The sequence below is a fragment of the Falco rusticolus genome, chromosome 7 (assembly GCF_015220075.1).
Source record: "Falco rusticolus isolate bFalRus1 chromosome 7, bFalRus1.pri, whole genome shotgun sequence".
Classification (NCBI taxonomy): Eukaryota; Metazoa; Chordata; class Aves; order Falconiformes; family Falconidae; genus Falco; species Falco rusticolus.
In genome coordinates this window covers 61,477,709-61,599,604 of record NC_051193.1, presented here as the reverse complement: position 1 = coordinate 61,599,604, position 121,896 = coordinate 61,477,709, and the positions used below count along the sequence as shown (strand labels likewise).

Sequence of the window (121,896 nt, the reverse complement as noted above, 5' to 3'; positions counted from 1 at the left end):
TCAGGCCCCAATTGCCTGCAGTATTGTGTGAGCAAGACTATTGTGTACGTGTGTGTATACATCCTCCCACAGAATGGGACTCTGCTTGTCCTCCAGAGTCTGCTATGTCCGTGGACAAAGGTAGAAGAAAGGAAATGCTATTTCCTACCTTTCAGATGGGGCATTGAATTTGGTGTCGTTATTGTGATTGTGTACATGAGGTAATCGCACGCTCGTGGTGTGCTTTAGGATCGGTGGGGGCACTTTTTGTGGTCCGTATATTCAGGGACTTAAAATAGCGAGCATGAAAATACACACATAGCTGTTAAAATAAATCCTCTCTATTTTACAAATGACGCTAAGAAGGTAAATAGTACACGGTGTACTGGGGAGGGAGGAGGGGAAGGGGACATCACTGATGGCTTCCTGGCAAAACGTTTCAGACACTGCAATACAGGCACCAAGCTGACACTCAGGTAAACATTGCAGCAGCACTAGTGTAATGAAAAGAAGGGTTTGGGTGGAGCTGCCTGCTTCTAGCTGCTTGAACAAAGAAACAAACAAAGGAAAAATTAACAATTTTAGTAGTAAATTAAATGGAAAGCTAACAAACCACAAGGCTTAGTGTCTTAAAATGAAGCTAAGCATGTTGTTGCAAAAGCGCTTGCCAACTAACTAGGGCTGGATGCTGAGGAGGAGTGTCCTGCTCTAGACAGAATAGATGCCTGCATGTCTTCCTTCATCCTGAGTAAGGTGTGCAAGCTGAGGGTGTGCACAAACTGGTACATTTTCTTGGTAAATTTGCAAACATTTGGAATAGTAAGTACATTTCAGTTAGGACCTGTGGCAATTGGGGAAAACTATTACTTGAACTAGTAAGGTCAAGTAATCTTCAACTACTATGCTAGGTATGTAGTAGCCTATACGCTAGGGGTGTCCCTTTCAGAAGCCTGCACAGAAGCATCTCGGACATTCTCACTAATCCTTTCCCACTTGGGCATGTCAGAAAGACTGGATCGATGGCTGGTCGGTCATTGTCAGAGCTCTGTTCCTGCTGGGGCAATAACCCAGAAGGCCATCAGCAAAAAAATCCGAAACAGAGCCAGGCAACGAGTGGGTCACAGTAAGCATCCAAGGATTTTATAATCAAAACTTCTGCACATGTAAGTACAACATGTGGTGTTGCAATATTGTGAGTCTGTAATTCTAATGCACTTACTGGAATTGGTAAGGACTAGTTAAAATCTGTGCTTTGTAGACTGACTCTCTATTTTAGTGTCATCAAGGTGTCAGCCAAAAATTCTGAAGCTGCACTAAGATTTGCTGTGGAAGAGAAGACTCCAAAACATGTACAGCTTTTGGCCCTCTTCCGGGACGGGGCTGATTGTGGAGTACAGTACATGCTGTTGGGCTTTTTTTTTTTTATTTTTTAATGACTCATATTTTGGACTTTATTTCTCTTTGTCTTTCAACACCGAACAGAAATTGCTATTTAGGTCAAACTGCTGTTTTGGTGCTAATAGAAGCAGACATCAGTTTTGTCTATGGATTTCACAGTGATGTGTTTTTCAGAGTGAAGTTCCCTCTTTAGGCTACTGCTGACATTTAGCGGTGGCAGTGTTATACCAGCTCTTAGTGCTACCTCTGCTGCGTTACATCTGCACGCACGGTTGTGGGATGTAGCTGGGAGCTGCCTTTCCGATGTAGCTACTACTTTTGTTCACCCAGGCTCTGAGAAGAGCGTCTTCTCCTCCCTGCTTTTGGGGTACCTCCTGCTGCCATCACACTGTCCTGGCTCTTGCCTTCTCAGCTTTTCTTACCCGCTGGTGCGATCCTGCTGCCTCTTGGTGTGTCCCTGGCCGCTGCCAGCTCTGCTGTGTCCCACCTCTCCGCAGGGCTGTTTCAGAGCCCAGACCCCTCAGGCTCCTGCTTACTGCCTCCTGACAAGTGCCAGCTTTGGAGAGGAGCCTCAGCTTATGCCTAGCAGAGGCTTTTAGCCTGTGTTCTGCTCCGTGCCTCGACTTGGGGGCTGATGTACCTCCACCGTGAGGCACGCTGCTCTGTTGCCCTGGAACTGGTGCCTTGGAGGCACACACAGGAACGGGAGACCTGCTAGCTCAAGTGCCAGAAGTCTGGCACCAGCATATGAGTGGCACAGACTACTCATCCCTTCCCATCAGGTAACCGAGTGAGGTGAAGCATCTCTGAAGCACAAAGTCTGCACAATTTACGTGTCTTCCTTTTACAAGAACTGCTGAACATGGAAATTGTTAGATACAAGGCCAGTGTGCTGTTTTGGATGCCTGCTGGAGTAACTCCATGCATGCAAGACTTCAGTGATTTTCCTTCAGTTCTTATCAGCTGAGTATCTGGCTCTCCACCTCTAACTCAGGGCACTGAGACTTCTGAATAGGGATCTTTAGCCTATTTATGCAGAGATGCTCAGATCCTGATCTACAGCCAAAGGTGTGGGCTGGGGGAGAAAGAAAAATGGCTTTAAGCTACCTTTGAAGTTCTTCCATACCTGTATTATTTTGCTTGCTCCGATAAATAAATAAATAAATAAATTCTAATTTAACTTGCAGAGTAGCCAAATATGAGCTGGTTAACAGTTATGCCAGGGTCTCTACTACCAGCTAATGTTTAGAAGGCTGAAAAGCACCTCTTAAGGTTACTGTTTTCTTCCTTCCCATCCTCCTCAGGGTTTCTTGCAGGTAAGAGGAACCTTAAAATTACTTGTTTTGCTGTTCAGTTCTAAGAGGGCTTTTCTCACAGAAGCAGCACCACTGAGCACAGCATGAGAATTAGAATCGTTTTCACTTACATAGATAACAAGAAGTTTTCCAGTCCTTTTCAGACTGATCCTCTTTCACAGTACATGTATGACATACAATCCCACACTACGTTCCTCTTCCTCTAAGCTACTGTGCTCTACCCTTCTTGGTTTTGTTTTCTGTTTTTCTGTTTGGTTCTGTTTGGTTGGTTTCTTCTGGTCAACTATTTTGCCTGAACTTTGTATACAGAACAGAGGATGCTACCATGAAACTCTGGTAACATCATCAGTTTGAGTTGATATTCACACTCTGAATTAAGACAAGTTAGCTGCAGCACCCACATTTCCTCATAGCTGTACATACGTTTAGCTCTCACAAATAACAGGGATGAGTTTTTACTTAGTAGCTAGGAAGAGGTATTCTACTGAGACTCAGAAGCAGACCAATAAACCCAGAGCTACTGGCCTAGCAGTAATTTTGATGTATGGATTTTTACTGTCTAGTAACTACAGTATTATGTTACCCAGACTTGGGATTATTCCTTTGTCCTTCCTGCAAGTGGCTGCAAGGGCATGGAGTGGAGAAGACACGGAGCTGGTCAGAAACTAATTTGCCCCCTCCCTGTGGAGGCCTTAATGGTGGTGAAGGAGTATGGCAGAGAGGACATCAGGCAAGCATCCCATATGTGTGGATGATATCATGCTCGCAGCCTAAATTAACTGGCAGATCTACCTAGGCTCCAAAGCAAGTATTTCCAGCCCATGGGAATGGGCTCCTCTCACTGCTGTGATCACAGCACAGGAGAAACAAGGCGCAAACTTCTCAGCACCTCCAGAGCAGCCTGGTGGTCATCTGGTGGGGAAAGCAGCAATATACTGCTCAGTGCCCTAGAGAGGAGGTAAACCCTGCAGCCCCAGTGATGACCTGAGCCTAGGGATGAGCCCTGTTTAGCGCTGCACCACAGCCAAGCCCTTTCCGTCGCTCGCAGCCCTGAAGAGCCCAACCCTCTGCTGCAGCAGCCACTGGCTTTGCTAAGTCAGGACTTCTCCCCATAGCTTCCCACTTTGCTTCTTGCGTGACCCAGCCAGTTTTCTCTCCCCTGCCTTGCGGAACTGTTCCACCTCTCCCAGTCATGTTCCCTCCTTTATTCTTCCTACAGTGTTTTCAGAAATGCACACAGGCTGTCCCATTACACTGCACCTCAGCAAGGGGAGTTGGAGTACAGAGGTCAACAGGCTGGGATCTCTTTCTCCCCAAACTGGTTCACCTGGATGCTGGTTCCCAGCCATCCTCCCTGTGAGGTGGGAGAGGGGCAAAGCAAGAAAGAAAAGCAGGAGAAATCAGGAGCAGCAAGGCTTGTTCTGAAAGAATTAAGGAAAACGGCCCCAGGCAAGGAGGCTGATGTGGGTTGTGGTTTCTGTGTCTGTCCCCAGGAGCTGGGGTGATGCACAGCTGGCAGACAGCCTTCCCTTCCTCCTCTGGGTGCTCCCTGTTCCCAGGGCAGTTTTAAGGCACTGGGCATCCGACGCAGAGGAAGAGGTGGATTAGGGCAAAGAGGAGATGGTTGGTAGGAGGAGAGCTCTGCCAACGGCACATCAGGCTGCAGCATGGGATAGCAGCTAGCACTCCTCTTTCTGTGGGGAACAGTCCTCTTTCAGGTTCTGTCCTTCCATGGCTATGTTCACTGGTCTTCAACCGTTACCTGTGTTTCCCACAAAAAACTTGGTCTTTCCAGGCTGGCTAGCTAGAGGCCTCTTCCCATCCCCCCTGTGCTCAGAACCTGAACACTTGAAGGACCTCTCCCTGCAAAGCCTAGGCTCAGCCTAACGCTTTTTACCACCCCTAAAGCCAGTGTTTTTTCAGAAGCTGTATATATGACCACATATAAATTAGATACAGATTGCTTGATTTGCATAGGTGCCAGACGCAGAGATGCACTGAACTTGGCAGGTATACCCAGACGCAAGGCGGAGGGGGTGTTGCAAGAGGGAGGAGACAGGGCCCATGTTCGTGTTCCTGTGGGGATGGCTGCTGGCAGGGCGAAAGGGGTTTACTGGAACTCAAAAAGTTGCAGATCAAAGCTGTGAAAGGGCTTTCAAATCTGTTCTGCTCTGCACTCTCTTATGCTTTGCTTTAAGCAAAAACTTTCACTGTGGTCAAATTATTATGCGTGTGAAGAAGCTGCCAGCATGAGGCCGCTTACAGAAGGTTTTGGCAAATCTGCTGAGTGTGAGACGTCGTGGTTGGACTCTGTCAGGTTTAGCAGTGACAGCTACACGTTGCCTACCTCCCATCTCCTCCACCTCACTGCCAGGGGCCATTGCCTCTGCACCAGCGGTGACCAGAGCAGGGGCTTGCTGCCTCAGCCGGCACGGTCCCCAGGCCAGAGTGTGGCCAAACTGCCATTGTCAGCATCTGCTCTCGCTTTCCCCTGCTACTGGGACAGAGCGATGGAAAGGCCTCGGCTGTGGTGCAGTACTTGAAGATCATTAGAGCAGACATGGGGGAGGTAAAGCGTTAAAGATTGCTGCTGTTCAATCCAACAGAGCCCATCTGTCAGAGCATTTAACATGCATTCAGTCCCAAGATGGGATGTTTCCATTACACATCAGGCAGCTTTAGTTTGATGCTATTTAGTAGGTTGTGCTTAAAATGAACTGAAAACTTGGACAGGCACCCTCTGTCAAATCTAGCTAGGCATCTAATGCATTAACACAACCAACCTGCAACTCTTCCCCCCCCCGAGCAGGACAGGGTGGGTACCACACCTTGCCCCTTCCCGTCCACAGCCTGGTGTTTCAGCTAAAGCCAATAATGAAGGTGGGCTTGTGCTAAGACACCAAGCTCTAAATGAGGGTGTCCCTCACAAATGCCTGAATCCTGCTCAGCTACCTGGCAAAAGAGGCCAACTTTTCATGACTATGGCATCTTAAACCTTTGTTGACAAAGATGACATTCAGAAGGGGATCCATCAGAGCTCTGCAGACTCTTTGCTCCTGAATGAGAGGATCTCTGTAGGGTTTAAGATGTCTTAGATTGTTCACATTGTCTTCATGCCTTTAGCTGATTCGTCTTCAGTTTTCTACAGGAGACATGGCATAAATTTGCTAAAAAGCCAATGGAAATTTTGCCTGTAGGCAAAAGGCCAACTATGAGTAATTATTGTGAAGGCACCTGTTAATGAGTGAGGTTACTTACATCCTCTTTGTTTTCATCGCTTCTCTTTGTTAAGCAGAAGGCACATCGGAAATTCTGCTGTCTGAGGATGACAGCAGATTGGGGATGTGGTTATCTGCCTCCACTTACTACACTCTCAACACTCCCTCTCACAGGCTGAGTGGGATGTCTAGAAAACCGGGAGGATGTGGTTTCTGAATTCTGAATCATGACAGTTTTCCCCCAATACTCTTATCTGTAGTAATTAAAAAATTCCATTCTAGTAGTTAGACTGTACCTGGTCTCAGGCTCTGTGGGCCTTGACACTAGCTTCTTAAATTTCAGGACTAACAACAGTAATCACATTAAGTTTTTTTAATTAACAGTTCTACTAAACTGATACTTGATCAGAGGCCAAGCTGAGTGACAGCATTTTAGAAGTCATTCTGTTACTTCCACTCCTGTTTTCATTTCTTCCCTGGGGAGCTTTAAGTCCCACACTGATTCTTTTTGTAAAACCTTGTCATGGAATCAGACACAGGCTGCACACTACAAACAGATAATATGAGTGAAGATATTCCAGCAATTTGATCTTTGCTGTTTCAACCTGCCTTAGAATGGAGGATGAATTAGATGACCTTCAGAGATCTCTTCCAGCCCTATTTTTTCCAGTCCTCACAATACCTGTGGCAACACGATGATGAAAAGGAGGTGGGTGCCTCTTGCTTCCAAAGCTTTTTTTTCCAACTGGTAACAAATTAACTACATGTGTAGTAAAAAAAGAAATTAAAATATATCCCCAAAAACCCAAAACAACCCACAAAAAACCTTAGGAGGCTTCGAGAACCTTAAGTATGTACCTCAGCATGGCTGAGCTCTATTTTAGACAGTAGAGACGTGATTAATATTTCTTCTCAGACTGGGATAGAGCACTTGGAAGGGAATTTGTGGTAGTCTGTCAGTTTTTACCCCATTTCGGCCTGGCCAGGGGTTTCAGACAGTACTTGGGTCCCTTCCCTCCTGTGCCTCAGTCACAGTAAGTGAATAAAGCATCAAGTGATTAGTGTCAATTCCTGCAGGACCCCAAGAGGTGTCTTTTGGAGATCTCTGAGCAGACTTCAGTTCTGTCTGGTGACAAGTTTATCTTGGTCCCTGATCAAGACCAAACAGGGATGCACCGCATCCCACAGATCTTGCCTAAGAGAACTTGTGCTTACAGCCTGAAATTCTGTTGTGCTAAGCACTAACTCCAGTCATATATATAGGATCAGATATTGGTGTAATACCTGATCCTTTATGTAGTTTGACACTAGAGTCAAATTCATTCATGCATTCAAGCTTCACTTGGTTTAATGATGATCTTGTCCAGTGTTTTCTCAAGTTAAAGATTAGCTGACATGTATGGACTGGTAGTTACTATAATATTAACCTTTTTCCTGGCTGCTGCTCAGCTTGTTCCTGAAATTCATCTTCAGGCTTTGAACCGCCCTTACCTTGAAAGCTGAGCAATACTAAAATGCAACACTCTCAAATACTGTCACAGCACATCTTAAACTGCCTACAGCTCATGGAAAAATATGACAAATGCCTTACTTAGAAATGCTTTGATTTAGGTATGTCATTCTATTTTGTTTCCTTAGTATGTTTCTGTAAAAACAGGTTTACGGTTTAGGATTTAATCTTCTGTGTATTCCTGACTTCAGTTATAACCTCTGTCCACATCAAAATTAGCTGGGATGTCATCTTCCCAGCAAACACCAGATTTAAAGATTATCTTTTCATCATTTTTTTTCTGTAAAGAACTAGAACATAAGCAGAAAAATAATGAAAAGAGCCTACCTTCATTTCACTGATGTGTCATGCTTAAAGTTTTCTCATCCTTTTAAAATTATTCTTAGTGTGAATTGGTTTTGCGGTATTGATTCTGGAAGGCTGTCTGTAAGCAGTTACGTTTTGTGCAATATATTAAATAGTAAAAGGGATCTGGGTGCATGCATTTATAAAAAAACTCCAATAATTATGTTATATATATAACACATATATATATACACATAAGCATAGAAATTCAATCAGTCAAGAGGTGGTTCTGGTTACAATACTGCACTTGTTTTTCAATTCTGTGTTCTCACTAGAAACATGATAATGACCCTGCAGTTGTCTTTTCCAGGCCACAACAGCATATACATTTGAAACTTACTGGGGAAAAGCACCCCATGAATTTCCATGAGTAGCTAAAAAGCTGTGTAACAAAACCAGTGAAAGATGCATTTTAACAACATGCAGAATAAAAAAAACCCCAACTTAGCAGCTTATACCTGAAGTGGATTTAAATTCAATGTCAGAACACTGTCACCTGCACTTGCTGAAATAGCGCCTTTATCTTATGTTGGTTTTAAGGAGGTTATATTTGAGCTATTGAAAAAAGAATCCCAAAATAAGAAAACCATTCTTTCCTTGAAAAGTTTCTTATTGTTCCTTGCTTCAAAAGGATCCAGGAAATGGTGGACATATATATACTGCAAATCAAAGACAAGAGCGTGATTAATAGGCTACTTGACCTTTCCCAGGGAAAGACGGCAGGGATGGCTGGAGAGGGCTGGCATGGGGAAGAGGGGCTGCACAGTGCCATGGGGCTCTCTGTAGTCGGGGCAAGAACTGCATTTATACATCTTTCCAGAACAATTTCTGAACCACGTATCTTTCAGTCTTTTATGAGTTGTCTGCTAATGCTTAAGGGTTCACCTCCATGCTGGTTTTGGGATTAATTTAACTGTAGATCTGTTCAGAAAGAGGTAGCCATATGGGTACAAGCTACAGTGATAGAGGCATTGTTAGCCTAGAATAACTGCATCCACTCTAATAGAGCATGAAGTAATTTTAATTACTTTTGTAAGTGAAAAACAAAAATATGTTTAAAACATCCCTGACAGCAAAGACAACAGATGAGTGAGTTGTATTGCAAAAGCTGGTTGAGATACTTTAGTGTTAACAGTGCTAGTGTTGATACTTTAGAATAATCTGCATTATAACTTAAAAAACTGATTTGAAAAATCTGTCAATTTTCAGTCTTATTTGTGACTAGTTTGTCTTCAGATCCCTTGTCAATGTGTAGCTTTCTATATTTTCTGTATTTCTGTATGTGGCTTTAACAATATTAAAGCTGAACCTTATGAAATACATTTATCCAAAATGGTTTCTTAGAATCTTAGTTTCCCATCAATTGCTTTAGCTCACTTGGTGTTGCAGGTTGGGAGTCATCTGCCTCACTAGGGTAAAGAGAACAATTCCGATCATTTCACTTGAGGTCTCAGTTAGCACTTTTTACCACCACGAAATGCTCTAAGAATTAAAGGATGACAGAAAAATCCCTCAAATCATATTTTTAAAAGCATTTTCCAAAAGTGACTATGTTAGTAGACTTTATTGTCACCAGAAAGCCTCTGTTAATCTCACAAAGCATCTGCAATGAATAATCTTCCCCTCCCCCATTCTTATTTGCTGCCAGAAACAGCTTATAAATGCTCAGTTGAAAACTCTGCCAAATTTTGCTTTTAGGCACACTGCTGTAAATAGAGAATATTTCTGCTGATTTTGGTAGAATTACTCCAGATTTATGCAGATGCAAGTGAAAGCCAAATTTTGCCTGGGTCTTTCCTCGTCGGCTGCCACTTGGTGTCCTGGTCAGCACCAGAACTGCCGCCTCTGGTGTCAGTGGAAGGCAAGTGCTTGAGCCGAGTCTGCTCATCGTTTGACAAATTATTATAAACAGATTTGAACAAATATTTCTTCACAAAACAAACTGGTCAGCAGGCTCCAAGCTCTATTCTCCTGATGCATTTTACAGGAAATAATATCAAGTTAGCTATTATGAAACTACCCCTTCCTCACACACACATAATTGCTTCCAGCTTGCTGATTATTACCCTTTCCTTAACTGATAGAGTGAGAAGAGGAATAAAAATATCTCCATACAGTGGGCCAAATCCTCATCTGGTATAAATTGACATAGCTCCATCAAAGTCAATAAAACCATGTTGATTTACACCAGTTGAGGAGCTGATGCACTATAATTTTTTTACTTGCTTTTAAAAAATAAAACCTTATGTGATTGTGTAACCAACGTTGCAACAGAAACCAGCATTTTCTTTTGTGAAGTCAAACATGTGCCCTCCCTTTGACTTCCAAACATTTTCACTTAGATAGTCCTTCTATAGCTTTTTCCCTCACCTTCTGACAGAATGCTCCTACCACCCTTTTTACTGGGCCAGCGTCATGAGCGAGTTACAAACCAGGCTGAATGATGATCAGACACAAAATAATAATTCCATGGATTAATGAGGATAAGGAACAAAGTGATACTGCTGCTTGTTCACACAAAAGAGGAAAAAGGGCTGAGCAAAGCCAAAGATAAGAAAATTATTTCTCTACTGACATTCTCTCTGATCTCCACAACACTTTCCAGTTAGCTAACATATATTTCCAGCACCAAGCAATTGGTATTTCCTACCTAGGAATGACACTACTGTAAACTACTGTTATAGATTGTTTCTTAGGTAATCTTTAAAACAATACAATGAGACTTATTACAAGGTTTGCTAAAGTTGATAGAAACTATGTGCTCTGCTGGACAAACCCAGATTTCAGAAGTCTTTCTTCAGTCTTCGCTAAGGGCTGTCAAACACATGGTGAATTTTTTGGGAATACTCTTTGTCTCTTGTTCTGATCAAGAGCACAGAGGGATGTTCCACAGCAAACCTTTTACATCCATTGCAGGAGTTCTAGGCATTTCAGTGTGGTGTACTGACAAATAACGGTCTCGTCTTTCCCCAACCCTCATTTTTTTGACCGGCTGTTTTGATTGATTTGTATATTCAGAAATTCATGACGATTTCAATCACATCCTGAAAAACGTGAACAATTTTATTGTTAATGCTCACATAGTTTTGTACTGGTTCAGAAAAGACCTTGAAGAAAACATTTATTTATTAATTCTTGGTATTTAGCAGCCCCTAATAGCATGCTGGTCATTTTATTAAAGTTAATGGTGATATTTTCAGGATCATAGACTTTCATTTCCCATAGCTTTTTTGAATACTGCAACAGATTAAAGCGTAACAAAAAATTGCAATAGCACTCATTTCCAAATGATATTGTGCAAAATCTGGGCAAGATTAAGCTCACTTTAAAATACATACTCCATTGCTTTGAAGAACATCTTGAAAATCATTCTATGTTGTCTGGAATTCGGTTGCAAAGACTGAATCAGAATTCAGTCACACATTCTGGTCTCTCTTTTAATATACGCTTTTTAATCCACAGTCCAGTCTGAAACGCATTCAGAATTGACTGGAAAACTTTCTAAGGTAAGACTTGAAAATTTCCTTATCATATTTGGTAGGTAACACTGCACTACTTATTTTGTTTGGAAAAGATTGCTCATCTCTATTAAACTGTGAACCCTTTGGTTTTGGGATCCTGCTTTTACTGGAACCATAATTTTGGACTGCAGCCTTTATTTTGTAATGAAGGTTTGCCACCTGGTTGAATGAATGACTGAGATGTTGATGCAGAGAAATTCAGCTCAGATCCTTCATTACCTGTCTGTTTCCATGGCAAGATATGACTTGAAAACACGATCTAATCCCTGGAGAAAACAGTGGTTCCCCAAGCACCCTCTAAGCAAGTATTTATAGGCAGGCACTTTCCAGATCTGTGCAGGGGAAATTAAAATAAAACACAAGTTGGTGAACACTTTCCATTCAGTCAGGACTGAAAGAGCAGCCCTGTCTGTAAAGAAAGGTAGTGGTAGATCTTGCCAGCAGTTCTGTCACACGTAGGGTAGGACAGCCTTGCATAACATGGGCAAGAAGTGTCAAGTCCTGCTGGGGACAAACAAAAGTTATTCAAAAAGTCAGGTCTTGTTCTTCCTGGTACTGATGGGGGCAAACAAGTCGCTCCAAAATGAAACTGCACTAGAAGACAAGGAATCAGTTTTAACTAGCTAGAAAGCACAGTCTTCACAGGGCTGCAGTTCAGGCTTGCTCTGTCTCGCGAGGATGTTTCTGGGGCTGCAGGAGGCCGGCTTTCAAGCTGCCAGTTTAATAACCCAGAGCAATCAAGAGGCTGCTCTCTACAAAGCTGACCCTGTTTCCTACATGATAACAAGAGCAACAGTCACATGCCAATGTCCACACTTGTGAGGCTTGAGCTTTTCCTGGAAAAGTCACAAATTGCTCTTTGAGGAATTCGTGTCAGCTGGTATCAAGATGGATGATTTGGATGCTGTATCCACAGACCATTTGCCAGCAGGTCAGAGACTGGAGACCCGGCCAGTGTAGTGCCCCATTTTGGAGAGTGGCTTCAGCTCTGACTGCTGAAAGTCTGTCAAAGCAGAGTGCTTCTAATGCAACACTTCAAGCTCAGAGCTTGTTTCAGCAAAAAAAGCAGATCTAACCAGCTTCAGCCCAAGGTTCCTTCCTCTGAGCATAAATCATATATGGACTAGGCGTAGAAGATTTAGGTAACGTCTCAGACGTGCTTTTCTTTTTATCTACAGCAAAACTTTTATTGTATTCCAAAGCATGGCAACAAAGATTGAAAAAAAGCACGGCACTGCCTTGCCTTAAGCATGCTGAAGCTTTATGGCATCTTTAGACTGGATTCTTGGCTTTGGAGACTAGAGAAACCTGAAAGTGTACTGGATATGAAGTCAAAACAGCTTGTTACCCAACTTGCTTCCTTCCACAAAGTACTGAAATATTAAGAACACAGCCAAATAACGCTTGAATACAACTCCCTTTGTTTGTCTTGAGTTGCATTTGTTTGTCTGAAGCCAAACTGGGTGGATAATTTTGCATTCTTTATCTTAGCAGTGAATTGTGTGGTTCTGAAATTTGAATAAGATAAGATCACAAACAAGTAAAAACATGTGTAGGCTGAAAAATCAATATGTTTCAAAGTAACAGTTGAGAAACAAATTATTTGTGTACTAATATGATGAAAACTAGGTTTAAGGATACTGCTGGGACTGATAGTATTAGTAGCAGCTAAAGCAGTATTGTAAGGAATTTGAGCTGCCTTCATAGTTAGATGTTAATCATGCCATCACCTAGAAATAAGGTACTCAAAAGGCTGGTAATGGTAAACTGCAACATTAGGGATTTTTTAAGCTTCTCAGCCTTTGCATAATAATTAGAACTTAACAACTGTAGTTCTTTTTAATCACTCATGCTGAGGTCTGCTCTTTCCATTTACCCTGAAATTTTCTAATATTTTAATTGAATTATTCAGAATAGCTACTCTCTTGCTAAGAAGTTTCTATTTTTCAGTTCAGGACTAAACGTCATTGTCACTGAAGGGTGGTAGAATTCCTACTAACTTAATCACATTCAGGCCTATACCATGCCTAACATCAGAAAGCCATTAATAACTAGCTTATACCAACCAAAGTCTGTTCTGTCAGTGATGACACATCCTAGAAATAGTTTCCTCTGAATTAAATCTACATTTCTGTACTGAGTTATTACTTGCTGGGAGTCATTCTTTTGGTAACCCTTATGCTTTGCTGAAACAAAACACTCGTTGTCCCTGAGAAACACCTGAATAAGCCATGCCTAATATGATACAATTTGAGAATAATTAAAGGCAATAACTGAAAACTGTAGGCTAGCAGCAATATAAAGATTTCCTTTGCCACCAGAATCTGACTTCTCTTATTTCAGCCCCCGCTTCACTCAGGGCATTTAGGAATGGTGTAGGACTCAAAACACTTGACTTTTCAAAAATAATCCTCAGAATCTGCAGTCTCTGTGCCTGGTACATAATTCACTAGGACAGAACTAACATCTCCTGTTTAGATTTCTCTCGATATGCTGAAGTTTCCTAAGTGTTGGCTTTGTCTGCAAGCAAGCCGTATATGTACCACAAACATCTGTGCATTTATAGCACAGAATTCCCCGAATTCTCATCACCTCAGCAGCCGACTGACTTTTTTAAAAAGCTACACATGCAATAGCAGTCTCATCCTCTCTGCAGGTATTTGTTTGGTCAACAGCATTCTTTAGAGAAATGCTGTGTTGACATGAAAAGGGACAGGTTGTTGAGTTATGAGGCTGTGGAATGATTGTGGTAGGCAGGACTCGGCAGCTACGAATAGAGCTGTAAACCAAGACGGGTGTCAATTCAGTCCTTCAACAAAGCCAGAGTGACTCAAGTAGCATGTCAAGGCACACCACGCAGAAACTCCTCTGCTTAGTTCTACATAAAAGTATTAAAACAAAAACCCCCAAGGAAATAAACAAGGAAAAAAACCACTCAGAAATCAGCAGAACTACATCTTCTCATACTAACAGTGTTTAAGATGGAGTTTGGAGTACAGGCCTCAAATGAGAACATGCCAGAGGTTCCCAGTCCAGTTTCTTTGGGTTTTACAAGACAGGGTAGAAGTGCTGGTTAAGGCAGCTATGTAACTTACAAAAGGAAAATCCTCACACATGAAAGCTAAATGGCAGAGGAAAGAGAAGAAATAAAACAAGAATGACCTACTTTTTAACCTATTTAATAATGACTATAAATATTTTTATTTACACGCCCCTGAAGTTCCAACTTTTTCTTGGAAGTTTTTAAACAGCTATGAAATCACTTGTTACTTGCTAATTACAGTATAACTTTGAACAATCAATAACTAACAGCCATTCTAGAAGAAAAGCAGCTAGCGGCTGAGCACAGATGTTAAAAGGGATGTTTATGACTGGATGATTAAGAGCAGCAGATGGAAGGGATCAGAGCTGGAAGCAAAGGTAAGGCCAGAGACAGTAAGTGGGACTGGGATGTACAGGACAGAAACGTGTTGTTTGAAAGAAGGTAAAAACTCATGTAGTAGTGCTAGGAGCCTCGCACATGTAGTATGAGAAGCCACTGTCATTTCCAAGAGAGTGGGGCTTTCTAGCCTGGAGAAGCCTGAATGAAACATTAAATCTGGCTAAATTTGGCAATTTTTGTTAGAATGTGGCCTTGTCCTGTTCCAGGAAGACCTGAGGTGCTATGAATTGATCCTGTCACTTACAGGTCAATAATTTCTAACTCTGACTTTCCAGTGCATTGCCAACTGTTAGCTACACGTCTGGGAACCTCCTGGAGTGTTGGAAGCTGTTTAGATCCCAGAGCTGGTGTCCCAGCCTTTCTGAGTTCCCAGCAGTCTTCCAAGCCCTTCTTGGTCCTCTAACCCAAGGCAGGATGAGCTGTAGCCATCTCCCTGTTTGCTGGGGCAGCAGTCTGCAACCACGTACCCTTAGGGAAGAGAATGTACTTCTGGGGAGAGGCTGCCCAGTAGAGGTGCGAGGAGGTAGACTCCTGTGAAAGGGAAAAAGGGGCCAGCACCTGGAAGAGCAGCTGGAAGGCACTTGCCTCTTGCCCAAGCCATTCAAAGGTTAGTCCTGTTGTAATAAGTCCATTTTCTACCCCATGGTAACACCATTTTGTGTGTGCTGTCAGTACCTGTGGTAGAGCTTTAAACATAATCCATTGAAGTATGTCATGTGTATACTACCAAACTGATGGCTAAAAATCCCACTTAAGAGCTGTATTCAAAACAAAAATCAAAACACAACATGGCATTAACAAAATCCAAATGGAATTCATAGATCAATACAGACACGGTCTTTATTTTCTCTACAAAGTTTAATGTGGGTCTAGCTTGAAAGGTACCATAATATGCATTACTTGTTATGAATAAGAAAACCACTTATGACAGAGTACCCAATGGCATCTGCCATTACAAGTTACTTAAAAGCATTCTTAAATACCATAAATATCCCAAGGAACTGTGACTTCTTTCTCCCCCCAAAATTTTTTGTAACATCAGAGCAAGCTAACTTTTGATGTATACCACTGCTGTAAAACTGGATATGACAGCCCAACGCTGAGCTGTGTTTCTGATTGATAAGGATGCACTTAAAGTAACACTAGCAATTTATTTTTCCTAATCATCTAAATAATTCTGGAACTAGAAATTCTAGGAAACTGTAACATGTTCAAAGATAGAAAAAACCCCAACAAGCTGAAAAGGGCAACACTAACAGAAATGTTACAAATCTAATATTTTTAAAATTGGGTGGTGAAAAGCAAAGTGAAATTCACCTTGTACAGATAACATTTATATACCACTTTCCTTGCAGAGTGTCGGAATAGGGAGTAAGCCCAATCATTTGGTGCATAATCTTTGTCTTATCTTCTCATGAGACAAAGTTCACGTGAAGCGATAAGGAAATGGAGCAAATTAGGAGAAAGTGAGTGTTGAAATAATGAAAAGAGTACTTTCAAACAGATACCTCTGTTGCCTTTTAATCTTTCAGCTGTCATGTGTTCATTGCTGTTGCTGCCTGACCTTCCAAAATATGGTACTGATGAAAATCCTTTGAAACAGGGTTTCATGCACCTGCAGAAACAGAGGACAGGATATGATACTCACTTATGCCAGTGAAGCAGCTTTACATGGGCTGAAATCAGCACCTTTCTCAGGTGTCCTGTTTCTGATCCCTTCTCAGTCAAACCTGGAAAAAGGCTAGCCCATGTTTGGAGAACCTTAGCCATCATTTCATTTTGCTAAGCCCTGCAAGTTTATGGTATCTCTAGGTAAGGCTTTTTGTTACCTACTACACTTCAAATGACTATGAACCTATTTCTGCAGTGTTTAGGCTCCTTACTGTACTGGCAACCAAACTAGTTTAGTTTGAGGGTGTGAAGTCCTTTCTTCCTCATAACTGGCATCACCTATCTCTTAGGTGCACATTGAGTGTTCCTCCCAGTAAACATCTGATTGTCATAGAAGTGGAAAATAACATTTTCTTCCTGGCTTTAGAAGTTACTATTGGAATCTTTGAATTAGTGCATCCATTGAGAGGACAAAGGGGTAGTACCAGCTCTAGTCCTTCCTCTAAAGTCTTTGTAAATAAACAGAGTAAGCAATTTCTTGTTCCCAAACCCTGTGTTTGGCCCTCAGGCCCACTCAATGCCCCAAAGGGCTCTTTCTCTCTCTTTTCTTCCTTCTCACACAGTGTGATACCCAGCCAGCCCCAGGATTCATAGCTAGTTATAAAAGGGCAAGGGTCTTACATGACTCTAGGCAACAGGAACACAAAACCAAAATTTCCGTCCCCTTGCTCTAGGCAGCTGCTAGTCAGAGAGTTGGGTTTTTGTTCTGTTTTGGTTTGGGGTTGTTTTGGGGTTTTATATTTGCTTGGTTGGTTTTTTTTCTCGTGCCTTTGCTCTTAATTCATTCACATCAACCTGGGAAAATCACACATACTGCCTGGACTACTTCTTGCTCAGGCCTTCAGATTCAACCCATTGCTTTAGATAGCTGCTACCTCAGTGTTTCCAGAGCTATCACTGTACAAAGACACATATCCTGGAGCACCCTCCGCTTAGCATGAAAGAAGAGCCAGTAGGGCAGCCAGCTGTCAAGTATACGACTGTCAACAGATTAAAGACTTTTGATGTTGATTATTAACAGTTTTCAACATTGTAAACTCTTCTTTATTACTCCACAAATTCTCATCACTTCCTCACCAGACAGAACCTTGAGAGTGTGTTTGTATAAAACAAGCAACAGGAACTCTAAAATGATACCTTGGATAATTCACTAGAGACCAAGGAAAAGCAAACATGCCCGAACCCTACTCATTGACATAAAAAAAGAATAGTTTCTCAATGCTGATTCTTTCCTATCTCCAAAGATGAAGAATTTTTAAAAAAAAATTAAAAAAAGGAAGGGAAAAAAAAGGAAAGCTACAGCAAACATTTTGTTTAACTATCTTGGGGGTTGTTTAAAGAATTTGGTTTTGTTTTTGTTTAAAGTTTTTGTTTAAAGAATTAATCAGCTGCTGCTAGCCCAGGGGGAGCGTGCCCAAGGCAGAGAGGCACTGCAGAGCTCGTACATGCTGCCCATGCCATTTCTGGGTTTGCCTGTGTTTTGGGAGTCAGAGTTCAGAAGTAGGGAAGCGTAGGCGTTCTCACTGGGTCTGTGCCCTGCAGAGCTGTTCCTGGAGAAATGAAAATAGTTATGGCTGGGGCAGTTAAGCTGGCTCTAGACCTGTTTTGAACTATTGGAGTAGAGCCAAGGACATGGCTCAACTGATAGATTTTGTTTTCAAGTTGCATAAGCACAAGTAACCTGCAAGTCTTGATTATTTTTTTTCTAGTACAATGGTTAAGTTCAGATAAGATTATTTAAATAGCAGCTACAATAGGACCCATATAAGCATTTTTCACTTTACCTTAATCACCCTCCCAGGTGCTGCATCCTTGCTTATAGTCCTTTGGGTTCTGATCTTACAGCTGCTCAAGTGTTTTGACATACTGAACAGCACTGAATCTTTCAAGATCCTGCCCATAAGGGTTTTGCATATGTGTGTGTAGTCACTTACTCCTTCAGAAAAATTGCAGATCATATTCATCCATATTATTTTCATTAGGCAAAAATAATCAGGTTTCATAATGAACCGAAGAGTAATTTTAGTATGATTGAATTTATGGGGGTAACATTCTCTCCTCCTGGATACTTTTTTCATCTTACTGCTCCCTCTAATTTCTTTAGAAGTTCAAGCACACTAATGAGCTTTTCCTCTCACAGACCTTTTGCAAAGGCTTTGAAACATACTCGTATCGGGGAAAATACTTATGTCTTGAAATACATGGGTATTGACTACCAAAGGAATTAATAATTTACATTTTAGTGTAAAGAAAAAAGCGTGTAAGTCAGCTGATCGAGCTGGATTTTTAGCTTTACTACTACTATAAGAGGAAAGCATACTATGTCACATATTTCAGATACTTCAAGGCAAATCTCCCTTTGGTGGGACAAGCATACACTTACACGAGTCATCTGATACAGAATTAAGCAGAGTTCCTACACAGGCAAACTCCAGACAAAAGGAGCTTAATTTCAAATAATGCTAAAAACCTAGTCTATGCACAAAGCTTGTGTTGGCTCATCTAGATCACTTTTTACGCCTGCTTAACTAAATACCTTTAAAACCCTGTGTTAATGTGCTAATATAAGGTTTACGCCTTGTTTCTCACTGTGTCCACCTGACAGTTCACAGCACAGCAGCTAAACTGATGCCAAAGTAACTCTAGTTAAACTAGTTCACGGTCTGGTCTGCATGCAAAGCTCACGATACATCTAAGAGTTGGATTTAGGAGTAGACTGTGTTAAAAAAAAAGAGGAGTCAGGTAAGTTCCCTCCTTCATTCCCTAACACTGTGAAACCATAACAATTTACAGGAGATTTTATCCTTCCCTAAATCTTTATGAATTGGTAGTTTACAAAATAAAGGTACAGAAGGGACAGACTTAATTCTGCAGTAAAGGATGGTCACATGCACAAGGTCTACAGACCATGGAAATATGAAAGACTAGTTTTATAGATTAATTCTCGTTTAACTGAAGAAAAAGTTTGAATTATTCCCAGTGGCATTTTGTTGTTTGACGCCCACTGGAACTGACGACATTCTACGACCTCAGCAGAAGGACCTCTTGCTTTCTGAGAGGTTTCACGCACACCACGCGCCGATGTGGAGTGCTGGATGTGATCCGGCTGGCGTTCGGCTCACGGCGCCGAACCGAGTGCCGCCTCCTCACTGCCGATGGAAGGGACAGCCAAACCCAGCACCCATAACCTATGTGCTTCAAGTTCTCATGTGGTTTGGGGCCAAAAGGCGCTTCCTACCCAATTTTGGGAAAGACCTGAAAGGCAGAAAGGGCCGTGGGCATCCCTCGGGCAGGGGGCGACCCTTCGCGGTGGGCCGCCAGTGCACGGCTGGGGCGCTGAGGCTGGCCCGTTGGTGGCCCCGGCTCCCAATGTGTTGCCATTTGGAGACACAGGCCAGAGGCGCGGAGGAGGTGGAGGCGACGGGACTGCACAGCCTTCCCGCCATGAGCCTTCCTCCTCAGGCAGCCCGCCCAGGCAGCGGCGACTTTCAGCCTCCCGCACAGGTCGGACAAACCGCACGGGTTTTCGCCATAATGCCTCCCTCCCGCCACCGCTCGGCTCCTCAGCCTGCCCGGGTTAAGCTTTAACCAGCCGCCTTATCTGCGGCCGAGCGCAGAGACAGGCCGCCCGCCACGGGGCCGGCCCCAGCCAGCGGCCTGCGAGCGGCCTCGCCCGCCTGTGCCATTGCCCGCGGGGAGACCCCGCGGCCGGGCGGAGGCGCGGGACCCCGTCGTCACCCGCCGCCGCCAGGGGGCGCGCCGGCCCGGTGTGCCCTCCCTGCCCTCTGCCGCGCAGCGCGCTGGCAGCCTGAGGGGCTCCAGGTCTCTTGGGTGGATGAATGTCCCCACGCTGCGCAAAAACCAAACCGATCGCGGTTTAGGCAGACACGAATCACAGAATCACAGCATGGTCAGGGTGGGAAGGCACCTCTGGTGATCATCTAGCCCAGCCCCTGCTAAAGCAGGTGCACCCAGAGCAGGCTGCACGGAATCACATCCCAGCAGGTTTTGAATGTCCCCAGAGAAGGAGACCCCACAGCTTCTCTGGGCAGCCTGTCCCGGGGCTCGGTCACCTTCAAGTTCTTCCTCATACTCAGACGGAACTTCCCGTGCTGCAGTGAAGCGGGGAGGAGGGCACAGACACAGCCAGGCGCCGGCCCTTCCTCGGGGAAGCTGTGAGCTGGCACGGGGGCCCCACCATGGCGCAGGCACTGCCCTGCTTCTTAAAAACCGGCTGGCCTAGGAGCGGCCTCGGACTCCCCCACACTCATCACAAAATATGTAGTTCCTGAAAGTGTTTTTTTCCCTCCAGATCCCACAACTAGCGCCAAACTCTGCCCAGCCCCCACAGACAGGCCAGCCTGTGGGGCTGGTGCCCGGCAGGGCGGCCGCAGCGGCCTAGCGCTAAGGATGGCGGCAAATAAAACCTCCCTGGTGGCGTTCACTTGTTCACACAGTGGGACTGAACTCTTGTCAGTTGGAAGAGTGCTGCCTCTCTTTGCTTCTGCAAAGTTGTGTGGAAAGTCACAACTTTTTTGTAACCGGGTTTGATGTGAAGCTTAAGGAGAACTCCTGTGCGCCGGCCTCGGGGTGGCCTGCAGTCACAGGCCGCTGTGGAACTCGTCGAGAACCCAGCCACTGGTGCAGACCTGAGCTGTGTTTCCTGGCATACCTTTCCCTTTCCTCCTCCTGATTTTTATGACAAATTGTCCTCCTGCCAGGAGATTCCTTCAGACTGTGTGAATGAAGTATTATTGGGGGGGGGGGGAGAAGTGTTTTCTTTCAACTTATGTCAGCTGTTAAACATTTTTATCCAAGCATGTGTGCATGCATTATGCACAAGTATTAGATAATGCTGAGGCTGTGACTCCTTTTGCTGCTAAACGGTCTTGCACAACAGGCAAGAAATGGAGAATTGAGGTCATGCGTAAGCCTTGCATGGTTAAAAACCTATCTATGAAGCAGGAAATTCTTTCACTGAACTTCAGTTTTGTCAGAGGCACAAACACCCACTCACAGACATAAGAAAACAAAAATCAAGGTAGTTCAGGACAGTGAAGGAAAGGCATGGGTATTTTTAAACCTGATCTGGCCTTGTAAATCTTTCTCCTTGGTACTGACTTTAGTGGGGGTACTTACTGAGGTAAAGTATAAATGAACCACCTTGCACACTTTCTCCTCTCTCTCATTACTAGCTGCATTTCTGTCACTGGACCTCAGATGAGTCAGTGGTACTGAGTGTAACTGAAAGCTTTTTTTTAAAGGAAGGGTCTAACCTGTTGCATCCATTAGGGACTAGGCAGAGCTGTAGGTGACCTTTTGTTTTGCCCTAAAGGAAGCTTGCAGTTACAAATAGCTTTCTGATTTCTGGGGGGCAATGGGACGGTTAGTATGTTGTTTTAAGTGTGACTGTATCTGTAAACCTGGATTTACATTTCTCATGACATGACATTCTGTAATTATGATAACTAGGGTGCAAACTTTTAAAAAGAGTTTTAGCCTGAGATACTTATACCAATTAAACCTTAAACACGAGTACATTTAGAGATGCATAACGATAACTTGCATCGCTAGAAAGTGTTCCTACAGAAAAATAAACTATGTGGATATGAGCACTTCTACAACATTGCATCTATGTCCACGCTGTGGGGTCATACTGAATAAAGTCTCACGTACTATAACTTCCAGGTGTGAAGGTGGTCTTAGGAGTGTGAAGTCTTCCCTTTGATTTTTGTTTATGAACTTCTTGGATGACTGGAAATTACAACAAAAAAAATATTCCGTTCTTATTTTACGAGTTGCTGAATCTTTAACAATTTCTTTCTATCAATTGTTGATAGAAAAGGGCTAACAAAAAGGTTTACATTTTCTTCCTTGCTATGAATGCATAGCAACTGTATGGCAACAACCCTACTAACTTTCCAGCTGTCCTCTAAGTCTTCCAAAGACAGCAAGACCAAAGCACACACTGGATTTACCACCTTTTAAGTTGGTTTCCCTTTAGTTCTGCTCTACATGCATGCTTTAGGTAAACCAAACACATTCATGAGTGCCTGACTTTTAAGAAATGTAGAAAATCCATCAGTATCTCACTTTCTTTGGGGTGCGAGGCCTCAAAGTGGGACAGCAGTGTCCAACTCACCTAATACATGCCTGTCCCTGAATCTGTGAGAGGAGGGAGAATGATCAAGTTGGCTGTGCCTCAGGAGCTCTCCTTTTGGAGGATCTCCCTTGAGTATAGCGTTCCCCTAAAGAATATGTTCCGTGGTCATGATGTAGTATGGTGGGCTCCCCTCCAGCTTTAGGACTCAGCACACCAGCCTTGGATCACTCTGCCAGTACCCTGTTAATGCAAGCAGTTATGGAAAAGCAGTGTCCTGCAAAAACATGAAATCAAAACTGCAGCTTGATTTGTATGCAGGGCAAGCTACTGCTTGACTCCAGCCTTCATCTGCCTGGGCTGAAGTGGTGGTCAACATCTAAGCACATGCAGGAGCACTGTGGTGGGGCTGTTCCACCTGCACCCACCACAACTCACCCATGTGTTGTCAAGTGGGGAGGCATCCAGAGTCCCTGTCAAGCCAGCTACCGGCTTCTTCAATTCTGCTCTTATTGGGCATCTACCGTCAGAATAGTGCCTAGATGGTTAATCTCTTTGCCTCATCCTTCCTACAGCCCTCTATGAGAGATGAGTAGCAGGACAGAAGAAAACAAGGTGGGGGCCAAAGGAGTCTCATATTAAATGGGTAAGTCAGAATACTAGCCACAGTCATGAGTCATCACGTTTGTCGAATGAATGACTATGAAAATCCAATGTGGTCTGTATTTGAGCAGAAATACATGTTTCAGATTGGCTCGTCATTGTAATCTTTGGCTAAATAACCCAGATCAACTACTGGGCCAACTTGTCTTCATACACTCCTCAACAGAAACTGCGCTGCATGGGATCTCTTTCAATACACAAGCGAGTTTATCTAATCTCAGTGTTACTGAAAAAAAAAAAAGTTGGGACTGTATAGTCATAACAAAATCATAAAGTAACATCCTGGAAATTATTGGTTCTACTCATCAGCTGGACAGAGGGGTGTTCAATATAAGTAATTCAAATAAGATGAATGCAAACTTAGTAAATGGTAGGTTAGTATTACGCCGTTTGAGAGTTCTCAGTCTTAAACTTGACTGCATAAATAATACTTTATGGATTCAGGTCCAGGTTTCAAGCAGGCTGATGGAGGATATTTAAATCTATTGTAAAATATCATACATCACTCCAGCAGTGATAATGTGCATATGTAGCAAAACATAGCAAATTCACCCATCATTCCTTTAAAATCATTCATCAGTCATCATTCATTCTAAATATTGGTTAGCAATGAGAAATTCAGCATATTTTAGTGTCAGAAAATTACAGTACTGTCAATACTCTGTATCCTGTGCACTACAACCATAAGAAAGAAAATGCAGTACCAATCCTCTCCAAATTTAAGCTGGTTTCAGAGACACTATTAGGAAATTAACAGTGGTTTCACAACATCATTTTATCATTTTGTAATCAGGTTAGAAGCCAATCATACATGGTCATCGCTGCAAAGTAGATGAGGTCAGAGTTCCTCCTCACTAGTATAAGGTCATCATCTTAAATACTTTTAATAGTCTTTTCTGAGAGGGAAAAATATAGGATATGATTAAAGTAAACTTTGAAGGCACATATCTCTTCATTTCTGGAGTTGCACGGCTATTAAGCATGCAATGTCTGTTAAAAGCAGTGAGGACTGTATGTCTAAAGCCTATTAAACTGTGAAAAAAAAAGAAGAAGATGGTATGCCTTTCTGTAGAATAACTCTTGATGATAAAAGAACATCTCAGCTCCCCGAGGACTTTCCTGAGGGATGGGCCCTGCAGTGTTGAGTGTTATTTAACCTTAGCAATAGGCGAAGCAAACTCTGGCCATGACTTACTGCCTTCTATGATAGCAACAGACCCAAAGATTATGCCTGCATTTGCAACTGTGGAATGCCTGGGTTAAGAGTATTAGGAAACGAGCAAAAAATGTGACTGTAACAGAAATTCACTGATGACAGGGATTGATTCTTTACCTTTATTTGTGACTTGACTCATGGGAAAACAACAAGTGTTGAATGTGTCCTGCAGCTGCAGAATAAGGAACCTCCTATCCTTGAGATCACAGAACTGCTTTAAAAGCATGTTGAAACATAACTGAGCTAGAATGAAAGACAGATAAAGTGTATTGTGAAAAATCACCTGTGTATCTCTTCCTTTTTTTTTTTTTTTTTTTTTTTTACGGAAATATGTTATTTATGAGTATGTTATTAAAAACTGAGCATAGCGCTTTACAGCCAGTAAAAGACAATAGACCAAATGTTACTGTTACCCACAGCTGGAGTGGATTGATAAAACTAGCACACTGTTTTTGCTCACATAGTTTAAAGTCTAAATAAAGATATATGATCAAAAGAGTAAATTGGCTTAGCAAGGTAGCAGAGAAAGGGCAAAAGGTGAAAAAAAAGCTGTATCAGTATGTTATAAAATGCCTAATCAGGTAAATAAGGTGTTTTTGCTGGGTGCCATAAGGTTTAGAAAAGTCATCTATGGTTTGTTTGCATTATGGAAGTGAAGGATTTTCAAAACAGTGTATGGAAAGAAGAGGGATGATACTATCGCCTCAAAATCTACCCAGTGCGTTAAAATGAGTCAATGCTCACATATATGTTATACTTCTCCTTTTTATATGTTCCAGTCAACTGAGAAAAAGGTAGAGATTACTGATAATATGTCATTTGACTGAACAACTCACTAGCAACCTATAAATTTACAGAAATAAGTACATTTTTTTCATTTATCTTCTCAGCTGTGTGTTTTTTAAAAAAATTGGAGTTGAGAACCTAGCATGCTGTTGAAAGTCCAAGGAAGTTCTTTAAGAAGAAATCAAATGAATTTTTTCTCTGACAGCAGCCAAACCTTGAGAGAACAAAGCAGCAACTTTTGGGGAAAAATAAAAGGAACAAAAAAGCAAGTCAGCAAGTGGCTAAACAAAAAAAAACCACCTCTCCCAATTGCATGATAACACAGGTAAAACTGAATAATTTTTTTTTCTTTTGCATGGCTCCAAGTATATGATTTGGCTAAACATTAGTTATTCCAGTATAAAGTTAGGTGTGAATTTAAAGTGGCAGTGCTCTGGTAAAATAATTCCATGTGCTCGGCTTGTTCCAGAACAACAATAGTCACATGTGGAATTATTTGGTAATGGCTATAGCTGAATAGATATTTTGGAATAGCTGAATAGATATTTTGGAGTATCTTTACGTATAACTGTTCTTGGTGGTTTAAGGACAGCAAGAAAGAGGATAGGGCAAGGAAAGAAAACTGTGATAAAGCAGGGAGCAAGTGAAAAGGAATAAAAAATCTGCAGATTGTGGGGAGCTTTGAGGAGGCAGCTGTGGGACTGCCCCGAGCCTGGGCTGACACTGTCCCTAGGAAATTGTTCTACCCTTGTAAATCATAGAGACCAAGTGTTTTATAAGATTTTATGCTCCCATTACAACTATTCCTGAAGTTCAATGAATGGGAACTTCAACCTCCCTGGCTACAGAACTCTGTTTAGTATGACTGTTAGTGTTTAAGTAATCTTTTAAAAAGAAAGCAGCTTCTTTTTTTGCTGCTTTGTGGCAAAATCCACACCAAAAACCCCACTGAATGTCATCAATAAACCCATTCCTGTATCTTGAATCAAAACTATACTTTCAGTCATGTGTTAAAAAACCCAGATTTTTGCAAAAACTAAACCAGTGTAAAATTATGATAAATATTTCCATGGAAGGAAAGTAACCCTCTTCTGATTTCTCAGAATTAATTTCCATTGAATTCTCAACACCCATTTAGTAGACATAAGCTGGTGTCATAAAAAAATGTTCTGGTTCCTGCTGACCTTATTGGGAGCAGAATCAGACCCTGGATTCATGGACTTTAAAGAACAGAGTTGAATCCAGAGGTGAAAACTAAATGAACTGCTCCTCTGTATCCTAAGAACATGAAAACACAGTGCAACCCTATTACTCAGTCAGGACCTGTTCACTGGAAAATCACGGAGGGAATAATGAGGGGGGAAGAACAAGAGGAGGAGGAAAAGGTGAGAAGAAAAGAGAACGAGGGCAAGAGAGAGCAAAAAGGAAAAGGGAATTTGCTTTTGATGTCACAGTTCTATCAACTCATGCATTTTTCATGGGTACCAACTAGTGCTAAAATAATGCTGTGCTGACAATCCGAGCATGAAAAAAAATCAGCCAAGTTCCCAAACATCTTTAAAATAACGAGATTTACAAAAATTTGAAACTTAAAGCTTTTCTTTCCCTTCTAATTTGTAAGCCTTTTGAGTTTGCATATTCAAGCTTTTATCTCAAACTTGAGATTTAGAAATGCAATTATTTTTAAGGAGACCTGAGGTTCCAATTTAATCACATCTGCTGAAGAGCTGGAGCTTAAAACAAAGCTAAGTGTTGCAAAATCTCACTGTAATCATAAGAGCTGGCAACACTAAATGTCATAACCATGGCATACTGTACAGTTTTGATGCAAAACGAACTAAAAATTACCAGATGTTAGATACAAGTGCATTAACTCAAGCTGCATTTGTGCCCTTTGCTAGAAAGTAATTAAAAACTGAAAGTGAAGCCAGCTGGCAAATGAAAATAAACTGGTAGGACTCGGGGGTTAACCTTTTTTGTATCTCAAGCTTCATATTTTGCAAACTTAACTAATGGAGTAAGTGAGCATTAACGTTTCTCAGTGCTTTTGATTAAAACCTGATCACTTTTTACACAAAGTAATTCGTGGACTGGATGTAAACATTCTTTTAGGTTTCAGTCACACAGGCTACAGCAGCACCGGCCGTTGCCTTTACTTGCAGAGGTAAAGAAAACAACCTAATGCACAGGTGCAGGAAACAGCCCGGGACCTTCATTTGCAGGAGCAGCATTTTACATTGTAAACTTAAACTGTTTAGGTATCAGCCTTCAGATATTTTTCACCTCAGTAGTTGTGTGGAGTTTCTACAATTATTCTGTGGATTTTTCAACCAAGTGCTGGACCTCGTGGTGATGAACTCTAATGGATGTAGGCTTTCTGTGGTTTTATGTCTTCAAGCTGGCTAGCACTCTAAGAACACAATTAAATTAACACCCCAGTTTTAATTACCAATGGCGCTGTAAAGGCATTAGTGTAAAAAAAAAAAAAAAAAGTGGTGAAAAATTAATATAGTAGCAAAACTGTGTAGTGACATTTTCGGTGAACTGGGAAAAAATGAGGCGGTGCTAAGGGGCCCAGGTACAACTCTTACGCTCATCTTAATTGTGTGTCTAATCGCACTTTCAGCAAAATAGATCCGTGTGCCCCTGTTGTTCTGGTAGCTCCTCGGCTTCGGGGCTGTAACTGAGAGGGAAGCGTCCCCGGCACCACACTGTCAAACGGAGCGGCCGCGGGGAAGCGCCCCGCAGGAGCCGCGCCGGCCGCACCGCAGGGCAGGCACCGAGGGCAGCGATCGCTCCGGGATGGGGCTGCGGCTCTCCCAGGGGCTGGGGCGGGGGGGTCTCCCAGCTGGCTCGACGGCTGCTCGGCGCCGGTTTCGGAAGCGCCGGTAATGCCGCTGGCAGGAGGCGCGGGCGGGCAGCGCCGCACGCTGCAGGCTCGGCCGCCGTGCCGTGCCCTGCCCTGCCGTGCCGCCCGCACCCCGGCCCGGCCGGCAGCGCCGAGCGGAAAGAGCCGCCTTCCCGGCCGCGGCCAGCCGGCCTGGGCCCACCCCCCGCACCGGAGATCTCCTGCTGATAATTCAAAAATGGAGGATGCGCCCTCTCAGCCATTAATTAATAATGTAGCTCGCTGTCTTCCTGTGTGACACACGCTGGAAGGCACCGAGCGGCCAATAAAGATGTAGGGGAGAGCGGGGGAAGGCTCCTCCCCGCAGCTCTTCCTGATTGAGGGCTTGAAGAAGTAGATCAAAAACTTCCCAGGAGCCGGGGGGGGGCAGAGGAAAGGGAATAAACGCGGCGAGGGGGACCGCGCTGCGCACCGGCCCAGCGGCGAGGGCAGCCTGCGGCCGCACCAGGTGGGCAGGAGGGGAGGGAGCCCCCGCAGCGGCAGGCCGGAGGGCCGGCAGCCCCCGCGCCGCGGCCGCGCTGTCCCGCGGCGGCCGGGCCGGGCCGGGGGGCGGCGCGGGGCGGGAAGGGCAGGGCGAGGACCCCCGTTAGGCAGCGTCCCGGCAGGAAGGGAAGCAGGGAGGGAAGTGGTCGGCGCTGCCCCTCCTGGGTGTTTGCTTTGCGGGGAGGAGAAGGAGGAGGAGGAGGCGGGGGAGTGGAAGTTGGTGTCCGGCCCGGCGTGTGTGGGTCAGAGGCGGGGGAAGGGGGTGACCCGGGGGCAGGGGAGCCTGAGCAGACAAAGCGCGGCGGCGGCCGGGGTATCCCCGAGCGGAGCACGTTGCGCGGCTGGGGCGGGGGGCGCCGCCCCCGCCCGGCGCTCGGCGTCATGGCCCCATTGTGAGGCAGAGGGAGGCGGAGGCGGGAGGAAGGATCCGCCGCTCGCTCCGCGCGCAGTTCCAGGCAGGCAGCGGCGCGTCAGCCACACAAAAGGCCGCCGCCGCTTTCTCCCGCTCCTTCTCCGGCTCCCCGGGAGGAGGGACACGCCGGGCCCGCTCCCTCCTCCCCGGCCCGGGGAGGGGGGGCGCTGCCCGCACTCGCTTACTCCCTCCCTCCGTATTTTTTTTTTTTTTTAATTTTTTTCCCTCCCCCTCGAAGCTGGTCCTGGGGCAGGAAGAGAGCGCGGAGCGGGGCGATGCCGCTGCTGCACCGAAAGCCCTTCGTGAGGGAGAAGCCCCCCGCCGACCTTCGGCCGGACGAGCGCGTTTTCTACTGCAGGGTCACTAACGAGATCTTCAGGGACTACGAGTAAGAGACAACCCCCGTGTCCGCGTCCCTCTGTCCGCCCTGACCCCCCCTCGCCTTCCGGCAGCGGGCAGCAGCGGTTTAACCCCCGAACGGCTGACACCTGGGCGGGCGGCAGGGGAGGGGATTCCCCGGCAGCACCGCGGGGAGCCCGGCCGGGGGGGGGGGGTGGCGCTGGCGCCGAGCCCGTGCCCTCCCGAGGGGGTGGGGGGAGAGGGCGGATCTCTCGCCCGGGGCAGGGGGAATCCCTGCCCCTCCTCGGCCAGGGTATCCCGCGGCCCCTCGCTTCGCGGTGGGAGCGGGGGGCCGGCTCCTTCCTCACACATACCCCCCCCCGCTCCCTCCGCTGTGTCGCCCCCGTCGGGGAAGTGAAAGTTGCCCGTGTGGGAGGCGGCGGGCGGTATTGAGCGGCTGCCGGGGCCCGGCTCTCCCCCCGCCCCCGTCGGCAGCCGCGTGTCGGCGGCGGACGGCACTAGGCCGCCCCGCGGAAGGGGCCGCGCCGGGCCCTGGTTGAGCCGGCGCCGCTGGGCAGCGGGGCCGCCCGGCTCGGCATGTGCCGGCCGCCCTTTTGTTGTGGTACCGGCCAGGCAGGGGGCGCCGCCGGCGCAGCCCGCCGGGCTCGGCCCGGCTCCCCGGCCGGCTCCCGCCGCCGTTAACCCCTTGTTGCCGGGCCGAGCGGCCGCGCCGCCCAGGGCCGCGCTCGCCCCGCCTCCGCGGGGAGCCGCCGGCTGACCCGGTTGGAAATGGCCGGCGGGCCCTGCCGCCCGGTAGCTCGGCCTGCGGCGGGGGGAAGCGCGGCCCCGGCGCGGGGGTCGCTGCACCTGTCCGGCGGGGTCCCGCCGCCCGGTCATCCCCTCCCCTCCCCGCCGGGCGGCACCACCGGCCGGTACACCCGAGGGGCACACCTGTGTCCGCAGGGTCTCCCTCTCCAGTGAGGGTTTTTCTCTCTCTTGCCGTCCCTTCCTTTTTTCTATATTTTTTTCCTTCTCCGTGTGTAAAAAGACCAGTGGAAATTACGAAATTGCCGTTAACCGTTGATAACGTATTGTACGGGTAGGTCCGAACTTGCTGCCGCGTACTTTATCACCGGTAAGAACAATGGACCGACGGTGCCGTTTTTCAAAAGCCGGTAACCGTCCGTGCTTGCACCCCCGGTCCCATCCAGCACCCCCCCGCCTGCAGGATGGCCCCACAGCCAAGCGGTCATTTTGGTTTGGGGTTTTTTTTGTGTTCTTTTTTTTTTTTTTTTTTTAAGACGTGCAGACTGGTGAGATTAAATCTGAAATAGTTTTCGTTTGCAGCATATGAAATTAGAGCACACCTTAATCTTTTTCGTGTTTAGACTTGTTTTTCTTACTCAAATGCACTTCACCTAATAAAATTGTAGAGAAGCTGGATTAGGTAACTTTGAAGGGTAATGCTTTGCGTTTCCTGGACGATCGGTTCTGGGGGAGAAGGGGGGGTGTTGAATATGTTGTTGGAAGTTTTGTAAGGAGTGTTTTCATTATAGGGTGTATAAGAACCTAACAAGCAAGAGCTGACAGCCTTCTGTTTCTATAGGAATTAAGTCACCCTCCCCCAGCTTCCAGTATTTTAAAAGCTGCTTTTCTGGTTACAATTATTATTATCACGTAATTAGATGACTCTCATGTATTTGTTGACACTGCACTGAAATACATTTCGGGTACGTGTACTCTTGCTAGAATTTCAGCATGAAAAGCATCCTTTTAAAACATCTTTTGCTCTCAAAGGTGAATATTTTGAGTACTCTGACAGGCTTATTTACACTGCAATGATGTTGACAGTAAGAAAAAGTATGAAAGACCAAATTCTGTATTTAACCAAAGGTAACAAATTAAGGGATAAATTTAGACTTGCATTCACACAGGCGATCCCTAGAAATGTCAGGGGGTGGTTACCTCAGAGGTCAGGGCTTAGAATGTGGTATTTGGGAAGACTGCAGAAAACTCTTCTGTGCTTGTTTCTTGTGTATGTCGGGTGGGCTTTTTTTGGGGTTCGTTTTTTTTCTCTTTGTTTTCTAATTCTCAAAATTATTCTCAAATATGTTAATTTTAATTCAAAACCAGAAGTCTCTTTTTTGTTAGGTTGGGTAAAATTGATGCTTTGGATTGAAAAGTTTAGTATTTTTGTACTTAGCAAGGTGTTCTGGCACAGATGAGTAAGTTTAGATTAATGTTAGTTGTTTGTGGCGTAATCTAATGGAGAACATAGGGTTGTCTTTAAGCAAGTTTTAAAGGTGCTCATTCTTGTTTCTCCTGGTGGCAAAGTGATTCTTCAAATGGCTAATGTCTTCTGAAAACATCATTTCTCATTTCTTTGCCTAAGCAAGGACAGTTAGATTAGTAGGGATAGGGAGGGCCCACTTTTTTAAAAAAAAACTGTATTAGCTGTTTCATGAAAGAAAACCATTGTCTAAATCAGACTTCTCTGAATCTGCTTTTGCAATAGCAACTTAAATTTTTTGAGGGGAGAATTTGAAAATTAGAGTCTGAGTAGATAAGTGGGTTGTATAGATATGGTAACCTGAATTCACCCTCTTCCTCAACTATATGGACAACAAAGGGTTGAGACTTAAGTTGTTTGGCTTTTTTCTTGGTTTTTTTTGTAGGTTTCTTTGTTTGTTGTTGGTTTGTTTTTTTTTTTACAGAGCACAAACTTCGTGTTGAAAAGTTTCTTTCATGCCCATGGCAGCTTTAGCAGAGATTAATACAAACAGTACATTAGTAGTATTCTTCTCTATATAAGAAGTCATTACGCTAACACAAGGAGAATTTGGCAAGACTAGTATTTTGTAAAGTGACTTTCTCGTTAAGGACGTATTTCCTCTTTAATCTGAAATACCATCACACAATTTTGTAACCCTTGAAGAAGGGGTGCAGTGAGGTGGCAGTGTTTGATTGTATTTATCAGGAGTAACAGGGACTGGGGGAACTGATGTTCTTCATGCTTGGCTGTACTTCTAGTTAGAGGGACAGACCAACAGTAAGAGTCTCTGGAGACATAGTAGGAGCAGGAAGAGCAAGTGCGAGGGTGCACAAGATGCATGGGATGCATGAGAAACACATTAAACCGGTGGGATGTTACCACCAGTTTTTGACACCTTGTCTGTGAAAGTTAATAGCTGATATAGATGTGCAGTGAAAGCTGCTATTAAAGTATGGGAAGTCTTGCTTGTGGAGACAGCTTGAAAAAGAAAATGATGAGTAGTATAGATACAGTGGTAGGAATGTTCCTCTTTCTAAGACACAGTGGGGGAAGAGTCAGTTTTGCATCTTCAAAACTTACTGAAACTTCTTTATAGATTGGCCTGTCTTGGTTTCAGTCAAAGAGAGGTCTGTTCAAAAGGCTTTTTAAAGTGTCCTTAGTTAAATATGTTTTGTTGAAGAGAAACTCATTACTTGAAATACATTGCTTAATGCGTAATTAGCCTGTAAATATTAAGGAATAGATGTCTCAGTTTTGTTTCTTTCGTGCATTATTTTTTAATATGTATTCTTGACCTCTTCTGGAGATGAGGTAGAGTATAAAACCACTTTTGTGATCCAGAATGGCAGAGTTGGTCTTCTGTGATTACCCTCCTACCATAGACTAAATAGATTATGTATTAGAGGCTCATAACGGCTTCAGGATTAAAAATGAGTTATTAAAAATTAGCCATTCCATAGATTTATTTTTTCATTTTTCCTCTCAAATTTTACTTACTTGTAAAATATGAGAAAGTCATGTCATTCTCCAATATAGAATTCTTCTATTTAAAAAAACCACACACACCCAACCTGTTTTTAATATATGCTAAGAAGATGAATGAAAGTAAATAGTGTGAAATAAGCATGTTCCTGGAACACAATAAAAATACAGTAGCTCTTGGACTCGATGGGAATACTCGGTTAGTTCAAAAAAAGGCATCTGTCACTTCTAGTCTGGATTTTTATATCCATTACAAGTGCAGTCAGCGCAGAGATTGCAAGTAATTTATTTCTAGCTTCTGTTAATGAACTGCCTCTGATCACATACCTACCAAGTAGCCATATTAAACTACTTCTCAATGATTTGCTGATAATTTATTTAGCTGTTTACCTTACCTTGCATGGAAAACTAACTATATGATGTAAATGAAGAAAGACATCCAGCTGAGAAGTCATCATTAACGAGCTCCTTTTTTTAGTCCCTGCTGCTCAAGTAGCTGAGCTGATGTGGACATCTTCACCAGAGTGCTGCAGTCCTGTTTGACTTCTCGCAGGCAGATTGGGACCATGCGAGTGAGCTCTGTGGATGTGTTTTGTATGAACTTCCTTCTCAATGTTGTCAAGAGTTACAGAGATCTTGAACCAGCGAGGAAGCCCCAGAGACTGTCATACCCTAGCCTAGATAAAGATGTGGATAAGATTTCATATGTAACTTAGCAGCAGATACACTTACTGTTGTGAATTTAAGTTGAATGTAGAATATGATCAAGTGCATTACTTAAAGAGAAGGGGTGTCGCTGCTGCTGCCATTCTCTAGGTTTGGTAGCTGTTGTGTCTGCTCTTTGTAAACCTTTTTGTGATAACTGATGTGTACCAGAGAGATACAGGGATGGAGAGTCCTACAAATAACATGTATTGCTATACTGTTGGGATTTTGTTTTCTCCTCCCTCTAAACCAAGTTAAAGTGAGATCGTTAAAACATCGCAATAAAACTGTGTTAACAGACTAAGCCACAGATGGTTTTGATGTGCTATAGGTAATGGCTAGCTAAAGACAAATAATGCTTTCAAATGCAAATGTAAATTTTTTCACGTAAATTTTTTTCTTCCCTCGTAAGTTCATGGGGGGAAAATCCGCACAAAACAAAAGAGGAAATGAGGGAGAATGAAACTAGATACACAAACTACTCTTGTATGTAAATTGAAACATGTTTTCCTCAAACATGTTTCAGTTAAAGTAATCTTAGAAATTTGCATTTGTAATAATCATGGATTAAAAAATTTTAGAGAGGGTTTTGTGTTTGGTGGGTTGGTTTTGGGTTTTTTTGTTTTGTTCCTGTAAGTTCAATGCTGTTGCTTTAAATAGTATGACTGCCTGGTGTCCCCTCACAAAGAATAACAGCAGCTCTTAAAGGGACACCGTCAGCATCAACCTCAGCCTTTTCCTCCCTGTCTGCTCCCCCTGCCCCCCATTTTTTTCCTTTTTACTTTCATAATTTTTGAAAATTATGTTCTGGTACGTTTTACAATAACTCTTAGGGTGGTTTTCTCTTTCCTAGCTAAAGATGATTATCGAGAACCTCTTCGGTAAGTGAGACACAAAAATACATGTAGAGACACAGCTGCATGAAGATTTGAGTAAACATTTCTTTATCCATTGAAGTCAGTAAGACTGCTAAAAATTCTTGTGAATCTAATACAGAAGTATTGAAATGTAGGGCAGGAAGAGACCTGAAGAGATAATGTTTTATGTATTCCATCACCTTAAAAAAAACCCAAAACAAACAAAAACCCCCACAGATTTGTCTAATATATTCATTAAAATGCTTAAGTAACTATTTTACACCTTAAAGATAGTGTTTCACTATGGTTGACAGCAAAAAAAAAAATATTGTCCTATGCACAAAGAATGACTGACAGCCATCCGTTCTTCATATATTGAATTAATTTCTGTCATTCTCTCTTTTGTTCTTCTCCTTTTCTTGTTTAGAGTAAGCAAACCCACATTATTGCTTATTACTTATGAGTGTTAGACCCATGTACTATCAAATATTTTAAGTAGATGCAGGTAACTTAAAAATCTGAATTTTTGTAGCCATTAAATATTATTCAGATAATATGTTTCTTCCTCTTCTGTCCTTTTCCCCTTCTTACAACTGATGTTCTTCCTAGAGCATCTCTCTCACACTCGGAGGAATCTTGTGGTCATACAGAAAGGATTATATGAGCCAGGACTCTCCATTGTCCTCAGTCTGGAATTTTCATTTACAAAATATTGTGGTTCATCTGTCCATCTGCAGTGAACATTGTCACCTGGATCAGTCTCTGATGCACATTTACCAACCTGAGTTTCCAGGGAGCCTGCAAAAAAAACCCTCTCAGAAGTGTGAACTGTCCAATTCTCTAACACCATTACTAGAAATTATTTGAATAGCTGTATCCTTTTGAAAATGGGAACACTGTGCAGTGTAAGGGGTTTTTTTTAAAGGCTGAAACTTAGGTTTCTGGTGTAGCGTGCAGTGTTCAGAAAGTACTGTGTCTGCTTTGAAATAGCTATGTTGAACTGATACAAGGCAAAATAAAACTCAAGTTGTTGTGTTGTGTGTTCCATACTCATCAATACTACTCTTCTAAGATTTTTAAAGGAAAGAAAATAAAAATCCTTATCTGAAGTGGGGCATATTGAGAGATTGCTCTGCTGTCCAATCACTGCCCATAGTATATGATATGTTTTAACATGGTTTTGTGAGTAGCTACATAATCTACTTCATCTAGAAAGTGTTTTAACAAACCACTGTTTTTCTGATACCTGTCAAAAATTGACACATACTAGTGAAAGTGCTGCTTTCTTGATTCCAATGTAATAACTAGTAAGCAAGCAATAACAATGTGATTTTATCATTAATAGGAAATACAGGGAAGGAGGAGAATCGGTATTTACTAGCGGATCAAGGGAGGAGAAGAATCTGTAGGAAAAAATAGTTTAATGCTTTTACTGAGAGCAATGCAAACAGTGAAGGAATAAAAACTATTTAGAGACGTACTTGACATTAATTCTTTACCTCTCCCATCTTTTCATTTGTGAGCTAGGGCACTCAAATGCTGAAACTTACTCAAGTTGCAACATGTTTCTGTGATCTTAGGGTTATTTTATGTTTGTACAGTTTTTACACCCTCCTCTTGGCAAATATTTGTGGAAACGTGGGGGATGTGAGGAGGATATGACACCTATTAAACTCAGTGTGATTGTTCTTATGTATAAGGCTTCTTATATGTGAATATTTGTTTGCAGGACTTTTAGGTCTTGATGCTGTTACTGTAGTCTGTAGTGAGAGGAAACTTTGGTTTTACAATAGCTATGGCATGGTAAATTGCTAAAAGTTTTAAATAACCCTTGATTATCTATAGCCTGTATGGGAGTAGAGCTGCTTCTGCATTTCAGGCTTGTAAAAGGAATTCACTGCTGTACTAATTGTGAGCAAACTGAAAAAGTTAGTCAGAACTCAACCATTTTCTTTCTCTCCCCCCCCCGCCTCCCGCCTTCCTTTTCAGTGATTTTTTTGAACGCACCATTCTGTGCAACAGCCTTGTGTGGAGCTGTGCTGTCACAGGGAAACCAGGACTGACATATCAGGAAGCACTGGAATCGGAGAAGAAAGCCAGACATAATCTTCAAAGTTTTCCAGAGGCACTCATCATTCCAGTTCTCTACTTGGCCACCCTTACCCATCGCTCCCGACTTCATGAAATCTGTGATGAAATCTTTGCTTATGTCAAGGATCGGTATTTTGTTGGTGAAACAGTGGAAGTAGTTAGAAGTAATGGTGCAAGGTAAGTATATTTAAAAACAAATTATGTATTTGTTTGTTTGGTGTGAATGGTTTTTGTGTCTGCTTTTTTAAACTAAAAATCGGGAAAATAAACTCCATCAAACACAACTGAAGTGAGTTGTGATGCTTAAGCTAGTGATACTGTTACTGCTCCTTCCTACTTTAGTTAAGAGAGGGATTGTATTGCTGGGCTTGGTATCTCTTTCCTTAGTTTAGAAGCGGCTGTGGAGGCAGGACAGCTCTCTTGAGTCTTGACACTACAGTTTTTTTTGTGGATTTGCAAAGGCATGTCAGCCCCCTGGTGTGAGAAAGGCTGGTGGTTTGTAGAATGCGATTTAATGAGAAACTAGGGGAAGCTGTGACTTAAAAATCATATGAAAGTTTTGAGAAATCACGTAGAATGTAATTCATCACATGGTGTTTTGTGTACTTAGAATGGGTGAAGTGTTGAAAGCTTAAAGAATCAATGTAATTTTGCTTTTTAGGTAGTTGGAAAAATTGTGACTTCATTCTTGGAGAAATTGGGAATTGTAAAATGTTTGCAATAGTTAATTATCTGGGTTTTAGTGTGATGGTTTTTTTCCCCACTGAGTTAGTGTCATGCTTATTCATACTGATGTATGCATGTTGCAAGTGTTTTTACTGTTATCTTAGACTGATTAAAAACTTGGAAGAGTTTTGAGCTTCAGATGCTTTCTTTCTCATATTATTGGTACATATGCTCTGTAGTATAAATAAGCTGGTTTACAACACATAGCTAGCTTGAGTCTGTCTTTAAAGCAGCTTGTGGGAGAGAACTGGGAAAGGTCTGTGTTTTGTCTAAGTAAGTTTGCCATTTCACCTAACTGAGGTTTAAAATGGGAACGTGTGCAGAATGTGCGCTACAGCCCTTGTGGGGTCGGTCACCTGTTGGGTTTTTTGTTGTTAGTTTGTGGGTTTGCTTTATTTTGTTTATTCAGAAGGAAGGTGCCAGCTTACACTGCAGAGTAGACAGGGCTTCTGTGGGTAGCCTGAGGTGTCTGTGCGTAATCTGGTGTATGTTGCATGATGGGAGTGGGCTGGTTCAAAACTGTCATTGGAGAGCATAGTTACTTGGTGTGAGCTGTTTAGTGGCTGATCCAGACCTTATTTAAGGCAAACTTTGTACTACACCAGGAAGAAACATCTGTTTATGTGCTGCAGGAGATAAGTTGTAAGGAAATCTGTATGGGTATGTATATAAGGTCAGTGCTTAATAAAAAAGCTTTCCATCTCCTCCCTACTCTATTCCTTTCAACCAGCAAAGTCCCAGTCACAAAGCCAGGACAAGAACAACTTCAGTAGAGTTGCTGCTTTCTCTATAGAAAACCTATATCCAAAGTTCGTTTTCCATGTTTCTCATTTTTATACTTGTCTAATGACTAGACTCAGGTTGCAATTAGTATTATGGTCACTTTGCTTAAAGAATAAGATGTGGGGTTTTCTTCCTCTGCTTTGACTAGAAACCTTAATATTATGAATTGTCAGTGCAGTTCAGGTGTTGGTTTTCATTTACTGGATGAAATGCCTTTGTTTTCTGCCTTTGAAGATACTGTCAGTTTCCAAACTAACAGCAAAAAGAATACTTCAGAATAATGTTTCCCCCCCCCCCCCCCCCCCCAAGAACAACTTTCCTGCCTTTGTTACTTTTCTAAAACCTTTGCTAAAATATTTATGTATGTGCATGCTACATTGTCAAAGCTTAAATGAAATGTAGGCTTATATATGTGATAAATGCAAGTCTGTCTTGTTTCTTTTTCTTTTGAAATTCGGAATCCTTTTCACTCGTCTTTTTAGACGGTCATAAATCTGTTTTAAGTTTGCCCTAACAAAATTATTTCTACTTACCATGTAAGCTAAATTCTGTTCAGATAAAGTTGTGATATGATTCTACCTCATGAAGATAGCACTATCATTTTTTTTACCAGCATTTAATTCAGTCGTCTTGGTTATTCAGAGTTGTGTTGAGATACATATCTAACAATTTTGTGTTTGACTTTCACAGATCAGTATATTAATAGGATATAAGCTAAACTTCTTAAGCATTTGGGGCGGGCTAGATACCATTCAAAAGGTTCAGATAAAATCTATTTCCATAAAAAAATAACCTGCTAGAGATAGTATGTTTGCAACTACGTAAGTATAACCTTGTGTCTGGTAAAATGAAGCATGAAAATTTTGCCTTAGCTGATTGTATGCTATTGATATTCTAGACAAATTTATAGCAGAGAGATAGCTCAGACTTCTAATACTAAAACAGTGCAAATAACATGGTAATGCAGGGGGATTTTTATACTTAGAGATACATAATTAAAGCATACAAAGTGGAAGGAGGTGAAGTATAGTTACTCTTCTGCCCAATTTACAGCTGACTTTGACCTGTATTTTGAAGTACTCTATTGGGGATTAAGTATACCCGCTCATGTTACTTGTAAATAACACGGCTGTTCAACAGAGCGATTTGCACGTTTGTCACGTGCAGCTACATTTTTGTGATCTTTTCTAGCAAAAATGATTACAGTCCACCTATAGTGTAATAGCATTCAATGAGACCAACAGAATTTGGCAGAGCATGATAACCCAGTTGTGTTGTGGTGGTGTGAAGTGTAAACTCTTCCACTGCATTTATGTATGAAGTTTTTGTACGTGCTATGTCAGCAGGATCATTTGTTATCTGAGCTCCATGCATTATTTAATGGGAAGCCTACAACTTAATGCATGTGTAACTGAGGGTTGCTCAAGCAATTTAAATATTGATATTTTGTAACACCTAACCTTGCACATGTAATATTCTTGTAGGATAGATTGCTTTGGTGCAGCTTTCTAGCTTTTGCACAAAGTAAATGGAAGGGAAGCCAAACACTAGAAAGATTAGCATGTAAACATGTAAATGTTTTTTATCTTGAGCACGTGAAGTAGTCTATAGTACTGTAAGCAATGGGAAGATGATCTAGAAAGAGTAAGAGGGCAAGTGATTTGTGCAGAGGCTAGGCAGAAGGTGATTTTTTTGAGATGGGTGGTTCTTGTATCCCAACCAGTCTGTTCTGATTGTTGCAGAATCTGATGCCCAGTTGCTTTTTCTGGTCTTAACGTCCCCGTCAGGCTCTTCTGATTGCTAGTCTTTTGTTGTGCTGCTCAGTTTTGAATTTGGCTGCTTCCACCTTGTTGCTGAGGTCTGGTAGGAGGAACTCCAAGAGTTTGGGAGATACTCTTGTCTTTCTGTTGTTTTGGTATGTCTGTTGTCTTAACAGCCCTTATCAACCAGAAAGAAATTGCAGAGAAAGCCCCGCAGTGCCATGAAGTGGCTTTTTCAGGCACACTCTGAAAATTATGTGTGCAGTTTGGTAATCTAGTAGAAGCAACAAGGAGATAATTCTACTTGCTCTTTAATTCATTTCAGATGATGTATTGATTAAAAATAGTCAGCTTTTTTTGGTTTGTATGTGTCCAGCTTTTCTGGCCAAACTGGGGCTGACTTTTCTCCAAAGTGGTAGCTTTGAAACATGAGGTGCTTGAATTCCCAGTTAAAGAACAGTTAAATTTACTTGTGTAAAAACATTTTCCTAGTACTGCCTTCATAGAAGACAATGTTAATTGAAACACTGGTCAAAAACATGATATAGACAGCAAACCTAATCTCAAATTAAGTTTAAGTTTGAATTGCCAAGGAATTGAAAACAGCCGATGCTGTAAGTACTGTTGTTTAGAATGTCACATTGCTATTTATGGAAAGTAATTTATTGAAAAAAGCATGGAAATGTTTTGAGATTTTGTTGGGGGAAAAAATCAGAGCAATATTTCACGTTAACCATGGTCAGTTAAGATGTAAAATAAGCAGCTAATGTTTTAGCTCACACTTTATGGAAGCACAGGAAAAGATGTTGGCCACATCACTGGAATTACTTCCTATATTTGCATTTCAGAACTGAAAGTTTAAAAACTGTAATGTACTGCTTGGCCTTTTGTTTTTCTGCAAGGAATAGCATCTTTTGCAGTAGCCTGTCCATTTGTTGCTGGTTTAGTACTGTGTTGTATTATTGGTATTTAAAACTTGTGAAATGGTTGGACTTGATGATCTTAAAGGTCTTTTCCAACCTAAACAATTCTATGATCTTGGAATCTGAAGTCAGTTACCTGAAAAATAAAACTGTGTGGTGTGAAAGCTTACCTGAAATAACCTCAGTGAATGCCTCAGACACACCAAATAAAACTATCATCAGCCTAACTTGTTCAGCTGTTGGACTTGTGCTTTTCTGCTTGAGGTCAGCAGTGTGCTTTTTTTTTAACAAAAAAAAAAATCTAGTTTTTTCTTCCAACAAATTAGATTAAAGCACGTGTAAACAACCAATTGTGGTTTATCATCAGTGTTCTGAGTCTGGGTGCTATCACAAGTAATAATGGCTGTCTTTATTGGGGTATACAAGGGAGCAATCTGATAATTAGTTAATTTGTAAGCTTGCAGTATGACTTGAGGAGGGAAGAGATCTGAGATTTTAGGTTGGACAACTCTACTAGCTCTTCAGCTCTTCCTCCTCTGCCCTTAAAAATAGCTTGTGTGATGATGCATCCCCTTCCCCATGGAGGATGGAGGGCAACCAGTTGTCAATCAGTTGGTACAAAACCTAATTAAAAAGTCAACAACCTGCAGAATAAAATAGGTTGCTTAAAGGCAACCTTCTTATAAGGAAGAAATCATACAGAATATGGCAGATATAAACAATGATTATCTTTTTTCATTTGATTTGACCACTAGATGACACCACTGCAAAAGAATACTTCCCTAATGTCTGTGAGCAAGCAATGCCAGAATGCTTTAAGAGAACATAGTGTTTCTAAAATGAACCTACTTGCAGAAGTAGTAGATGAAATTCTCTGTTAGGAAGATTGCTGCATCTGGTCATACATTAGGTATAGGTTAACATCCATTCTCCACTCTGAATATTGATGTTGACCATTGCCAGGTTGTAGGAAACATAAATAATCACAAAACAACCTTGTCTGTAAGTGAAACATCTTTTTTTAACTCACCAATTGTTTGGCTGGTGTCCCAGTGCTTTAGGATTGTTTGTAGTGGATTAACGACTGCATTAGGCCAATTAAAAGATTTGTATACTGTTTTCATCTCTGTAAGTCTTAACTGGGGCACAGGAAGTGTGTTGCTGGTCATGACTATGTATAGCTGATATGGAGTTAGGATGGCAGAAGATGATCCTTGTAAGAGATAAGGTTATAGCTAGTTTTCCAACATTTTCATTCAAACTGACAACAGGGTGTTACTTGCTTATTTATATAGTTGTCTTCTGAGCGCTAGGATAAGTTAATGTAAGACCACTGGGTGGTAAAAGGTGAAGTGTCTTCCATGTTTAGATTTTAACGAGTTACAGTGAGTTTAAATTATTTTCTAGTCCACCAGTTTTCCCCTTTGATATATAGGCTTCAAAGCTGAATGGATGCAGAGGCACTGGAGCCAATGTCTATATAATCAAAAAGTTATAGTGTAGTGGGGTTTTTTTGTTTTGTTGTTTTTTGGTTGTGTGGTGTTCTGGTTTTTTTTGTTTGTAGTGGTAAGGCTTAAGCATAAGTTCCTGCATACAAAGAAAGTTTCCTATTTTATTTCACAAAGTGTATTTGAATTCCAGTAGCGAAGTTAGTGTGGTGCTTATGAAATAGCATAGCTGACAGTACTGGAGAGTTTACCTATTCATAGAGCAAGTACAGTTTGCATTCTCCCAGCATTGCTGTTTAAGGATCAGTCTGCTCCTGGACTGGAAGAATCATGTTTAAGGAATTCGCTTTCCACTGCCCTGAAGTCCTTTGGGATATATTTGTATTTGTTGACTAATAAATATATTTGTATTTGTTTAATGGAATGATATGAGATGATGATAATCTGGGAGAGAACCTCCAACTCCTTTCTTATAGATTGTTGAACAGCTGTTACAACTATTTTTGGATGCTGCCAATCTCTGTTAGCTCTCATTTCTGTGTGAACTTTCTTCTTTTATAACCACAAATTTAAAGGTACAGGTTTTAGTTGGTTTGTTTTATAATTATATATTTCTTTAAAAATCAGTAAAATACTATGAACCGAAGGCTGGGCAATCAAAATTATGCTTATATTGCTGTTACTGTTAGTGCTGTCCTTAATTCCACAGGAGACAGCTGATGCAGCTACTGTATAGGTAGGGTTCTCTTGTCCTTAGCAAAGGACTATAACTTGACAGACAAATGAAGATGTTAAAACTCAAAACCAGCAGCTCTTGCTGTAGTTAGGAAGCCATTACTTATGTGAAATTTTGTCTCCTTGTCGTGTGCTTTTGTTTTGTGTATACATTAAATTGTACTAGTTAGCTTAGTAAAAGATGTCATTTATTCCTTCAGATCTTGTCTTGCTTATACCTCGCTGATTACTTTCAAGTGTATGAGAACTGTTAGGGCAGGGATATGAGTTGCTGCACTTTACCTGACGTTTACTTCTTAAAAACTTCGTAAAAGCTGACAAAACAGAATGAGGCTGTAGCATTTTGGTGGTACTTGGTACATGCTACTATAGCCTCTTGTATTACTCTTTTTGGGGTTTTCTGTATTCAACTAACTTTACATACTGTTAGAAAAGATGTGCTTTTTTAATTTTGGCATTTGAAAAACTTTGATTTGCACGTCTTTTAAAAAGTAAATTTCCTTTTGCTTCTGACTCATTGATCATTGTTTTCTTTATGTTAAAGGTTGGCCTCAAAGTATTGCAATAGTCCTCCACTGCCGCATTTGAAACAGCCTTCTGTGTCCAAGGGATGTTTTTTTGCTTGTTTATTATAAAGCATACAGAGGCACATTTATAACTCATCTGGGCCTTCAAGGGATATATTTTTTTTTTAACTTGAAATGAGGACATAGCAGAGTGCCAGACTATTATTTCTATCACAGTAGTTAGCACCAGCCAGATCAAAAGCTGTTGTGCAGAATGCTCAATCTAAGGGCAGTATAGAAGTGGTCTCTCCTCTCACAGCTTGTAACTCCAGCCTTGGTTGGATGGAAAGGCCTACTCAGCGTTTGGGAAGAACTTCTCCATGTAAGTGTAGGTGCCAATAATTGCAGGGTCGAGGTTTCTGCTTGGCATCCTGTGATGGCTGGTTTTGGTCCATCATGTAGTGGAGTGCAGCTTCTCTTTCTCTTCCTCAAATCGTGTTCTGCTTCAGCAGAGGTAGGTAGAGATAACCCGCTTGTCATGCAACTCGTAATAGTTTGTGTGCATGCCTTTGAGTTGCTGAGCTGAATGAAGGAGAAATTTGGCAAGTAAGTTGTACTAGCCTTTGTTCTGGGTTTTCCTGAATCATGCTGGTCTTGGGCAAGACTTGGTACATGCTTCAAACTCGCCAGCACTCCAACTTCCTTGTTAGTTGTGTGATTTCCCTGTAACAGACTTTCCTAGTATCCCAGTGTTCACTTGCCTAGATGTCACTTTTCAGTTAGGAAGGGTAAACTGCTGAAATCACTGGGCTACTCAAGAAATTGTAGTGTCTCAGGAACTCTAAATGAGGGAGGTCTTAGTACTTCTCCTTCCTTCTCTGCTTTAGTCTGTGGCCAGTATTTGCCTCTTGCACATGCTTTAGTTGTCACCAGATCCTTCAGTGCACTGTCTGAAGTAGCTGGTGTGACACGAACTTACCCAGCTTTTGTTGTGTTAATTTGTCTGGGGTTTTTTTTCTTTCTTTTTTTTTTTGTGTGTGTGTGTCAGGTAGTTGAATTCAATTTAATGGCAATCAATATAAAAAGTACTGAGTGCCAGATCTACAAAAGGCAAGCGCTGCACCAAGTATGTGGCTGGAAGGAGGAATGGCGAGGGAAGATTTCCCCCTTTGGTGGTGTTGAACTGTTAAGACATCTCTGCATCTCATGGAACAGCAGCCTGAGGCTGCAGGTGCAGTTTGCTTTTGTATACCTTCAGCCTCCTGCTTCCTTACTGTTCTTCTGGAAGTGGCAAGGTTCAGGCTGACCTTTAAAAGTTTTCTGATAGGTGTGTTTAGCTGCTTTTGAAAGCACAGCCTAGAATCATTCTTCTAGAGAGAGAGAGACTGATGGAATTGGGTTTCTGGAGAAACTATGTCCTGTGCCACAGTCTCCAGTCGGTGTCTCTTGCCCTTAGATTGCTGGAATCAGTTATGTTCTTTCACCGGTGCAATTGATAGGCCCTACTCAAAATTCATGGAAATTAGTGGGAGATCTCAAGTGGTTGGGTTTTTTCATTTGAGATATTTGATAATATGCACTGGTATTTTAAAAAAATTACATTGGTAATATCTCCTATGGCTTTGTTTAGAACTTTTGGGTCCTGTGTTGTAGTTCTCTTTCTTCAAACCATCCCCTATTTAATCATACAGGCCATGCACCACTTCTTGGAATGTTTCACATAACATATGAGACCTCAGAGAGCTTGGTTTCTGAGCATTGCAGAAAATAAAGGTCTAAGCATAAAGGCCGTCCTTGAGACAGGTCAGAGGACCTGTACCCTGTTGTTGGTAGCAGCCTGTTGTGCAGAAAGTTTCGCAAAACTGTTAGTTATAGGGTAATCCCCTTGTAGGTTTACTGTTCTAGCTTTTGGCTGTCTGTGTCAGAGCTAGAGTTGCTGGGACGATTGTGTAAAAGTTCATGATGGCTTTCTCAATGTCTGATCCTTTTCCGAATACTTCTGGGATTCACTTTGTGTGGCTGTAAGCTTTTCCGTAGTTTGTTGTTGTTACTTGAAGAAAGTGTTTCCTGACTGACAGGGATATTAGGATACACATTTGTTTACTTCCTTGGTGCTGTCTTTTTAGACTGAGGTGCCCCCAGTTCTTCCTTCATGGGAAATGGTGAGTGCGCAAGGTATCCTTTTTAGAAAGTATTTCAAGTAGTGTGCTTCGTTTGGGTATCTTGCTTCAGCTTTCACCTCTGCTGTTATGATATCTGCCTTATGATACAAAATAAGAGTTGTAATAAGTGAAACTCAGGGAATGATGAGGTTACTGAGAAGAGCAGATCTTCATTCGTGCTAGAAGCAGAGTCTTTGCCTCTCTTAGCCCAGGGAATTGGCTGTGACTAGCCATGACTTGACTGTAGCGGGGCTAAAAAAGGTCTTCATTCGTAGATTATTGGTTTTTTTTAATGCCAGAAGGAATGGTTGCATTGCTTTTAATCTCCTGTCAGTCAGTAATTATTGCATTTCATTGGATTATGCTTTTATTGAGCCAGGTAGTGCGTGTTTCATTTGATTACTTCCCCAAAGATTTCTGGTAATGATTTGAATGAAGAAATGGAGGATGGAGAATCACTTGCTTTCTGTGATAGCTTATTCCGTTAGTTATTCTAAAAAGGGAAAACAAACCCCAGGCAGCTGTATTGGGGATTTTACTACTTACTGAATTGAGTGTGTAGAATACATAATGCCTGTTCTTACAGCAGATGCGATACCCCGTTAATTACAGGGCTGTCTGATGGATAAACAGGTAAATTAAATGTTGGAAAAATACTCGGTAACTAAATATCCGAATCCTTTTGTCCAGGCAGATTGATTCGTGTGTGTGTGTTGGTCTGTTTTTTCAGGGCGTTGGGTGGTGTAGGTTGCGGTGCAGGCGTTGTGTGGCCGTCTCACTGCGATTACAAATACAGTGTGTATGTGCTCCCTCTAGTGGTCTGCAAATAGCAGATAAATCCTTGGTAAACAAGTGTCAGTAGCCCTAATCATTGGTGCTTTTGATTATTTTCCGTTAGAAATTAATTTTAAAGTGTTTTTTTAAATTGATTTGAACTTGCTAGGAAATATATTTCATAATCTGAAACAAGAATTGGTATACTAAGAAGCCTGTCTTAGCAGGTGATCTTTGTTGGATTTAAACAGCCTAATCACACACATTTTGCCATGCAGTCAGCTCCGTATTATTTAGTATGAAGGGGAGGCTGTGATGTTCTGAATACTGGAAAATGAAGATACTGTAATGACAGTATCTTAGGACTCAGCTGGAGTCTGGTGCTGGGCCAGACCTTAATAAGCCTTGTTGGTCTTGGACTTAGTTTATGAACAGCCATTAGGCTCTGTCGCCATTACATACTTGGGTGCTCTTGGTTCTTTACATGGGGTCTGTTTAGGTTTGCACAGTTAATTAGCTTGGGCTCCACTGGCCAGGAAAATGTGTCTTCCTGCTCCAGACCAGCCAGCTTTGGGAACGAGGGCTGGCTGCACTGGAATGGCAGCTTGCCTGCAGTCAGTGAGTCCATCGGACTCAGGCTGCCTCTGCATGCAGGCAGCTGGTGTCCCTGTGGACAATTAAGCATTAGTCATATTGTTTTCTTTAGGAATATATAAGGATGTTAATAAGTTTTTGGGGTTTTTTTAAATTTTCCTTTTTTTTTTTTGTTTTCAAATAACATATCCTGTTGGAGCATCCTAGAGCGCTGTTCCTGTTGGAGAGAGACTTGCAGAGGACAGCTATGGGCACTAACTGGGTTACTGGTCCTAGCTAAATTCACAAGTGAATATGGCCTAGGATATTTTGTTCTCAACTTTTCTTCCTGTGCGCCCTAGTTTTTTACTACACACACCCCCCCCCCTCCTCAGTGTGTGCAAGTTTTGGATAGTACTGTCTGCTTGCAGAAAGCAGTGTGTGAGAGATATTTTGATATTGTTTCTTTTTTGCCAATGTTCAGTTCAGATAGAAGAACACTTAGAATTTGTCCTAAGAGAAAAGCTGTCGTTACAGTATCTTGGTTTTCCAATATTTGGAACATCACAGCCTCCCCTTCATACAAAATAATACGGAGCTGACTGCATGGCAGAATAGATTTGTTGGGGATTGTTTGTTTGTTTTTCTCTTAGGTGTGATGCCACACTAATACAAGTCCTGTGCTTCATGTATTCTCCAATTTATTCCTTTCAAGTGACAGCATTTGGTGTCCAGAGGAGAGAATTATTATGTGTTCTTTCTCCCCTGACCCTTTGAGCTTTTAATGGTAGTATGTGACAGCATCCATTGACTGCAATAGTTAATTTTCATGAAGCAGACAAGGCTTTAGGAGATCAAACTAAAAAATATGAACCACGGAATTCCAGAAAGGGGTGAAAGTGGTTAAGAACCAGCTACAATACAGTTACCCAGCATGAAGTGTTGATTAATTATACTTTTTAATATGTAGTTAATTCTGCCTTTTATAACTAGCATTCAGGATGGCACAGGGATAGACTTGTTTTGTCAATTGTGTGCATGCCAGATGGAGCGTTAATACGTGTCAGCAGATAAATGGGCCATTATTAAGATTAGATGCATAATGATCATTTCAGCCTTGTTTATTTAGGTCATTGACGGCAGTAGAAGATGATCTCTTATAAGTAAAAATACTTTTGGATCTGAAATTTTTTTTGCTTTTCCTAGACTGCTGTCAAATGTAAAGGGTTTGGTATCTAGTTAACTTAATATATTACTTTAACTTATTAGTTTACTTAAGTGGGAAATGAGAAAAAAAATTGACAACCACAAATAATTCTACCAGTGAGTTCATTTAGTGAATGTAGTGAATAGAGTCCTTAGTAGTGAAGCTGGTAGCTGCGTAAGCAGATTAATTTGTTTGTTTATTAGATAGAACTCATGAAATTAGTATTTTACCTTCTATTTCAGCGCAATGTGCTTAGGTATTTACTTATTTAGTAGGCAATACAATGTTCAGTTATAGATGTATTCTTAAAATAACATCAGCTACAACTTTAGACTCCAGGCGCTAGTGAAAGACTTTGACTATAATAAATGTCTGTGTTTTTTTCAGGTTGCCATGTAAGATTTTGGAAGTCATAGCTCCAGCGCATCACAACGGAATGGCAAACGGCCATGGTAGCGGTGCTGACGGAGACACAATTGTCATCAGTGACAGTGACGACTCAGAAACGCACAATAGCTCTGCACAAAATGGGTAAATGATACTTTTACAGTATAAAGCATTTGGGCTGAGTGGAAATGAAACTAAAGCAGACATGGCAGGGTCTGACCGAAACAAATGATTTGTATGGATTGTGAGTGTTCAGCCAGCTGAAGGTGACAAGCTGAATATTCACAGGTGCCAGTTATGCTATGTGTAAACCACCAGAGAACTGTGTGTTATGAGAAATGGAGTACCTACAGAATAATCATTGTTAATCTGTTTGGAATGACAGTGTTTCTGTTGAGAGATGGTGGAAGAGCAGGTATGCCTGTCATTAGTCCTCTCTCTGCTGCAGAACCTGTGCTGCTATAGCTTGGAAAAGGCAGCCATATTCTGCATTTCTACAGTCTGGTACTACTTAGCATGATGTATTACTTCCATCATGGGACTCTGAGTTGAGAATGTTTTATAAGAGGACAAGCTCTTACAGGAACTCTCTGAAAAGTCGTTCTAGACACATAATGCGTTTGTGTCCAAAATATAAAAATATACAAAGCTTTCTCATTGTGCCGTGTGTCCATATAAATACATAGCATTGTATTTTATGGATTTGATTATGGTTTTAGGTGCGGTGAAATGTGTGTGTCTTGGTCTTAAGGAACTGTCTATAGGCTGGAGTAGCTTAATAATCTTGAATAAGAGAGCTTCTTGGCTATAATTGTGGTATTTAATTTGGAATATCCCTTTACCAACCAGTAACTGAGCTTATATATGCAGCTTATCCTAGCAGTATAATGAGAAGACAGATTTCTGTGCTTCACAAGCACAATGCTGATGGAAGAAAAGGTTTTGAAGATGGCCTGAATCTTGTATCTAGCAACATACAGGCTTTATGTGAACTGTTACTGAGTTGGAGATGTCACGTGGATGCAGAAGTTATTCTCATTGACTGCTTCATGAGATCTCCCATGTGCTGACATGCCTTCAATAACTAGGGTGGAGCTCCTCACTTGGCTAAGAAAAGAACAGGGGATAAATAATTTCTACAGTTCTCTGCTGTCTTTTGAAGGCAACGTCCAAGTTTTTCATGGAGAGTTCCTACATCTTTGAGAAAACAAACGCATTTTCTGTGTACGATGAGGCATATGGCATTTGAAAGGAGGTTATTCCTGGAATTATGCAAGTATGCACAAAGCTTGACTGTGGGATTGATCCTTTTATGTTGCTGTCACTTCCATGTATGCAGAGCTGGTAGTAAGACTGAATCTTACACTCCCAGTCTGTGTTTTTTCCCAGCTGATTACTTATTTTGACAATGCAGAGAAGGGAGGGAAAATAATTTCTTTCTCTTAAGAGAGATCTTGTGAGAATATAAAAATTTTTGAAGCACTGTTCTAGAGCATACCTAACTAAAACTTATGCTTGAATTGCAAACCTCTTACAGCTTTAAAATGCTTACTGAAAGTTTCAAGTCAGTCTTTTTATAGGAAGTGCAAGAGTGTAATACCATTTTGGTTAGTTTCTGGATGTATTCTGGGTATATGCAAACTTGGAAAGTATTACTTGCGGTACCTGTAAAACCTATCTGAAAGTAGAGCATTTTTATCATTTTTTTGTATTTTGGCATCTAAGATTCTTTATAGCCTTACTCATAACAATAAGAAACCCCACTGAACCGAATGACATTGTTTTGCAGCCCTAATCCTTCAGGGACTATATTTTGTTGTTTATGGAGAAACTTGAATGTGGAGAGTATGGATGTTATTCACCTTGGGACCAATGTCAAGTTGATATGCACAGAACTGCAGTTCTGCCTCCGTCTGCACACAAATCTCCAGGTTTTGAGACCCAGCCTTTGTGCAAAGCTGTAGTGCCGTTAAACAATGGTACAGCAGATGCTCAGTGTGCTTGTGAGAGAGGGGGAGGGGAGCACAGCACAGATTGATGGGCCATCTGCAAATATTTTTCCTAAAGAATCTGTAAGGCTAGAGAATCTTAACTGAAAATAGATGTCATTAGAGATCCCAACCTTTCTCTGACCCTACTCCTGTCTGTGTGAGGCAGAAATAGCCACGCGTTCTGTACAAGTGTTCCTGCTGACCTTTTTTATTGTATTCTGCAGTAAAAGCTGAGGTGGTACAGGGAGAAGGAGGCCAGCACACTCTTGCTCCTGCACTCCCTCAGAAAAACAGGCTGCCTTGTATAAGGCCTGGGTTACAACGTAAAAGGTAGCAATCTTCTGAGATCTTAAATTGTTGATGCTATGCCCTGGGACCCTCTGGTACTGGAGGATAGTGGTCATCATAGAACAGCAGTGTGCTAGACTTAGGGATAAGGTTGAACTCTTGCATTTGCACTAGCACTCAGCAGCAGATTGAAGATTGAGGGGCTTCTACTGCCAAATATATACAATATTAGCTGCAACTTAATTAATGGCATTCCTTCTGCCAGGGCTATGTGTAATGTGAACTATCAATGCTAGAAAAATTTTTTTTGGCTTGTTGGCTGGTTTGTGGCAGTAAATTTGGGTGCTTATTCAGTGTGAAGTATCATCTTTATTTTGGGGAAGGATTGATTGTTTCTGCAAATTTTGGGATGCAAGCAGAGCTAATAAAGCTTTTGGAAACAATGCCAGTAATACCTTACCATCCATATTTTTTGCTATCTTCAACCTAATTTTCTGCCTGTAGTTGGAGAAGAAATTATGAACAGGATATGTCAGAAAGTGTGGTCATAGCTTGTCCTTAAAGCTATACTGTATGTTCAGTAGAACAAATCTTTCCTCATCTTTAATTCTTCTCTTTTGTTCTCTTCTTTCTTCCCCTCTCATCCCTCCGTCCCCTGAAGGTAATAACAATGATGGTAGGTCTTAGTCTACTTTGTATTGTAAGGAAAGACCAAAGTCCCGGATCAAAGGCAGCCTAAAATCTTCATCAAAAGGCTCAAAGTCAGGATTTTGTTGCAAAGTGCCATTGTCTTGTCCCTACAGCAGTATAACCAGTATGCTGTCAACAGTCTTGAGGTTGCTGTGTTTCCCTGTTGAAGTTCTAGATTGCAGAAAACATTTGCGGCTCCAAATGGGCAGTTTTAATTGTTTAGTATAGAGTAGCTTGTCAGTGGCCACCTTCAAAGGTGTGAAGAGGCCAGCTTTTCTATCAGGGTCAATATACCGACAGGTGACCTCTGAGTAAGGCTTGCACTGGAGCATGAGGCCAGAAGTGATTGTGTTACTTGGCTAGTATTCTTCAAGGGAGCTTTTTTCATTGCCAAATTTAGTCAAAGAGAAGAAGAAGCCACCGTCTCTTTTCTTGAAAAGCGGTACAGCATTCATTTTAGATGCATTCCTGATCCTCTTACCCTCGGTATTTTTTGTGAGATTTTTCTAGTTCTATTAGTCCCACAAGATATAAGTAGTTCCAGCAAGACTCAGACTAGATAGTTGTATCCTGGACAAGGTAACTCAAAAGGACACGATCTCAGAAGTTTTTCGGTAAAGCTACCTGAAGACCTTGTTGTCTGAATATAACACAGCAGGACTGTAAGCAGAAATTTATATCCAGGTCATGTGGTCACCATCTTGAAGTAATTGAAGGGCTCATGGAAGTAGTGTCTGTTGATGGTTCAGAATAACGTCGTTCAAAAAAATGCAAGACTCCGTCAGGTGCTAGGCACGTTTACCTGAGTGCAGTAGCAAGCAGTACAATATGGGTGAGTCAGTTCCAGTTTTCATCTGTTACAAGGTATTTTATATTCTTTCCTCTGGATCTGGGGTTCCGTTAGGGCTGTCCTGTGAAGGCTTGCTGTAGGAGATCTCTGCTGCACAATGGGTCTAACCTTTGCTAACTCTTCTGTGTTTTATATAATGCTTTATAAAGTGAAACATAAAAATTTACTACTTTTATGCCAAAGCAACTAGATAATGATATAATTTTTCAAGCCTTCTATGTGTACCAAATGACCTTTTTCTTCCTTTTCTGCACTAAGCAAAATTTTTAATTTAAATTTGGATTTATAGGGGAAGATTTCAGTAATATATTAACTTGGTTTCTGAGTTTCCAGTGAGTATCTTAAACAGAAGAAACTTCGTATGTTTGGAAATTAGGTTGGGGCTATTACATGTGCTCCAGTGAAGGTGAGAGAAAGGTTTACTCAAACTGAAAAGTAAAGGTTAATGACAGAGGAGTGGATCATTTGATTATTCTTTGGGCCCTGCTTTTAATTACAGACAGTATTGGAGCTTAGAATCTATTCAGAACATATAAATAAGCTATCTGTGACCTTCTTCAGCTTGTTAGACTAAAGGGCTGGAAACACAGAGGTGTATGGTGAGGGAACAAGTCTGATTTGATACAGTGCAGAAATTCCTAGTGACAACCTTTATTACTTTAGCTTTCCTACCCCGAGACTGAAGATGAACATGGAAGACCAAGTCATGGTATGACCAAAACACAAAGCTTCTTTTAACAAACTTAAAATTGTAGGCAGAGATGTTAAAGTCTTTCCAGTGGGTATATGAATTCCTTTATCAAGTTTCTCTGTTTTGCTAATGTAATAAAAAGAACCCCACCCAGCTAGTCACATTTTTTTTAATTAGTCTGAGTGACTCAGCTTGATACTTTAACTTGGATAGCATCATACAATGCAGAAAGTATATATATATATCATAGTGCATATCTGTAAGTCCAGTAGCTGTGTTGCTGTTTCCAAGTCTAAATCTTCTTTTCTGTCCCTTCATTTCTTTAACTACGTTGTAGGTAATTGTAAACTATTAATCATTGTAAACTATTTTTCTTCAGGAATTATTCTCATCTAAAATGACACTAACTGTGGATAAGTACTGTTTCTTTTACGCTTCACTTGTATTTGTTAATGTATGTATTATCGGACATCTGAACGGTGCATTTCTTATGGACTTCTATTTCACAGAGTTAGTAGGAAAAAATAAGAACCGGAGCAAATTTCACAGTCAGCAACCTTGCAAAGTACAGTCACTACATCTTGTGTGTGTTTTTCATAGGAGCAAAGAATAACAAGTGGTGTATTGATTTACTTTGTTCTGTCTCGGACTCCACCTTCAAGCATCATGTAAATGCCAGAACGACTGACAATGATGATGAAATACATAGCTCTAAATCTCCTAGTTCACTCATAACTTTTTCATCTTCCCCTACTGATGAAACAAGACGACGGTTGAATTTTTTTCTGATAAAGCAATATAGCTTTTGATTACAAATTACCACTCTAGGAGAAGTTCTGTTGTTTAATAGCAAAATGCAACATTATTTAAAGAAAGTGTTGGTAGTTTAACTCTGTTCATGAACCCTGTCCAAAAATACACCACACTATTTAAAGTATATTGTCTGTAGCAGAAAGCCTCTCTTTTGTTTTTTAAAGGAGTTTTGGTAGCACACCAGACCTGGGTGGTTGTTCTCCTAGGAAAAGGTGTAAGAAAACAGTTACTGCTATGTTAAAATGGAAGAAATATTTGCTGTGGGGGGGAAAAAAATAATCTAGTTCTCTGTAGCTGATAGCTGTAAAAGGAAAGTACACTTTGGGAGGGAAGAACCCAGGTAACTCGATAAGCATTTATTTTAAAGTGTAGGTGCATTGCCTTACGATTCCTGTTATTTTAAGAATGTTGTTGGTGAAGATGCTCTTTCTAAACTGATAGTTGAAAGATATTCTGCCTGTCTTTTATTCATTTTGAGATGTGATCTGTAGCTCTGTGGCTACTATTTTTATTCATTCTATTTAACTTTTTTACTCCATCCTCATCATATTTTCTCCTTTTTTCCTGCCTTCCTGTTGCCATCACTAGTACTGAGTATTAAGGTGATGTTTTTCTGAGGGAGAGAGATGTATCGTACTTGTCTCCCTCTTTGTTCTTCCTTCCCTTCTCATCTCCCATCTCCCTGCTAATAAAACCAACAGCCCTGATCCCTTGGAATTAGCTTTGATGCAGATTTAAATCTAGTGGCAGAAGATTTGGCAGAAGTTAATGGGTTCTCTTTGGTCCAATGGAAGTTACAGCCTGTATTAAGTATGGCTGGATATTTTCAAGAGGTCCATTGTGTATGCCTATAAATACATTAAGCATGTACAGTATAAGACTGTTTTGTGAATGCAGTTAACTCTTAAATTTTAAAAAAATTTTCAGGGAGAAGAAAGCCATAATTGATCCTTCTTTGTTCAAATACAAAGTCCAACCTGTTAAAGAACTGTATGAGACCGTTATCGTTAAAGCATCTCAACTAAGGTAAAAATGTGTATATGAAAGGTAAAATTGTACTTCATAACTGTGTGAGTCACTGTAAGATGTTTTTGATGTAAAATGACATTTTAAAATAGCAGAACTACTAATGAGAGGCACTGGAGCAAGATGCTGTATGCGGCAGGCTTTCTGTAGCGAGGGTTCCAAGCCTTACTACTGTTAACACAGATAACTCCTTACAAGTCTCTGCTTTCATTGGCATGCAGGTGAGACCTGCTGTTGCTTCTGATACCTGTGCCTACTGCTGTGACTGATGGAGTAGGTGGAAAAAAAGTTTGGGAACCCTATTCTATAATATTAATGAACTATTGGCATTGTGAGTGCTCCCTCTCTGTGGTAGCATTGCTGGTTTGAAAAGTTGGAGCAGACATTGGCAGTCAAACTGCTTGACTGCTTTAAAATGGAAAGCTGCAAAGAATTTTTGCTTCTTAAATAATGTAACTTTGTCTTGAATTTAGTTAAAACTTTTTTTTTAGAGTAGATTTTGCATCAAAACTTCTTAAACTGGATACTTTGGGGAGAAAAACACAACCCTTCAGTGATTTCAAGTCATTTAGTTCCAGCATGAATGGAGATTAGATTTTTCATTAACTACTCTTAGTCATTTTCTTCTTCCCATGAAGTGGTGCAGGTTCCCTGGGATGCCAGGAAGCATTTAGAGCCCACTGTCCTGCAGCGAGGAGTGCTGCAGCCTGACCAAGCAGTGTGTGAATTCACCCCTCTCGCTTGTTCAGTGCCTTACCTCCCCATTTAGAGACATGAATGCTGCTTTCCTGCTGTCCTTGTTTGCTTGTTTGTTTTTACCCTTCTCTGAAACAATCAGATTTCAGTTTTGTTCGGGGATTTTAAAAGCTACTGTGATAGAAAGGAACGTTTGGAGGATTTAGTGAGGATGAATAGGTTGTGGAGTTTGTGTGTGTATAGAAGAGGGCATACCAGGATCTTCAACACAAAAAATACAGGTGCATAAAACGACCGTTGGGGTTTCTTGTTCATAAGGAAACTTCTAATTGAATTGAGATTGCAAAGAACAGCTGCTCATTACAGTAGTAAGGGTGTAACTTACAACTGAGAAAATGGTCGAATCATATGATCTGTTACATGTGTTCTTGCACATATTGTCAGCTGTACTTAATTATTAAATATGTTAGTTGATAATGCTACCTTTCTTTCCTGATACAGCCGGAGGAAACATCTCTTTTCTCGTGATAGACTTAAACTTTTTCTGAAACAACACTGTGAACCACATGATGGAGTCATTAAAACTAAGGTAAATAAGAAGGAATAATTTGTGGGATAGAATTACTGACCCTACTCAGTCTTTTTTTTGCTGCTCTTTACTAGCTGCTCAGAGCTTCTTTTAAACTACTTGAAGATTAGCTTTTTGTAAGTATAGTATATTGAGTTAGTATTCGACTTTTCCAAAACAAAATGATGAATACTGCAACTTTTTCTTGTAAAAATAAGATTTTGTTAATTTGTAAACAAAATGGTAGTTTTTCTGTACATGAAGCAGAATTAAATTCACTGAATTTCCCTTTAGCTACCAGTTTACAGAAGTCCCCAAAACAAAAATGGGAGCTTTTACCTAGAAAAATGTTAAAAATATACTGTGTTTTAATAATTGCTTAGTCTAATGCGAGTTGTTTTCATTCTTGAAGGTGTGTAGCTGGTATTTCAAAGACAAACTATTTTGTTTTGGTACAGTAAGTTAATATTATTCAGTTGTAATGCTTTTAGCTGGAAAATATTTTACTGTAGATTGAATTCAGTATCCTGTTCGTAAGTGGAACAGAGGTACTGAAGAGTTCATGTGGCTAGAATGGGCTTTTGATGAGGCCGTAGATGTTGAATATGTATTTTTTTTTTTTTTTTCATCTTATGTGGAAAGATATGGTGATACTTCGTACAAGTTCAGACTAAAGTTCACATCTTAATCTGTGCAGGATAACTGAGAATTTCTGTTTCCTTGTGCTGAAGGAATTGAGCAGCTTTTCCCACACTGACCAAGTGGGCAGCAATTTCCCCTGCCTTGCTGTGCTGCAGGAAATCCTTGACTCTTCCACTGCCTGTTGCAGTCTTGACCCTGAAATCCTGCTTATCTTCATCTTGTTTTCAGAAAGTAGTGTACTTGTTTATTATATTTTGTGTGTAAGGGGAATCCTGGTACAGCTGTGTAAAGGCTCTGAGAGAGGACAGTCTGGTCTCTGGAAGTTGTGGAAAATGACAAAGACAACTAATATCTCAATAAGTTCGTAACTTTCAAGTTTGTCTCTTTTAAAGAAATAGAAGAAAATAGAGCTGAAAGGGATAAACCACCTCCTTCCTTGGGCTTGTTAGCAATCATACCCTTGATGTGATGCGTGACACATGGGTCCAGTGATTTATTAGCAATGCGTCCTGGTACCTCAGGAAGATTGTTACAGTCTGTATATGCGTGCATTGTCATTGTCTCTTTGGACTTTTTGTGGAGTGTCTCCTTGTTCCCTTGCTGATTGCCTGCATTTCAGTGGTTGTGTGAATATGTCCTGTTTGGGGTGTCTCCTTTGCATCCTCACCTGTATCACCTGGTAGGGCAGGCTTCCTTAAGTCACCAGACTGAGAGAGTCAACTTGCAAAGAAACTTTGACAATTCAGAATGAGAAAAGTCACAAATTTTCTCCTCTTCCAAAAGTGTTTAAATATGATAGAGAATTATATGATTCTTCAGTAAATTAATTTTCTGACTGACTTTCTGCCAAAAGTCCTTCTCAGCACATTTCACCAACTTGCTAGGAAGACTGTGTCCAGCTGTGTTTGCTAAAAGGCATCTAAAGAAATAAAATCTTGCCAAATGAGACCAAATTCTATTTTCAGATGTGTGACTTAGAGTATTTCAGAGTTCTCCTAAGCCAACCAGTTGTGGATGTACTTACTTTTATTGTCTTTTGTGAATTAATGATTAATTAGCTTATATTTATGAAGAGATAAGAATTTCACAATGAATATCTGTTTTCATCTTTCTTACTAAGGCAACATCAATTGCAAAATATAATCTAGCAGAACAAAATTTCTCCTACTTCTTTCCTGATGAGCCACCCACGTTTATCTTCAGTCCTGCAAGCAGGCGGCGAGGGAGACCTCCAAAGAGGGCATCTACTAGTCTTGTAAGTAATAACATTTCTAATTTCAGATAAAGGCACATCAGTGTAGTCTTCTGTTTTCACTGAACTTTCAGAACAGTTGGAACACATAGTTGATGTGCTTTTTTTTTTTTCCTTAAGGATGAATTGGGGTATATTACATAACTATAAAGCAATCTAACAGCAATTAAGCTGGTAAAAGGGACCATACTTGATATGTTATCTTCCTATTTTTATCTATCTTATTTCTGTGATCCCACCAAGAAACTAGCTTTTTATTGTGTTGTGAAGGCATGCTTGTCCCTTCTGGGAATGATTAATAAATAACTTGCTGAAAAACTTTTTGATCTGTGCTCTTAGATATAATTACGTCACTTGCCCTCAGATACAGTTATATCATTTGCCTCTATTTAAACACAGCAAAGCTTAGTGCTCTAAACTACTTCATTTAAAAAGAAAACTGGAAGAAAAAGGTTTGTTTTTTCTACACCACACCACTGCTCAAAAATATTAGGCAGGATCTCTGAGTAATTACTATGTTTGTGGGAAACCCTTATAGCCTGTTTTTATTATTGTTTTAGGGAACAGTTGAAAAATTGGGACCATCTATTGCTGGTCATTTCATCATAGATATTATGTTCTTTTTTTTTTCTTTTCTTTTTTCCCCTCCGTCTCCAAATTGTGTATCAGGAGGATGATGTTACTACTAAACAAAATACCCAAGGAAGCAAAAGTAAAGTAGCAAAGGAAAAGACAAGGTTCCAGAAGCAAAAAGAAGATATGCAGGCTATGGGTAAGTTGAAGTTTAGTCCTGTTGACTAGTAGAACCAGTTTTTGCAGGTCTGAGTGCAGGCCATAATTAGAGTATTTTTGGGGTTGTACCTTTCAAAGGGAAAATGTAATAAGAGTGCCCTGCCACCGCTGTACTGCAAAGTGCTCCTTTCAGTGGTTAGAACGGTTGTTTTCTCTTTATTTCCCCAGTTTAAAATAAGAAAAAATATAGGAAGCTTGCAGTCCAGCTGTGTTGATTTCTCTTGGATAAATAAAATCAAAATACATTTTTGCAGAAGTTTGGAGTGTAGGGTTATATTTAAATTTTACCAGCTGAAGGTATATCAGAACAAACATTTAACACAAATCAATCTATTGTATGATAGAAATCTGTAAATGGAAAAACTACCTCAAAACTTAAGAGAACTGCAATGCTTTCTAAACTGGTAATAATCCCTAAGGAAATCTTGGGTCTTTCTGAAGATATCTGTGTGTAGATATTTAGGGTACATCTAAATGTTCTGCAAGATTACTTACAGTATGTTTAACAAATTTTTCTAATTAAAAGAGAACAAATTACTTAAGAGGTCTTTATTTTTGATTGATTGAATTATTTTGGCTTAGTTTTGACCTGTTTCTGATCTATTTAAACTTGATTTCAAATGAAGTAAGGCAACCCACATGCCTTTTGTATGGGTTTAACTAGGTATGCTGTTGCTTCTTTTGAGGAGGCAAAGCTCAGACAAGGGTTGTAAGCACTGATAAGGAAAGGCTTTCATCTGTGGGAACATTTCAGTGAACTTTTGGTTTCTACCTCATTTCTATTATCGTAGAATGTTTGGGGATGGCAGGGACATCTGGAAATTACCTAGTCCAACATGTGCTTAAATAACTGCAAAGTTGTCTGAGGCTGCTAAGAACCTTTTCCTCCTAGGACATGGGGACACTGGAGTTTAACAGGCTCCATTGAACTCTTGTGTCCACTTTTCTGCACAACTAGCATTTATTTATGTGCTGGAAATTATGGCGCAGAACAAGGCAACAGAAGCTTTGATGTTGATCAGCTTCCTTTCTTGTGTGGTGTTAACTACAGCCTTTAGAAGGCTAGTTAAAACACATTATGGCTTAATTCTATCTTTGTGTTATCTTATTGCTCCCCAAAACCCAATGCCCTTGAAACATACAGTTACAAACAATGGAAGAACAATCAGCCTTGAGATAAGCTGTGTGACACGGAGATCCAAATGTGTTTATATTTTCTGCCACCTCATTAAAAAGCTGTCACAACGTGTTGATATTCAGAGTTTGTAAATGCTTTCTGTTCTTTCTGTTGAGGGGACAAAATGATGGTGAATGCATCAAATAAGTAAGAGTAACAATAAAAAAATACGGTGATGTCACACTTGTTCTGTGTGCTTGTTTGTGGCCCAGTGTTTGCCCATGATGATAAACTTTTTTAAAGATGCAGTTCTTTAATTTAATACCAGCAACATGTTATACTAGTTGTTTGAAAAGTATGATCCCATCCATATGACACTTAAAATTATACTCTCAAATATACTAATTAATGTAATCCAGTATGAATTTTACCTGTAAATAACGTTTGTTTAGATTGTCAATTACTGACTTTTGGAAAATCTCTTATGAAGACCTGCAATAGTACTTTACTAATGATGTGAAAAGGTAGCAAAATACCAAGTACCTTGAAAAATCAACTTTCTCGGTATGTAGAATACTGGAGATCAGCTTCACTGCTTTTGTTTGCTGGGTGAGAGGCATTGCTGATATGTGTAGTAGCTATCTGTAAAAGCAATCTAGCCCATTTTCTGAATTTTATAGGAAAACGTAATCAAAATCTTTGAGTGCTATTCACTTGGTAATAAAAGTAAGGATCTTTTTTTCATTTTCTGCAGTTGTGATTCTAGCTTTCTTGTTTATTCAATTGAAATGGTAAGCCCCCGACCCCCTTCTATTTGTTAGCCTGTGTGTGGGTTGGCAGACATTGTCTGTCCACAGAAACTGGAACTCTGTATCCTGCTGTTTCTCTGCAGACAACTACAAAGAAATCTGGAACTCCTCAGGCAATAACATTTATTATCAATTAAAGTTCAGCTTAAACTGTAACAGAAGTAAAACTTGCACAAAACCCAATGAAATACTAAGTAGGTTTCCAATGTATTGACTTTTCTGTAATTCAGTAATAATTAAATATTTAAAGATCACTTATTTAAAGGCTTTTACTTCTACAAATATTTCATGATTATATGCCACACCTAGTTGTGACATGCTTTTATTAAGCAGTCATTATTAAATCTGTTGCTGTAATTATATGTGGTTGGAAGCAGTTCTCATCTTTGTATGTCACTTGATAGAAGCCAATAAACAAGTAATAAACATCTGTATACTCATAAAAACAGAGAAATCTGACTTTATTACAGTGATGACAACCTAATAAAACATGTATAATACTTAGGCTTAAAATTCTGATACTCTAAAGAACTTTCAAGTGATTGAATTTCTGATTGGCATAGAAGCAATTCAGTCTTCATAACAATATCTTTTTCATATGGTAATTATAAAAAGATCAGTCTATTTAGCACAGTTTTCTTTCACAAAAAAATAATTTTATTTAAAATGACTTAGTTTTGTTTGTTTTTTCCTTTGTAGCTTTTGAAAAGGCTAAATTAAAACGAGAGAAGGCAAATGCTATAGAAGCCAAGAAAAAGGAGAAAGAAGATAAGGAAAAAAAGAGAGAAGAATTAAAGAAGATTGTGGAAGAAGAAAGAATGAAGAAGAAAGAAGAGAAAGAGAGACTCAAGATAGAAAAGGAAAAAGTAATGCATTTGCAGTATAGGGTTTCGTATAAATGGCTTTCTAGTTTACTTGTTCCTTAGTTGCTGTCTGCTTCAAGTTATTTTCCATTAACTGTTTTCATTCATAGAAATGTACTTTAGAAGAATAGGTAGTTAGTTACAGGGTATGATTATGGAATTGTATTTCTGGATAACGTTCTCTATATTATAATTTTAGTTCACAAAAAGTTCACTTTGAACTTACTTCTGAGGTAATGTGGTGGGTTTGGGGGTTTTTGGGTTTTTTTGTTTGTTTCTTTTTCCCAAAAATGCATGACAGTATTTGATTCGATAGTTGTCTTCTACTGAAGTGTTAAAGACGGTGTACTGCATCAGATTCACAGCATGTTAAATGGTTCTGGGTTTCCTCGTGGCTTCTCTTTGGATGGAAATTGCTAAATAACTTTTTGTCACTTTGATTTTATTCCAGTGTATTTTAGCACATCCACATCCACTATCTGTTTTGATGATCATCTTTTGTGGCTACCTTCATAAATACTCTTATTTTTAGATATTTTTTTTCCTTGGCGACTTCCATTTAAAAAAACCACCAAAACAAACAGAAAAAAGTGTCTAATCCAACAAAGTATCACCACAGTTTACTTCTAAACAATGTTGCCAATATCATCTAGTAATTTTTGTTTTGTACAAGATTATTTCATTCTAATAAGTATGTCTTATTTTTCAGTGTGATTGAAATAGGAAGTGGTGCAGTTCTAGAAAATAGAACAGGGTGATCTGACCATATCTTATATACAATTGTCACACCCTTTTTCAGGAAAGAGAGAAGCTGCGTGAAGAAAAAAGAAAATATGTGGAATACCTTAAACAGTGGAGTAAACCTAGAGAAGACATGGAATGTGATGACCTTAAGGTATGGTTGAATTTGGACTGTTCATGCTCTTAGTTTACAGGGTCGCCAAGCTAGGTTCCCTAACGCAGAGACAGATCTAGATCTGATCTAAATGCTAGGGGTTGTGATCGCCTGCAGTCATATAATACTTCCCAGTGGTGATGCTAATAGGAACATCTGCATCTGCATTTTTTCACTCTCTAGAAAAACTTCACAGGCTGTTCGCAGTCTTAATGTGGAACAGATGTCTTTTTAAAGCACAGGCCTCACTGAATAGAGGGTATTGAGTATGCCTGAATTTTCTGTTAAATATGCAAGATGAGCTCACCTAGAATAAACCTGAGTTACTTAAAAGATCTGAGTACTGAGGAAACCAAATTTTTGGCTGCAAAAGGTAGAACGGACATTAGCTGCTTACTCCCTTTGGCATTCTTTTGATTTAAACTCTAGCAGTATCCTTGCTTAATGAGCATCTATCTTCCTGGATGATCCTGGAAACCTACAGAAATTAACTGGAGTTTACCTCCCAAAGAACGTAAATATTCTGAACAGCAATATAATGTGGCTGTACATAATGGAAGATTGTCTAGTGTTATACACTTATGTACACCTTATTATGATTGATTTTGGCAGGGGATAGTGAAAGAAGGCAAAATTGTCAGAAACACAAGGATGTGGGTTTATTTGAGGTACACTGAAACATGACAGACTCAAAGAGGACAAGCACGAATAGAGGAGAGCGTTAAATGAATTGAAATGATAGCACTGGTTGGGAGGAATATGAGAATTGAATGTATTTGCAAGGAGAGCTGTATAGGCCATTGAAGATAGGAGTGAGAACTTAGCTGTGTATAGAAAGAGGGAAGAAACTCAAGAAAGGGAAGAGCATTGTCAAAACAAGAGGAAGCTAAGCAAAACAGTGCTGCTGTGTTTCAGCTGGAAAAGAAAAAGGGGAGGGGGAAGTGGTATCATCACTACAGTGAAAATTACCAAGAATATGAATAAAGACGAGTTTAGGTGAGGACTGCTTTTTAAAAGATGCCTTTAGAGGAAATGCATGAAATAACTTACTCTTTTCTTCTGAAAGCATAATATTTGGCATTCTTGTTAATGTGTTTGAACTACTGCCTTTGCGGTAAGGAGCCATCTTTCTCAAAATTGTTTGACTCCGCTATGAAACATGAAATGAAAGCAAATATTGAAGAGTTACATCAAGATACTAATTTGAAAGTCAAACTCAGTGTTAGATAGTGTCATCTGTGATTTGGAGGTGGTGTCTCTGTTAAGTGGTCTTGTTACATAGTTAGATCAGCTCCCCGTAACATGTCTTACAGCTATCATAACTGCCTTACCAATGCAAAAAACCAAATACCTGAGCGCTCACTCATTAGACATGATCTTGCATATCCTAATATTAGATGGGTGTGTGTGAATGTGTTGGGGTTTTGTTTGCTTGTCTTAGCAAGCAATAATGAGTAACTTTTAAAAAATATGTTTATTTTTGCTTGTCTGGACAGTTCCAGCTTAAATTCAAAGCTCTTGTGAAATAATACAGGTTTAAAGGAAAAATCCTGACAATTGGTGGAACAAAGATACAAAATCATTCAACTTCATGAACATAAATAAACTCTTACCTAAAAAGACATGTCCAAGTTGTGTGCTTTTCCATTTTTAAAGTTAGTACTGCTGCAGTTACTACCATGAGAACTGATCGTGTCTTGCAGAACTATTTTCAGTAAAATGTAAAGAAACCAAATAGATGTACTCCTTAGAATCACAGACTGTTTGGTTTTAATCACTTGTGTACTCTGTAGAGACCAAATACAGTGTTAAGTTGTCCCATTTGTATTGCAGGAACTTCCTGTTCCAATGCCAGTGAAGACAAGACTTCCTCCTGAGATCTTTGGTGATGCTCTGATGGTTTTGGAGTTTTTATATGCTTTTGGAGAACTTTTTGATCTTCAAGATGAATTTCCTGAAGGAGTGACTTTAGGCAAGTTGTCATTTATGTGGCAAGGGGCCTCAATTTTGTGATGTCCCTTGTCCTACCAAACATCTTAAGTGCACCCAAGTACCAGTGTTACAAAATTTTCTGTGAAGCTTTAATATGTCAGTGCTTACAAGTGCATATAAATCCAGTTTTCTTAGTCAACTCCTGCAGTGTTTATAAAATCAAAATTAATTTCAATGTAGAAGCTGTTAATCTGTTTGTTAAAATGTCTACTTGTACTTCACTGTTGCAGTTATATAGTAAATAACGTTCTTTTGTCAGCACTCTCTCTGATACAATCACCTTAGGAATATTTGCAGTAAATTATGGAAAAGTAACTTGATTATAATACCTGAAGGGAAAAAAAATGTTTTCATTCTTCAGTACATAATCGTTTTCCAGCTTTGCGGCAAAAGTGACGCTTCTTAAACTTTATTCACAGAAGTTTTAGAGGAAGCTCTTGTAGGAAATGACACTGAAGGCCCACTGTGTGAATTGCTGTTTTTCTTCCTGACTGCCATCTTTCAGGCAATGGCCGAAGAGGAAGAGGAAGTGGCCAAAGATCAAATAGCTGATGCTGAGACCAAAGGTCAGATCCTTAATTTTACTGCTGAAAAACTGAAATTCCACTGGAATTAACTTTAAACTGCATGATTTATGGCATTCCTTTGTTTAACCTTGTCTTATTATGTGTGGATATTGTATGTAAATGGACTTGCTTTTTCTCTTTTATCTGAAATTAAAGCTTTAAACTGAGCAGACAGGGTGGGATCTGGGGGAAATGGAGAAAAAGCAAGCTCATTCTTACTACAATTGTATCCAGCGAAGCATAATAAGCTTTTAACAGCACTGCTTATGTTTTGGAGGCAAGGGGAAACTTGTCTTCACCTTCCTCCTCTTCCTTCAGCATGGTTAGATGTTTCTCCTGAGGGTCAGGAAAAGGCATTTTCTTAAGTCTTCTCGAAGGTCTTTAACTGTAGCTGTAAAAAAAGAATTCTGGACCTAACAAGATGAAAAACTAAAACTCCCCAGCATAGCTGTAACAGAGAACTCGGTATTCATTGTCCTTGAAGACTTGGAAGTATGCATCCACAGCTCCTAGATACTACAATGTCTCTTTTTCCAGTAAAGGATCTCAAAGTCACTCTGCTTTTGGTCTTCACTCTAAGGCTGAAGTTGCCCATGTTTTCAAAGGCATTTGGTACACGCTAACCACTGATCAGAAGGAGGTGCCAGCTTTGTTCCAAACTTACGTGGTCCTGCGTTTGTGGACTGCCAAACTTGCTAACTAGTTAAAGGAGAAGCTTTGACTCTTCCTGCTAGTCTTTATTTCATTAGAGGTAGATAGGAACTTAAGAGCACTCCCTGTTTGAGGTCAAATGAATCTATGAATCCTGTGGTGCCCCCTTAAGACCACCATGTGTGAGGTGTAGGAAGGTTCCGTTAAATCCTTCCTTGAAGACTGTGCCTATACTTATGATTAAGGTTAATGTCCAATCTATAAAATGTCTTTTATATAAACATGTGTGTTATCTTCAGCAATAGAGGCTGCTTTTGTTAACTGAATAAAGTTACAGATTTGATACTGTGTTAACAAATTTAGACTGTATTTTAATCACTGTTGAAATTAGCCATTAAGCTGTATCTTATTAACTACTGAGAGCATTGCTTCGGCAATGTGCGCAAGGACTCCATTATCAGGTAATCATAGAAAAGTTGATTAGATTCTTTATTATTCATAGTACTGGTCAGAAAAAAGGTAATAAACTTTCACATTTTAATTTGACGATGTGGGGCTGGCAACTGCAAAAAACCCTGCCATTTCATTTCTGGTTTAGCAGAGCTGTGGGAAAGGCACTTCATCTATTATCTTTTACTTGCCTTGCGACTTCAGTTTCTTGTCACTCTTGTTTAGACATCTTCATTCCCATGAAATAATTATGTGATCTCAGCTTTGTAATCCTGACTAACCAAACTAGTAGTAGTCAGCACATTTGCTCACTTGAATTCTGTACAGGCAGTGTTCCTGCAACAGAAAACACCATGGGTGTGAGATTTTTCTGTGTCAAGTTCTTTCTCAAACAGTGTTATACAGATTGCAGCAAGAGGGGAGGTACAGAGGTGAATTTTTGTAATGTCCAGGTGACAGTTTTTAAATGTCAGTTATCATGCAAGACTCTGTTGTGGATTTGCTTTTTATGTAGTCTTAGTTTGGATTTGTGGCTCTTTATTGACTTGGTGACTCTGTAACTGCTTAATGATTTGGACTTGAACAAAGTGGAATTGTTGAAACAGCATACAACGCTGAAAAAAATTCGACCAACCCTCTGGAGAAATACCTGTAAGTGCTAAGGAAACTTTTGGCTAAGAAATAGGAATTTTGCTGTTTCTGCCTCTCGCTGCCTTGCTTTCCTGGTCAGTTTGCTAATGTGTGATGTTCCTTATTAAGTGCAGATGCTTGTTTTGGTGAAATATGGTTTCTCTGTAATGCCTTAGTAATTGTATTTGTGCAGAACAGTAAGGCTATATCCAAGTTACAGATCAAAAGTATATGCTGAATGGTGATAACCAGTATCAAAATGTGTGATTGGTTCAGATGGTCTTTCCTAAAAGCAAAGTTGTGATAGGAAATAACAGCTCATTTGAGGGAACAAAATTTAAGTGTTCTTGCATTGTTACTTGTTTTCGCTTTCAAGCGTGTTTATGGATTTGGTTTTGCTGCCTCTCATGTTGCCGTTGTGCATGTTTTGTGCATTGTGGTTGCTGTAACAGCTTATAGGGAGAACAGTGTATAGCATGTGGTGCATGTCCTTAGCTTTTAGTTGGATTTTTAGTTGCATTTAAAGTTATGTAAACTTCTAATTTGGATGTTGAATTGAGTTTTGAGTATATTGATGCTTTTGTAACTATCGGCCCTCTTTTTGCTTTGACTGCAGCTTTTGAAAAATAGCTTGCTTTCCTCCCCTCCACAGTACAAGTTTTAATTTGCACTAGAATAAAGTGTTTATTTCCTTAAAGATTTAACAGAGGCTTTGGATGAAGATGCAGACCCCACAAAATCTGCACTGTCTGCAGTTGCAACTTTGGCAGCTGCATGGCCCCAGTTACATCAGGGTATGTGTGGGTTTCACTTCTTTGTTTTGTTACTGTTTTTATTTTACTTGGTATTTTAAAGCAAATTTTTGATATTTATGTATGTTTAAATGTCTACATAAAATAACTGTTCATTCTTCTCAACTGTAGGCTGCAATTTGAAAAACTTGGATCTTGATAGCTGCACTCTTTCTGAGATTCTCAGACTTCACATTCTAGCGTCAGGCGCTGATGTAACATCAGCGAATGCAAAATACCGTTACCAGAAACGAGGAGGGTTTGATGCTACTGATGATGCTTGCATGGAGCTGAGATTAAGTAACCCTGGTCTCTTGAAGAAACTTTCAAGTACCTCAGTCTATGATTTGTTGCCAGGTAATAAAAGACAATAAATGTATGGGATGATTAGATTGCTCAAGTGATCAGTTTTGTAACCGCTTCAGATCAATTATGGTCAAAATTCACCGTATCATAGAATAATTTAGGTTGGAAAGGACCTTTGGAGATCAGCTATACCAACGCCCACCCCCTGTGCTTAGGCCCCCACAAGCAGGTCCCATCAGATAATGCCTAGCTCTGCAATCTCTTGTCATTACTTCTGAGTAGCTTTTTCCCATACGTTCCATTTTAAAAAATGCTAGTTTTACTTGCAAAAGGGGATCACTCGGAGAAGCATCTGAGTGTTTGATTTGGCCCCTGATTTTGTTGTTGTTGTGGTTTGGGTCTTTTGGTTGTTATTTGGAAATGGAGGAAAAAAAATTACTAAATGACTATCTACTGTTCCTTTATCTCTCTTTTGACTATAATATTGCATTTCAGTTCTTCCTGTGGTGCTAAATGTTAATAAATTAAAAATAAAGGTTCACGTCTCAGATCAAAGCAGGAATTACAGGAAATGCCTCTTTGTGAGTGCAGCTGGTGTACTACAAATGTTTGACTTTCACTTTTTCTCGAGTGAGTCTTCAGTCTGGACCGTTTAAGAGTAAGGATTATTTATCAGTTGTATAATGAAATCTAAATATTGGTCTGAATTTTATTAGGAGAAAAGATGAAGATCCTTCATGCCCTCTGTGGGAAACTTCTTACTCTTGTCTCCACTCGAGACTTCATTGAGGACTCCGTTGATGTGTTACGACAGGCAAAACAGGAGTTCAGAGAATTAAAGGCAGAACAGCATCGCAAAGAACGAGAGGCGGCAGCGGCAAGGTAAAACTAGGATATGGAAGGCTAAATTTTGTTGCTACAAATTAGATTAATTCCTCAGTTGCAAAAGGCATGAGAGAAACAATAGTAATGCTTGTGTTGTATGCTGGTTTCTTGAGACCCTAGACAGGAGTGAAATTCATTGGGCTAAACGTTGTGCTTTCCTACGTTACTGTTCATTTTAGATGATGCAATAGTATAAAAGAGAAAAGATGTGTCTAGGTCAGATACTAGACTAATTGCAACTGGTTTTCTGTATCTCTCTCACTGTTAGGATACGTAAGAGAAAAGAAGAAAGGTTAAAAGAACAAGAGTTAAAAATGAAAGAGAAACAAGAAAAGCTGAAGGAAGAGGAGCAAAGAAATCCTGCTGTAGAAGTATCTGTTGGGTATGATACCTGGTATTACTGTGATACATATGATACTGTGATGCATACTTTTAATTTATGTGGCCAGCCCTTATCTGTGTATTTTTTTCATTGACTGGACTATAATGTACGAAGGTATATTTTAAGTATATAGCCCTTAATGTTGATTTTATTTTTCTTCCTAGTGTTCTAGAATTACTTTATGAAAGTGATTTTATTTTTGAAATCAATTTTTATTATATTCAGAATTCTGTTGAAAGCTTGACACTTTGACCTACTGACAAGAGAAACTTGCAACGTCTAGTTTGGGGTTTTCTGCCTTACTTTTTGTTGTGCATTGATTTCATATCTATGAACGTCTTCATAATAGACCATTCCAGTTTTTCTAGTTTGAGGAATTAGCCTGATGTGAGGTAGATAATACTGGCCTCATATAACAGATCGTGAATCAAACTTAATAACAATTTTAAAAAAAATTTTGTTCTATCCCAGGTGATTTCCATAAAATCAAGGTTTTTTTGTTTTATTATTAAAACTGTATGGTTTTAGGTGGTAAGGTTCATGCACATGTAGCTCTGTGTGATTCCAGGGAAAAAAAAAAGGCAAAGAGTATATACAAACACTGTATCTTTACCTGCTTGAGGAAGGGAGTTAAACAAATCTGCTTGCAAAAGGTGAGCATGAGCCAAAGACAGATCTGTGCTATGTTTTTGAAACTATAATTGTGGGGAAAAAAAAGTTACACTGTAGTGGTTGCATGTAGTTCTGTAGGTTTTTAATTTACATTTTCTAGGTGAGGGAAAAAATGTGTAATAAGCATTTTATAAAGTGGCATACATTATGATGAGGAAACATTTTTATTTTTTTAGTCATGAAAAAAAATACAGGTCAGTAGAACTACCCTAAGATGTCTCCAAAAAGAATCTGATGATAATAATGCTACTCAAATGAAGGAGTGAATTCCAAAGACCAGGTTTCAATCTTTAATATGGAACTTCCCATTTACAGTTTCTTCTGGGTTTTAATATATTCTGCAACTTATCTTTTTATTTGTAAAAAGCCTTACAGGTCTTTTACTAGCTTAAGTACTCCTGAGAGGAAAATACTGTTTGTGTTGAAGATGCCATATTCCAATGTGTATTTTTTTCATTCCATTCAGCTCTTAATACATGGTTGGTCAGTCACCTCTTGTTTATTTTATTGTGTTAGGGAGGAGGAACGGGAGGACCTTGATACTAGTACGGAGAGCAAAGAAATTGAACGTAAAGAGCAAGACATGGACACAGTGACAGAGGATGAAGAAGAGCTGGGACCAAACAAAAAGCGAGGAAGAGGTAATGCTGCAATTGTTTGTTCATTTGTGTACATATGTGCACACACACAAGCCTGCAAGCACCCAGGAAGTTATTGGGGTTTATAGTAAATTTTCATGAAGTATCGATCTTTCCTGTAGTTTTCTTAAAGGAGAAGGGAAGAAAAACACTCCACACCCGAACATGATCATAATGGGCTACTCAGCACATTGAGCTGGCCTGGTGCAGTTGTAGTGGTCAGCTGTACATTCTTTCACACCGTTTCTTCTTGTCTTCCATGCTTGCTGTTTAGATTCCTCTTTTGTCTAAAAAAACCCAGGTTGTTGCCTGACAAACCATTGCATTTACGAGTAGTGTGTTCATGGAGTTGTAGGAGTCTCATCTACAAGGGTATATTGTGGGTTTGCTTCCTTTTATTAGGAAGCTGCAAAAACAGCATGTTTTTTTAAAAGAAAACGTTACATTGAGTGGTTGGGTTTAGTTTGGCTTTGTTAAAGCAGCAGCATGCCTTCTATACAAGAATGCAACCAGACAGCCTCAGAGTTAGTTTCCTCAGCTATGTGCTTGTAGGAGCTGTGGCGCAATAAATGGCATAGCCTGCTCTTAGTAACTAAACGTAGATACCACCACAGGAGGATGAATTGCTGATGGCTTTGGGCTGCTAGCTCATCTGTGCCTTTTTCCGGTGAAGGCTTTGTGCTAGCATCCGTGCCAATGGAAGTCCTGGATCGTTGTGGGCTTAAGGTTGCACACGGGTACAAAACTTGTAAACTTGTTCACTGTAGCTCTGTGATGGCAAAGCAATGAGATTTTAAACAGAATTTCAAGTTTCTCAAATGCCCATGTTTGAGACATGGTGACTGGAGGGCACACAATTCCTATAATTGGAGAAACTGAAGGTCATGCTGGATATCAGTAGAAATTGAGTGCTGACAGCATCTTGCACTGTTGTGTGTGTCAACGACAGGATGTACTTTTCTAGATGACTATCAGGACCTGATTCTTTAGTAAACTAAGATGTGAACGCGAGTAGTTTCAGTTGGTACAAGTTGAGGGGAAAAAAAGTAGTGTATATATATTTAAAATAAACAGTAGTTGATAACGTAACTAAGTTTGCAATAAAAGCTCTTACATAGGGATTCTGGTCTTGCTGGAGGTCTTTGAGGGGTTTAAGTTGATCATTTTGAGTATGATAAATTAAGCTGAAAACATAGTTTGTATTCAATAATGAATTTGCTAGATTTTTACTTTAGCAGGGTAAGGTACTTCCGTAACATACTTCTAAGTTCGTAAAATTTTGGTTTGTTTTTAGTGGTGTTAAAAATGACAGTGTCAGCAAATGAGACTTGCTCTAGTTTCTGCAAAGTGAAGGTACACTGAAGATGGCTACCCCTTTATCGAGGGAAGGGTGTTAATCACTTGAGTTTTTCTTTAATAAAACTCGTATTGTTTCTTGACTGAGCTGATAGTCTTTGACAGTGTAAGTCGAGATAATTGGAAAAGGACAGAACCAAAACCTGCCCTTTACCCGAGTTTTTTGGTTAAAGAAAGAATTTATAAACATATTGCTATCATACTTCTTCCTTTAACTTTTAGGAAGGAGAGGGCAAAATGGATATAAAGAATTTACAAGACAAGAAGAAACTACTTGTGAAAAGAGTGAACCTCTTACTGCTGAAGACGAAGAAGCTTTAAAACAGGAGCAACAAAAGAAAGAGAAGGAACTGTTAGAAAAAATTCAGAATGCAACAGCCTGCACAAATATCACCCCGTTAGGTCGTGACCGTCTGTACCGACGCTACTGGATTTTCCCCTCTGTTCCTGGATTGTTTATAGAAGAGGACTATTCTGGTCTTACAGAAGACATGTTGTTGCCTCGAACCTCTTCCTTTCAGAATAGTGTACAGTCTTGCACAAATGAACCTCAGGTATTCAGTAAAACTGGAGAGTCTTTGAAATCTTCTGAATCTACCTCCAATATTGACCAAGATTCACATACCAGTGTTGTTGTAGAGGTGCCAAGGCCAGTATATAAACCAAACCGTTGGTGCTTTTACAATTCTCGGGAACAACTGGACCAACTTCTGGAGGCTCTCAATTCCCGAGGACATAGGGAGAGTGCCTTAAAAGAAACTCTTTTACAAGAGAAGAGTAGAATATATGAACAACTAAGCAGTTTTCCTGTGGAAAAATTCCATATTCCAGGTAAATGAAAGGTTCCTGGTCTTAATTTGCTTCCACATCTGTTAACACTATATAATATTCTAGAAAGCTCTAGGTCTCACTTAATTCTAATTCCAAAGAAATAAGAATTTTTCTGAAGCATTGTTTCACTCTATGGAAAATAGGTTTGGTCTTTTCCTTTCTTCTTTTTTTTTTACCTTTGTTTTTTCTTGATGGATTTTTTGCTATTTTCTTGTGGTTTATGCTAAAAAAAGCAGTAATTTTTCTGTTATCTCACTGCTTAGTAAAAAGGGATTGGCTTTTAAACAAACGTCTTCAGGAAGTAATTTGAGCTTTGGGAGAAGATTAACTGGAGAATAAAGATTAGTATCTGCTGAAGGTAAATCATAGTATTGATCATCTGATGTCCTCATTTCCCGTATGATAAAAGCAAACACAAATTATGACACTGGAGACAGAAACATTGCAAAGGGAGGCAATTGCTAATACCTTGATTTCTGAGTAGGATGTATTTGTTCATAATGTTATAATGCATGAAATTGTTCAGAAGCCTTTACAGGGCTATTGTGAACAAAGGAATGATGGCATATTGCAGGGTCACACTAAAACCTTTGGGAGGAAAAAAGTAGTGTAGCTGTGTTGGTTGTTACGTGGCTTAACATCGGTGCAGTGGATTCTGTGATATCACTTTTTTTTTTTTCTTTTTCTTCCTCTTTTGGCAGATGCTTGTTACAGGAGGAGGAGACACCTGCAGAGCAGTATTGTTTTTTTATGGGTTTAAAATGTAGGAGTGTACTTAAAACCATCATAGACCTAGGGTTTAGGGGGTTTCCCCTGTTCTCCTAGCTAAATATTTTGCCATTTATTGGCAATGTGTTAGCTCAAATCACTGATAATGTTCTGCTTACATAAGCTTGCATTCGGCTGTTTGTGGTGCGTTGGTGGGTAGAGGATGTTAACAGAATGAAACTCCCTAGGGTAATGTTTAAGAAATTGCATTTTGTTTTTAATTATGCCAAATTATCATAAGGATTTCAGCTTATCTGTATTGGGACAAGGGAGAATTATTCACAGCAGAGCTGTTTTACTGGAGAGAGTAGGCCAGGACATGCAGCAAACACATCAGATACTACTAAATTCATAACTGATCTATCATTTCTTTTGGTGGAAACTAGCACAGGACACAATTTCTGTATACTAATTACTTCTTTTGGAGGCCTTATGGCTATGTTTATGGTTTTTTGGTGAGAAAATACCACTTCCTGATATGTTAGTGTGTATGGTTCCTTATTTTCCTAGTTGCTGCACCTTTATCTGTGTTTTGTGTGTTGCTTTCTGTCCCGAAGCAACTTGATTTCCACAGTCGGAGATCTTTTTTTCTGTTAGAATTGTAGAATAACATCGATTTAATTTTTTTTAACAAAAAAAGCTTTGAACTTTACTTTAATAGAGACCAAGAAAATTCAAACGCAGTGGTTCAATACCAGTGCTGCCACCTCTGTGTGACACGCAGTGCGAAGTGGCCATGTGTAGCTGTACTTCGGAGGGAGCTGTACCGCTGTGGACTCCAGCGGCTGCCCTGCTGCCTTCACTCATGTGACTTGTAGTACAAGTGCTCTGTGATTCTCTTGTACTACAGACCACCCCTCTCCCTTTTTCCAATTCCACTCAGAAGAGCGTGGAAATAAAATCATATGTGCTATTACTTGATTTTATTCCAGTATCCATTCCCTCATCAATTATTTGCAAGGCAGTTGCTGCTCTTTCAGTTCTGCGAAAGAAGAAAATCTCATTCCTTCTTTTAAGTCGGAAAGTGTGTTTCCCACATCCAGACATCACAGTATGCTAGTATACGTTTTGAGAATATTTGCATAGTTACTTTTAGTTAGAGGGAGTTGTTCCTGCAATTGAGAGTGTCTTAGAAATTCATCCTGTGCTTCCTTAACAATAGCTTTATGGTAGTTTTTGAGTATCTCTGAGCTCTTGCATCTACCTTTTCGTCACTGTACTCATAGGATTTAAGTTAAATCCTGGGAACAGAAACATTTACCACCTATACAGATTTGCAAGCAGTAATTTAGGATCTGGGCGTACTTTCAGTTCTTTCCTGTGGCTTTTGAGCTTTTGTATGATTTTTGAGTTCTCTTATGAAGAGGTTTTTGCTTGACAGCGCATTGTCAGGTCTTCCCTTCTTTTTCATAAATCAACTTGCTGTCTTGTTCCTTTTTTCCCTGCCTTTAATTAGAGGACACAGTCCTCTAGTTTGTGCCTGTGTCATCTTATCTTTATCTGTTTTTTTTGTTTTGAAGTAAGATTTTTTTTAAAAGGGATTATATCTTGTTAGGTTAGTTTATGTGATTGTTAGTTTCACATGCTTGTTTTCAGTGTTGCCATGATAAAGATCCATGCAGGAAAGAAAACTGAGGAGTTCTGTAGTGTCAGGGACATATTAAGTATGAAAAATACTAGAAATGTGACTCTTCTTTTTCTCCATGCACTTGTAGCAGAGAGTTGTTGAGTATCTACTACTTTAGAAAGCACTTTAAGACAAAATAATGATTTCTGAATTAGCAAGGATTTCTCATAGTGTGCGTTGGGATGAGTGGATTCTAGTCTATAGGTCTTGCCTTAAAAGTATGCTCCACTTGGTTGGATCAGATGCCTGAGTTGGCGTGGAGGTACTGGTGTTGGCACCTGTCACTACAGGGAGTTTTGCACCTCCCTGTGTGTTTAGCTTGTTATGCCCTGTACTAATTTTGTTCCCTCCACCGGCGGCTACTTTAAGGAACAAAGTCCACTAACACAAAGTTACTTGGTGTTCTTGCAGACAAACCTCAAAGTGACATCAGACCTCCTTCAGGACGGGGAAGGATGCAGAATGCCCACGATGGATCTCACGTATCTGCAGAGAAGCAGCTTGAACTGAGACTTAGAGACTTTCTTTTGGACATTGAAGACAGGATCTACCAAGGAACATTGGGGGCTATTAAGGTATTTGTGAATTGTAGAATACCTAAGAGCGTGGTGGTGCCGTCGAGTCTGTAACTTAAATGAGAACTCTTGCATGCTATGCGTGTTACTGAAAGCATAATTAAATTAAGTGTAGACAGTAATGGGCACTAAAAGTTTGTGGCCTTTGTTTCTTTAGAAACTTCAGATTTCTATGTTTGCTTCAGGTTACAGACAGACAGTCTTGGAGAGCAGCTTTAGAACATGGGCGGTATGAGTTTCTGAATGATGAAAACAAAGAAAATGGTATAATCAAAACTGTGAATGAAGAATCTGAAGAAATGGAAACAGATGATCAGGAGAAGTTTATTGTGAAAGACAGGTAAGAACTATGGTTTAAATAATGGCTCTTTCCAGTGAGTTTTATAGCAGTGCTCTGGTTTTTTAACCTTCAAAATTTTTTTTACTGTCAAATTCTTTGCAATAGTATTTAAGAACTGAGTTATAAAAAGTGAGATTTTTGCATTGGTTTATATTTTCTAAACTATTCTATTACCATACAAGACTTAAGACACCAATTTTTACAACTACTACTGTTCAGATAATGTTCACTTTGAGCAGTGTAGTTAATTATCAAATAAGGAATATGTGAATGCATTTTAAAATCATTTAAAACTCTGAGAAAAGTTAATCTGGCAATTTCTGTTTTGTTTTCCAGAAGGGCAAAAAAAAAAATCCAAAACCAAAACACTCCACAAAACACATGTTGTGGAAAGAGTAGGAGTGCTTAAAAGGGAAAATGGTAATAGTAACAAATTGCTGGTTGAACTGGCCAGTGTGCCTCTTTATGAGTCACAGTAAGAACCATCAGTGCAACAGGCTGTGGTCTGGATTAACCTTTAGCAGTGCAGCAAAACACAGATATAATTTTGTAACTTTATGAAATCCTTCTGTAAAGCAAGCTGTGATGTCGTAGAAGAGAGGAAATGTCAAATCATATGCTGTTGCAGCTTTAATTGTTGGGTTTGGGATTTTTTTAAAACAAATGTTTGCACAGATGTGGGATTCTGCAGGATATCAGTGTTTGTTCTAAGTCAGACTAGAAACGGAAGATTTCTAATAAGTAATTCTCAGAAGTTACGTTCTTTTCAGTGTATATAAAGACTTACCTTTAATAAATATTATATGTCTTCATAGGATGTGAATGTTGAAATATCACAGGAAAAAATTTTTATTTTAGTTTGCTGAATTAGTATTTTCATGTAAGACTGCTTTTTGGATCAGAGTTACTTAGTTGTGTGCAAAATGGATAAGGTCGTCCTTCTTTATGTTAATGACACAATTTAGAGACATTTGCTCTCTGAAAACCACAACATAGAAATATTCTGCTGTTTTAATTAAGCTAAAATTTATCTGTCTCCAGTTACCTTGGGCACTTGCTCCGTTGCCAGCTCTTAGTTCAACGGCAGAAGCTTGTTGCTTCATTATTATTTTTTTCCATTTGATACTGACTCCATCACAGTTTCTGAATAAAGTCTACTCTAATAAAGTCTTGCATATTAAAACAGACTATGGGATTCTGAAATCATGTGACAGATTGCTTTTGATGCTGGGCTTTTTATCCACCTCAGAGCGAGTGACATCTCATTAAGACCTTGGAGTCTGACTAGTGAAATGTAAATAACTATGCAGCTTTTTTCTGTTTGCTTTCAGGCTCTCAAAATGTGTGTGACTGCAAAATGTAATGAACACCTTTTAAGTGTGGAAAAAAAAGAACAGGGACAACCAAAAGCATTGCTCATTCACCAGAATAAAGCAGAATCCAGACAGTCTTAATTAGTTTTTTTGTACATATATATATATATATATATATGTATACTCCAAGTAGAAATTGAATTTTATTTTCATTAGTGTGAGTTGCTTTCCTACACTATACTTAATGTTTGTGGTTCAGGAAGATGCGCTGCACTGAAATGATTACTTAGTCTTTGGTCAAAGGCAGCTGTTTTATTGGAAACCTACCCTTCTCTGCCCGCCCCCCTTTCACAGGAAGAGTTAGTATTTTAGAAAAACCCTTCAAGGATGAGAACATACAAGTTAACAATTCTTGATTTAACATTAAAAAATTATTTTCTGGTTTTATTTCATTTATTTTCTTCTAAAAAATCTTATTAAATATGGAGATAGTTGTAGTTGAACTTCTGCAGATGGAAGTATCCTAAAAGGCTACACCACCACTGGAAGCGTTCTCACTGAAGAGTTATTGGGACTATACTTTTCACAGAAATCTCTTCATAAACTTGCTGACAGGTGTTCCATCAAATCTTCTGGAAATCTTAATAATTGCATTGAAATTTGTCATCCACACTTCTTGAAGTTTAGATAACTGTGTTACCTAAAGATGATTTATCTAGATTAAGAAGAACTGGGATAACTAATCACACCTGTGCAGTATTTGTTCATGTCCATAGTCCATGCATATAAATAAAGTGAAAATAAAAAGATACTGTGGATGCAGACCTGTACAAATATCTATGGTGTTAAATTCTAAGTATGTTTTAAAAAAATAAGAATAATTTAATACATTTCTATTCCAGACTTGTTGGGTTAAAAACTGAAGCTCCAAGTGCTGCATCAACGAGTACAAGTACTCCTCAGCCAGTCAATAATGTGGTCCACTACTTGGCATCCGCACTGCTTCAAATAGAGCAAGGAATTGAGCGCAGGTTTCTCAAAGCACCTCTTGGTAAGCTTTCAGAATTGAAACTGTATGTCTCTTAATTTTGTGTAAGATTTTTGTAACAGACAAACACACACACCCCCCAGAAAACCCTTACCCCAAACCCACTTGCTTCTTTTGTAAGGCTGGGTGGTTTTAGGGGGATGTGTTGAGGAAAAGGACAAATAACTAACCTCTTGCTATGTACCACTGTAAAATTAAAAAAAAATTAGATAGTTCACAAGGCCATGGATCATGAGGAAATACTAATATTTTTTTTCTTATTCTGCATGCCCTCAATTGCATGTGTTAATTAGGTAACAGCATATTTAACTCTTAAATACATGCCTATTTAACCTGGATCATTGCAGTGCTCTTGTTTATGTGGCCCTACTAAGCACAGGGAGACAGGTTGTACTCTTAGGCAGAAATGAGTGAGCTTTCTGGGGAAATAACTCTGTAATTCAGCATTACTGTTGAGGCCAAGATATCATGCAACTATACAATAAGTTTTTTCTGCTTGTTTAAGTTGTAAAAATGTATCCTTTTTTATACTGTTCCTGTGAAAGCAATATAGGCCTGATTGATGCGGATCACCTTGTTCGCAAATAACAATATTTACAGTAAAGTACAGTAAAGATTTACGTTGGAAATTTTCAGATCCTCGGGTTTTGCGTTTATGCTGTAAAACTTGGAAACAAAAGGTTACAAGAAAAATCTATACCAAAGCACGGTTATAGCTTGACTTTATCACATGTTTCTTCCTTGAATTCCTCTGACATGCTCCAAGGGTGAGAGGGGATCCAGAGTGCATTAAGTCTCACCTTGTTTTCTAGTGCTCCCTCAGATGTGGATTCCTTAGGATCCTTTTGCAATTCAAAACTGGCATTTTGTCTTGGGAGAACTGGGTGAAGGTGGTTCCTCCTTCCCTAGGCAGTTGTCTCGGCAGCTTGTCTCAGCCAAGCTTCCCTTCTGGGTGCTGCACTGAGGGCAAACCATGCTCAGCCAGACTGCTTTACTTCTCACCCGCAGGAGTGCAGCGTGGCTTACCAGCGCAGCACGTGCTGGGGTCCTCCAGAGCATGAACTGCTATGCTATACGTCCTATTCAGTCCATATGCTTCACTGATAATGACTGCATACGAAATCCTTAGGCTCTGGCAGATTTTACTCAGTAGTTTAATATGGAAGTACAGGGTTTGGTGTATTAACACTAGATGTTAGTGCCCCATGGCACAGTCAGACTAAAACTGTTTCTGCATTTTGGCTGCTCCTGCGTGGAGTCTGGTGGCTGGATATCAGTTGCCACTGAAGATGAGTTTGAACTAGATTTTTGCCAGACTGACACGCAGGCACGGGTTCCCTTCCGCAATCGTTGTCAGTGCAATGACCTCTGGAAGAGGGAAGTGCAGCAAATGATTGAGATGAAAGGGGAGAACACAGGAGTAGCTTAAACTGCAGCTGTTTAAAAGCTTTACTCGGCTAAGTGTCTGATCAACAAAAGCATGTCTGCCTTTTCCACACCAAGCTTGTAATGGCTTATTTCTTGCTATATGGCTAGATTTACAACATGTGCATGGGACTAGCATTTGTCATATTTACTCTGCATGTGCAGGCTGTAAATACGTTGTGCAGTATAGGCCTCGGTTTCCAAATTTTCTCTGAGAGTATTTTGGCAAGAGCATCTCGCTGACAGCTGTGAGTTTACCATGGTGTGCCCATGTGCCCCTAAGGGTAAAAACATGCCTATTAGTAGGTTATGGCCATAGATCGGGTACCCTGACTGAAGTGAAAAGGACTAAAAGAAGAAAAGTATCCCTGAAGTACTGGAAAGAAAGTTTTTTAGCAATCCTCCTGTGTCTTTTTCCAGTGGTCCCAACTTTGCCGTAATCTAAGGATGGTTCGTGTTTTTCACTGATCTTTTGAATGATGGTGGAGTTTCTTGTTTGTTTTTAACTTGGGAATCCTGTTTTCCTTCAGATACTTTTTGTCACACAGCCTAAGCATATAGGGAAAGCAAAGTGATTCGCATGTCTTAAATTGCTTATGTTTGTTTACCATGCTGTGCCTGTGTGTATCTTCTGCTCTGAAAAATGGTACTGCTGTAAGATTAATGTACAGAATAACCTGCATAGCTGAGGGAGTAGGAAGGATCCCAGGTGTCTCCGCTCTGGCTTAAAGCCCTAACCATTAAGCAACAGTGTCAGGTTCCCTCTTCCTTGCTTTACCTTTGGTGCCAAGTGTCTCGTGTTTTCAGTTGCGTAATGGGCTGCTTTTAGCAGGAGACAAGTCTGAATGAAGGCAAGGTTTTAGTTTTGTCACTAGAGAGCTCTTGGAGAAGCCACAACTTTGAGTGGCTGCGTAGTAAAGAAAGCTTAAAACACATGCCTATTCACTGATGATTTTCTGACCAGTAGGCAATTAATTATATGAAAGGTGCTCCAACTTTGCACCTTCCGATCATGTCCAGAAGTTCCTACTGCAAAGTGTCAAGGAAACCTGTGTATTTGAGAGGCATCTGGCAAACTCAAGCAGTTGAGAGGTCAAGCAGCAATTCTGGACGCAGCCCTTTCTGCATATAACTCTTCAGTGTTTCAGAAATGTTTAAGAAAACAGAGTGTAAAGTTTGCATAATCTTATATTCAGCATAAGCTCCCAGTCGGAAACTTGGGGATGCCTTTGCATACTATCGCACACAGCAAGTTCTGTTTCTTAGTTTGCAACCTGCATAGATACAACAGGCAAAGTTCTTTCCTTAGCTTGACAAGGAGGTGTTAGTAATGTTAATAAACCTTTTTAATAAAAAGTGGACACTGCTTCTTTCTTGGAGACTGCCTTGCATACGGAACTGATGTCCTCTTGGACTGACCCCTCTAGGAAGTGGTCTACAGTACTCTGATGATAGAAATTAGCTTTTGGGTTGTAACTACTGGGCTTTGGTTTGTGGGTTTTTTGTTTGCCTGTTCTTTTATAGATCATTGTATCTGTACACTCGGTTTTTTTCTAGCAGGAGTTTTTTTAATAGCTGCTCCAACTTTTTCATAGAACCATTCCCTAGACAAAATGCCTGCAATCTATTTCCAGTGTTAAACCTGAAAAACCCAACTTTTTAGGCTGATTTATTTACCACTGAAGTAAAAACACTGAAAGTTGAGCAAGTGCTTGGAATTCTGTTTTGGTAGCAGTACAGGGGAACGCTTTCAGTAAAAAAAGAGTACCCCTGCATTTCTGCTTTAAACCAAACTGAACGTGCTTTGTCATTATTTCAGTTGCTGCCTCCACTAGAGAGAGGTGTTTTTTCCCTCTCCTCTGCCCCCTCCCTGTGCTCCATTCCTATTATGGAATGGAGCCATACTTAACAATTTTTAGTTTTCACTCTATTTACAGCTTCTAGTGCTAAAGACAGCGCTGTGAAATTCACTGTAGTCACTGGCAAGTTTATCCCGGTGGCCTCCAGGGTGCAGAGCAGACAAAGGGGACCCAGCACAGCAATAAAAAGACCAGCTGCTCCTCTGCTCTGTTTTTGTTCCAGGGCTCTATCAGGCTGCCAAGAGCTTTGCTGGTGATTCTGATAAGTTTAGAGTTGAAGTGCATACCAAATATTCAAGTGGAAGAGCAAGAAAGGACTGACACAGAAGATAGCAATGCAAAAGATCTAGAAACCCCAGAAACAGCACCCTCTGCCTTGCAGAGTTGCTAGATGGTTGCTGATCTTCTGTGGTCTGGTGATTAAATGTAACATGACTTGAATTGTATGCACTTCTTAATTATTATTTGTTGTTAGAAATCCTTCCATTATACTCTAGTTATGAAAATTTGTTTTTTCTTTTTTCAGTCCACAGTCCAGTCCAAGGTAATATTTAGAGAGCATCACAAAAAGAGGGGGTGCAGCTTGCAGTACACGTTTTTCCTGCAAAAATTCTGAGTTAAGATGTCAAAAAGCTTCACACACACACACACCCCGTGTTTTTTTAAATAGCTGTTTGATGGAAACTCTGAAGTGCTGCTTCTCAAATATGAGTAATATGTTTGAGGGGAAAGAAATGCAAGCAATTTTTATTTTTTTTTTAATTTTTCTTCTTTTTGGTATAATTTACTTTTCCTTAAGTTTCAAAACACTTTGCAAATGAGAAGTAGGTCTCATCATTCCTATTTCGTAGATGTCAAAACTGAGGTATAAAATGAAGTGATTTGGTTGCCCTGGAGTTCAGTGAAGCAGCCACAAAACCCTTGCCTTCTGCACTGGTGCAGGACTTTTAAGTATCCTTCAGATTTCCATACGAAAGGTTAGCTTCTAATTCCTGGGAGCACCTTTGTGACTAATACAGGGAACCATTTACCTCCTTTTTAACTTGTGCAAAAAATCCAGCCTTTTCACGCCTTTTTGTTTGTCTTTATTCTATTCCTTTCTTTCTAGATTTTTATTATTTTTGTTTCTTTTGCTCCCAAAGTTATTTCCTTCTCTACTTAAAATTGTCCTCCTCATAATAGCAGTGAACATCATCTAGCAGTGGACTGGGATAGCATTAGTATATATGCATGCTTTGTTCTTGTGCTTTTGTTAACTTCCCTGTGGAGTTTCATGAGCAGAGGCAGGAAAGGTGGAAGTGGGCTGTTTTTTTGAGGAAGAATTTTTGACTCTTCAGAGAAGTCAGTCAAAGAAGCTGCCCTGCATTTTGAGCAGATGAGGTTTACTATGGCTTTTGCTTCCTGGGAGAGTAATTTCATCATTTTAATACAAAAGAACACTCCTACACAAAAATATCTTTAGTATGTAGTTTCACATCAACAGAGGAGCTAGTTCTCTTGGTCCTTGAGAACCGTGCCCATAAACCGGCTGTATTTCTGAGATGTGAGGAGGTTTGCGGTAGCATAGACCAGACAAGTTGTTTGAGAGAGAAACCCGCGGTCAGCAAGCTGCTCCTATAGCCATTTGTACCAGAGGTGGGTGGAAAGGTAAGGGAGGGTTAGGGTTAAGAGCTTTCAGTTTAAGCTACCTGTTTGCAGCGGGAGTCAAAGCAAATCCTGTAATGTGCAATTCCTCAGTGCGTACTATTTTCTTCCCCTTCCCTACCTATATTTTCCACATGCATATGTTGGGGAACTGCTGTTCTAGTTACATTTTTAGACTACACAAGTATGGACTATAAAAATTAATTAAAAAATAATCCACCACGCTTCAAAAAGGTATTTGAAATAACTTTGAGTTTAATGTTAGGCAATGCAGAAAATAATAAAAGGAACCACTGGGTGGATAAAAAGAGGAAGAGTGGAAGGCAGGACTAGGCAGGAGGTAGTAAATTTTAAATGTTACTTATATTGCGAAGAATTAGGAAGTATTGAATATTTCATAAGGTTTTTTTTGGTTGGTTGGTTTGGATTTGGTTTTTTTGCTTTAATAATTTTCTAGCCAGTTCCTTACGTTGAAAGAATTGCAATATTGAAGCTAAAGGTTTAAACATGGGTAGCAAAAACAAATGCAGCTCAAAGATGTAACAAAAAAAATATTTTTTTTTGTTTGGTAAGCTTTCTGCAACCAGAGATAGAACTGTATTTTCTTTTTATCACTTTGGGACAGAAATCTGCAAGTTCACATAATCCTCCCTGCCTCCCTCCCTCCTTTTAATGCCCCTGGGTTTTTTTGAGACTTTGCAGCATTGTGCAACTGCATATCCTTTCTAGAAATACTAAAATGGAAAACCCTTCCCTGAACTCAATTAGCTATTGATAGATGAGTGCATAGATCTGTCAAACAACTTCATTTGCATTGTAGCAAGGCTTGGAGGGCTTAGCTGACAGAGGGGTATCCCACTGCGCAATGTAGAGCTGCTCAGACACAAAGGAAGAGGCCGTTTCTCTTTCCAAGTTAACAATATAAATGAGAAAGATGACGGAAGAAAAAAGTAGTGTTCTTACTTTACAAATTGGGATCTGAAACAGCAGGTGTCATTTAGCGTGTTTCTTTCAGCAGCAGGATGTGCTGAAGCAGGTCGTGGTCAGTAATTTCTATCTCTATATTGCAACTGCAGTTCTGCAGCGCAAATGTTTGTTGTGTTGTGTGATGAACTATATTGGTGAACCAATCCAGGCTAAAAATAACCACCAAAAAAAAGCAATAATGGTCAAGCTGCCACTGGGAGCAAAATAAATGCTTGCCAAACTATATATATGCTTAAGATAAAGCATCTTTGCCAGAATTATAGTAGAAATCTGCAGCAGAACTGAAGTGAGTCTCACGTTAGGTTAGTGTCCTGACAAATGGTTTTAACTTTTCTTACTGAATGTTAACAAATACATTTAGAGATATACTGCAGTACTGTGAAAAGACCCTTGTTCACTATCCTTGGTAAGACTGAATTTGAGACAGGAAACCTAAGGACAAAGTAAGGAAATTTTAGGAAATTCAGATTTGTATTTGCAGTTCAGGAGTGGCTGTGTTTTATTTATGAAGCTGTGTTGCCTGTTTATCCTCTGCCTTCTCCCATCCCCTCTCTTACGCTGCTTGCTGCTAATGCAAATGTATGCAAGATTAGGCAAATTCTGGCAGCCAGCTGATGAGAAGGCACGAAGGCCTTGCCCAGGAGAGCAATTGGTGTCATTTTTGTTCTTTTATATTGTTTGTTACTAGGTATTTTCTCTTCCTATTGCTCAAGAAAAATGATTTGACAGGCAGGTGGACCATAGGCCATTCCTGTGCCCACTGTGACTACTGCAGCAGGCAAGGTGGCATTTTATACCGGAGTGCATCATTAATCAGCTAGAGATTACACAGTAATAACTGGACTGTCCCTTTTAGAAGGGAAATCTGTGGACGTTTCCTTAATCAAAAGTACTACTATAATGTCTCTTCCTCTCCTCCAACCTTGTTTCAGAATGCAAGAAATAGCTTTCAACAGTCATAAAGAAATTCCCTTTCTGCTCAGCAGCAGCAGCGCAGGGTATCATTTATACCTCCTTGTTTCTCCAGCTCCTCAAACAGCACGTTTGCTTCTGTAATTCCCAGCTGCTCATTCCCGTTCGGTACCACCCCCCTCGCTATTCTGCATCTATATTTGCGCGGCTGCTTTGGTGGCCTGGATTGCAAACCAAACATGTTTGAAAATACAACATAATTTCTCACCCCTGCCCCTGCCATTTATTTCTAACTAAATTAGGATCTCAGGTCTTACTTGGTATGCTATGTTGCTTATAAAATATCATGAAAATAGTTATATTTCAACCAGACCAGTCATCTGCTCTGGTTAACCACCCGGACGTGCAGGTTCTTGTGAAGGCAGAGTGCAGGGCAGGAAAAAAAGGCACTGAGGTGCGGGAAGAGGGCCAAAAGATTGTCTGCTAGGCTACACCGGGGCAAGTGCAGGTGAGAAGAGCCCTTTTAAGTTGTTTTGCCAGCAAGTCTCTGCCTAATGCCAGGTGCTTTCTTTAAATGTAAATAGTTTGAGATTTCAAAATGTACATACAAGGGAAAGTAAATTTGGAGTGTGGTATTTCTATTTTTTTATCTTAAGTAATCTCCATTTATACCCTATAAATTGAATCAAATCGTTAGGTTTCCAGGTTGACATCTCGGTGAGACTTTTGTCGTACTCGTGTCCTGTGTATGTGCAAGTTCTAAGTTGAATTGTTATTGAAGAGTAAAATCCTACAGCTTCAGCAGCTTGGAAACTGAGGAGGAAATACTCAAGTGTTGAAGAGATAAGACAAAGGTTACAATATTATCTCAGTATATTACTGCTATCTGTTTGAAAGTCAAGAGCCTTACCTCATACTCTAGAATAACCTGGATGTTTGAAAAAGAAGCTTGATTTTTTTTTTTTTTTTTTTTTTTTTTAATCCCCTTCTTTAATGGAAGATGCCAGTGATGGTGGACGGTCCTATAAAACAGTTTTGGATCGCTGGAGAGAGTCACTTCTTTCTTCTACCAGCCTGTCCCAAGTCTTCCTTCATCTGTCTACGTTGGATCGAAGTGTCATCTGGTCGAAGTCCATCCTCAATGCTCGCTGTAAAGTTTGTCGAAAGAAAGGCGATGCAGAAAGCATGGTGCTGTGTGATGGCTGCGATCGAGGCTATCATACTTACTGTATCCGGCCCAAGCTGAAGGTACCTGAGGAAGAAAGTGCTTCCTTTTCACACCAAACTTGAGTAGTTCTTATGACTTAATTGCATATTGCTAATGCTTGCTTTGTGGTTGTGTTTTTTTTTTCTTTTTTCTGTTCCTAGGTCATTCCTGAGGGAGACTGGTTTTGTCCAGAGTGCCGACCAAAACAGCGCTCTAGACGCCTCTCCTCCAGACAGAGACCTTCTGTGGAAAGTGATGAAGACACTGCTGAACATCTGGGAGAGGGGGAAGGAGAGGCAAACTATGATGAAATGGGACAAAGTGAGGAAGAGCATTATGAAGAAGAGCAAGATGACGAGGATGAATTTCAAGAGGAAGAAGAAATAAGGTAAATAAGCATCTGTTAAAGATGCTTCCTACTGAAATACCATCTTGATATTAGGTACAGTCATTGTTTGCATAATCTTGAAAATCTAGTCTGAAGATGCTTATTTTAAAAATTGGCAGCTTGTTATGAATTTGGCTCTTGCTAATGGGCTTAATACTAACAAAAGTTAGGGCCATGGAACTGAGACTCACTTTTCAGGATGGAAATTCCAGCCTTGGATGTATGGGTGAGAGATGGCCATCAGAATTGCCGTTCTGTACAGCTAGTGTTTAAATATACTGTTTAAAACTCTCTCCACACTAAAAATTTTCTGGAGAAAACCTGGAGTTGGTTTTGGCCAGTTCTGGATTTTGGAGGACTAGCTGCATACAGTAGACACTGGAACATTAGGGAAGACAAGGTCATCCATCAGAGCCTACGTGGCTTGGGAGGGCTTGAGGACTTTGCAGTAACTGTTTAAAACAAAACAAAACAGACACGCCGAGAAACCCCCTGCCAAAACCAAACAAAAAAACCCCAAACCCCAACTACTAAATAATCCAATGTGATAATTTCAGTAAAGTGATGAATTTGATACACATGCCAGGAGCATAAAAGTTGAAGGAAACGTTCCTAATCTCAGAGTATTTTTCTTCCTTTTGGTACCATCTTTTGAATCGACTGAAGCAAGATTATGTGCAGCTCTGACCATTGGGGCTCAGTAGTTAGAGAGAACTCATGTCTCCTTGAGAAGTAAATTTATCTCTGGGATCTTCCTGCTCTCCTATAACGGAAGGACAGTCTTGAGCATTTAGTTATAAACAATGACTAGAGCATAACTTCTATAACTAATGTTTTAGAACTGCAGTTTACTTATGTAGCTTATAATACTGTTCAAAAATCCAGTTAATGCATTTGTATTGCACAAGCTGCAAGGGGGAATCGGAATTTTGAGCATTTCTTTTAATGTATTTGCTCCACATAATATTTGATTAAGAGACTTCAGAGCAATCTTTAAGATAACGGTAATTGGATGGCTGCATCAGCTTGAAAGCCAGCTGCTTACCAGCCCAACCCAACGGTTGCGTTTTTAAATGCTGAATTAGAAAACTGAGGGGAAAAGATAGGAGTGGAATTTTGGGATAAATAAACATAATCGTTCACTTTTTATAGCCCATCAAAGCAAGGAAGACCCCAGGTCAAGTTTCCATTAAAAATGAGAGCAGCCAAACTCAACAATCCATTCTCAAGCCAGAACAGCCAGCGTCAGGCAAGATACGCTTCTCGGAGTCAGCAAAACGCGTCTAAGCAAACTGAATCTTCATCTAAGGTTACCAGAAGGGGTTTAAGAAAGGTAAAATCAGCCCCTCCATCAGTGACAAAGCCTTCTTTAAGACTTAACAGCCGGACCACTCGTCAGAGCCAAAGTTCATTACAAGCAGATGTATTTGTGGAATTGCTCAGTCCTCGAAGACGACGAAGAGGAAGAAAGAGTGTTGATAACACACTGGAAAACAGCCCTTCCAATTCGCTTGGATTTAGAATTGTTGATACCACAGACTCGGGTGAACGGCTTAGGAAGTACCCTAAGCTTGCTCTTCCTGTTACTGAGCCCAAGAGAAGAGGCAGGAAACGACAATCCACAGGTCAGAGAAATACATGTGTTTGTCCAGGATGAAAACAGTGTTCTGTTTCTTGCTAAAGTATTTGTGTGGTAGAGCAGGGAGACTAGAAGTGAATGGTTGAAGGCATTTTTACTGCTTCCAGCAAGACAGTTCCCTTCTTTTGCGGTGATAGAAGTGAACCTTAAATATAAAAATAAAAAAATTGTCACCTAAAGAACAAATACTGAATTTGCTGAGGAGATTTAGCCTATCCATATTTGAAGTTTCATATTCACACAAATTATGGAGCAATTGCTAGTAAGTGGATAGAGAATGTGAAAGTGATAATTATGCCTTAACCCATACAAAGGCAGATGTTTACTTATAGCTTTTATGGGTTTGTTTTACTGAAGAGTTAAACAGTGAGGAACACAGAAGTAGACAAGGTAGTGAAATTCGGAATATACACGTACAACAAGAAATTACTACCAGAAGAAAAACGTCATTTATCTGGTACAGGGCTAACCGTGTCCTTGCCAGTTAAGTTAATACCAAGTATGTGATGGTAGGGAAATACTTGGAAAGCTACAATAACCTTTGAAAAACATAAAGGACCCAGTGTGAGACTGAAGAATGTAAAAGAGCTCGCACTCCAGCGTGGCAGCCTTGCATTCTGCACCATTTCTGTCCTTCACCGTTGGGAGTTTCTGGGCTTATCCTCTAACCACCCTGCTGACTACTCTTGAAAGCAGATAAAACCACTGTGAATAGAGGTTTTGTGGAAGTAAAAGTTATGAGCAGGCAGCTTATTCTGGTTTTCTCTAATAGAGCTTTTCTTTTAAGTGTTTAACAAATTGTTTAAAAATTGAAATCGGTGAAAAAATCCTTTCCAAAATTAATGCAATGAAGGAGAATGGAGGAGGAACTCAGCTAAGTCCTGGTACTTAGTATTTTGTGTGGCAAGAGAGACATTTAGTGGTTAATAACAAGGCTGTAGAATAGTCAATACCCGAAGCCAAAGTACATGAGTTGTGCCCTGAAACTGCAATTTTAGTATACAAGAATAATGGTGGTTTGTTTTTTTAATTTTTTTTTAATTTTACTTGTCAGGTTTTTATTTTTATCTGGTGGGGTGTTGGGTTTTGGTTTTTTTCTTCCAGAATCATCTCCTCAAACCTCATTGAACAGGAGAAGTTCAGGACGTCAAGGGGGAGTCCATGAACTCTCAGCTTTCGAACAACTCGTAGTGGAACTGGTGCGACATGATGACAGCTGGCCTTTCATGAAACTGGTTTCCAAAATCCAGGTAACTGATGAACTGTAGAGGGAATGATAATTGTTGAGAATCCTGTTTGCTGCCAGTAAAACTTGGGATTTTATAGCCTTGCCCAGACAGGGCAATACAGCTAAGCAGTGGGATTTGGGAGAACTCTTGCATTTCAGCTCAGTATTTGGTGCCAGAAATAACTTTACAATTGACGTGTTATTGGGAAAAATGTTTCCCATCAGACATTTAAAAATGTGAAATGCTTTGATCTGGGGACACACATACACACATGCAAATAGAGCACAACTGCTAAAGGTAAGCTTGTGGTTATTACTTAATTCGTTGAATTAATCTTCAATTTATGCAAAGGTATTTTGAGAACAGACCTGCAATAAAACAACAAGGCAGGAACAACTTGCCTCTGTTAGTTATAATGCAGTAAAAAAAATGGTTTCTTAGCTTAGCTTTTTCGCTCTTGTTTAGATTTTAAAGTACTTGATGGTAAAGTACATACCCAAAGTGCGTGCTGCTTTAGAGGTTTGTATTACAGTAAAAGCTCCCAAAGCACACCTGCTTTTCTGCAGGCTGCACCGGCTCGTCAGTTGTAAGGCTCTGTTGGAACTGAACAAGGTGCCTGTCCTCTCCAAGCCCTCGGGAGCAACCCTGCACAGACATTCTTGCAGGATCCAGAGCTCGGTTTATTTTAATTTCTGTTAAAATTAACAGTGATAGCTGTTAAGTGAAGACTTGAAACTGTGAAACCAGTCAAAGGTAGCTGGAAGGATTAATGTATTGGGACAGTAAGAATGATGTACAAAAGTGAACGAAAGATGTAAGCACAGAGGAAGAGAGGAATTTTAAATGGAAAAATAGACTAGTGTCTGCCTACTAGAGTAGAGGACTTAGACTGGAAAGCGCAGGAATCTGGTGAATGCAAGGAAGGATCGAGAATTCAACTTAATTTTGATTCTGGAAAGAACCTGCTAGAATTCAGTGCATTCCAGTTTGTCTGAATCAATCACTGAGGGATTGTCTCTATAGTTTGGAAAGAAAAATCCATACCTGAATGACCTAAATTTTCTTCACCATGATAGAAATTTTGATTTAAACTTTTTGCTGCCTTTAAGACAATGTAAAGAATTCGCTGAATGACCAGTGCCTAGCAGGCCAGAAAGAGAAAATTACCTTCCTTTTTAGTACGTAAATAAACAGCACTCCTAAATGGGAAGGAATGAAAAAACTTGTCAATCAAATTCTATTTCTCTACTAATTCTTTCTCTAGGTTTATTTGCAGGTTGCAATTGATACAGTAAAGTTACAGGCCATAACCAAGAACCTGGTTTTAAAACATAAATAATGTTGCATGTGGGTATCTTTTAGTGTTAAAAGAAAAAAAAAAAGTACACATTTGGATCAGATATCTTCTTCTTTCACCTCCCTGCCCAGCTTTGTGAATGACACAGTCACCCTGAGTTGGTCCTTACCTGGAATTCAGAATGTGTGATTCAGATGATCAGCGCTTTTAAGGGTTAGGCAGTCCTTTTCCTCCCCTCGCTTGAATCGCATAAACACCGGTTTGAGGAGCTGTTCATCTCTGCTGCTTGCGTACTGTGTCCTGCTTGCTGCAGAAAGGTTTGCTACCTTCTCTTCAGCACAACTAAATGGAACCTCAGGATTTCATTTCTCTTGCAAGATGGAGAATAGTAGTGAAATAAAAATAGTGATTGCTCATGATTAACAAGCTTTTAATATTGTAATATGTTGCAGGAAAATAAAAGGGTTTACAATCTGGGAAATAATTTTTGTGCTTGACAGATGGGAACAGCTGGAACGCTGTAATGCTAATCGCTCATGCAGTTTTCTTACAGTTGTTCACAGGGTATTTAGGATTAGATTTATTCATTGAGTTGCTGACTAATGTTTGTTGTGGTCTGCTGCTTTAATTATATAAAAAATGGAAAAGCAGTACCTGAAAACTAATACTCAGTTCAGGAACTGGAGAAGGCTGCTTGAGATGAGACTCCTCTGTTTATTTTAAAACAAAGCCAAAATGCTTTCTGCTAATACACGATTTGCTTAATTTTTTTACACAGGTGGAATTTTAAGCTTCCATTTGTTTGTCTATGAATCCTCTTTTTTTTTTAAAGGTACCAGACTACTATGATATCATCAAAAAACCTATTGCCTTAAATATAATCCGTGAAAAAGTGAATAAATGTGAATATAAGTTAGCATGTAAGTATTACTTATTGAAAGAGGTAATGAACTCTGTTCTCTCTTTAAAACAAATTCTTGTCCTAAAATAGAGCTGTGCCAGAGGATTAGAAAGTTGAAATTGTTTGGTTTGGGTTTTGTGGTGTTGGTTGTTTTGTTTTGTTTTTAAAGAGCATTTACTGATATTTTTGTAGTAAGATTTGTTGAACACGGCTCTTCTATTACCAAAATACATCCTGTACAGATAGATAAGACATAAGCAGCTGAGAAACTGCTGGTAATTTCTCAGCCTTTGATGTCAGTGAGTGACACCGGTGAAACATTTAGAAAAGCACTGTTGTTACTGCTTGATTTGTATTTCCTTTATTAATAATCAGAAATTTAAGAATGTTTACATGGCACTTCATTACTATGATGATAGAAACCTGACACATATGTAAAGACACTTTTGTGTTGCAACGCTGTGTAGGATCACTGTGCTCATTCAGTGGTGTCATACTGTTTAGCATACTGCTCTCTGCCTTGAGACATGCTGAACCAATTTATTTACTTCTTATTTCCTAGCGGAATTCATTGAAGATGTTGAGCTGATGTTTTCGAACTGCTTCGAATACAACCCTCGCAACACCAGCGAAGCAAAAGCTGGAACTAGACTTCAAGCTTTCTTCCACATTCAGGCTCAAAAGCTTGGACTTCCAATCACATCTGGTAATGTGGACCATGCCGCTCCCGTGGCAAGGAAGTCACGAATCTAACCTCTGCCTTCCAAAGGATTTTTGAGGGAATTTATGTTCATTAAAATGAAATGTTAAATCACGCAGTTGTCATACCTGTATAAAGCAATAACAACTGTTTAACCACCTTGAAGTGTGGCCTGCACTATATTCTCAATGTAATATTAAGCACTCAGGAGAACGTAGGAAAGATTACCTTTGCTACAGTTTTATTCAGTGTCTAATAATTTTGATAGATGTACTGGATACAGTACTGGTTTACAGAGGTTTTGTACATTTTTAATACATTCATGTGTCCAAATATCTTCCAGAAGTACATTGTTTTTTCCTGCACAAAATGACCTTGTTTCATCCTCTAGATTTTGTAGGAGCTGTGGTATTGAGGGCTTTATCAACTCAGATAAAATCTTCTGCTGTAGCACAGTTGGAGAAACTGTGTGTATGTTTAAAACTTGTTTGAGCATATCTTCTCAACACTACACATGAATGAGTACACCTGCATATCTTTAAGTACTGTACCAGTGCTGGCTGGAGGTATTCAGTCTGAGTTTATTAAGTAGATATTTATTTAGCATTCAAAGTAATTTGTGAATTTGTTTTGTATTTATAAAATTTGTACTTGGGGATTAAAAAAAAGAGTCCCATAACTTTTTTAATTTTTTTCCGGGTTTTTATTCCCCTCTAACTTGATGATCAATCAATAAATACCTTCCCATGTCCCTGGCAGTTCTTCTAGCAATGAGTAAATTTACAGGACTGTACTATAAGTTTCTACGTACAACTTTGGAAGTGTACAAATAAAATGACACATTTTTCAAAGTATTTTGAGCTTCTGGCATTTCCTTTTGAGTTATACTGCCACACGGTCATCCCCAGTAACTTACTGGGACACGTTGCTGGAGAGAACATGGCAGAACTGGGTTTCGATGCGAGTACCCCAACCAGTGTTTTCAGCAGTGGCAGCCACTGTGATACTTGGTCTCTGGGTGATGCAAATGTTACTGGTGTGTAAGGAGTAACGTCAGTAGTATGTGTATAAGTTGTATGGTTCTCTAATTAGGATCTTTATTCTAACAGCGTAAAACCTCATAGCTGTTCAGCTGAGCAGCAGCTTCTTTCAGCTGTCCTTACTGTTCCTGATGGTACAGCCCTCGACTTGGTTCGAGTCAATAGCTTTACAACCCTTTTAAAACCAGTTGTGCCCACCTGGAGGTACGCCATACTCTGAGGAAACAGCATGGAGCAGAAGCTGAGGTGGGAGTGAAGAGGGTAGGAAAAACTGAAACACGAGGCTTGCTGCTGCAGCAGCTCCTCTCCCGGTGTTTGTGCTGGCTGATCTTGTACACAAAGTCCTGTGCGTGCTGCAGACCTGAACAACTCCTTGCTCTGTAGTGGTGGGGTTTCTCTGCTGCTGTGGTGCTCACCTTGCCTTAGAGGTGGCAGGAAGGGGTATTCCCTTGAGCCTGGGGAACGGCTGGTGGTAGATGGGAGGCTGATCAGTTTGAAGTGTTGGATTTGGGGCTTTTTTCTTTAAAAAAAACCAACAGCAACAGCCTGAGAGTGAGAGCAGTGGTGGAAATTGTTCAGGAATGTCTTAGTACTTCAGAGTTCCTATGTGAGCTTTTCCTTGTTCAGAGTTGACGTCTCTCTCCTGCCCAGATCAGACTCATTTCTTATTCCCACCACAATGAATGCTAAATTCCGTAAGGAATGCGAGCAGCAGCAGAGTTACTTGCAGGGTGAAGTTTGTGCTTGATATCCCTGCATCTGTCTGGTCCCAGGAGGATGTGAACATCCTGACTAGCAGGTTGCACAAACAGTTGTGCAAGTTCTCATTCACACGAATAGTCCCCATTGACTTAAATGTGAATACTTCCTTTTTTTTTTTTTTTGGGGTGCGGGGGGTACAGTGAGCTGAACAAGTCCACCTGTGGCCAATGCAATCTACATTGCTACTGTCCCCAACCTACTGCCAGCTGCTCATTCCTGTGGCTCTTTCTCCAAGGTTATTTCCTTCAGTACCTTCCCCTCAGCAGCACAGCCTTGGGAGTGTGGGTAGAGCGGGTGGGAATGGTTTAACCCAAATCCCTGCTGGTGATGGTGCTGTTTGTGTGCTCGTGCTGTGAGCGAGGTTATCGGTTTCACCAAGTTTGCAAGCCTAAGGCCGGCCTTCAATACGTGGCAGGTGAAATACTGAAGAGTGCCCACTGCTTTGAGCAGGTTTGTGCTTAATTGTGCTTAAAATACCCACATACGCTGCTTGTGCAGTGCAGGTCTGACCGGCGCTGGCCTTCGCGGCGCTTGGAGGGCACGGACCAGGGGCTCCAGCCTGGCGGCAGGCTCCCCAGTTGGTGCTTTCAGTTGCAGCTTTTCCAAACTCACATGCTTTTTCCGAGTCGTGTCCATAAGAGTTTTTCATGGCTGTTCATTTTCCCTTACGCATACCCCTTGGGAAAAGGGCATCGCTTCATACCTCCCTCCGGTATAGGGGCTGAGCTACATTCATGCTCCTTGTCCAACCCTTTCCACGCCGTGCCTTGCCGTGACCGCCCTCCCATGTGCTGTTACCCACGCAGGGAGGGCAGATCTGCTGGGGGCTCCAAGCCAAAAGTTCCCCAAAGGTGCAGAAGTGGATAAGGGCAACGGGCTCCCTCTCGGATCAAGCAGCCCTGGCTAATCAGGCCGTACCAGCCGCTCGGGCAAACGGGCGGTAGGCTTCCCCGAGCTTCAGAGGCCGGCGTCTTGTCCTCCAAGCAGCACAGTACTTCCCGTTTTGGTAGCTCCAATATGTCTTAGCCCTGGCAGGTATCCTGAGACTGCTGTTTTTCCTGTTGTGCCAATTCTGCCCCTTTTGTTCATGCCAGGGCTGGGAACTACTGAGGAACCCCCCGCGGCAGTTGCTACTGATGCCTGTTGTACATAACGCTCTCATAATCGTGAGGCCGGTTTCTTTGGAGGACATTGGCTCCACCTCAAAGAGTCTCTTCCAGAAATCTCGGTGTTTCCTCAAAGACAAACTCGCTCACCTCCTGGCCACCCACCGGCTGCCACAGAAGCAGAATGGAAATCCCTGTGGTGGCTGCTGTTAGTGGAAGCTGCTCTCCTGCCGAGCAGGACGAGGCCAGAAGGAGAAGGCCTCTTCAAATGCTGGGTGTAGCCTTGTGTGGTGGTTGCAGTCGAGCCAGTGCTGGTGGCTCGTGCTTGGGTGTCAGCTAGCGGCACCAATGTAGGAAAGCTGTTGTGCCGGGTCCCTCCAGCTGTATTAGGAGGCAGGTGACCACCTTGACTGCCATACCTGGTGTCAGGCTCACCTGCTGGGAGTTTTAACTTCTGGAAACCTTGAATGATGCCGGAAAGCTTGAGTTGCTTTGGGCTGGCATGTGACATGTTGATCCAGCACCCTTCTTTGTGAAGGGTTTGGGCCAGGGCCACCACCCTGCAACCAGTGTTGGATGGCTCTTCTGCGGAGGGTGAGGTTTTAGGTATTGTAGGAGAAATCACATAAATGTTAGTATTAACGGTAAAGGCAGATGACCTTAGCATAATCTTAGCAAATATGGGCATTAGAAACCAGCAAGAAGCAGCTGAAAACCAGCTTGAACGTCCACGTACAATTATAGGGAGGCAGAGACTGGTGGACCCTGAGCAGCCCAACTTGCTGCAGTCACCAGCTGCCCCACAAACAGCCACCCCTGAACTATCGTGGGCCAAAACGGGGGTTCTGCTATGGGCACGCACAGGGAGCAGATCCCTGGGGACACCAGAGTCCTGCCCAACATCATGTTGCTGCTGGACTGGTAATCTAGTACTTTAGGATTGAGGAGATTACATGTGTGGTTTATGATTTTTGAATCAGTGATGTAACCACTGAATTAACCCTTACCCTGCAACGACCTTGATCATCTAAGTTTTATCTGTTTGTATTGAAATAAATAACACCAAACACTGGTCACGTTGTCTGGTGTTGATCACTCTCATAACTGATTAAAACTATTCCAGGCAACGCTTCCCTGAGGCTACCAAGGGCTATTTCTACCCTACGAGTCTTCTCACTCCAAAAATATTGCCAGTGCCCAGCTGACCGCAGGTCGTTTTCTGTACGGTGCTTGGCTCGCCTGCCGTCCCGCGGGAGATCCCCCCCGCACTGAACTGGCGCCGTGCCCCCCCGCAGCAGGGCTTGCTGGGCTGGTTCTGCAGAGGTGCTCACTGTACCCTACCCGGCAGCTTTAAGGGGAAATGCTGAGATTTCTCAGCCTACTGCCATCAGACCAAGTGATGCCTTCTGCCTCCCGCCCTTCATCAGCAACCTTAATCCGGTGCTTCCTTAAGCAGCTCTCTATTAAAACTTTGCCTTGAAGCACTTGATTGTGTGTATGTCCAGTGTCACGCCTGTATAACGACCCCTCCTGGAGAATCTCCAGTTACCACTGATAAGTAAGTTTCCCATTTTGGGGTGCTTAGGTTTGAACATTAATTAACACGGATTAAGTCCAATGCAAAAGGTAAACGACAGGTAGTAAAGCCATCACCTTGCTCCCCATCTGTTTCCAAATCAGGATGCTGAAGTGGCACCACCCCTGACACGTGCCTGTGTTTGTGTACGTATGTGTGTGTACTTGCGCAAAGGTTTGGATCTTCACCTGCTGTAAGCCACCGACTATTAAAATACTGGTTATCATTCACGAATGTTTTACTTCTGTGTCTTTACAAGGTTCATCTCCAGTACCTGGGAATGTGCTGGTAAGACTCGTTTACTCAGACCAGGAGTGGTGCTGGCAGTGAAGCCCAGCCTCCTCCTGCCTCCCCCGCACCCGCCAGCCTGAGCTTCACTCACAACATGCAGCTGGGTCTGTCGTTCAACTGGTTTTATTTTTAAGTAATCAGACAAATCTGGTCTGCTGTTGAGAAGCACTCCGCCCTTGGCCACGCACCCGCAGCTGCCCTCTGGCAGATGGATACTTTTCCAAACCAATGCTTTTTAGTATTTGGAGTGCATTAAATGCTAAGCATCAATATGAACTACACCTGAAATGTCTTCAGTGGCAGAAGGGCACAAGCTGCGTATGTTTTCCAAAAAGTGCACTGAGGCCAACTTTGGGTTTGTTTCTCTACCGTAATATATCCATTTCCTGGGTTGGTAGCGCTGCTTTTCTGGAAAATCGCTGAGTTAATTTTAAATATATATTTTTTTAGGTGCACCTCCAATGAGTGAAATTTTGTAAGGACGAAGAAGGAAAAAAAAAAGATGTTTTCTGGGCCTCCAAACAGAGGCGTGTATCAGCTGTTGCTTCGCGAAGGGGCTGCGGGGTGTGAGGTGCTGGACCCCGCTGAGCTCCTTCGCCCATGGCCGCAGCGGGAGAAGGCAGCCGCCATCTGCGCGCTGCTCCCCACCGCACGCGGCACATCCAGCTGTTCAGGTCACTCGCTTTTGATGATAGAAATGTTTGATAGGGCCAAGTTTCCTACAAGGATGTTCCACGCCAGCATGCTCTCCGGAGCGCTGGCTGCTGCCCACAGGAGATCAGCTTTCACTTATTCTTCTCGGCAGTCCTTTGCCTTGCCTTTCCTCGGTGTGTGTCGAAGAACCACAAAAGAAAGGGGCTTTATTTAAGCAGCAGAGTGGCGCTGCGCTGGCATCGTGTCACAGCACGGAGTTGTTCTGGCACCGCTACACTTTAAACCTGGTTTAACTGTGGCCATGGGGAGGAACTGAAATGGCAGGCTCGTGCCATGATCCCCCTTGTCACGAAGCTGTCCCGTAGAGGATGTTCCTGCTCTGCTAGGAAAACACACCATCCAGCTTGAGTTTTGTCCATTTGCTATTCTTAGCGTACCAATTTATTCAGGCTTTATATAGGTAGGTATTTCTTAGATTAATAGTCCTATAAGAACAGACATGATAATCCATGTGCTTTCCAATTTTTCTCCTCTGAGAGCCTCCCGGATGAAATTAGTTTGGTGGAGAGGGAAGGACTTGAAAACATGGGCTGTGCTGTGGCTTGGCTGCTGGGAATCACCTGTTGGAAATGGCAAAGTGTGAGCCAGGATGCTGGAACAGTCGGGTTTGGGATGGCAGTTCCGGGATGTTTGATTCTGGGCAGCGTGGGGATTTGCCTGTGGGATCAGGGCTTCATAGTTGCCTTTCGCGAGCATTCCAGTGCAGATCCCACCATCGGTCACATGCTGGGCTCTGCAGTGCTCGCACCACTCGAGAGCACTGCTGTCACCAGAGGACACTTTCGCACTGACCGACGGGTCCCGCGATCCAGCAATGGTTATAAATATTCCTGTGCCCCAGTCATCCTAAAGCCCATCCTCAATCACCAGAAAGTGATCTCAACTCATGTATTTAGCATGTTAGGCTTAGCTAATGTTTTATTTTTAGGTTGCTATCTGAAAAAGAAAAACTCGGTGGTTTTAAAAGGCAAGATCAACTTTTTGAGCAACATACCTTTGTGCGGTGGCTTTGCAATGCTTGGAGTAGGTTTAGTCTGTGCGGCTCTTGTTTCCATAGCTGTCCATCTTGCTTCTAAAAGGTTTCTTGGAAACCAGTACTCGGTTCAACCTTCATCAGACAGCATTTCCTTCCATTCAGAATGCAATGCTGCTACCTGAGTCCTAGGTCCTGTCCAGAGCAATTTTAATAGTATTAAAACTTTAGAACCAACATTTCCTGCCCGCATTTGTCTGGCCTTTGCAACTTCCAATCTAAATAGGCCACATGAATTCATCTCCCCTTGTCTTGGCACTTTTTGCGACGGCTTCCTCCATCTCCTGCAGAGGATTTGATCCTTTCCTGGGGATTATTTTTTGTATTGCAAAGATGTCTCCTTAAAGCGGACCTACAATGTCATAGAAGTGCTGATCATGATTAGAAACAGCCTGTTTTCCAAGGATCTTATTCCAACGTGATGACACAACCCCAGCAGGAGGGGAAGCACAGAGTGATGGAGGCTAGCAGCAGAACCAGGCCAAAGCTGCAAGACTTGGAATTAGAGCCCGAAATCTGTGTGAAATCTGTGTACAGAGCTGCTCTGCACTTGTCCAGCCACTGCAAAACACAGATTCCTTGTCCCACCAGGAACTCTGGCTGTCTCAGGGGGCCCACTTTTGGGAGGTTTTTCTGTAAAAAAGAGCATAACAAAGTTGAATCGTTATATTCCTTACATGCCAGACAGCCACGGCATCTTGAAGGCCTGCATGCATCTATCCAGAAGGGAAAAAGCTTTCTAAAATCACTGCCACCTTCTCCTGGAGGTGCACCAGTTTAAACTGTGTCATCTGCTGAGATGTCTGACCGCTTCCTAACTGTTGGCAGTCGTCCTTCTGTGAACCAGGCTGAAGCCATTTAAGAAATTACCCCTTCCAGCTGTCCCGCTCCTCTGCCGAGAGGAGTCACTGCTCTGGCCGAACAAGTTTTCAGAAACCTGAACAAGATGAAACCACTGTTAGGGAAGTCGTAGATGTGGACTTTATTTTGGTGACGCTACCGTTGTCCTTACTTCTTCTTTGCATAAGTTTTGTTATATTTATGTACTAAATTTTACATGCTGTGAGTGAGCAAAGAACCAGCTGTTGAGCCACAGCACAGAGTAAGAAAACAGACTGTATTTTTATCTCCACTCTGATTTTAAAAAGAAATAAAATCCTGCTTCTGTGCTGTGGCAAGCCTATTGAAATCCTAGCGTAGGAGGCAGCAGAATTTGACTTCCTAAGCTTGGAAGGAAAAACCTGAAGACTGCCAGCATAAGGACTATCACTCAATTTGTAAGACATGGGGGAAAGAGCAAAAATTGCTGAACGCTGCTGAGGCACGTGCATAGCAAAGGGACATTGCAGCAGTAAGAGACACATGGCTCGAGCGAGGCATACAGCAGCGCTGAACACCCACTGTAGTAGCAGACAACTTTCTTCTGGTGGCAAAGGCAGGGAATTTTTGCCATAAACTTGAAGAGGATAGCAAGGGGTGAAATCGCTAATGAAGAAGCACCTCCTGGGACCATCACATTGATTGACGTCCCCGCTAACCTTAGGCATCCCAGTTGTACGGCTCTGCTAGAAATTCCTGACAGAAACCAGCAAAACTACGAACAGCATCTCCTCTGTGTTACTCGTATGCATGTCCTTGAAGAGTGCCAGGAAGAAGCATGACGCTGTTGGATTCGTCTGCAGCTGGGAGTGGATGCCGTGGGCTGCGGGAAAGCGCCTCAATAGGAGCTCCCAGGCGTGACTTCCCATGCACCACCCTCCTCTGTGCAGCAGCAACTCTGCCGCAGACAGTGAGAATAATGTATTTCCAACTGAAAGCGGTGTGCTCCAGCTGGAAACAGGCTGGCAGCACCAGAAAACATTTCAGTTTTTCTTCCTGCTGGTTTCACAACTGGCATGCTTTTAGTGTGAGAGATTTTCACTTTTAGGGAGCTCTGCCATTAACTCATTTTATATGAAAATATTGCATACACGGAACAAGAACACAAAGGGCATGGATTATCCAGAAGAGGTTTTTCCAGGTGACTGATACATCTAGCAAATTACACCATTGCATTTTGGCTGCTTGAAGAACATTTCTGCACTTTAATTTTATTAGAATAGTTAAATAATAAAATCTGTATCTTGTTTAGTGTTACAGCCTATTCTTCCAAAGCACTCTGGCAGCTCTTTCCCCAATCCACTTACCCAGTGTATAGGTCGGCTATATATGCCTGGTTTTCTAAAGGTCACTTTGGCTCCCTTCTTGCCATTTTACTGTAATAAGCACTATTCTGTGATGCACAGCAAGCACCTTGCTCCCAGAAAACGATGCTGCTATTTACACTTCCTCTCTTTAGATGGGATTTACCATATTGCATCCATGTCTGCTATATAGCCGAGGTTCTGCTTCACTGTATGTATAGATATATGCATCCCTCTGGCACATCGGTACTTGGGGGTAACAGCCAACATCAGACTCCTCGAACCTAGTGTTGTCAGAGGATGCTTTTTGAGAAGCAAGGCCTGACTTTGCTGTTTGCTTGAAACAGAGGTACCAAGAAACTAATCGTTCTGCCTGACCTACGTTTCCTTCCGTAGGAGGGGTGGTCTGGGGTTTAAAGCAGGGACGGGGACCCAAGCCTCCCTGCCCTGTGCCGGGGCTCACCACAGCCTTCCTGGGTGATCCCAGACAACCCATTAATGGGATAAATAACACTCATCAGGAAGGAAACTTCATTAATAATTTTAAACAAGAGCTTTGCGACCTTGAAATAAAAACGCTACAAGTAGAAGTGAAATAAAAATACTGTCTTTACCATGGAAGTGAAAGTTGTCTGGAAAAAAAAAAGAGTGAATAAATTGAGTAATTAATATAGACAGTGGCTGATCTTACAAATCTTTCCTCACCTGAGGTTATGCTGTAAATTTATCTCAGCTGTAAACATGAAGCAGCAAAAAGAGAGACCGGGGAAGAAACTGCTCATGGGGAAAATGCATTTTGCAGGGCATACGGGAATCTACAAAGGCTAGCAGGGTAAACAGTAGTTAAGTTTTTCTAGTGCTATAAATGTGCAAACCTTTGTGAATGTCAAATATGTGCTAATTACTTAAAAATAATTACTATTTTCTGTTTTTATGAATAAGGCTGAGCAAAGTTTTAGCCTTCAGGGGAATTTTTTGTTCTGTGTAGCCATTTTTCTGCCATTAGTTTTCATGTTTCTCTCACTGGAAGAATATTTATTTCCTTTTTTGCTATGTTTGAATACCACCCCTAAAATGATGTCATTACAAGACATAACATTTTAATTAAATCCCTCGTTTATTGTCCGTTGACCAATGGCAGGCCCACGGCTGCACAGCGCTATGATTCACTGGCACGTGTGACTTACCAGCACGGCGCTGGGAGTCACGGGGGGAGAGGGGGGAATTCCACCCTGTCCCGAACGGTTTGTGGCTGCTGCTCCTCGAGCATCTGTGCCCGCTGCGCTGGGCTCACGCTGCTTCCTCCTGCCTCCCTTTGCCTGCTCTCCTGCCGTAAGGTGAACTCAGCCAGCGAATGCGGATGGTTGAAGAGCTTTCCAAGGGAATAAAAAAAAAAAAAAAATAAATTAAAAAAAAAAAAAAAAGTGGATTTTCATCAGCGGCTGGGCCGCACCGTCAGAAAAGCAGCTCTTCTTGGCAGGGGAAGGAAGGGGCTGCTTAAACCAACCCAAGTATCACAGCTCCCAAGCCGGCACCGCAGCTGGAGGGAATCGTGCCCCAGCTCCCGGAGCCCTGTCCCCCCGCGGCACGAGGGGCGGCGGGGGGACCCCGGGGCCTGGCTGGGGCTGGCAGGGCGGCAGGCAGCCTGGCAGCCCGGGTACCCACGCCGGGGCAGCGGCTGGCGGGCCGGCAGCACCCCGTGGCCGCGCTGGGGCTGCCGAGCGTGGCGGGAGCCTGGAGCGTGACTCAGCCGGAGGAATGTCCTGGCACCGGGAGAGGGTGACGCAACGGGCACGGCTCACCCGTCCCCGCGGTGGGCAGAGGCCAGCAGGCACGGCCTGGCTCCTCGGGCACCGCGCTGGTCCTCAGCCCTGCCCGAGCCATGAGGAAGCTGGCTGGTAGCTCGGAGCCGCAGAGGGCCTTTGGGACCACACCGGTGGAAGAAGGGGAAGAAGTCGCTTCAGCCGGCAGAAGTGACCCTGCCAAGGCACCTCCTGGGCTGGCAGCGGGGCTCGCTGGGGAGCTGAGCTCCACACCAGCACACGCACTCTGCCCCTCGCTGCAGGCTCCCAGGGGCAGCGCGTGGGAGCCCACGCAGGTCTCACCAGCTTGCAGCAAAACCTTGGTAGGCTCCCCCGCTTACAGTCAGATACATCTACCACCTGATTATTTAAAAAAAAGGTACCCGCAATGTAAGGAAAGGCATAAAACCTCAGCGTTTGCCTTTCACTGAGGTTTTCTCTAACACTCTCTTACACTACAAGAGGTTAGATTTTATCCAGCATTCTTTGCACTCCCACTGAAAATACAGAATTGCTGGAGGGAAACTGGACATTTTCCAGAGGTACAACAGGAGAGCAAAGGGGGAAGGGAAGTGCCCTGAGCAACAGATCTCATTGAATGCAGTTTCCTAGGGATTTCCCTCTCCGAACAGATTGATTTTTTTGACTGAATGGTGTTAAGACTTTCTGTTATTTCAGCATACACCTACACGCAGGTTCTTCTGCTTTCCCTTTGGAGTCCTCTTCCTGAAGGTAATCTGGCCACACCATAAGAGATCTGATGTCTCCTAGCAAAAACCAACAAGTTCCCGAGTTGAACTGGTAAGGCATACAGCCCCACTTTCTTCTATCTCAAATGAATTATTTTATGAAACTTAATTACTTAATTAAGGATCTTAATTACTTTTGTGACCTCTGTCCTTCTGCCAGATTTAACTCAAATAAGCTAACAGGTTAAAAAGTCACTGGGACAAGGAATAGCCCCCGTGAGAGAGGGGATGCCCGAGGAGGGCAAGCAGTAGCCTTGCTTCCATGGGAAACGTGGCGGAAATGGCAGCACTGAGTTTAGTGACGTTGACAGAGAAGCAAAGAGGATGCACGGCACACAGAAGGAAAGGACTATGATTCCAGAGAGCTTCAGTGCATAAGGCAACTTAGTCCATTATAGTCACTTCACACTAATGAGCATCCAGGAGTTGAATCCAAACAAACAGTGCCTTCTGCTTCACGGTGAGTCATAGCTTCCATCCCCGGAGGGTGAGGGGAGGCTTGGAGGGCTTCCTCAGAGGCATGTGCTCCACACAGGGTATCATTCACAAAGCTTTTAGTGCTGCTGCTGCTGCTGCTGCTGCTGCTGCTGGGCCCTCTGAATCATAGGGCTATTTCAGTGGTGCCTGGTGGGATGCAGGTCTTGTGGCACAAGGGTAGTGAAACTCAATGCTTCTGGAGTTCAGCGAGATGCCACGGTGAGGAACCAGCTTTGTCTTAGTGTGCTCCAGCAGTAAGATTTGCTTGGTCATTATTGCTCCTGGCTGGATGCTGGCCATTTCTGTGGCCTCTGAGGTCACCCCTGGGCTCTATCACAAGTTCCTTCTGTGATTGCTGCAGTCACCGGGAGTCCATCGTTCATTTTCTTGAAAATGAGGGCCCCTTTCTGTTTACCTATGACCTCTTTTTCACCCCTGAGAAATGCTCTCAGATTCTGGATAAATCATTTCTTTCTTGGAGATTTCCATGAAGTCACAGAATAGTCCTTCTTCAGCCCTTGCTTCTTCTGTACCCTGACAACTGCCAGGTACCCGTCAGTGATGTGCAGCAGCAGCCCTGTGTGCCTGGGTGCCTCAGGTACGCAACTTGCAAGGTGAAGAGAATAATAAACACTTCTGATTCATTATTCAGTTTCCATGGAAGTAAAGACAGAGGGTGAGTCATGCACAGTTTTGGAGTTGTCATCCCTGGAGCATCTACCCATGCAACTCCGGAGCTGGTAACTCCTTCGCCACCTTTCCTTTTACAAGCTTGGGATGTGCGGTGCAGAGGCCCTGCACGGGCGGCTGAGGAGCACTGCGAGGGCACAAGATCAGGGCACTCAAACACAGCAGTTTCATGGTAGTGTACAAGCATTAGAAGAAGCCTGCTGAGCCCATGGTGGTGGCTGTGGTCTCAGGCTCCAGAGGATGTATCGCACATGTGCACAGCTACATCTGCTATCAAAGGTGAAGGAACCCTCATGCCACTATTTGCCACAGTGGTGTCCTGACATTGCATATGGCTGAAAAGATGCAGACCTGCGTTTGGGACACTGAGAAGGGCATGTGTCACACAGGCAGCATGCCATGCCATGCTGCAGTGTCATGGAGGCTGTTTTGGGATGCATTAAACCATCCTGACAATGAGGATCTGAAACCACTTAGGTCCACCCCAGTCCATGAAGTTGTAAAAGAGCAGCAGATGCCCAGAAATGGGGCTGTCAAGACCTTCCCATGGACTTCTGTTGGTTTAAGCCAACCATAAAACTGTGTCTTGAGGGTCAACCGGTTTAGGATTTATGCTATTCATTCCCGTAACAATTTTCACCGATCCTGACTAGTTACTTGTCTGATCAAAAAGCAGCACATATTGTATTTGAAAACTGAATTGGGTAACTCTTCAAATGCAAATACGCAATAAAGGTACCCCTTCCAGGGTCCCACAGTGCTGGCACAGAACAGGCAGAAAGAGTAAACAAGTGGCCATCAGCTGGAAAATAGTTGAGTCTAATGCTGTTTTCAGCTCAGAGGTGGTAGGGAGTCCCAAACGCCTACCTGTAAGGAGCAGAGGGGTAACACAGCTGCAGGTTAGTGATTTCAGGGCTGACGGGCCAAACTTTAGATATCGAGAATGCAATTTGGTGTGGACTTCTGCATATGGAGAGGGCAAGATGTAACTCATCATGGTGATGGCAAACATCATTGCTCATCTGGCCAACGTGGCGGCGTATAGTAATGGAGAAACAGGAAAAAATCCCACATCCCTCACACAATGCATTGTGAACGTGTGCGTATATATCTATGTATATACCTGTAGGCTGACAAACACTAGTTTGCTGGTTTCCACCAAGGTACTGGTAACAACTGGGGTGTTTTGGGGAGAGGCGGCTGCGTGGCCATGCACACACCGGGCGCTCACACGTGCAGTGCTCGAGGCCCAGCGTGTGTCGGGTCTCTGGGCTTTCAGCCCCGGAGGCGCACAGCGCTGCCAGCCCTCTGGTCCACTCGGCCGGACAGACGGTAAAACGCTCCGTGTCTGGTGTCCCGCGCCCCCCGCAGCGTCCAGCTCGGCAGGGGCAGGCGGCACACGCTCCGCAGGCTGATCCGTACCCTTGCCTGTCTTGTGGCCAGCCACCCCATCCTCCTTCCCACCCGCTGATGCTGCCCCTTCCGTGTCCGGCCCCACGGCCCGGGCAGCTGCCCCGCACCCCGCGCTCGGCCCGGCCCTTCCCCCGCACGGCTCCGCCGCCACAGAACGTCCCTCAGCCGGCGGCCCGGGCGACGCCCGGCCACCGAGGGCATCCGGGGGGGCGACGCCGAAATCGCGACGTCAGAGCGGCGGCGAGCGCCTCGGCCGGGCCCAGCCGCGCCCCGGGCAGGCGAGGCCGGCCCCCGCCGCCGTACCGTGCCCGACCTTGAGGCGGCTGCTACCGGCTGCCCGCGCCCCGCGCCGGGGCGCGCCGGCCCCTCGGCAGCCAGGCGGGGCAGGCCCGCGGCGGGCCGGGGGAGCTGCCCGGGGAGCCAGCAGGAGCCGCCCGCCCCGCCGCCGCCAGCCGCACCCGCGGGGCCGCGCCGGCGCCTGGCCTCGCCTCCCCGCGGCGCGGGCGGCCGGGCCCCGGGCCCGGGCGGTGGGAGGGCGGCCGGTGCCCGCAGGCCAGGCCAGGCCCGGCCCGGCCCGGCCCGGCCCTGCCCCGCGGGGGGCGGCCCGGCGCGGCGCGGCCCGGCGGCACGTGGTGGCGGCGCGGCCCATGTGACCGGCCCTCCCCGGCCGCCGCGGCTCATCCCCCGCCCGGGCCGAGTCCCCGCCCGCCTCGCCCCCAGCGCAGCGCAGCGCAGCGCCGCGTTCTCCTGCGCGCAGCAGCCCCGCACCGCAGGCAGCCGCCGCCGCCGCCGCCCCGGGACCCGGCGCCATGGTAAGGGCGGCGCGGCGCGGCCGAGCGGGGGAGGGCGGCGGGGGCGGCTCGCAGGGGCGGCGGCGGCGGCGGCGGGGCCCGGCGGGGCCGAGCCGAGCCGAGCAGGCCCGGCGCGGCGCGGCCTCCGGCGGCCATTTTAGTCTAATTTAGCCGGGTGCGGGGGGAAGGGGCGGTGGGAGCGGCCGCGGGGCAAGAGCGGGTGGCGGGGCGGGCCGCGGCGGGGCCGGGGGCCGGCGGGCGGGCTCGGGCGGGCGGCGCAGCGCTCCCTGCGGCATCGCCCGGCCGTGCGAGAGAGGGGCGGGCGCGGGCAGAGGGGCTGCCGGCGCCCTCCGGGGGAGCCGCCGCTGCGGCCCGCCCGGGGCCCGGGCCCGCGGCGTGTCCCGGGGCGGCCGGCTGGAAGCGCTGGGGCCGGAGCGGGGGTGGACGCGGGGCGGCGGGACGCCGGCTGCCCGGAGGCGAGCGCCGTCCCCTCGAACAAAGCGGGGAAGGGGGCAGGCGGGCTCCCCCGGGACAAAGCCGCCGGCTCCGGCGAGCCGCGCACCTGCCCGCCCGCCCCGCCCCGGGCCGCCGCCGCCGCCGCCGCGGGGGTTGTTGCCGGGCCCGGAGCGCGGGCGCTGCGGGCGGGTGCCGCTCGCTTGCGGTGGGCTTTGCGGAACGGCTTTCCTTGTGCCGTGAGCGCCTCGTTTGCCCTGTCGGTGTTTGGTTTTCTCGCTGCTTTTAGGCTCGGGGTTTGAACGGCGTAGCGAGCCCTGCGGGGAGCTGTGCGCGTTGTAGCTGTGTTTTTGTGTGAAGGAAGCGCGATCGAATAATACTGGTGCGGCAGCGTGAAGGGAGACCCGGGAGCTCTTGAAGCGCGGGGTTGAAGCTGACACAATGCAGAAAACATTTCTGCTGCTTGTAGAGCCTTACATCACCCAACAAAATGAGAGTCATGACAGTGCTGGATGTGAGCTGCTGCTGTAGCATTTGTTCCACTAAAAAAAATAACAAAAAATCCACCCCCACCCCATCCTAAACCAAAAGGACACTCTTCTCCTCTCTTCCATTCCCACTCTTCCCCCACCCCTCTCCTCCTCCCCCCATTTGGGCCAAGTGCATGAGAGGGTAATGGGAAGCTGCTTTAGTCCAGTGGTGCGCTTAGTTGTATAAAGCTACTGTCCAGAATCACAGCTGAAGATGCTGAGATCTGCAGCAAGACAGTACAGGATCTATGCCTCCTTTGTGCCTTCTGCACCAGTCCTGCAAAGATCACCAAACTCATAGTGTGTGCTCAGGTTGGGTATAGTACTTTTGTTCTTACAGGGCAGGCAGACTTCTTTATCTAGCACTGTGGGCTACCATCTTTTCTAGCGAGTTAATTTTTGCTGTTTAAACTATTCCTTTGATCTTGTTTTACAGGCTTCTGGAGTAACAGTGAATGATGAAGTCATAAAGGTTTTTAATGATATGAAAGTAAGGAAATCTTCAACCCCAGAAGAGATTAAAAAAAGAAAGAAAGCCGTTCTCTTCTGCTTAAGTGATGACAAAAAACAAATAATTGTAGAGGAGTCAAAGCAGATATTGGTTGGTGACATTGGAGATACTGTGGAGGACCCCTATACAGCTTTTGTGAAGTTGCTACCTTTGAACGATTGCCGATACGCTTTGTATGATGCCACGTACGAGACAAAGGAATCTAAGAAAGAAGACCTGGTATTTATATTCTGGTGTGTAAAAGCAGAGCTTGCTGATAAAATTGAATATTCTGGAGTTGACACTGGGTGACTGAATAACTGTTTTGTTGTGGTTTTCTTCTTTCCTTTAAAGGGCTCCTGAAAGTGCACCTTTAAAAAGCAAGATGATCTACGCAAGCTCTAAAGATGCCATTAAAAAGAAATTTACAGGTGCGGACCTAAAAATGTTTTGCTCGTTAATTATAATGCCTTGTAGATGTTGAGGTTCTCACAAGTACATTGTCGTCCATTTCTCTTTCAGGTATTAAACATGAGTGGCAAGTAAATGGTTTGGATGATATTAAGGACCGTTCAACACTTGGAGAGAAATTGGGAGGCAACGTGGTAGTTTCACTTGAAGGAAAACCCTTATAAAAAGACAGACAAGTGCCATCTGGATCTAAGGAGCTTCCATTTCTGCAGCTCGTTCAATTGGAATAGTATTAGTCTCCCTGTCCCATTCCCTCCTCAAAAAATAAGTCCCTTCCGTAATGCCCCTGAAGGAGATGTCATTGTTAAGCAGTCTACCAGTGATTGCCATTAGACTGTTTAATCCTGGTAGTTTTATGTAGGATCCAAGGAATGCTTTCACGTCACACTTTTAGCCAAAACTGACGTTGCAGGCATTCCTTGCAACATGTACAATGAATGTGATAGTTAATGTGAATAGTCTAGCAGACAGCAAAGGGTAAGCTAATTGAATGCCTTGAAAGTATTGTCCACTGGTCGGATGGTAGACTCTATACAGTATTACTTACAGTTGCACTTGATTGCAGTTCCATGAGGCTCTTGTGCATTCATACACCTCACCTGCCTTGACAAGCCTATTTTTGTGACATGGCAGCACACAACACTATGCATTTAAAGCACTTTTTTGTAATATGTTTGACCCGCCCCTGCCCCTGCCCCAAAGGAATGCCAATTAAGTTGCTGTAACTGTGTCATCAAATTATTGTAGTACCTCAGTTTCATTCCTGTTACATGCATATCTTTATAAATGAAGTAGCTGTTACGATGCCTTTTGTTTTCCATTGAATGTACACTACTGAACAGAAGTAGAAGTTATCTGTTTACCATGTGAGTCTTGAAACACTAAAAGTTTTGTACAACATCAGTCATGGTGGCAATTTCTGTATTAAAAAGAGCCTTAAATGGAACATTGTTTTTTTGAGATCAAAACCTGGCCACGTTGCAATAAAACTTGTGGCTTATTACAGAACGTTGCCTTGTTTTCATTGGAAAATATAGTTTTTAAGTATGTTTAAATTAAGCATATTTCAAATAACTTCTGTGAAAAGTATTGTAAAGATAAACAATCGTTAATCGCATCTTAAATATTGCAAATTTTTCATTCCTAACTGTGATTTGGGCACTGCTTTACAATACTTTGTGGCTCTGTTCTGGTCATTCGATAAAGGACCTGCTCCTAGTTTACCGTTAAAGAAGATACCACTATCGGAGACCATTAGTTCCATGAAATGTGTCAGAAACGTAAAAATATGAAGTAATTAACCACGCAGTGTGTTTCATACCTGAAGGTTCTTAAAGTTCTACACGTCAGAGTAAAACCCTGCACGAAATCTTACAGCTCACTGTCTTTTTTGGTAAGATAATGTGTAATGACAATTCTATGCAGAATTTGAATCCAGTAAATAATTGTTGTGTCTTGAGTATCGCAGTTAAGATGGACTTGGTACAAGAAATAGCCTAAATGAACCGTTCTCCTTGTTAGCTTCTATGTAAATAGAACTGGAAAGTGTTTGCCACTACTGAGGCTTGCACTGGGGACATGTTTTGGCTGGGAGCCAAATAATGCTCTCCTTATAGAGAATTTGATCTGCTCTGTGTGAGCAATCCTCCGTTAGCCAGAGCTATTTATGGCAAACACATGCTTTTGTATCTTGTCATCGTTATCCACAAATGGCAAAACTGGACATGATTCTCCTGGTATGCATAAAGGAGCGCTGTTAGGCAGCCACTGGCAGCTGAACTGTACACGCTGCTAGAAGGAATGCTCTTTATCATTACCTTGTTTTAAAAAGTTGGTAGAGTAGAACTGTGGAGCTTTTAAATATGGGCCCTTTATGTTCAGTCCACAGCCTTTTTCAACAAGGAAGCAGATAATAAGCAAAATCTTCTTTTTGTGTTTGGGTGTTTTTTTTAAATTATTTTATAAATAGTTTAAATGACCTAGTGGTACTGTGTTTAGGCTCTCTTGTCCTGTAGAACTTTAAGACTTTGTTTCAGGCTTCTGGCTATCCCTATGACTTGCACACCTCATTGTGTTAGCTGTTCTATGTAGACTAAACTTCAGTAGAATTTAACTAAAAAGGCATGATGACCACTGACTTAACTAAGTGTATTAATGAGTCTTGGGTTTGTTCTACAAAACTCTCCTTTCAGGTACCTTTTAAGGTTGAGAAGTAACTGATGGTATGCATGTTGTCTAGATAAAAAAACCCACATTTTATTCCTCAAAATAGTCTATTTCTGATTATTCGCGTTGTGTGCAAAGCCCAGTTTAATGTAAAGATCTACTTTGTGCTTTATGTTTGACTTGAGTTCAGTAAAGTATAATGAAATGATCTTTTAACTGATTTTTCACAAGGTACAAATGATTTCTTTAGAAAAAGCCAAAACTGAAAAAGTTAGATTTTAATAAACCAATTGAATTTCATTTTAGACAGTATACTTTTTAAAGCAGTACTGTGTTTAAATTTATCGTTTGTCTCTGCTGCAAACAGTCTGGAAAGATGTCTGTGGCTTCCAAGTTGAATATTAAAGGTTACTTCTTTTTTTTTTAAACTAGCTTAGGTGTATATTCACTCAGTCCAAGTAGATATAAAATCGAAGCACAAACTGTATTTATGTAAAGATTCCTACCAAAACAAGTTTTGGATCCAAAAGGATCAGCTTGCCTTCAGTTTGTTCTTGAAATGACTGACTGATGCGAGATCCAATTTAGATGGCTTGCTTTTTTAAAAAAAAACAAAACAAAACAATAAAGTGCTACAGAACTGTTACTGTTTGAATTATAAAACAAATGAGAGACAGCTGGCATCTGTTCCAAAATGGTTTGTCAGCTGTTGTTTTCTGTCATTATGCAAAATGGTGAGGGCCTCATTGTGATCGAGGAGTGGAGGAAAATCCTCTCAAGTTGAGTATCTTCTGTGTATCTCCGTGTAGACGTGACTTTTGGGTATCTTGGCTTCAGTTATTTTATTGATAAAGAAATGTCAAATTTTTCATGGGAGTAGCTTGTGCAGAAATGGCATTTTTCTTCTAAAAAAATACTTCCAAAACCAGCAGTTGTTTTGATTTGGTAAATCCTGGAAGAGGTATAGACGTGAGGGTTTGATTTTTCCAAAAAAGGGAAATCGGTCCAAGATCAGGGTGAGGAGATGAGGTTTGTGCTTGTGGCGATTTTAGAAATGCAAAGTTTAAATTTATATGGAGTGGAGTTCAAGAATCCCTCCTAGTCAGCTCTTCAAATGGATTTTGCGTATGTTCAGTTAAAACCCAAAGTGTTTCTTTTAATTGGAAGAGTCTTCTGCTGCTGTACCATTCCCTCAGAACGAGTGATGGAATACAGTAATTGCCACAATTTGATAATAAGCTTTACTCTCTTATGCCAATTCCAGTATAAACCAAGTTTCCATGTCTGCCTACTTTATAAAGTTCTGTAAGTTCCCCTTAGTTTGTGGTGGCGAGTTAATGATTGTAGAATGAAAACACGGCACTTAACGGTGGATCAAAGATCATCAATGTAGCACCTGTCTATAAGTATTGAGTTTCTTTGAAATATTTGATTTTGAAAACCTGGTATAAATAAACTTAATTTAAATGTCTTCAGATGTTGAGTGAGTTTGTGTGCTAGGGCAGCACCTACACCAGTCACTTCGCTATTGTCTTTGGACTGGGAGCAGCCCAGATACTGTGGAGGGAGAGATCATGGAGTAAATGCGTGGAATACGTGCTTTTTTGTGATGGGGTTCACCTACAGCCCATTCAGTTCTATACCCAGCTCTAGCAAAAGCCAGCCCCAGTGGCTCTGGAGGTAGGTATGAAAAATTTTTTAGTGGTTTGGTGCTGGATAACGTTTTTGTTGTGTTGGGTCCTAGCTCGTACGTTCAGAAAATTAGCTGGTTTGTGGTTTTTTTAAAGGTAGTTTACACTGGCAAGTCATTTTTAATATTCAGAAGAAAGCGAGCTAATGCAGTGTGAAAAAGGTGACACCGTGAAGAATGATAAAAAAGTATTTTTGGTATCAGTGGTACCTCTCAACGTAAAATTTCTTGGATCTAGGAATAGCTTAACTGGAAGACGGCTGATTTCATAAACAAACCTGTCAAGAAAGAGCTTCACTGGATTCTCTGGGGAAGACAGGCTTTTACACTAGAATAACAACCTTTTTAGTGTTCGCCTGACAAGCTTTTTGTAGCTGTAGGAGACATATATGAGAATATGCATTAAAAATGAGTGAAAGGTCTCTATGAAATGAAGTATTTTTATATAAATTACTACTCAGTTTAAAAATACTCTGTTCTTACTATATTTGTATTCAGTGCTTGATACCCTGTTGAATTCGGGCATTTTCCTGTTTCGCCTCCCATACTGTTAAATCTGTAATAGCCCCCATACATCTTACTATTCCTTGCATTGCTTTATCTATGCAATCTATTAGTAACGTCTGAAAAAAAATACTGATGTGAAAAATCAAAGCCCTTCATAGGAAATTCAAACAAATAACAATTTCTGTTGTTTATTCGATGATTTGATGTAATTGTCTTTTTATAATTGAAAGGTTTACAGCAAAAATGTGTGCTGTTTAGAGGCACTGGAAATAATTATGACATTGTCTTTTTAGTATCTCATAGTAGGTTAGTGCTTTTGTAGTCACCTTTACTTTGTAGTTATAGAAGACTGATGATTGGAAAAGAAACTTGAAGGTGCCACTGATTATTCTAAAATGTTTCTACATGTCAACTCAGATTATTTAAAAAAAAATAATTTCCCACTGCTAGCTTAATTTTTGTTCTTGCGTGAACAGGCTTAGGAATGTGTCAGTAGCTGTAATCGTGCCTCTCCTCTTCCACCTCTTTATTTTTAAAAACAGCTGTGTCACTGCAAATCCCCACCATCTGCCCGCCATCTTCTGTAAAGCTTTACGGACAATCTCCACTTGTACCTTTTAGTATCTATTTTCCCCCTTCTCTTGTTTGTGATTGTAGGGGTTTGATTTAGAAAAACTAAACGCTGTAATATTATGCTCTTCAAAAAGCTTTTCTATTATGCAGGAAGTTAAAAGCATCAGTTACTCTCTGCTGAGCACAGCTGCAGGGTATACATTGGCTTGAAAAAAGAGATGTGATTTTGAGAACCAGTTTAGAGAGCCTTATCTGTGTCTGCTGCCTTTAGTGGCAGCACTGCTTTCATCTGTGACCTTCTATTAAGGCTAATGTGAGAGCTAAGCTTTTCTTCCATTTTGGCTGTTTCACCAGAAAATTGAATGTGCATGTAGCAAACAAGGTGCAGAGAAGCAGAGGAAGGTTTAGAAGAAGCAGTTTTTCACAGAGACCTGTACATCTGGGCGGGTGAGGAGGAGGCGGGGAGGGGGTTACAGCAGAGGATTTGTTTCCTTTTTAATTTCAGCATGAGCTTGCAGCTGTAAAGACTGAGCTCATGTTATCTTTTGCTCTGCCTGGACATACCGATTCCAGAGCCTCAACTGTCTCAATGGTTTTAAGCAATGAAATGTGAACGTACAGCTCTGTACTGGTGAAATCTGTTGTACTCCCACAAACATGAAGCTGTGCTATAGTGGGGCTCTTGGTTAGCAGTATCATGCAGGTGATGCACCTAAGCTGCATTTGAACAACCTTTTAAAAATGTGTAGTTTCTGATGACACCAAATACAATAATTAAGCCATTACATTGGGAGTAAGGATGAAGAGGTGTAGTTCTTAGTTAGGTGACTGCAAGTGACAAATATAATTTATGGTCATATTTTAGAATCTTAGCCCTGTGTTTTAAGCATGACTTGGAGATGAAACACTTCCTGGTCCACGGAATTCATTGCCTGCATAAATTCTTTTAAGAAGCAGTAGCATAATTTTAGCTCTTTGTTGACTATACTGATGCAGAATCTGTCACCTGAAGGTTTTTTTTCTTCTACGTTGGTGAGTTCCCTTCGTAGTGCTGCATTATTTCTCTGCATCCACACTTCAAAATCAGTTCCCAGAACTTTCCTTCCAAGTAACCCGAATTCCTAAACAATATTTATTCTGTGTGACTAAAGTAGAAAGGCATCTTGTAGAACACCCATAGGAAACAAATGCATGGCATTAGCCTACATGGCCACTGAACACGTTTGGCCCTGCATGCCATCTCTGACTGTTTGGTTATTCTGATGAGAATGTCAGCCTGTTCAGGTTTCTGCACAGCAGCCCAACCCAGAAAATTTGTGGAAACAGAAAATAACATCATAATTTTTCTCAGATAAAGACTTTACAAGCTGGCTGAATGCCTTGTTCACTGGTAAGGCTGAGTGAAACAGCTCTCAGGGTCACAGTGATAACCACTGTTAAATTTATTTTTTTTTTACCTGCTCTGACAAAACCACCTGGCTTTGATTCTAGCCAGTTTTATAGATCTACTTTCACAGGTGCAATGGTTGGAAGTATCTTCAGGGCAAACGGTATTTAGACATATAACCTTTTGATAATTCTGGTAGTTGCTTTGGTCTCATTATTATTTTAATTCAGTCATTTCAACTCCATTACAATTTCAACTGCCTGGAGTTCAGTATTGCCAATATAATGCTCAGAACACAGCATAAACAACATTTAGAAGTCATCACTGTCAAAACTAGTAATAATTTAAATTAATTTTATTTCTATAGCCTGGTCTCAGTTTTGCCAGGAGGATGACAACTCAAAGTGGTCTTCCAGTGAGCTCCTGACTGACCACCTGCCACAGACTTTTGTGATAGGGTTGAAGAAGTGTTGGAGCATTCACATCAGAGCAGCTTGCTTTGCTTTCTTACATAGCTAGATAAATTTACTATCCTGGGATATGTTGAAGTTACTGTGGTATATCAACGTCTAAAGCATTTTAACTCCTTTTTTATTGTGAGTAAAATGGACAGACTGTGATTATAGGTTTTTCTTATGGTAATACAGTTGGCCATCTCAAGTATGAATTTTAATTTTTCCTAATTACCAGAAGGGAGAAAAGAAAGCTTCTCGTAGCACTGTGGAGCATAAGGCCAAAATACCACACTGGAATTATAAGTGGGCATCATAATTGTTTTCAGCTACCTGTCATAGCACGTACAAAGCGTGGTCTTGTCAAACTTGAGTTGTGCATGTACCTTTGTAGACTCCAGAAAAGAGCTGTGGTGAGAGCCTGAGTATGTGGCACTCTGGCTCTGTCCCTGCTACGTCTCTGTAACATCATGAGGCTATGCCTACTCTAGAATTGGTCTTTCAGGAATCATGCATTGCTGCTTTGCCCTACCTCAGAAGTCAGTGACTGAAAGCTCAAGACATCCCCAGGAACCCTAGGACTGCTGTTGCTCTAACAGTGAAATACAAAGTCAAGGTATTCCCAGTAACAGCTCTGTGCACACCAGGTTCAAGAAGCACATGGCTCCGTCTGTCTGCAGTTATCCTGTGAACAAAGTAATAATGACACACAAAAGTATATTTAATACCAATAGTAATTCAGATTCTTACTTTAATTAACAGCTGTTTTCTTTGGAAAACAGTGAGGATAAGATTTTTTCAGATGTTTACTAACTAATATCCAGGAAACGGAATAATACACTTTCGTGTTTGTGCTTTAAATATTATTTGTCTAGATATTTAAGGAACCTGGAATTTCCTGCTTTTACTTCTTATTTTTTTAGAAATGGTGTTAATAACCAGTCTTTCTGCTTAATAGCAAACTGTGGGAAGATGAGAAGAGTTATTTCTCTTTGCAGCAGCATTTATGTTGTGTGCAAATACAGATCCTCCCAGTTTCTTCTTAAAATAGTGTTTGGATCACATTCAGTGGTTATCAGACAAGAACATAGGATTTTTGTAAGTCACATTTTACAGTATTAATATGAACATGCACATATTTTTGAGCTATGAGATAAAAACTTTGCATTATTGAAGGGCATATTTTTGGCAAAAATATCAGTAATTTTTTAAAGCTTTTATTTTTCTCTGCTAACAAGATTTTATGCTGTAAATTGCCCATGAAGATCTGTTCTTTCTGTTTTGTTAGTTACTTGGGTTTGGTGTTCTCACTTTCACTACACAGCATCGTGTTTCAGTCTAATACTGGTTGGATTAAACTGTTACCAAAGGAAGGAGGTAATAGGTATATGAAATATACAGTCACTATAGGAAAGAGTAAACTGCTTGACCCAGTTTTATGGAGCTATTTCTTTCTACAGGGATGGGATCACAGTTAAGGAAAAGGGACAAATGGGTTTGCTGAGAGTATTTAAGAGCACTCAGTGGGAATGAGATTATTATTGTAGTGCTTAATCCTGAAATAATCGTAGACCATCTCATCAACCTTGCACCAGCATTTGAGAGAGACGAATATTCTACTTACTTTATGATATTGTTCTGAGATAATTTTCTATTGTTATAAACCTGGAGCTCTTCAGATAAATATAGAATAGAAATTTTATACCTGTGATGAATGTTTCAATGCTTTCACATATGTTGTTTTTAAAAAGGTGATTCATAATTAGTGGAAATGTAGTTCTTCAATGTCTTTTACAAGGCTGAAAATTAAAGTGAAGGTTACAGAAGCAACCAGCTCATTTAATCTAATTTGGGGAATTGCTATAATGTTTTCAGGCTCGCTTTTCCATCTGTTGGGCACAGTGTGAAAGAGTGCAAGGAAATGTTGTTGTGGTGACATAGTGTCTGTTATCACTGATGTTAAATGCATTTAATGGTAGTGAAGCTACAAGTCATGCTGTAGGCAAAAGGAATAAAAAAATATTTTCAGATTAGAATTTGTCATTTTCATAGACAATAACATTTAGTACCCTTTGAATAGGTGTAAGTGTCTCACTGTCTTTATTTCCTTAAAGAGGAAAATTACAAAATTGAGCCTTTCCACTCCCTTTGAGTTGCTTTCTGTGTCCCTTCTCCTCCAAAGTATTCCCCGCTCCCGCTCTGCCCTCACCTACATGTAGACATCGCTCACCTGCTCCCTCCAATCCTCCCATTTATCTCAGTTACCTCAGTTTCACCTCCTCTCCTCACCACGAGAGCTCTCTGCTAGCTCCAATTCTCCTCTGGTCCTGTTCCCTCATATTAGCAGTGTGCTTTAGTCTTTAACATAAACATAAAGCAAACAAGGAAAAAAAAACCCCACTTTTGATCTGTTTACTGGTTTCTCTTGTTAAAAATATGTAACCCTATGAAGAAATTGTTGAAAGAGTAAACTTGGTTACAGTTTACCAAAGTGGCAAACAGTTTAAAATAATCTCTTGAGATGCTTGAACAGTTCCATTCTGTCCATGGGCTTTAACTCTGAAATCCAGACTCCACCATTTAGATGAGGAACTGGGTTATTTTATGCTTTCCTCAGTGCCAGAAGCCTGAATTGTCCATTTTTGCAATCATTAAAGTATCTGGTTTCAGCTGTAAACTTCCACAAAAGTGTTAAGTACTTAAAGTGTGGGGAGATGCTATGGATGCATGAATTTATGGTATATTGAAAAACTGAAGCTATAGAAATAGTGTGAAAAAACCTGTGTATCAGCACAGAAACCTGAAAGTTAATTGCATGGCTCATTGCTTCATAGTCAAGAAAATCTCAAAACTATAAAATGTATAGAAAACAGCTACAACGATTAAAGGCTCTAATACAACCTTACACATTCAAACAATAAAAAAAAGGTTCAATAAATAATGAAGTAGCCTTTTGTATAATCAGAAGTTATATTAATACAGTATCTTTTAAGAGTTTTCATCTGCTTTCTTTTCTGAGACCTTTATTATGCTTATTCATCTCCTTGGGCTTTCTTCTGCAGTCACAAACACTAGAAACTGACAGCATTGCAGTGAGGACTTATTTCCTTTTCCTGATCTTAAAAAGAGAAGTCTGATGAAGAGATATATGAAGTAGGGCCATCTGAGGGTGCTGTTCGACAACACAGTGAAGGCAATGTAATGATGTGCGGGATGGGAGTGGGATTCCTGCAGAAGCTGGGCTGAACGCTCCCTCTCTTTTGTACTTGTGCTTATACCTGCCTAACCAGGGAGGGAATTCAGGGATCTACAATTCTCACATATTTTGGAAAGCTGTTTGTTTGGGGTTTTTTGCTTGTTGTCATGGCTTAACCCAGCAGGTAGCTAAACACCACACAGCCACTTGCTTACTCCCTCAGTGGGATGGGGAGAGAACTGGGGAAAAAACGTAAAATTCGTGGGATGAGAATAAGACTGTTTCATAGGACAGAAACAGAAGGAAAAATAACAATAATGACAACGATGACGACGACGATGATAATACAATTAGAATATACAAAACAAGTGATGCACAATGCAGTTGCTCACCACCCAGTGACCTATGCCCTGCCAGTCCCCGAGCAGCTTTTCCCCTGGCTTACATCCTGAGCATGATGGCATATGGTATGGAATATCCCTTTGGCCAGTTTGGGTCAGCAGCCCTGGCTGTGTCTTCTCCTAACTTCTTGTGCCCTTCAGCCTACTCACTGGTGGGGTGGTGAGAGAAGCTGAGAAGTCCTTGACTTAGTATAAACACAACTTAGCACCAACTGAAACATCAGTGTGTTATCAACATTGTTCTCATCCTAAATCCAAAACACGGCACTGGGAAGCTACTGGGAAGAAAATTAACTCTGTCCCAGCCGAAACCAGGACACTTGTTTAGGAAGGCTCAATGCCTGAAATGTTTCAGATGTTCCTGAGAATTGCCTCAGTCTTGTAGTTCAGTATATGGTATGCAGGGTGTCTGTGGAGGAGCTAAAGGCGGTGTTCAGGACCCCCACCATGCTCCTGCATGTTGCTCTGTGCATTTCCAGGCAATGCTGGGCTATTGTATTACATACGTCTTGTACAGTAAGTCCAGCTCTTCCAGGAAGAATTGGACATTCTCTGTGTATTACACAGCAGATGTGTACACTCACAACGTATTTAACATAGATCAAAAGCATTGGCTGTTTGGGTCTCTGGTAGGTAGTGAATGATTCTGACAGAGGCATATGTGTCTCTGTTGGCAAATCTCAGGCCAAAATCTGGAAAACCTGACGATCACTTGAATCTAAGCTTCTTGTGATGTACATACATTAAACTGCCTATTTTTCAGTACTCTGATCCCTGTACAGCACTGGTGAAATTTAGTCCATCAAATCTCAGCTGCTGATAATGCCACACAAGACATGTAAGGGTATTTTAATGTTTAACCTAAGGTGAAACTTGGAGTTACACTACATCAGACATATGCATGACTGACTCCAGCTCTTGCTTCCACTATTCAGTCCTTTTAACAGTGTTCTGGCCACCCTTCCCCCATGAAGATCCGCGATATGAATTAACTGGATTCCTCAGATTCTGAAGTCCTGACTACAAGCTTTTCAGAGACTGGGAGTCCTGCCATGCCATGGTATTCCTAAGGGTGTAGGCAAGCATGATCCATCCACAACACATCCCAGAGCTTTGAATATCCAAGCGCCAGCACTTCTAGAAAGTTTCGGTTTTGCTTTGTTTGTTTAATTAGGGAGACAAACTTTGTTTGCTCAAATTCTGTTAGCATTCCAGGTGAATTGTATCTAGTAGTGTTTTGAGTGGAAAAGTAGATGATGAGTTTACTACATACTAGTTAGAAAACAAGACTAATAGGCAAAATAGCTCACCTGATGTGTATTTGGGATTCAACCAGTACATGAGTGCTCTAATATGAAGTTGGGTTTTTTTTTGTCAGGGCTGCTGTAATCCAGGGATAATCAGAGGTAGCTCCATTAAAATCAATGGAAGTTAGGAATGCTTATTACAAGTTCATTAGTGTCTAGAATCATTAGAACAGTATGGAGTGATGTTAATAGCAGCAGGGGAGTGCTCTGGGTATACAGTAGATGAAGACAAATACTTTACCAGCATATGCATATTTCAGAGCATGCGTCACAGATCTGCAGCTTTAGACAACAAAGGTAATATAGTCCAGACTGAAATGTGATGGGTCCTAATATATATTATATTGAATACAAGAAGTTCAGCCATGATTCTTTTAATAATCTAACAAATAACCCTCTTAAAAGATTATTTTAAGTATGCATTACTAATTTAACCTAGTAGTGCTCACTTTTTAAATGTACAGAATGCAATCATAAATGCTGTTGTTTTATCATGTGGCCATTTTTATCTACAATGACCTTTTTGGATCAGCACCATGTACTGTCTCCTTGTGTTCTGTATGTGCACAGAAGCGCAGCTCATTTTTGTGACTTTAAGTTCAGAATCCAGCATTGACATCAAAGCTCATTTGTAAGGCAAAAGCTGGGCTCTCCTGCCTCAGTGTCCCCGGTGGCCCAGTGCAGTAAGGGTACTCTAAATGTGACTAGCATACTCTGACAGCACTGGATTCAGCACAAACACTGCACAGCCCAGTCTTACTGTCATATTATTTAGAAAATGGGTGAGTCCTCTCCATTTTTTACACAAAACCACAAGAAAAAACATTAGAAAATGCACCGATTATGGAAGAAGCCTGAATTCACCTGTCTTGACTAGTTATGGTTCTAATTCACATGTCAGTGCCCTAACCAGATCTGTGGACTCCAGTCTCTGGACTGCAGGTTAGGGGTTTCAC

General features: G+C 41.5%; 2 protein-coding genes and 1 long non-coding RNA gene across 6 annotated transcripts; 2 read left to right on the top strand and 1 right to left on the bottom strand.

Moving 5' to 3' along the window:
- Positions 1 to 7,719: 7,719 nt before the first annotated feature.
- On the bottom strand, positions 7,720 to 16,618 carry LOC119151705. 3 transcript variants are annotated; one of them, XR_005105516.1, is made up of 3 exons: positions 16,238 to 16,618; positions 11,507 to 15,487; positions 7,720 to 10,810 (listed from the first exon to the last, which is right to left on the bottom strand). It is a non-coding gene; the product is annotated as an uncharacterized LOC119151705 (long non-coding RNA). The 3 variants fall into 3 exon arrangements; XR_005105515.1 differs by lacking the exon at positions 7,720 to 10,810 and having other exon boundaries at positions 10,818 to 12,795; positions 15,405 to 15,487; XR_005105517.1 differs by lacking the exon at positions 7,720 to 10,810 and having other exon boundaries at positions 10,818 to 11,788; positions 15,405 to 15,487.
- Positions 16,619 to 28,345: 11,727 nt separating this feature from the next.
- Positions 28,346 to 93,544, top strand: BAZ1A (bromodomain adjacent to zinc finger domain 1A). Of its 2 annotated transcripts, XM_037393548.1 has the most exons (27): positions 28,347 to 28,521; positions 29,207 to 29,356; positions 36,613 to 36,891; positions 48,699 to 48,842; positions 54,949 to 55,047; positions 56,245 to 56,332; positions 58,074 to 58,208; positions 58,875 to 58,977; positions 61,623 to 61,789; positions 62,586 to 62,681; positions 64,515 to 64,653; positions 65,093 to 65,239; positions 67,669 to 67,764; positions 67,894 to 68,118; positions 68,784 to 68,949; positions 69,221 to 69,334; positions 70,523 to 70,647; positions 72,223 to 72,831; positions 75,638 to 75,801; positions 75,987 to 76,141; positions 78,357 to 78,505; positions 86,330 to 86,577; positions 86,698 to 86,924; positions 88,077 to 88,549; positions 89,668 to 89,813; positions 91,922 to 92,009; positions 92,553 to 93,544. In XM_037393548.1, the coding sequence occupies exons 2-27, from the start codon at positions 29,244 to 29,246 to the stop codon at positions 92,741 to 92,743; spliced, it is 4,686 nt and encodes a 1,561-aa protein (XP_037249445.1). In that variant the 5' UTR covers positions 28,347 to 28,521; positions 29,207 to 29,243; the 3' UTR covers positions 92,744 to 93,544. The 2 variants fall into 2 exon arrangements, with proteins under 2 accessions (XP_037249446.1, XP_037249445.1); XM_037393549.1 differs by lacking the exon at positions 91,922 to 92,009 and having other exon boundaries at positions 28,346 to 28,521.
- A 13,690-nt stretch (positions 93,545 to 107,234) lies between these two features.
- Positions 107,235 to 112,898, top strand: CFL2 (cofilin 2). Its single transcript, XM_037395237.1, has 4 exons — positions 107,235 to 107,338; positions 108,737 to 109,044; positions 109,145 to 109,221; positions 109,313 to 112,898. Exons 1-4 carry the CDS (start codon positions 107,336 to 107,338, stop codon positions 109,423 to 109,425), a joined length of 501 nt encoding a protein of 166 aa, XP_037251134.1. The 5' UTR covers positions 107,235 to 107,335; the 3' UTR covers positions 109,426 to 112,898.
- Positions 112,899 to 121,896: the final 8,998 nt, after the last annotated feature.

Bases quoted from the DNA above. Each gene is read 5' to 3' on its own strand.
- BAZ1A (XM_037393548.1), top strand. From the start codon at position 29,244: ATGCCGCTGCTGCACCGAAAGCCCTTCGTGAGGGAGAAGCCCCCCGCC. The intron at 65,240-67,668 runs GTCAGATCCTTA...ATTTCCTTAAAG, and splicing joins AGCTGATGCTGAGACCAAAG to ATTTAACAGAGGCTTTGGAT. The intron at 68,950-69,220 runs GTAAAACTAGGA...TCTCACTGTTAG, and splicing joins CGAGAGGCGGCAGCGGCAAG to GATACGTAAGAGAAAAGAAG.
- CFL2 (XM_037395237.1), top strand. The intron at 109,045-109,144 runs GTGTGTAAAAGC...TTTCCTTTAAAG, and splicing joins GACCTGGTATTTATATTCTG to GGCTCCTGAAAGTGCACCTT. The intron at 109,222-109,312 runs GTGCGGACCTAA...TTTCTCTTTCAG, and splicing joins CATTAAAAAGAAATTTACAG to GTATTAAACATGAGTGGCAA.